The sequence below is a fragment of the Heloderma suspectum genome, chromosome 6 (assembly GCF_057233095.1).
Source record: "Heloderma suspectum isolate Gila_16-S chromosome 6, 16-S_ref, whole genome shotgun sequence".
In the NCBI taxonomy this organism is placed as follows: Eukaryota; Metazoa; Chordata; class Lepidosauria; order Squamata; family Helodermatidae; genus Heloderma; species Heloderma suspectum.
In genome coordinates, this window is record NC_139463.1 from 112934289 (window position 1) to 113078467 (window position 144179).

At 44.2% G+C, this 144179-nt stretch overlaps 5 protein-coding genes across 6 annotated transcripts in view; 3 read left to right on the top strand and 2 right to left on the bottom strand.

The window, feature by feature from the left end:
• The window catches only part of LOC146342570 (vomeronasal type-2 receptor 26-like), an 8286-nt gene extending 864 nt beyond the window's left edge, over positions 1 to 7422 (bottom strand). The window contains exons 1-5 of one of the 2 annotated variants that reach the window (XM_084808603.1): positions 7286 to 7422; positions 6657 to 6711; positions 4262 to 4489; positions 3348 to 3474; positions 1 to 572 (exon numbers count right to left, since the gene is read on the bottom strand). The exon at positions 1 to 572 is cut by the window's left edge and continues 864 nt beyond it. In XM_084808603.1, coding sequence (XP_084664729.1) covers positions 1 to 572; positions 3348 to 3474; positions 4262 to 4489; positions 6657 to 6689 — 960 coding nt within the window. In that variant the 5' untranslated portion in view covers positions 6690 to 6711; positions 7286 to 7422. The remainder of the gene's footprint in view (positions 573 to 3347; positions 3475 to 4261; positions 4490 to 6656; positions 6712 to 7285) is intronic. The other variant, XM_084808604.1, reaches the window with a different exon arrangement.
• Positions 7423 to 13286: 5864 nt separating this feature from the next.
• Positions 13287 to 20019, bottom strand: LOC146342571 (vomeronasal type-2 receptor 26-like). The gene is made up of 3 exons (XM_084807901.1): positions 19732 to 20019; positions 13910 to 14764; positions 13287 to 13334 (listed from the first exon to the last, which is right to left on the bottom strand). The coding sequence occupies exons 1-3, from the start codon at positions 20017 to 20019 to the stop codon at positions 13287 to 13289; spliced, it is 1191 nt and encodes a 396-aa protein (XP_084664027.1).
• A 35915-nt stretch (positions 20020 to 55934) lies between these two features.
• On the top strand, positions 55935 to 87997 carry LOC146342572 (vomeronasal type-2 receptor 26-like). The gene is made up of 9 exons (XM_084807902.1): positions 55935 to 55994; positions 57048 to 57113; positions 71543 to 71603; positions 72173 to 72251; positions 76651 to 76942; positions 82199 to 83059; positions 83710 to 83937; positions 86106 to 86232; positions 87096 to 87997. Exons 1-9 carry the CDS (start codon positions 55935 to 55937, stop codon positions 87995 to 87997), a joined length of 2676 nt encoding a protein of 891 aa, XP_084664028.1.
• An 11741-nt stretch (positions 87998 to 99738) lies between these two features.
• On the top strand, positions 99739 to 118165 carry LOC146342573 (vomeronasal type-2 receptor 26-like). The gene is made up of 7 exons (XM_084807903.1): positions 99739 to 99754; positions 100712 to 100883; positions 104455 to 104632; positions 106928 to 107788; positions 113752 to 113979; positions 116641 to 116767; positions 117264 to 118165. The coding sequence occupies exons 1-7, from the start codon at positions 99739 to 99741 to the stop codon at positions 118163 to 118165; spliced, it is 2484 nt and encodes an 827-aa protein (XP_084664029.1).
• Positions 118166 to 127583: 9418 nt separating this feature from the next.
• Positions 127584 to 142544, top strand: LOC146342574 (vomeronasal type-2 receptor 26-like). Its single transcript, XM_084807904.1, has 5 exons — positions 127584 to 127868; positions 133994 to 134848; positions 136395 to 136622; positions 139727 to 139853; positions 141643 to 142544. The coding sequence occupies exons 1-5, from the start codon at positions 127725 to 127727 to the stop codon at positions 142542 to 142544; spliced, it is 2256 nt and encodes a 751-aa protein (XP_084664030.1). The 5' UTR covers positions 127584 to 127724.
• Positions 142545 to 144179: the final 1635 nt, after the last annotated feature.

Genomic DNA, 144179 nt, shown 5'->3' on the forward strand with positions numbered 1-144179 from the left:
ACCTTCATTGCATTCCAGTACAATTTCTCTCGCCATGGAGTGCATGTCAAAGTCTGGAAATGGGGGCGAGATTACCAGCCAAGCACTGCAAATGATTGCTTGAATAAGGGAGCATGAAAGGACAATATAGTTAGCCAAACGTTTCCCCACCCATTTTCTCACACTGGACCCTGGCTTGGTGGCCATGAAAGCTAGAACCACAATGGTGGTTTTGGCCAATATGCAAGAAACTGCCAGTGAAAAAATCATGCCAAAAGCAGTTTGTCGAAAGAGGCATGCCACCTTTTCAGGGTGGCCAATAAATAAGAAAGTACAAATGAAGGAGAGCAGAAGGGAGATGAGGAGTGTGTAGCTGAGGTTCCTGTTGTTGGCTTTGACTATGGGAGTCTCTTTGTGCTTCATGAAGATTCCAAGCACCAAGGCTGTGATGGAAGCAAAGGAGAGGGAAAAAGTGGCTAAGATGATCCCCAACGGCTCTCCATAAGACAAAAAGTTTATTTCTTTTGGAACACACCCATCCTTGTTATTGTTTGGATACTGATCTCCAGGGCATTCAAAACAGTCATCCATGTCTAAAAAAAGGAAAGAAAAATATGTACTTGAAAACCCTGTATATTGTTTCTGCTAGAAATGACTCTGAAAGCCATGTCTGTACTCTTCTCAAGTCATTATTTTTACAAGAAATCATATTCAGTTATGATCCAGGAGCAATGCAGGCCTTGGGCCCAATCTCAAAGGAAGCTAATCTCCATCAATAAAGATGGCTTGAACCCCTGGATAGGATTAATACTATTGCCATTATCTCTAGACATACTGACACCACCACCACCACTTTCTTCAACCCAGTGGTAATATTGGGCAGTATCCTCTTATTGGTAGGACATATCAGTCAGTTTCACTTTTTACAGCATTCTCCTTCTTTTTAAATCAGCCATCTGACAAATTTATTAATTGATCAAAAACCTGCTGGTTTGAAAGGCTATCTCATGTTGCTTCAAACTCCCAAAACACAGGAAATGGTAAGCTAAATCTGAGCCATTAAAAGAAATGCCCTGTGATCAGTGATAATGTTTGCAATATAACAAATTGTGCTAGTGTACAATGTACCCTCCACTAGGAATGCTGGAGAATTCCTCCATGGACACAAATGAGGCTGGATTCCAGAGATTCTGACCTCCGGAGTCCACGGTGGACTGGCTACACTTATCTCCGGATCTGGAGGAGTTCCCTCTAAGCAGCTCTCCGGCTCCTTATATGACTCAATATGTTAATGGTGGCTGCCATTAGCCTACGGTGGGGAGAAGTTCAGCGTTAATGTCTTATTATATGCCACTTGCAGCTGTAAAGCACTGACTTTGACCTACGTTGCAGCTGTTTACAGCTGTATTTCTGTGAAAGTCAGTGCTTTATGGCTGCTAATGGTGTACAATATGCCATTTACAGCTGTATTTTTTTTTCTCTTGATAGCCAAATGGCAGCCACCATTAGCATATTGTGTTGTATAGGGAGCCAGAGAGCTGGTCCACCAACTCCAGTGGACGTGGCTGGGCTCCGGAAGATTCCACAGGGCCCCAAGTGGCCTGGATTGCTCCTCCATGGACTACTACAGACTGGATAGTAGGGGGGTTCATACATCACTACCCACCATGCACCCATACTTTGAATCCCCCCCACACACACACACAAATGGGGAGGATGGAATGCTTGAGACCAGCAAAGTTCCTAGTCCTTTATTGCCTTATGAGACTTACTGTATTGCTAGAGGAATCATTATAAGCAATCACTTTCCTTATGTTTGTCTGACTCGAACCAAAAAGTCAGGCTGATATTGGAAAGGGGGAAAAACTTCAAGACTGTTAAAATTTCAGCACCCCCTACCTCTCCCTTCCAGCATTTTCTAGCATTTCCCCATCCCCTCAGCCAAATCATCATGCCCCGCTAACCATGTTCTTCATTTTCAGCTGTGTAACTCATTTTATTGATGCAGATATAGTTTTTTTTTTAATGGTCAAAATTTCAAAATGAAACGATTAGGGCGGCGGGGAAGACATTACCCAATGGATAGAGCCATTGTCAACTTAGTTTCCTCAAACTGTCTCCTTCATTCAAGTCAATGTATTTAAAAGTGTGATCCTATGCAAACCTACTCAAAAGTAAGCCTCTTTGAGTTCACTGCAGCTTACTCCCATGTGTATATAGGAATGCAGCCTTTGACTGCAATCTGTTAACACTTAACACTTACCCAGGGGTAAGATACATTGAAATAGATGAGGTTTACTGCCAAGTAGATAGGCATTGTAAACCTTCCTTGCATGCCCCTCGCCCGCCAAGGCGGGAATGAGATCCAGTTCAGCCATCAATCACTTTCCCTACTAGCAGCTGGTATCACCTGGGGAGAAGGTGATTTGGAGACCATGTGAGTGCTGCTGTGGTTTTTAAGTATTTGGACCATGGATGCTGTGCCTGCCAAATGTGTATGTCTGATAGAAAAAGTGTATGTGTATGTGTGTGTGTGTGTGTGGGGGCTTTAGGGGGCATTCTGGGTCTTCAGAAAGAATTTGAGAACAGCTACCAAGTACTTCCCCAAGAAGGCTTAAAGTCAGAAGTGGCCCAGGGTGGTCCGTCTCCAGCAGCAAGTAATTCCACACTCATCACTCCTAAATTCCCACTCAACTCCCACTTTGGGAAGTCAAGACACAGGCGCTCGCTCACTCGCTCGTCTTGCCCCTCAGCAAGAAAAGCCAAAAGTTATAGCAGCCACAGTGGTCTGGATGCATCTCTGGGATAAAGTCCACCAACTTAATAAACAAACAAACAAACCTGTACACATAGTGCAAAATCTCCCCTCTCCTTCCTGTTGGGCTGAAATCTGAAGAGATTGTTTCCCCAGAAACAGCGGGACTTGGGGGGGGGGGAGTTTTTCTAACCAAGAAAAGTGGACATATATCCCAGCTTCAGCTTGAGTGCCCGTTTTGCAAATGAAGTTTCTACTTTTTGTTTTATGATTACTTCGGTTTCTGTAGTTTATTTCTCAAAAGAAAAGTGGCGTAACAATATGAAAAAGCTGCAGGATTCAGCCTGAGTGCAATGTGCTTCTTGGGAGGAACTAGGAAGTAATTAAGAACATCACCCACTGCTTCTGGTGTGAGGAGAGGGAGGCTACGGCCTGAGAGAGCCCAGTGGAAAGGCTTTCTGTGAATAAAACTTTGATTGAATAACACTTGGAAGGCAGAGTTTGGAAAGCAGAGTCTGTGTGAGTCTCTGGGGTTCAGTCCACCAACTTCAAAAAATTTATACACATAGTGCATCATTCTTGATACAATATAAACATAGAGTACATCTCTTACCTTTCTGGTTTGAAATCTTCCCTTCTGGACATGGCAGGCAATCGTAGCAGCAAAACGGCTCCCCTTCTTTCTTGGCCCTACTATAACCTAAATGGCAGTTCTCATTACATAGAGAAAGGGGCTGTGTCTGCCCATAAATGAAAGAAAAGAATAGTTTGGAAGCTGGCATCTCCCTGGCCTAACTATACACCTACAGATAACAAATGCATTGAATGATGCTAACATGGCATAATGGCTTTATTTTCAGAGATAACTCTTTATGTAACAATTGCCAATACTAGTTGCAGTATTGGAACCTCTGCTGTTACTCCAGTGTAACACTGTTTTTGTGATTAAGATCTTGGAAAATATATTGACAGTCTCATAGGGATGTATGAATCCCTTTCCTGGCTCCGCACAGGGGCATCCGCGGTGGGGGGCCGTCCGCAGCCGGAGTTCTGGCGGCAGCCGGGCTGCTGTGGCCGCAAATGGCGGCCGTCGTAGTGGCTGCCATTTGTGTCCTTGCAGTCAGCCGTGATAGGCTACGTAAGTATTTAAAGGCAGCCACGCAAATAATTTCTTGCCTTTCATTGTATAATAATCTGGTGGTTGGCTCTGCATGGTGCCCATGCTTTATTTAAAGCCCAAGGGAGGACATCATGAACTTATTTGGCCTATGGGGATTTCCAGATCTGGATGTGTGAACAGAGTAATGGAGAAACGTGCAACGGAAAGAGGGAAAACCCACCACAGCACCATTGGCTACCTCTCAATGATAGTGTAAGATCAAAAACACCACAAAAAAGGCACTCTGAAGTGCCTTGGGAATAAGGCAGAAAAATAACAGTCTCTTTTGAGCAGGAAGAAAACATTTGGGAAATGGGAGGAGGTTTCAGAACAACACTAATCTGGGTACATTGTGAAATGGCCCTTACCTGGTTGAACCTTCTGGGCCAAGTAATGGCATCATCATGAATGGTGAAGCTCTTCTGTGGGGGAGCCTGTGGGTTCACCATTCCAACTTTTATTCTATGAAAAGACTGGTTGAGGAATGTGACCCAGTTGATAATATCAAATCCAGCTACTAATTCCCCATTTTGGTCAAAGGAAACTTCTTCCCCAGCACTGTTGTTAAATGAGACGTTTCTCAGAAAGTGGTGGATCTATTTTGGAAGGGGAAACAGGCAATTTCATCAGATTAAACTGCATTTTGAACAAAATACAACAGACGTCTGATGGTAATTCATAGCCCGTGTGATATTTAATTTCATTTGTACTGGAGATGAAATAGATTCTTATCATGGAACATAACCAAAATGCATTAAATATTTCCACACTAGTAAGACCACATCTCCTTCATATAAAAGAATATTCTATTCTTTCTTTATTTTATTATAATACTTCTGCATTTTTTGCTAGGTTAGAATATTATTATCCTTAAGTGGTTCACATTAGAATACCACCAACAGAACAGTTCTGTCCTAAACCACTCCTAAACCAAAAAACAAAATACTTTTTAAGAAAATTGTGTATACAAACATATTCCAAATATATAACAAATATTAATATAATATTTCATTTTAAAACAATACATTAGCAGTATACAGGAAAGTGACGGGTGCCAATTAGCCCAATTCATTATTGGCTTGTGATTGCTTCCAGCATCCTGGCTATTTAAAAAAAAGAATTCATCATCTTTCCTATTGATCAGATTGTGTAGAAAATGCAGCTACTAGAAGGATTTCTGCAAACAGACCAATATCTTCTTGGAACAACTTAAGTGAAGGGGCTCTCCCTCCAGGCTCTTGAAAAAAGCATTCTATAAAGCTAAGGATTTGGACAGGAGGATGCTACTAGAGCCCAAAAAACATCAAACTAATCAGGATAGATCTGTAGTACCCCTGACCTACTGTATGATGGACTCACAGCACAAATCAGAACTGTTATTTGCAAATACTGGCATCTGTTGGCAGAAATTCCATGATATAGAGGTAACCCTGTGTTTGCATTCAAACAGGCATGTAAACTGAGAGATGTACTGCTTTGCCGTACTTTAAAGGCTCCCCACCTCTCGTACTTTCTAGTATAGGTGGTGAGAAGATTACTGGAAATTATCCATGTGGCCACTGTAGTGTGTGTGGGAACTGAAGTAATAGATACCATTACATTAAGGAATTTGTAAACTGTAAAACCAAATGAGTTATTTATGCTGTCAAATGTCCATGCAATATTTTATTTTTGGCATGACCATCAGAGCTGTCAGAATAAGGACATGTGAACACAAGAGCTCAAGGGGACTTCAGCCCTCTATGGTGAAACACTTCACCGATGTGGGGAATGATGAAAATGGTCTGCAGTTTTGGATTATTGAAAGGATTCAAAGATGTGGGACCAGGCCACACCACCAACTGAGAAGGAGGAAACTATTCTGGATATATACCTTCAAGATTATATTGCCCTATGGACTAAGGGCATTTCTACATTAGGCTTTTATTGCATGGTCGTGATGGTTGACTTACAGAAGTTTGCAGATCTTTTATACAACCTTGACAACCTCCAGGGGTTTTTGACCTTTTTTCTGCTTTAAAATGTCAGAGATAATAGAGCAATAAATGAAAATCCACTTTAATGGTTATGTGAAATCGTGCAGTTGCACAATAACCATAGCACCATCTAGTGGCTGTAAAATTAAACATATAGAACCTGCCGAGAACTTGGCAGTCCTGCTGAGAAAGACAGTCCTGAAAAAAACAGCACATGTCAGTCTATGTAAGGAGCCAACCTTAATCCTGCAGAAAATCCAGAAGCCCCAGTAAGTTGCTGGATAAAAGGCCTGATGTGATGAAGCCCTAAATGAAGAATGCAATTGGATGCCATATCTGTAACTACCTTTACGTTGGCTTTTTAAGGAGATTTATATTGTACTTGTCATTGTTTATTCTGTTTTGTTTATGTTGTATTTTGGGGGATGGAGTTCTACTATTTTTTATATAAGTTTTAGAATAATTAACTTTCAGCTCTTTTTAAACAACAATTCTTTTTTATATGCTATATGGAAAATGGAATATATATGGCTTTAAGACCTCATTTTTGGCTTCTAGACCTCAGGAGCAACTCATCCAGCATTAGATAAATGCAGATACTCTTTCCAGGCCAAGTTGATAGTGTACTGAGCTCTAATTAGGCCTTATATATAGTAACCCAGGTTTAGGGATGGCGGAGAAACCAGCCACGGACTCCAATGAGGCCGGATTCTTTGGAATCCAGTTCCCCGGAGTCTGTGGCGGAACGGACTACCCCCCCTGAAATCCCCCCGGGGACGGAACCTACCTGGCGGCAGCTGGTCCAGGTCGCCGTCTTCATTCCGCAGCCATCTGCTGCTGGGCTATGGAACAAAATGGAGTCCGGCGTAGCTGTTGGCCATGATTGACTACATAAATATTTACATAGCCTATCACGGCAAAGAGCAGGGAAACAAATGGCATAGTGGACGCCATTTGCGTCTGCAGACTGGCCATGGCTGGAAGTCCGGCAGAGGCCAGAGCCAGCCGGCGGCTCCGCAGGCTCCCCCGCAGAGCAGAGCCGCCTGGGGACGTTTCCGGGGGGAGGACCAGATCACCTCCCCCCACCTGCGGACCCCCCCACAGACCCCAGGTAAGGGGATCCGTACATCCCTACCCAGTTTACAATAGCAAATTTCTATGTACAGTGTCCAAGACTTATATGGGAGTTGGCCACAGTGTCAGAATTATTTTTTTTAAAAAACCAGTTCATAATAGCCCTGCTTAGGGATGTCAGAGAATTCCACTATGGATCTTGGTGAGGCCGAATGCCAGTGCATTCGGCCCCCCAAAATCTGTCGTGGAATGAAGCCCCCGCCCCCCACCTCACGACAGGCGCATGGGACGAAGTCCCCGCCGCCCCCACCACATGAAAGGCATGCGAAACGGAGGACTTACCTGTTCCCGTCCGCGCTGCTTTGCGAATGGCGTCGGTCCTGGCTGCCATTTGCTTCCTCCTCTTCCTAGCCATGATAGGCTACGTAAATACTTACATAGTGTATCACAGCTAACGCAGGGATGCCATTTGTGTCCCTGCGGAGGCTGTGATAGGCTACGTAAGTATTTATGTAGCCTATCATGGCAGGGGGGGGAACCCGGCATACGCAAATGGCAGTGGCTATTGCCATTTGCATACGCTGTTTTTTTTTCCCCCCTGCCATGATAGGCTACGTAAATATTTATGTAGCCTATCACAGATCAATACAGGGGCGCAAATGGCGGTGGCTACGACAGCCACCATTTGTGTCCCTGCAGGGCTGTCCAGCGGCCAGATGTCTGGCTGAGGGCGGCCGGAGCCGGCCAGCGGCTCCACAGCTTGGCTGTGGAGCGGAGCCAGCCGGGCAGGATTCCGGGGGGAGGGACGGAGCGCCTCCCTCCCATCGAAGATTCTGGGGGGAGGGACAGAGTGCCTCCCCCCCCACCGCAGATGTCCCTGCGCAGAGCCAGGTAAAGGATTCCTACATCCCTAGCACTGCTTAGTTTTTATGGTATCGTAATTGGTTACTGTAAACAGAAGGAACTTATCATCCTTGGTAAGAGTGCCTGAATATTTTTAGCTTGTGGGATGGTCTCTGGGCCGTTAGTGTTGGGGGGGGGGTGTTATTGTGGCATGATTAATTGTGCATTTATATTAGGCTGTTTTATCTTTCTACATGTTTTAGGTTGCGGGAAGAAATGTTCTTCTTCCCCTTTTTATTGTATATGCAGAGTACATCATGAGAAATGCCGGGTTGGATGAATCAGAGGTCGGAATTAAGATTGCTGGGAGAATTATCAACAACCTCCGATATGCAGACGATACCACCCTAATGGCAGAAAGCAAAGAGGATCTAAAGAGCCTCTTGTTGAGGGTGAAAGAGGAGAGTGCAAAAGCTGGTTTGAAACTCAACATTAAAAAAACTAAGATCATGGCATCTGGCCCCATCACTTCCTGGCATATAGAAGGGGAAGAAATGGAAGCAGTGACAGATTTTACTTTCTTGGGCTCCAAGATCACCGCAGATGGTGACTGTAGCCATGAAATTAAAAGACGCTTGCTCCTTGGGAGGAAAGCTATGGCCAACCTAGACAGCATAGTAAGAAGCAGAGACATCACCTTTCTGACAAAGGTCCGTCTAATCAAAGCTATGGTTTTCCCAGTAGTAATGTATGGCTGTGAGAGCTGGACTATAAGCAAGGCTGAGCGCCGAAGAATTGATGCTTTCGAACTGTGGTGCTGGAGAAGACTCTTAAGAGTCCCCTGGACTGCAAGGAGGTCAAATCAGTCAATCCTAAAGGAAATCAACCCTGAGTGCTCATTGGAAGGACAGATAATGAAGCTGAAGCTCCAATATTTTGGCCACCTAATGCGAGGAGAAAACTCCCTGGAAAAGACCCTGATGATGGGAAAGACTGAAGGCAAAAGGAGAAGGGGACGGCAGAGGATGAGATGGCTAGATAGCATCACGGATGCAATGAATATGAACTTGAGCACGCTCCGGGAGAGAGCGCAGGACAGGAAGGCCTGGCGTGCTATGGTCCATGGGGTCACGAAGAGTCGGACACGACTGAACGACTGAACAACAACAACAACTAACCACATGATGAGAAGCGCAGAATCTGCAAAGATAAAAAAAATATTTACTGGTAAATAGGTGTGTTTTTTTAAATTGACTTAGGGAGCAAGCCTATGGCCACTAGACAATGGCTAGACCGCCATAGGATATGCTGTTTTCTGGGAACCGACCTCCCCCCATGTCTGAGCTGCCTCGCAGGCAGTGCAGAGAAGCCCCATCCTCCTTCCTCAGAAAAGGAGCGTGGAGCAGCTGGAGAGGGGTGGGGCTGGGGGAGTTCCGGGGCAGGGAGAGCGAACCTGCCTGTATGACATATCCAATGTGTCATACAGCTGCCTCCTCTCCTGCTAACACCCCCCCCACACACAGCTAGACAGCCGAAACCGGCTGTCTAGCAGAAATAGCAGGGCAGGAGAGACATGGAGGGAATGATCCCCCTGTGCTTCCCCTGCCTTGCTTTGGATAGGAGGTTGCCTTCGAGTTCAGAGGCTGTCATCTATCTAGATTGGATTGCACCCTTATAGCTATTTGACTACTTGAGCAAGCAATATCACCCCAGATATTTCTAAATCTATGTATTTTTATTTTACAGGTTCCATGTAAGAAATTTAATACCATGAAAAGTTAGTTGCAATAAGGGCTATAATTAGTGTTCACATAATTTTCCCACTGATGAAGACCAGCAAGGTCAAAATGTGTTTGGGACAGGGGCATGTACATTTATATAGCCCTTTGTGGAAACCAGTTAAGAAATTGTGCGTGTAAGATAAACTATAGGACTGCTAATCTATTGTTTCTAGGGATGGTGGAGAATTCTGCCACGGATTTCAGTGAGACCGAATGCAATCCCCCCTGGGACGAAGCTTTCCTGGGGCGGATGTTCTGGCGGTGGCAGCTCTGGCGGCAGCTCCGGTGGCACTGGCAGCTGGTCCCTCGGCCGGCTGCTGCGGATGCAAATGGCGGCCACCGTAGCGGCCGCCATTTGCGTCCTGCCAGGCTGCCATGATAGGCTACATAAGTATTTAAGTAGCCTATCACAGCAAAGGTAGGGGCAGAAACGGCGGCCGCTACGCCGTTTGCGCCACTGCTCTTTCCGTGATAGGCTATGTAAGTATTTACGTAGCCTATCACGGCAAAGGCAGCCACGCAAATGGCGGCCAGAACGCCATTTGCGTAGCTGCCTTTGCCGTGATAGGCTACATAAATACTTACGTAGCCTATCACGGAAAGAGCAGCAGTGCAAACGGCTCCACAGCAGCTGGCCATGGCCGGAACTGGAGCAGAGATGACCCAGGGAGGATTCCGGGGGGAGGGACGGAATGCCTCCCCCCCACCGCAAATCCAAGCTGCGAAAAGGTAAGTGACTTTTGTACATCCCTAATTGTTTCACATTAGAATACCCGTGGGAAACTGCAGCAAAAGTAGTATTGTGTCTACAGTGAAATTTGGTGACACATCTAAATGTGAAGGTACTATGGAAGCCTATATGGCTAGATGACTGGCTTGGTTGAGGTTTTTGTGAGATATGGGAAATTCCTTCCAGACCTGTACGGTGATTGCATGAGACTAGGGATGTATAGATTGTGTAAAGTCCATTCCATCTGTGTTTCATGGATTGTCACGTGCCTTTCATTCTGTTGTCCACCCATTGCCAGAATAATTTTTTTTTGCTTCTGAACTTGTTCAAATGCTTAGTTGTGCAAATTTCCACATGTGAATGCACAAATTCTCCTGAAATGTGTATTTTCATGTTTTAGCCTATGGGTCAAATGCACTTTTTTGGCTGTTTTTGTTACAATTTTTGCATATTTTTCTATGATGACATTTACACAAAATTTGGTAAAGTTAGAAAAGTGGTCCGCATGCCCACAGAATTCACCCAACAAGGGAAAAGCTGGTCTGAAGCGGAATCTGTGGGTCGGATTCATGAAAAGACGAACTCATTTGGTTCCACTGTGGAGTTTTCCAACATCCCTACATGAGACCACTTCACAATCACTGACTGGAAATGCGTGTGGAAGAACAGAGGGTTCAAATGTGAACTGTTTTCTGTGCAAACTGTGAAATATATAAAACTGGGTCTGCACGTGTACACCAGTGCACACAACTACAGTTTCTGCGAGCCTTACTTCTCTAGAGAAGTGGGTTAAAAAATTAATTACTTTCCCATCAGGCACATCCCATTCCCATATGAAAAAAAGTCTAGTGTGGAAGCAAGATTTGTGAAAGAGCTAGACGGGTGTGAGATGATACTTCAAACCTTAGAGTATGAAGAGTTAGAGAGAAAAAAACTGGAAAACTTCAAGTCATTTATAAGTCAACTACAGGTAAGAACCCTTTTTTGTTCTAAATACTGAATGTGTAATTTGGCATTATTCATATGGCATGGGACTTGCAACACAGTGTTTCAGTGTAGGGTGCTCCTGCTTTTTGTGCCTGTCTGTGCCTGCCAGCCAGCCCTGCCTTCTTTCACAGTACTCCATTACATCCCTGCTTCACCCCAGCAGACATCCAGCATTCCATGGGCCCTGAGCATGCTGAGTTGTCATTGAACTGTTTGGGGGATTTTTCCTATTAGATTTTTTTCTACGTATTTCTGATACTTCTGCAAACTTGAGCTTCTTCCAAATATGCTAATTCTCCATCTCGTTTCTCAGTAGCTCTGTTTTGCCTACATAGCTCAACATCTTAAATCATTATATTAGTATGTATGATAATGGCATTTTTTATAATGGTGGAGAGGTTCTGAAAAGAAAATCAAAAAGAAAAAAGAAAATCTCCATGCCAAAGAAAAACAAGTGAAACCCTTAGTCTTTTCACTCAACAAAGAACACTTCCATTTGTAATTGGGGGCAGTGGGATAAGAATCATGCATGGAGGCCACACATAACAGGGGTATGGCAATGTTGGCCCCACTAACTTGTTTCTGTGGCAGACGGTGTTCTGAGCATGGGGTGTGCCCATCGTTTAGCAGCATTTCACTGAAACTATGAGGTATCCTGAGCCAAAAAAGAACATGTCTTTTCTACAGGGACTTTCAGTCCTGCATTACAGTATTGAACTGGAAATTTGAATGGGCACCATGCTGCAATTAGCCTTAATTTATTGTGTGATCAGTCCTGCAAGCTTGGTGGGATCATGACATAAAGTATATGGAAATGTGCTTGTGGAATTGTGGAATTGGAATCCTTGAAATTGAAGGAGTGTCTTGCAAATGTGTCTTGCATCCAATGTTAGCATTAAGTGGGACTGTCAGAAAAGAATTGCATTAACATTGGAAGGAGACCCACTGGGTCTATAACACAGCAATAAACACATAAAACCAATACAATATTAAGAGTGATTAAAAAAACACAATAGAACAGTAGGAATACAATAAAAACAGTAATAAAAAACAGCAATAAGGAAAAAAGAATCTAAAAGTGAGCAGCTTGTTTGTTCACTAAAATTTAAAACAAAAACAGAATAAAACAAAACACAATATAAAAACCCGATTAAAAAGCAGATAAAATTCAGGGCACAATGCTATGGAGATAGTAGTCAGCCTCTGGACTTGAAGGTTGATGACTATTCAGTGTTGGGTGGCTGGAGCACGGAGGCGATCCTTGCCTCCATGCTCCAGTCACCCTGCATTTTTGGCTGGACAGGCAGTTTGGCCCATCTAGCCAGGGAGCTTCAGAGCAGGAGGGGGGAGGCCACACAGCACATAGGAAGCTGCATAACACAGTTTCTGTGGTCTCCACCCCTCCCTGCCCCTTGGACCGCCCCCTTCCCCCCATCTCTGCACTCCTTTTGTGAGCGTCGGGACATTGCTGGCATGGAGATAACCATGCTGAGTACAAGGGAGTGGGGTGGGAGCTGGTCGCACAATTTCTGGGAACTGAGGTCGGAGCCCTGGCTCAACCTTGGTTCCAAAAAACCAAAACATCCCATGGCCCTCTAGACTGTGTCCACTGGCCATGGGATGGTTCCCAAACTATACTGAATTAAAAACATCATTAATTAAAAGCACCATAACAATAAAACAAGGTAGTAAGTCCCTCACACATCAGGGAAAGCCTATGTGAAGAAGTGTGTTTTCAAGAGGTGTCTAACATTTTAAAATTTCTGTCTCTCAAACCACATGTGGGAGAGGTAGGTGCCACCACTGAGAATGCCCCGGTGATGTCAAGTGATGGTGGAACAACTAGTAAAGCCTCTTCAGATGATATCAGGGGTTGACTTGGTATATATGGGAGAAGGCAGTGAGCTAGGTATTCTGGTCCCAAGACATTAGGGCTTTACATGTCAACATCAAAACCTTGAACATAAGCAGCCAGTGCACTTCTTCTCACTCAGGCATAAATCTAGGTAGTCTTCTGAGCATCTGCTGCATTCTGCACTAGCTGCAGCTTCTAAACCAGACACAAGTGCAACCTCAAATAGAGCATATTATAGTCATCTAATGGTGAGATTACAGACCATGGATCACAGTGGCTAGTCCCTTCCTATCCAGGGATAAAGCCAACTATGAATTCAGTTATGTCTGACAGAAATGTTGTTGGTTTTTCAACCTCATAGAATTAAGCCCTGCAATCCTAATGCCCCCCACAACAGAAAGGTTAGCAGATTCAAGGCCAATCCCCACATGCCCACTTTCAATATTTTTCTTCAACTGATGCTCAGTTGCATTCAACATCAAGTGGCTCCTGGAAACTACAGAGCATAATCACTGTCTTCTTAATTTGCTTTTTTATTGTTTTAATTTTGAAGCCTATAATATTTCTGTAAACTTAGGGAGTCCTTTTTGTATGCAGAAAAGCCCACCATTTTTGTGTGGGACTCTGTTTCACTGACAGAACCATAGTTGCAGGACTGCCCACCCAGTGTCTCCAGCCTATAGAGAGAAATCTTCCTGTGCAATCAAGGACTCATTGTTGCACCCATAGATACACTTAACTTTTCTTTATCAATCAGATAAGGATGTTACCTGCCAGGGCTGTTTATTCAAAAGTTTCCAATTTACACCATCCACCATGGCTCTGTGTTTGAATTTGGATGAATGCATGGGTTTCAAGGCATGTGCCACAGCATGGATGGCATTGTAGATGCTGTAACTGTGGCCAGTCATGCCCATTTCAAAAACAGATCCAGGAAGAGTCTCCAGCTTTTCCTTCCCAGTGCAGAATTCCCCAGCTTCCTTGTCTAAAGTAGGATGGGGGAAAGCACAGTTAAATGCCTCTTCCCAGAAAATCCTGATAAAACCATCTTCTTTTTCCATGGTAGGGTTTCTCATCTGAAGGAATTCCCGGAACCTTAGAAGATCCTTTGAGTGAATTGCGAAGGTTATAGCACCATTAAATAACTCTATGTCCCAACTCCTTTGAAAGGGTAATGAAGTGAAATCCATCTGTGCTGTCATAATCCATATTTTTGTCTTCATTGGTATATCCTCTAATTCTGCAACCTTGGGTAGCATTCTCATTGTCATAATTGTATTAATTTCACCATGAACAACCGCAACATTGGCAGTGCTTGACAAAATAATTCTGCTTGTTTCTGAACCTTCCTCTAACATTTCAGCCAACTCACTGGAAGATTTTAGTTTGGGGAGAGTTTCTACAAAATCAAAGCAAATACCTTTCTGGACGAATGTAGGAAGAACATTCTGTACAAATTTCTCAGAATTATCATCATGCTGATGAAGTACCCCTATCCATGTCCATCTGAAATGCAGGAGTAACTGGAGAATCCCATCATATTGATGAGCTCCATCTGGGAACAACCAGTGGAAGAAATCTGTTTGGATGTTATTATTCCTCAGAGGTAAAGAGCCATAGATGAGCTAAAGATAATATATAATAGGGAAGGAGGAGGAGGAAATCAATATCAAACACTAACTACATTTTAATAGAGAGCTTGTAGGAGTCTGGGGGGGGCAGCATCCCCCACCACTTAGACTCTTGGACCCCAGTCCATGGACTGACACCACTTACCCGCCCCTGATCAGCTCCCTGGATGAGCTGCCATGTGGTCTGTGGCTGCCCAGTGAGTGGCACATGGCTGCCTGACCCCTCAGCGAGCTGCCATTTTGTCTAAAAATGGTGGCTCACTGTTTTATGGAAAAGTTCTTGTATGTAAATGGCAGCCATAAATTGGCCATTTACACAAGTTGACAGGTGCAAATGGTCAATTTACACATGTAATCTTACATAAATGGCCAATATATGACCACCATTTGTGTAAAAGGTGTTTTCTGTAAAACAAGTGCCATTTTTATGCAAAATGGCAGCTCACTGAGGGATTGGGTGGCCACATGCTTCTCTCCGCATGCCAAGTACGCATGGACTGCCCAACAGCTCATTCAGGGAGCCAAAAAGGGGCAGGTAAGTGGCAACAGTCCAGCAAGTGGCATGCAGGGTGGGTGCAGGGTGGTTCATCCACCCCTATATTCTAATCCAGATTAGGGTTGGTGGAGAATTTCTCCATGAATCTTCGGGAGGCCGAGCGCTGACACATTCGGCCCCCTGAAAGTGTTGCGGAAATTCTCCGCCGGCCCCCGCCCCCTTCCGGGATGGGACTTGCCTTTGGCGAATGTCCCTCTCAGCGGCAGGTCCTGGCGGCGGTTTGGCGACGTTTCATTGGGGGCGGGGGCGGCAGCCGGTCTCCCGACCAGCTGCCGCCACCGCCATTGAAAAAGAAAAAGGAAAGTAAAACACACACACACCCATGATAGGCTACGTAACGATTTACGTAGCCTATCACGGCTAGATTTCCAAAGTCAGCCATGATAGGCTACGTAAATCGTCATGTAGCTTATCATGGGTGACTGTGAAAAAAAAAAAAGCACGTACGCAAATGGCGGCGCCCATGGGGAACGCTATTTGCGTTGCCCTTATTTTTGCTATAGTCTACGTAAATCTTTACGTAGACTAGACGTGCCAAAATAAGGAACGCAAATGGTGGGCCCCATGGGAGCTGCCATTTGCGTACGTGCTTTTTTTTTTTTTTCAAAGTCACCCATGATAGGGTACGTGACGATTTACATAACCTATCATGGCTGACTTTGGAAATCTAGCCATGATAGGCTACGTAAATCGTTACGTAGCCTATCATGGGTGTGTGTGTGTGTGTGTTTACTTTTTTTTTCGTGGCTGGGTAGACGGGGCGCTCCTACCCGGCCTGAGTTTCGCCAGCGAGGGATGAGGCGCCTCCCCCCCGGCCTGAATTTCGGCCGGGTGAGCCAGGGCGCCTCCCGCCACCTCACCTGAACTTCGGGGGGAGAAGCAAAGTGCCTCCCCCCCACCGCGAAGCAAGCTGCAGGACAAGGTAAGTCCCTTTCGTCCATCCCTAATCCAGATCCCATCTTTTATTCAGATGGAATAAAGTCTGCCTTTGGGCACATATCTTCTTCCCCCCTTTAGTTAAGGTGAGTCACAGGAAGAAAAAAAGAAGTTCTACCATTATAGGCCTTGAATATCTACTGTTAATAAAAATGCAAACTATGATCTATCAAATGAGGCCTACAATTGTTCAACATTTCCCATGGATCCAATACAAATTGCCACAGGTACAGCAAGTAAAAAGGTGCTGAAAATTGTGACATTTTCCTTTTTATTCAAAGCTGTGACTAGGGATGGCAGAGAATTTCTCCCCGAAACTTCGGGGGGCCGAGCGCCAACGTGTTTGGCCCCCCGAACAAGTTTCGGGGAGAAATCCTCCGCACCCACCCACACCCCGCACCCCCCCCCCCGGGACGGGACTTACCTTCGCTGAATGTCCCTCCCGGTGGCGGGTCCGGCCGGCGGTTCGGCGGGTGTTCGTGTGGGACGGGAGTGGCAGCCGGTCTTTTGACCGGCTGCTGCCACTGCCATTGCAATAAAAGGAAAAAAAAACGCCCCCGTGATAGGCTACGTGACGATTAACGTAGCCTATCATGGCTAGATTTGTAAAGTCAGCCATGATAGGCTACGTAAATCGTCACGTAGCCTATCACGGGTGACTTTAAAAAAAAAAAAAATGGGTGAATTGGGCCCACCTCGGAAGCCCTGAAGTAGCTTCTGAGTCAGATCAGGGGGTCCATGCACAGCCCTACTAGAAAGCCACAAAAGCCTGTGACAGAAGCTGCTGACAAAGTTATGTTGAGGATGTTCAGTTTCTCTCTGAAGCTAGAAAACGGCCAATACTGCAAGTTTTCAGAGGAATGCTATTACAGAGGGCTTCTATCTGCAATGCTATTTTTGTTCAGTGGGACTGTGTGTTACTACGCAATTTGGGAACTTAGCATCGGAGGTAGGGGTAAATTAATCCTGTGCTCCCACCCCCACTGTTATCCTAATCTGGAGAAGGCTTGCCAAATCTCCAATGTACATGACCAAAATGAAAACAAAACATCTGGTTGTCATGTTAATTGAAGACTTATACCAAAGGGTTCACCTCTGCACAGCCCAGACCCATTTGAGATCCCATGAGCCTACTTTACAGAAAAAAAAAAGACAAACAAAACTGAAGGTAAAGCAACATGCAGTTTGACGCTCAGAGAATTTGGCAGAGGTGGCGATGGAATGCACAGGTGAGTGAAGCAGAAGGATCTGGGCTTCATGCCACCTTTCTGAATGCAGAAAGGCATTGCCAGGGCCCCAATACTTGCTCTTACAACTTGCATGGTGGGAAAAGGACCGGCAAGGATTGTGTCTCAAACAAGGGAATATTCACACATTACACTGAATGCTTGTTCACATTCTGTGCACATGCATTAAGATGGTTTTGAGAATCTACTATCTAGCCCTATTCAGTCATTCACACTGTTCAAACCATCTTGTCAGCTACTGATGCTAGCAACAAACTGGAATAGGTCAACCCACAGGAGAATTCCTCTAGAGAAACAGTAAAGATCAGATGTTTTATTAGGCAATGCAGGGCCTTGGCAACATGGGATATCTTTGCTCGTCCCAGGCGGTCCATCCTCCTGTATGAATTTGGGCCTGAATGACCGGGGGGAGGGGGGTTGGGTGCATGGAGGGTAACTTGTAAGCAAGCACAATTTGAGACCTTGCATAACTTCGTAACTAATCCTGGGACTCATCAGTTAAGGCATCAGGCTTAGCCTCTAAATTCCAGGCTTTGTGGATCTTGAGCCAACATGAGATAGCCTTAACTCTGGCCTTAAAATTGGAGGGTTTGTTGTTGTTGTTGTTGTTGTTTTATCTCTGAATAGTATATTAACCAGGAGGACTGACCAAGAACATAGGAAATGAAGAACATAAGGAGAGCCATTCTGGATCAGAACAAGCTCCATCTAGTCCACCATTCTGTTCTCACATTGGCTCCCAGTTGCCTGTGTGGAAGCCACAAGTAAGTCATGAGTGTGATGGCACTCTCCCTGTTGGGTTCCCCAGCAACTGGTGTGTAGGCATGCTGCCTCTGATACTGGAGTTTGCATATAGCCATCAGAATGTGGAACCATCGTTAGCCATATCCTCCATGAATTTCTCTAATCGTAGCTCCCTTGGCTGTGCCTTGCTATGACTTCAGCTGATGATTTATGAATTTAAAATAAACATTTTATTTTAAAATATATATTATTCAGTCATAAAAATTCTGCCTCATTGGGTAGATCATGGGTGAGACATTTCACGTTATTAGCTAGTAGAATTTTGAATCTTACGGCAGACTTCTTTTTTTTTCTTTTTGCAACTCACCTCTCTTTCCTCCTTGTTGCCTTCTTTGTCTTTCTCCTCTATTCAGTCACTTTTTGCCTACTCCTCCTTCTCCCATCACTCCCTGGGTGCACCTGTTTTTAAATTCCCATTTACAGGCCAACTCTCAGCTCTCCTTTTGTACTGGTTTGTCACTGTTTGGTTCCTCTTCAGCAACGGAAGCTGTGATCCCCTGCAATCAGCAAGAGGATTTTTCCTCCCATCATCCACACAGTGATAGGACTGAGAAGGTTACTGGGAAATGTCACGGGCTGGCAACACCCTCTTCTGTGACTGCAGTGGGAAACAACAGGCAAAATAGTCTGCCCTTCCTTTTCCCTTCCTGTGGCCTTTTCCACTGTCACCTTATATAATTTTTTTTTCTCTCTTTCTGCCTCTACCAAAGAAGACTTAAAACTCTCTAGGGCTCAGGAACCTACCTCAGGTAGTGTGGGGGTTGGCTATTAGAGATAGAGTGTCTCTAATAGCCAACCATGAAGGGCAAGAGCCTTCAGTGTGGCAGCCACCTTTCTATGGAAGGGTGCGCCATGTGGCTTCCAGTGCCTCCTGAAAACTGTTCTGTTCCAGGAACCAGCGATGGATTTTACTGACATTCTGTTTGTACTGATTTTAATATGCAGTCTTAAACTCGTATCTGTTTTTTCTTTTGTACTTCTTGTGTTTCTTTTGTACTTCTTGAGCCTCCACAAGGACGATCTAGCTCCGGATAGTTCCAGAGCCAGGTGGAGGTGAGTACTGCCATTCCGCCATGGACTCCGGAGGTCAGATTCTTTAGAATCCAGCCTCATTGGGGTCCGTGGCGGATTTCCCCACCATCTCTACATCCAACTAACCTAAATATATGTGCCCCTGTTTTATGTAGGTCTCTTCTTCAAGCAGTATCTTACTATCATTTGGTCCAGCTGAATAAGTCAGTATCTAGTTCCAGTCAGTACTCTAGTTCCAGTAGCTCTGACCCTCTATTTCCTTTAGGATTCTACAATTCTTTCTGTTTCCTCCTCTCTTCTGCTTCTGCTTCTGCTCCTGCTCATCTCCTTTCTATGCTTCTCTGCCTTTCCTCCTGTTGCTTATATCCTCCATACACACATCTTACCTGTGGCATCTTGTGCACAGACAGGACAGTTGCCATGTGGAAACATAATTCATAGTTAGGTCCCCCAATGACTGCTACTGGAATATTCTCAACATCACACTTGTAGTTTGGGATGAATCTGCCTCGTCTAGAGAGAAGTTCCAATGAGGCAAGGTAGGCCCAGTTTGCACGTAAGTGGGCATTATAGATGTGGAAGCCCATGCTGACATTTGGTAAGATTTGGGGGTTTTCATTGATCTCCTTTACAGCAAATGCCAAGGCCACGATGTGCTGGTAGAGCTGTGTCATTAGCCTGAAATGAAACCAACATAGTGTATAGTGCACTGCATATTCTTCAGGTCAGGGCATTCATTTCAGTCTCTCTCTCTCTCTCTCTCTCTCTCTCTATATATATATATATATATATGAACCTGTGGGGGGGTGAGGCAAATAACAAACAATGCCAGTATTCTTGGGTTATGTGTGAAAATATTGGCGCACGAACCTGGAAATTTCACATCCCTGAACAAGAGTCCAAGACCCGGCATGGGTTTTGGATACTGCTGATCAACACATGTATAGATGCCTTCACTGATATGTATATAGTCTTCTTGCTATAGGGTTCTGGAAACTCAGAATGGTGTGTGTGTGTGTGGGGGGGTTGTTTTAGTTGTGTGTGTGTGTTTTAAATATCAATGAATCAACGTTCACAATATACATTGGATGATGATAGTGTAAGTCTAATTTATTTATTTACAACAGAGCATTTATTTATTCATTTATTTCATTTCTATACTGCCCAATAGCCAAAGCTCTCTGGGCAGATATATATATATATATATATATATATATATATAAATAATGACAACAATAAAAAGGGGGGAAAAGGGGGAAATTTATATCATAACACATATTAATATACAGTAATCATTAACATCTCCCTTGATATAGCAAAAAGAGAAAAAGAGAAACAAAGACACAAGGGGGGATGTAATACTCCCATTTTAAATATTTAGGTTAATATAAGCAACCCATATATCTAAATAAGCATCCATACAACTTTGATGGTTGAAAGAGAAATTTATTGATGTTTTTTTAAAAAAAATATATATTTCTGGCTGTCTTTCAGGACAGGAGCCCTCCCAAGGCAGCATACAACATTAAAATGCATATGATTAAATTCATAATAAATAATCATTGTGATAATAAAAGCAGCAAATGTTCCACAAAACAATGAACATCAGCATAGGACAGAACCTACAACACAATTTTAGTTGTAACCCAGCCTGATAAAGCATAACCAGAGGAAGGCCAGAGTAAAGAAGTCTTCAGCTATTCAGATACCCTTAAATGTAGCAGGAGCAGTGAGATCTTCATTCCACTGGGTGAAAGGTGGTGGGCATTTTTCCTTCCAAGTCTCTTTGCAGCTGTGAGGGCTCTCAGCATCCACTTTTGCTGTCCATCTGTCAATCCCCACATCAGAGGGATGAAGCTGAAAAGTTTATGTGCCTCCACTATTATGACAGATTTTTCAAGGACAAAATATATATGAGCAATAACTTCCCACCAGAATAAACCAATACAGGATTGACCCACATCATAAGCCTAAATGAGGCATTGCCCTCATTACATCACCAACATCTAGCAGACATAGCCATATCTTCTTAGTTCTTAACAAGCTTCTGAGGTGTCTAATATTGATGAAATCTCAGTTTTAAGTTCACAGAAATAGTATATAAGGATGGTAATGCGACATTCCACTAATTAGACAGTATAGAACATTCCAATTCCTTATTCCATTCATCTCTGACCTTCTGAATATCTAGTTTGTTGTTGTTCAGTCGTTAAGTCGTGTCCGACTATTCGTGACCCCATGGACCATAGCACGCCAGGCCTTCCTGTCCTCCGCTCTATCCCGGAGCGTGCAAGTTCATATTCATTGCATTGGTGATGCTATCTAGCCATCTCATCCTCTGCCATCCCCTTCTCCTGTTGACTTCAATCTTTCCCAGCATCAGGGTCTTTTCCAGGGAGTTTTCTCTTCGCATTAGGTGGCCAAAATATTGGAGCTTCAACTTAAGTATCTGTCCTTCGAATGAGCAGTCAGGGTTGATTTGCTTTAGGATTGACTGATTTGACCACCTTGCAGTGCAGGGGACTCGTAAGAGTCTTCTCCAGCACCACAGTTCGAAAGCATCAATTCTTCGGCGCTCAGCCTTCCTAATAGTCCAGCTCTCAAAGCCATACGTTGCTACTGGGAAAACCATTGCCTTGATTATATGAACCTTTGTCAGCCTAGGTTTGCCATAGCTTTCTCCCAAGGAGCAAGTGTATTTTGATTTCCTGGCTACAGTCACTGTCTGCAGTGATCTTGGAGCCCAAGGAAGTAAAATCTGTCACTGCTTCCATTTCTTCCCCTTCCATATGCCAGGAAGTGATGGGGCCAGATGCCATGAACTTAGTTTTTTTAATGTTGAGTTTCAAACCAGCTTTTGCACTCTCTACTTTCACCCTCAACAAGAGGCATCACCTTGCTGGCATGTGAAATGAGCGCAATTGTACGGTAGTTTGAACACACTTTGGCATTGCCCTTCTTTGGAATTGGGATGTAAACTGACCTTTTCCAGGCTTGTGGCCACTGTTGAGTGTTCCAAATTTCTTGGCATATTGAATGCAGCACTTTAACAGCATCACCTTTTAGGATTTTAAATAGCTCAGCTGGAATACTGTCATCTCCGCTAGCTTTGTTGTTACTAATGCTTCCTAAGGCCCACTTGACTTCACCCTCGAGGATGTCCGGCTCAAGTTCAGTGACCTCACTATCATGGCTATCAGGGACATTCAGATCTTTCCTGTATAGTTCTTCTGTGTATTCTTTCCACAGCATAGCTTATGGCTTCACTGAGTTATGCAAGCCCCTTCACCACAACAAGGCTGTGATCCATGAAGGGGAATATCTAGTTTACTAAGTTCCAAAGACTTTTATAAACAGGTATAGTGTCCCTATCTTTCTATAAGGAGCACGTTAATTCCTTCAACAATGGAAGAAGCACTGAAGCATTCATTGCTGATGGACCACATGTAGTCTCCCAAAAATGCTGAAGCTGAATATACCTCCAACTAGCAAAAGGTGGTAAATGATAACTAGTATGCAATACTGCCCCTTCATGAATCACTGCCTTGTTGTGGTGAAGGGTCTTGTGTAACTCAGTGATGCCATAAGCTATGCCGTGCAGGGCCACCCAAGATGGACAGGTCATGGCGGAGAGTTCTGACAAAGTGTGGTCCACTGGAGAAGGAAATGGCAACCCACTCCAGTATTCTTGCCAAAAAACCCCCATGGAACGTATCACAAGGCCAAAAGATATGACACCGGAAGATGAGCCCCTATGGTTGGAAAGTGTCCAATATGCTACTGGGGAAGAGCAGAGGGTATTTCCAAGTAGCGCCAGAAAGAGTGAAGCAGCTGGGCCAAAGCCAAAAGGACACTCAGCTGTGGATGTGTGTGGTGGTGAAAAGAAAATCCAATGTTGTAAAGAACAATATTGTTTAGGAACCTGGAATGTAAGATCGATGAATCAAGGGAAGCTGGAGGTGGTCAAACATGAGATGGCAAGATTGAGCATCGACATCTTGGGAATCAGTGAACTAAAATGGACAAGCATGGGCGAATTTAATTCAGGTGACCATTATGTCTACTACTGTGGGCAAGAATCCCTTAGAAGAAATGGAGTAGCACTCATAGTCAACAAAAGGGTGGGAAAAGCAGTACTGGGGTACAACCTCAAAAATGATAGAATGATCTCAGTATGAATCCAAGGCAAACCATTCATCCTCACAGTAATTCAAGTCTATGCCCCACCCACTGAGGCCAAAGAAGCTGAGGTTGATCGGTTCTATGAAGACCTACAACACCTTCTAGAACTAACACCAAAAAATGATGTCCTCTTCTTCATAGGGGATTGGAATGCTAAAGGAGGAAGTCAAGAAATCACCGGGATAACAGGCAAGCATGGCCTTGGTGTACAAAATGAAGCAGGACAAAGGCTAATAGAGTTTTGCCAAGAGAACACGCTGATCATAGCAAACACTCTTTTCCAACAGCACAAGAGATGACTCTACACATGGACATCACCAGATGGTCAATATCAAAATCAGATTGATTATGTCCTTTGCAGCCAAAGATTGATTATGTCCATTGTTGTTGTTCAGTCGTTCAGTCGTGTCCGACTCTTCGTGACCCCATGGACCATAGCACGCCAGGCCTTCCTGTCCTGCGCTCTCTCCCGGAGCGTGCTCAAGTTCATATTCATTGCATCCGTGATGCTATCTAGCCATCTCATCCTCTGCCGTCCCCTTCTCCTTTGGCGTTCAGTCTTTCCCAGCATCAGGGTCTTTTCCAGAGAGTTTTCTCTTCGCATTAGGTGGCCAAAATATTGGAGTTTCAGCTTCTGTATCTGTCCTTCCAATGAGCACTCAGGGTTGATTTCCTTTAGGATGGACTGATTTGACCTCCTTGCAGTCCAGGGGACTCGTAAGAGTCTTCCCCAGCACCACAGTTCGAAAGCATCAATTCTTCGGCGCTCAGCCTTCCTTATAGTCCAGCTCTCACAGCCATACATTACAACTGGGAAAACCATAGCTTTGATTAGACGGACCTTTGTCGGCAAGGTGATGTCTCTGCTTCTTACTATGCTGTCTAGGTTGGCCATAGCTTTCCTCCCAAGGAGCAAGCGTCTTTTAATTTCATGGCTACAGTCACCATCTGCAGTGATCTTGGAGCCCAAGAAAGTAAAATCTGTCACTGCTTCCATTTCTTCCCCTTCTATATGCCAGGAAGTGATGGGGCCAGATGCCATGATCTTCATTTTTTTAATGTTGAGTTTCAAACCAGCTTTTGCACTCTCCTCTTTCACCCTCAACAAGAGGCTCTTGAGATCCTCTTCGCTTTCTGCCATTAGGGTGGTATCGTCTGCATATCGGAGGTTGTTGATAATTCTCCCGGCAATCTTAATTCCGACCTCTGATTCATCCAACCCGGCATTTCTCATGATGTACTCTGCATATAAGTTAAATAAGCAGGGTGACAATATGCAGCCTTGTCGTACTCCTTTCCCAATTTTGAACCAATCGGTTGTTCCATGTCTGGTTCTTACTGTTGCTTCTTGACCCTCGTACAGGTTTCTCAGGAGACAGGTAAGGTGGTCTGGTACTCACATCACTTTAAGAATTTGCCACAGTTTGTTGTGATCCACACAATCAAAGGCTTTAGCGTAGTCAATGAAGCAGAAATAGACGTTTTTCTGGAATTCTCTTGCTTTCTCCATGATGCAGCGAATGTTGGCGATTTGATCTCTAGTTCCTCTGCCTCTTCGAAACCCAGCTTGTACTTCTGGTAGTTCTCGGTTCGCATACTGCTGAAGCCTAGCTTGTAGGATTTTGAGCATCACCTTGCTGGCATGTGAAATGAGCACAATGGTGCGGTAGTTTGAACACTCTTTGGCGTTGCCCTTCTTTGGAATTGGAATGAAAACTGACCTTTTTCAGTCTTGTGGCCACTGTTGAGTGTTCCAGATTTGTTGGCATATTGAATGCAGCACTTTAACAGCATCATCTTTTAGGATTTTAAATAGCTCGGATGGAATATTGTCATCTCCGCTAGCTTTGTTGTTACTAATGCTTCCTAAGGCCCGTTTGACTTCACTCTCTAGGATGTCCGGCTCAAGTTCAGTGACCGCACTATCATGGCTATCAGGGACATTAAGATCTTTCCTGTATAGTTCTTCTGTGTATTCTTGCCACCTCTTCTTAATCTCATCTGCTTCTGTTAGGTCCCTGCCTTCTTTGTCCTTTATCATGCCCGTCTTTGCACAAAACGTTCCCTTGAGATCTCCAATTTTCTTGAAGAGATCTCTAGTCCTTCCCATTCTGTTGTTTTCCTCAATTTCTTTGCATTGTTCATTTAAGAAGGCCTTCTTGTCTCTCCTTGCTATTCTCTGGAACTCTGCATTCAGTTGGCTATATCTTCCCCTTTCTCCCTTGCTTTTCGCTTCCCTTCTTTCCTCAGCTACTTGTAAAGCCTCCTCAGACAGCCACTTGGCTTTCTTGCATTTCTTTTTCTTTGGGATGGATTGAGTTGCTGCCTCCTGAACAATGTTACGGACCTCCGTCCATAGTTCCTCAGGCACTCTGTCTATCAGGTCTAATCCCTGAAATCTATTCCTCACCTCCACTGTATATTCATCAGGGATATGATTTAGGTCATACCTGAACGGTTTAGTGGTTTTCCCCACGTTCTTCAATTTCAGCCGAAATTTTGCAAGAAGCAGCTCATGATCTGAGCCACAGTCAGCTCCAGGTCTTGTTTTTACTGACTGTATGGAGCTTCTCCATCTTTGGCTGCAAAGGACATAATCAATCTGATTTCGATATTGACCATCTGGTGACGTCCATGTGTAGAGTCGCCTCTTGTGCTGTTGGAAAAGAGTGTTTGCTATGATCAGCATGTTCTCTTGGCAAAACTCTATTAGCTTTTGTCCTGCTTCATTTTGTACACCAAGGCCATGCCTGCCTGTTATCCCGTTGATTTCTTGACTTCCTCCTTTAGCATTCCAATCCCCTATGATGAAGAGGACATCATTTTTTGGTGTTAGTTCTAGAAGGTGTTGTAGGTCTTCATAGAACCGATCAACCTCAGCTTCTTCGGCCTCAGTGATTGGGGCATAGACTTGAATTACTGTGATGTTGAATGGTTTGCCTTGGATTCGTACTGAGATCATTCTATCATTTTTAAGATTGTACCCCAGTACTGCTTTTCCCACCCTTTTGTTGACTATGAGTGCTACTCCATTTCTTCTAAGGGATTCTTGCCCACAATAGTAGATATGATGGTCACCTGAATTAAATTCGCCCATGCCTGTCCATTTTAGTTCACTGATTCCCAAGATGTCGATGTTCAATCTTGCCATCTCATGTTTGACCACCTCCAGCTTACCTTGATTCATTGATCTAACATTCCAGGTTCCTAAACAATATTGTTCTTTACAGCATCGGATTTTCTTTTTACCACCAGACACATCAACAGCTGAGTGTCCTTTTGGCTTTGGCCCAACCGCTTCACTCTTTCTGGCGCTACTTGGAAATACCCTCTGCTCTTCCCCAGTAGCATATTGGACACCTTCCAACCTGAGGGGCTCATCTTCCAGCGTCATCTCTTTTAGCCTTGTGATACGTTCCATGGGGTTTTCTTGGCAAGAATACTGGAGTGGGTTGCCATTTCCTTCTCCAGTGGACCACATTTTGTCAGAACTCTCTGCCATGACCTGTCCGTCTTGGGTGGCCCTGCACGGCATAGCTTATGGCTTCACTGAGTTACGCAAGCCCCTTCGCCACAACAAGGCAGTGATACAAGAGATTATGTCCATACAGTCAGTAAAAACAAGACCTGGAGCTGACTGTGGCTCAGATCATGAGCGTCTTGTTGCAAAATTTCAGCTTAAATTGAAGAACGTAGGGAAAACCACTAAACCATTCAGGTATGACCTAAATCATATCCCTGATTAATATACAGTGGAGGTGATGAATAAATTTAAGGGATTAGACCTGATAGAGTGCCTGAGGAACTATGGACAGAGGTCCATAACATTGTTCAGGAGGCAGCAACTCAATCCATCCCAAAGAAAAAGAAATGCAAGAAAGCCAAGTGGCTGTCTGATGAGGCTTTACAAGTAGCTGAGGAAAGAAGGGAAGCGAAAAGCAAGGGAGAAAGGGGAAAATATATCCAACTGAATGCAGAGTTCCAGAGAATAGCAAGGGGAGACAAGAAGGCCTTCTTAAATGAACAATGCAAAGAAATCGAGGAAAACAACAGAATGGGAAGGACTAGAGATCTCTTCAAGTAAATCGGAGATCTCAAGGGAACATTTTGTGCAAAGACAGGCATGATAAAGGACAAAGAAGGCAGGGACCTAACAGAAGCAGATGAGATTAAGAAGAGGTGGAAAGAATACACAGAAGAGCTATACAGGAAAGATCTGAATGTCCCTGATAGCCGTCATAGTGCGGTCACTGAACTTGAGCCGGACATCCTAGAGAGTGAAGACAAGTGAGCCTTAGGAAGCATTAATAACAACAAAGCTAGCGGAGATGACAATATTCCAGCTGAGCTATTTAAGATCCTAAAAGATGATGCTGTTAAAGTGCTGCACTCAATATGCCAACAAATTTGGAACACTCAACAGTGGCCACAAGACTGGAAAAGTTCAGTTTACATTCCAATTCCAAACAAGGGCAACGCCAAAGAGTGTTCAAACTACTGTACAATGGTGCTAATTTCACATGCCAGCAAGGTGATGCTCAAAATCCTACAAGCTTGGCTTCAGCAGTCTGTGAACTGAGAACTACTGGAAATACAAGCTGGGTTTTGAAGCGGCAGAGGAACAAGAGATCAAATCACCAACATTTGCTGGATCATGGAGAATGTAGGGATGGACGAACGGGACTTACCTTGTCCTGCAGCTTGCTTCACGGTGGGGGGGGAGGCGGTTCGCTTCTCCCCCCGAAGTTCAGGTGATGGGGGGAGGCGCCCCGCCTCGCCTGGTAGGGGTGGACGAAAGTCAGTTACCTGTCCTCGAAGATTTCCCGCGGTGGGGGGGAGGTGCTTCGTTGCACCCCCCGCGAAGTTCAGGCCGGGCGGGGAGGCTTCCCGCCTCGCCCGGCCAAAATTCAGGCCGGGGGGGAGGCTTCCTGCCTCGCCCGGCCGAAATTCAGGCCGGGGAGGAGGCGCCTCGCCTTGCCCGGCTGAGAACTAAACAGTTAAAAAAAAAAACGCCCCCGTGATAGCTACGTAGCCTATCACGGCTAGATCTGCAAAGTAAGCCGTGACAGGCTACGTAAATCGCCACGTAGCCTATCACGGGTGACTTTAAAAAAAAAAAAAGCGCGTACGCAAATGGCGGCCCCCATAGGGAGCCGCCATTCGCATTCCTTATTTGGTCGCTGTAGTCTACGTAAATGTTTACGTAGACTACGGCAAAAATAAGGGCAAAGCAAATATGGTTCCCTTATTTTCGCCGTAGTCTACATAAATCTTTACGTAGACTACCCCTGTCCAAATAAGGAACACAATTTGCGGCGCCCATGAGGCCCCGCCATTTGTATACGCGCTTTTTTTTTCCAAAGTCACCCGTGATAGGCTACGTGACGATTTACGTAGCCTATCACAGCTGACTTTGGAAATCTAGCCGTGATAGGCTACGTAAATCATCACGTAGCCTATCACGGGTGTGTGGGTTTTTTTTAACTTTACTTTTTTATTTTGTAATGGCGGTGGCGGCAGCCGGTCGGGGGACCCGCCGCCGCCCCCGCCGAACCGCCGCCGAACCGCCGCCGGGACCCGCCGCCGAGAGGGACATTCGCCGAATGTAAGTCCCATACCGGGGGGGGCGGGGTGCTGTCGGAGAATTTCCCCACCAATTTTCAGGGGCCGAATGCATTGGCACTCGGCCTCCCGAAGATTCGTGGAGAAATTCTCCGCCATCCCTGGGAGAAAGCAAGATAATTTCAGAAAAACATCTCTTTCTACTTCATTGACTATGCTAAAACCATTGATTGTGTGGATCACAACAAACTCTGGCAAAGTCTTAAAGAGATGGGAGTACCAGACCATCTTACCTGCCTCCTGAGAAACCTGTACGAGGGCCAAGATGCAACAGGAAGAACCGGACATGGAACAACGGATTGGTTCCAAATTGGGAAAGGAGTACGACAAGGCTGTATATTGTCACCCTGCTTATTTAACTTATATGCAGAGTACATCATGAGAAACGCCAGCTTAGATGAATCACAGTTCAGAATTAAGATTGCTGGGAGAATTATCAACAACCTCAGATACGCAGACGATACCACCCTAATGGCAGAAAGTGAAGAAGATCTAAAGAGCCTCTTGTTGAGGGTGAAAGTGGAGAGTACAAAAGCTGGTTTGAAACTCAACATTACAAAAACTAAGATCATAGCATCTGGCCCCATCACTTCCTCGCATATAGAAGGGTAAGAAATGGAAGCAGTGACAGATTTTATTTTCTTGGGCTCCAAGATCACAACAGATGGTGACTGTAGCCATGAAATTAAAAGTTCCTTGCTCCTTGGGAGGAAAGCTATGGCAAACTAGACAGCGTAGTAAGAAACAGAGACATCACCTTGCCGACAAAGGTCCATATAATCAAAGCTATGGTTTTCCCAGTAGTAACGTATGGCTGTGAGAGCTGGACTCTAAGGAAGGCTGAGTGCTGAAGAACTGATGCTTTCGAACTGTGGTGCTGGAGAAGACTCCTACGAGTCTCCTGGACTGCAAGGAGGTCAAATCAGTCAGTCCTTAAGGAAATCAACCCTGACTGCTCATTGGAAGGACAGATACAGAAGCTGAAACTCAAATATTTTGGCCACCTAATGTGAAGAGAAAACTCCCTGGAAAAGTCCCTGATGCTGGGAAAGGTTGAAGGCAACAGGAGAAGGGGATCTCAGAGGATGAGATGGCTAGATAGCATCACCGATGCAATGAATATGAACTTGAGCATGCTCCAGGAGAGAGAGGAGGAGAGGAAGGCCTGGCGTGCTATGGTCCATGAGGTCATGAAGAGTCGGACATGATTTAAACGACTGAACAACAACACAATACTGAGAATTGTAAAAAAATAAAAACATCATCATCCCAACCTATTAGCTGGTCTGAAGTATAAATTCCATTATCAGCCCAATTCCTCCACACAAAACGTCATCTTTATGTTCAAAACTGGATTCTCCCATTAAATTAATGTAGCATGAAAATATGGATCAACTTCCAACTGACATATACTTGTTAACATCATATGGATCCAGCTAGGTTTCTTCAGGAGTCATCAGATTCAAATTTATTTCAAATAAGCTGGAACAATTTTCTCTCAACAAGGTACCACTGATTGCCATGTCTTCCAGCCCTTGGCCTTTTTGGAGAACAGGAGAAGAGTCCTAAGTTTCTAGTAGGAGAGCTCCATCCAGGAAAGCTCATTCTGAGTTATTCTGTTGCAGCTGCCCTTTACACAAGAGGGTTTGTGCCTTTACCTAGCTTTCTGTGGCTGGTGCACATACCCTGACTGGTCTCTACCTACTTGACTCAAACTCTCCTGCCTTGACCTGACTCTTTGACATAGACTGGATCTTCTTGCTCAGATCTGACCCTGTCATATGACATTATCTTCCCCTGTGAGCTTCAGGTAACTACAAAATAGGATATTCCTAGACCCAGACAAACATCCCCTCCCTGGTAGATATAATAAGCCACCAAGAGCAAGGGTATAGCATACAGGTGATCAGCCTCACTTGACAAAGCATCTTCCCCACATCCTCAGCCTCAAGTAAATGAAAACTCATTCAACAAAATAGACCAGAAAGTGCTCTGCACATCTATCCACTGATGATATTTCATAAACTGTGGAATCCAAGTTATGACAGATATGGGCAACCTTACACTCAAAGTGCCTTGAAAATGCATCTCAGCATGCTATTGATGGTGATACCACATCACCCCAACACCTGGACAGATCTAAAAAGGCCCTTACCACCCAGAAAACTTATCTGGAAGACACTGAGAGGATATAAGTGTGCTTTTTTTTTTTTTCCTTTGGCTCCATCACTGCAAGATTGTTCTCAGAACTTCCATGGATGCTTCACACACTCGAATGTAGAGCCATCTCACCCACTGGAATTTTACACCTATATTTGCAGAACATAAGCTGAATTTACGGCCACCACCCCGGAAACTAGCGCTACTAGTGTTGCTACTGCTTCAGTGATTCTGCACATTTTTTTTCACCTACTCTGCAGTATTAGACCAAGTGGAGAATCGGTGCCCATTTCATTCAGCTAGTTGGCCACAAATAAACAAAAACAAACTCCTGGGTTCAGCTGTCAGGTTTGTGTGGGCACTATGGCTGCCCTGGGGAGCACTTTACAGCATAATGAAGAGAGCCAAAAAATAATTTAGCTCTGCACATCTTTAAGATGCCCACAAAAACTAGGGTAGTTAGTCAGAGGGAATTGCTTATTGCAGAGCCTGACACATTATTTATTTTTTTATTTTATTTATTATTTAATTTATTAATCGCCCATCTGGCTGGTCACCCAGCCACTCTGTGCGATGCACAACATACAATAAAACAATAAAATCCTACAATAAAAACATTTTCTAAAATACCCTAACCCACCCCAAATGCCTGCCTGAACAACCACGTTTTTAATGCACGACGGAAGCTCATTAAAGAGGGGGCATGACGGAGTTCCCTAGGGAGGGAGTTCCACAGAGTGGGCGCCACCACAGAAAAGGCCCTCTCCCTCGTCCCCACCAGTCTAGCTGTCCTGGCTGATGGGACAGAGAGAAGGCCATCTGAGGCTGATCTTGTTAAGCGGCCTGTCTGGTGCTGCTGGAGGCGCTCCTTAAGATAGGCTGGGCCGGAACCATATAGGGTTTTAAAGGTCAAAACCAACACCCTGAATTTGGCTGGGAAAACAACTGGTAAGCAGTGCAACTCCTTCAGCACTGGAGTGATGTGATCTCGCTGGCGGCTGCCTTTAATCAGGCGAGCCGCCGCATTCTGTACCAGCTGCAGCTGCCGAACCATCTTCAGGGTTAACCCCACAAAGAACGCATTACAGTAGTCTAAATGAGAGGAGACCAGGGCATGTACTACCGATGGGAGCAGATGGTAGGGAAGGAAGGGGCGCAGCCGCCATATCAGATGGAGTTGATACAGCGCTGTCCGGCTCACAGCTGACACCTGAGCCTCCATGGACAGCTGGGAGTCCAAAATGACCCCCAGGCTGCGGACCTGGTCTTTCAAGGGTAGCCATACCCCATTCAACACCAGGTCAACATCCCCCAGCCTCCTCTTGTCTCCCACCAAAAGTACCTCGGTCTAGTCAGGGTTCAGCTTCAGCTTATTCCTCCCCATCCAGCCACTCACCGTCTCCAGACATTTGGACAGGGATTCTACGGCCAACCTTGGTGAAGATTTGAATGAGAGGTAGAGCTGCGTGTCATCCGCATATTGATGACACTGTACCCCAAACCTCCTGATGATAGCCCCCAGCGGCTTCACATAGATGTTAAATAGCATCGGGGAGAGGATGGAACCCTGTGGCACCCCACAAGTGAGTGGCCATGGGTCCGAAACCTCCTCTCCCAGTGCCACCCTCTGGTACCTGCTGGAGAGGAAGGACCGGAACCACAGCAATACGGTGTCTCCAATGCCCAACCCCTCCAGGCGGTCATTAAATATAGGTATTGCTGTTTGGCCCAGTTACAGGATGCCCAAATCATGTGGGCATTCTTTAAGGCATTTGTAAAACACATATTGTAGAAAATGCAAAATGAAATAGAAATAAAGTGCTGTCTGTCTGCACAAAATTTGTTTTTCTAAAAATGTTCACTGCATTTGCAGACCACACTAGTCATTTCAGAACTGCACCCTTACGACAAATATAGATTTAACATGTTCTTTATTATAATTAAGGCATCTTATTTTAATAGAAACATTGTATTTCTGGGGTATGGTTGGATTACAATAGAACAGATAAATTTCTCATAAACATACCCACCCCTCATCATCTATTTGAATATGTGCTGCTGTACCTTTTACTCCTCAAAGAACTGAGAATGAATAATCACACTAATCTGATAATCTAGCTTTGGATATAAAGTTAAAGTGTGACTGGTATGTCAGGACAATGCATACAGAACCCCTCTTAATGTGAGCTATGGGAGTTATTAAAATAGCCTTACACAAATCAGAGATAGAACACATCTGTCACACTTCCTATTAAATAAAATGGGGGAAAAAAGCTGTGGTAGATGAGAACTGTTGTATAAGCAACAAAATAATTTTTAAAAAATTGAAGGAAATCCTCACAGAAAGGTGTTAGGGACATCAGGATCCCCCTCTGCCAGAAGACAACAGAATTTCTGAGAATAAAAAGGTTAGTAATAGTAGTAAGTAATACTGCTAGTAGTAGAAATATGGCAAATGTTGCCAAATTCATTATTCTTGTATGATACGCCTAAAATACCAAATTACTTACATATGTTCATCAGAAACCTCCTGAGATGGATGATTTTCAAAGGTTAAAGTATTTGAAAAGATATAGACCTGAGACATAATGCCAGCAATGATGAGGTCCCCTGATTGATAATATTTGTGAAGAATAGGAACAGGATGTCCGACGGAACAATGAACAATTGAATGCTGGCCCAACACCTGGGGCAGCAGAACTAATACCACAAATATCACCATCCTGCAAAAAAAAAAGATCTTCATTTTAGACAACAATTAACCTCTTCCTACACTGCTATTCAAGTGTTCCTTTACTGGAATGGCCACACACTCAACTGATCCAAAGTCTGGACTCTGAGTGTACAGAAGCAGCAGACTGGCAGAGCCATCTGTGTGACTGTGTCTATAGACTAAGCTCCGAATGGCATTGGGGATATTCATACAATGCTCCAGGCTTGGTTCATAGTTTTCCATGTGGCCACTGGCACTTCCTGAGATGGGGAGAAATGATAGATGTAATTATGGTTCATTTGATAATAACAGGGAAGTTAATCACATATTCAGAATTGTAGCTACGTTTCATAATTGCAAAAGAAAACATGATTATCACATCTCAGCCAAAGTCTTCTCCAATCCTCCTGTGGTCTGACAGCCAAGCTACACACTACACTAATTGTGTAATGTGAAGCTGAAGTTTAGCGTTTTCTTTATTCTAGGGTAAGTGTGCACATTAATATTAGGACTGCCATGCACAAGGACAGGAGGATTAAATCTTCTGCCGATCCCCCCCATCCCCCCCTGGATTTGGTGAACAAACCGTGTGTGTGGGAGGTTTAATTACCCTTTTCAGTGTGCAGTTGTCCCAATCCTAATCATGGCCTTCTGCTTCCATTAGAGTAAAGAAAAAAACAATCCCTCAGCTATATACTACATGATTATCATAAATTGTTGTTTGGCTCTAAAAAAGAAAATCTATGAATAACTGTGTTGCAAGAAACTTATCCAGTGTGGGGGAACATTTTCACCTCAAGCACAAGTTGGAGTAGTAGTACAAAATCCAAATAAAAGCATTATTTATGAAGAAATGATCACAGTTTCCCAGTATGTGTGTTCAGTTTTAGATATCTGCAGTCTTATTTCATCTGTTCTTCAATAGTACAATAACACTTCAAGACCTTGGATCAGTTGTTGTTGTTGTTGTTGTTCAGTCGTTCAGTTGTGTCCGACTCTTCGTGACCCCATGGACCATAGCACGCCAGGCCTTCCTGTCCTGCGCTCTCTCCCGGAACGTGCTCAAGTCCATATTCATTGCTTGGATCATTATACAGATCCAAAAATAAAGGAAGCACTAAAAATTGGCACAAATTCCCTACCCGGAGCCAGCTTGTCTGGCTGAAAGGGGGGGGGCCATTGCGGGCGGGTGGGGTGATAAGACGTATGGGCCTTTGATTGGTGCACCCCAGTCGCCCCACCAGTCAGGGAGGAGCGGGCCGGGTTGTCTTAAACTCTACCCCCCTCCTTATCTCAGCTCTTTGGCGCGACGCAGCTACTGAGAACTAAAGACTCGCCTGGGTTTGACAAGGGAATCTCGCCTGCTGGAGACCGGCTTCGTCGTCTTTCCAGTCACCTGGATTCAGCGTGCTTTTGCGCGCCAAAGCTTCTCCTCACATGAGGCTATCAAGTTGCCGACACTTGCGGCGGGTCTCGTGCACTCCGGCGCCGCTCCCTCTGGGATGGCGCCTGCTGGCCGTCGGGAGACCCAACGTTACTGGTGATATCGTATCCGCACCCCCCCTTCTTCCCTCCCACCTTCCCTGCTCTTTTTCTTGAGCGCCCGCCGTGGCCCCGGTTTGCCCGGCGGCGTGGCGGCTGCGCTCGAGCATGTGATCCCTCTTCTTCGCATGCCTGGGTGAGGTGCCTTACTCCTTCCCGGGGTCCGGGTGGGGCGGCGCGCGCCCACCCACCTGCCCCCTCGGCCTTTCTTCCCCCCCCAATCACCTCGGTCGCCTGCCCACCCCCCTGTTCCTTTGCCTGCCTGCCTGCCTGCCTGCCCGCCCGCTCGATCGCCCGCCCCATCGCTCCTTTGCCTGCCCGCCCACTCGCCTGCCCGCCTGCTCGCCCGCCCGCTCGCTCGCTCACCCGCCCGCACGGTCTCTCAATCGCCCGCCCCTTTTTTGTTGGCCGACTGGCCGGCTGGCTGGCCGGCTCCTGGCCTGTCTGCCAGCCGGCGTATCAGTCTGCCGGGCTCGCCTTCCACTGGCCTCCGCTGGCCGCGGCCTTTCGCTTACCTCACTGGGCCTCTGGGGCTGGTGGCGGAGAGTTGTGGCGGCGGCGCGCGTTGAGCGCGGCTCCCGTGTTTGCCAGCTCCGGCTGTCTTGGCAGCTGCGTGCCTGCCTCCCCGCCCCCAGCTCGACAGTTTAGGCTGCCTGGTGGGGAGGGGAGTCTGACGGCAGTGCCAGGGACTAGGTGTTTCCCCCCCAGTGCCTTGCTATTCTCCTGTTGGCATCCCCCCCAAAAAAAATAAATAAATAAATAAATAAATTTAATTACTTAAACTATTGAAGCAGCCGTGGCTGCCTCTTTGGCACCTCCTGAGCTAGGGCGCCCTCAGCTGAGGGTGCCCGGGCTCAAGCGCGTTTCCTTCCAAAAAAAAACAAAAAACAAAAAAAAACCACTTTGCTGCACCTCTTAAGCTTTAATCTCTCGGTCTGGAACGCGTATCCGCTGATTGTGAAGACTGTGTGATAGCTGCCTGTTGCCCGGCGTGCCCACTTGCTTACTTCAGTCGGTAGCAGCTAAGCTTAACTTACCTTTTGCATCATGCCTCCCAAGAAGGGCCAAGGTGGTAAGAAAGGTAAAGGGAGGGCCCCTCCCCCCCTCCCCAAAAGACCGCTGCCAAGGCCTGATTCTGAGTCTGATGAGGACTCAGACCCAGTATTGTCATCAATTCTTTCTCGTTTGGAAGCTGCTGAGCGTTCCTCGAGGATACCTCTCCCTCTCCCAGCCAGGCCCCAAAAACTCTCAGCAGTCCAACCTAAACGAAAGCGGCAGCAGACCCAATGCTCGTTGCTTCTTTCTATTTCAGCTCGTCTAGACGCTATTGAGGCATCCACCTCCTCTTCCTCGGCTCTTCCAGAAGGCGCACCGCCCTCAGGGGAGCTCTTCCCTTCTGTGGCCTCATCTTCCCTGGGCGCACAAGCAGCAACGTAGGGGTGGACGAAAGGCACTTACCTTTCATCGAAGCTTGTTCGCAGTGGGGGGGAGGCGCTTCGCGGCTCCCCCCGCGAAGTTCAGGCAGGGGGGGGAGGCTTCCTGCCTCGCCCTGGCCGAAATTCAGGCTGGGGGGGAGGCTTCCCGCCTCGCCCGGCCGCAAACTCCATTGTTTTTTTAAAAAAAAAAAAAACCGCCCCCATGATAGGCTACGTGACGATTAACGTAGCCAATCACGGCTAGATCTGCAAAGTCAGCTGTGATAGGCTACGTTAATCATCACGTAGCCTATCACGGGTGACTTAAAAAAAAAAAAACGCGTACGCTAATGGCGGCCCCCATAGGGAGCCGCCATTCACGTTCCTTATTTAGTCGCTGTAATCTACGTAAATATTTACGTAGACTACGGCGAAAATAAGGGCAACGCAAATAGCGTTGCCCTTATTTTCGCCGTAGTCTACGTAAATCTTTACATAGACTACAGCGACCAAATAAGGAACATGAATGGCGGCTCCCTATGGGGGCCGCCATTATCCGTACGCGCTTTTTTTTTTTAAGTCACCCATGATAGGCTACGTGACGATTAACGTAGCCTATCACGGCTGACTTTGCAAATCTAGCCGTGATAGGCTACGGTAATCGTCACGTAGCCTATCGCGGGCACGTTTTTTTTTTTCTTTTATTGGAATGGCGGCGGCGGCAGCCGGTCGAAAGACCGGCTGCCGCTCCCACCCCGCTCGAACACCTGCCGAACCGCCGGCCGGACCCACCGCCGGGAGGGACATTCGGCGAAGGTAAGTCCCGTCCCGGGGGGGTGGTGCGGGGTGCGGGGGGGTGCGGAGGATTTCTCCCCGAAACTTGTTCCGGGGGCCGAACACGTTGGCGCTCGGCCCCCCGAAGTTTCGGGGAGAAATTCTCCGCCATCCCTACAGCAATATCGTTTTTTCCAGCTAGGGATCAGAACACACCTACGATTGATTCAGGTGAGACTGCTTTGGCACCTCAATTCGCATGGCCGGGCATGGGACAAATCACCCCATGGTGTTGGTTGCCATGGTTTACTCTTCAGGGTGGCCCAGTTCCCCCTCTCTCACTTCCTTCAGTTACTTCAGCCTCCCCAGTTAGTGATCCCCAGCCCGTTGCCTCGGCCTCAACTCTCAGCTCAACTGCTCCGGTGGCTAGCCCACCTAATTCAGTGGGGCCTGGCGCTTCATTCCCCTTAGCAGGAGATGCCACCACGTCGGCTCCGCCACTGCTCCAGCCTCATCCAATTAACGTCGCCTCCGCCAGTGTTTGGCAGGGGCCCGCCGGTTCTTTTCAGAACCCCCTGGCTTCCCTATCTCCTCCTCTCCTAGCCCCACAGTTGTCCGCGATTGACACATGTGCCAACTTGAGTAGAGGATCTATGCCCACTGGTGCTACTTCCTCCCCTATTGGTTTTCACTTAACCATTGCCACCAGAGAAAAAATTCTGCGGGGTGAATTTACTGATGTCTTTGCCCTGCTCTTTCGTGAGCCCGAACCCAGTGATAAAGATAGGTCCCGAGACCGAGATCCTGAGCGGAGCAAAGCCCGCAAAGTGCCTCACACATGGGCGAACTGGTTGTCAGGTTTTTTAATTTACGCTGGCATCCTCCAACAGAGATTCCCTGAGAGGGCTTGGGTTCTCACCAAATACCTTGACATAATATACAGGGCTTACACCGAATATGAAGGGAGTGCATGGCTGGCCTACGATGAAGCCTTTCGTAGGAGGGCCGCCATTGATCCCTCCATGCTCTGGGATCTGAAGGACCAGGACCTTTGGCTCCAATTCATGACCCCTTCTAGGCCAGGCTTCGGCGACAGGTCCGACAGCGGCCACATCCTGGCCAAGCTGTCACCCGCAATAGCCGTTAGGCCTATTGTGGGTCCAGGGGTTCAACACTGCTGGCTGTGCTGGGAGTTCAGCTCCAAAGGTTCCTGTTCCCGAAACCCATGCCACTTCCGGCACGAGTGCTCTCTTTGTGGCGGTCAACACTCCTGCTCCTCCTGCCCGAGAGCCAGAGGTTGGAGAGGTTCCCCAAGGGATGGCCGTGGTGGCAGAAAACATGGTGGTGGGCACCCTCCCCCTCACAAAGGGTCCCAGCCCAGTTAAGATTCTTCCACTCCTTCAACTTCTAAGGCGTTATCCAAATCGTCGGGCAGCGATCTACTTGGAACGCGGTTTTACACTGGGTTTCAGGATCCCCTTTATGGGTCTGCGAAAGCCGTATTTGACCGGTAACCACCGGTCTGTTCTTAGCATGCGGCGCTTAGTGCAAGACAAAATTAACAAAGAAGTTCAGTCAGGTCGGGTCATCGGCCCCTTTTCCTCGCCCCCGCTACCCAACCTGCGGATTTCCCCTTTGGGAATTATCCCCAAGAAATCGCCTGGTGAGTTCAGGTTAATTCATGACCTCTCTTTCCCCAAAGGTCAGTCTGTTAACGATGAAATCCCAGATTCCCTATGCTCTATGCGTTACACTTCCTTCGACACTGAGGTAGCCATGATAAGAGGCCTGGGCCGCGGGGCATTGATGGGCAAATGTGATATCAAATCCGCTTTTTGCATTTTGCCTATCAATCCTCTGGACTTTGATTTGCTGGGATTTTCCTTCCAGGACAAATTTTACATCGACCGCGCCCTCCCTATGGGATGCTCCATTTCTTGCGCCATGTTTGAAACATTTAGTACCTTTCTGGAATGGGCCATACGGGATAAGATGGGCTGCAGCGATGTGGTTCATTATTTGGATGACTTCTTGTTTGCTGGACCCAGGGACGGCAGTCAATGCTCTGACCTGATTAAGGCATTCATATCCCTGTCCTCAGATTTAGGTGTCCCTTTGGCACATGAGAAGACAGAGGGCCCAGCTGTTACTTTGATGTTCTCAGGGATCGAGCTCGATACCCTTGCACAGTGTTCTCGTCTCCCTCTTGATAAATTGCTAGTACTTAGGAATAAGATCCAATCCATCTCGCACCTTCGTAAAGTCTCCCTTAGAGCCCTCCAAGAGATCGTTGGCCATTTGAACTTTGCTTGTAGGGTAGTGGCCCCCGGCCGCGCATTCCTGCGATGGCTCAGCTGGGCAATGCGGGGTCTTCGACTACCGCATCATCGCACCAGAGTCACCTCCGCTATGCGCATGGACCTGCGAGTATGGCTTAAATTTTTGAGAGACTTTAACGGCATCTCCTTTTGGAGGCGTGAGTTACTTCTACGAGCCGACATGCAGATCCATTCGGATGCGGCTGGCACCTTTGGCTTTGGGCTAATTTGGCGAAACTGGTGGTGCCAGGGCCAGTGGCCAGAGAGCTGGGCTGCATGCCGGCAGTATCTGTCGTGACCTCACCTTCCTGGAATTCTTCCCCATTTACGTGGCTGTACATATATGGGCAGAATTGATGGCCAACTCTGTCGCTCTCTTTTGGTGTGACAGTTTGGCTGTAGTGCACGTCATTAATACTTTATCCTCCAGAAACCAAAGGGTTATGGAGTTAGTTAGAGCATTTACCCTCCAATGCCTACGCCACAACATATGGTTCCGTGCCCGCCACGTGCCGGGTCTGAGGAACCCTGTAGCCAATGCTTTGTCACGAAACCAGATCGACCGGTTCCGTGCGTTGGCTCCGTGGGCACGTCCGCTGCCAGACCCCATGCCAGACGAACTGTGGGAGATTGGCGCTCTCAAGTCGAACACGCTATCCTGAATTCTATAGTCCCCAGCACTAGAGCTACCTACGAGAAAGCAGGTAGGGAATTTAGTGCCTTCAGGTGTGAACTGCAGTTGCAGGATGTGTGGCTCTTACCTGTGGACCACTTGTTACAATTCTGTGTAAATCTGCATAATAAGGGACTATCTGCTAGGACCATTTCGGGGAAGCTTGCCTCTTTGGCCTTCTGGGCCAAAGTGCGAGCGGTGGAGGACTCCACCTCAGATTTCCGAATCAGGAAGGCTGTGCAAGGCTGGGCACGGATGTCTCCCGCCCCGCCAGACTCCAGACATCCTTTGTCGCCAGTTATTCTTATAGGGCTTCGGGCATTGTGGCCCTCCATTTGCTCTTCTCCATACGAAGCCTCCCTCTTTCACTCTGCAGCCTTAACAGCCTTTTTTGGGACCCTTAGGATTTCAGAACTGGTCTGGGCATCCAAATTCGACACCACCGGGAGGGCCTTGAGGTATTCCGATACCCTGATCCATTCTAACCTGATTCACCTCCATATTCGACGTTCAAAAACCCATCAGTCAGGCAAGGGAACATTGGTGACCCTTAACCAGGCCCAGGCTGACGAGTTATGCCCTGTCAGGGCCTTGCAGGCTTTCTTTGAGCGTCGCGGGGCAAAGGAGGGTCCCCTATTTTGCCATGCTGACGGTTCACCACTGACAAAGTTCCAATTTTGGGCAGTCACCAAGTTAGCCTTGACCACACTGGGTCTGGGGCATTATCGTTTTGGGACTCACTCATTCCGTATTGGGGCGGCCTCTACAGCAGCTGCCATAGGCTTTTCTTCCAAGCAAGTGAAGGCGGTAGGGAGATGGCGCTCCAGGGCCTTCCGCTCTTACATTCGCAAGTTGCCTGATGATTCATGATGATTCTCTTCACCTTCCCCAATGTTTTATTTAGATGGGATTTGACCGACGCCAGTACAGGTGCTCATTTGTGGGCACAGTATGGTTTTTTGGGCTGCCCGCAGAGCTTCTACGTTGGCCTTCGGATCCCGGCTGCAGTTTCCCCAACAGTTGGCAATACAATGGCTCGGCCGACGGGGTATGCGTTGGGACAGTCTTCTTCCCACACTCTTTCAATGAGGTTTGGTCAGTTTCCCTCCACAGGTCCTGGTGCTGCACCTAGGAGGGAATGACCTGGGCTACAAGCCTGGAAAGGGCTTGATTGATCAGGCATTGGCTGATCAGTGGACGATCCGACATCGTTGGCCAGGGGTGACCATATTATGGTCCTCAATGCTCCCGAGAATCATGTGGAGGGCGCAGAGCAATGTGGCCATGGAACGGGCCCAGTGCACAGTGAACAGAGAATTGGCACGTGCGTTGTCAGAGCATGGTGACGGTTATATCAACCACCAAGGAATCCATTGGACTAGGAGGGAGCTTTACAGGCAGGATGGAGTCCACCTGTCAGACATAGGCAACGACTTATTTTTGGCCAATCTGCAAAGGGGCCTGCGGGAAGTTCTTCTGCTCAGGTGGGGGGAGTTTCACACGCAATAGGCTTGTGACTCCTGAGGCGGCTAGGATGGGCAAAACAGGAAAGGGAGTAGGGATAGTGTGCACGCAGAGGCACCTTATGGTGACAGGTGACATCTGAGGCCCCCCGAACGGGTTGTGTGGCTCAGTGGGGGGATAAGGGTTGCCTGGGAGACCAATCCTACTCACTCACCCAGGTGTTTTGCAGCACCGGGTTGGGGGTGACACCGGAAGGTCTACCTCCCCCAGAAGGGGCAGTCCGGAGGGATGGCGAGATCACCGCCACCCCTCAGGCTGGGTGTGTTTTCACCCTAGAAGTGTCAGCTAGACGCTGACACAGTTAGATGCCCGTCCTAGTTACCCCTTTGCAAATATTTCAATAAATGTGGCCCAATTTTCAATCCAAGCTTGTTGTCTGTGTCTTCTTTGACCCATCTCCGCTCGCAATGCAAAAACAGTCAGTAGAATTATACACAAATGATGTATTTGACTACACAAACTCAATGTTTTGGCCTGTTGAAATAAGCTTGGAACTGCCTCTATCTATCTATCTATCTATCTATCTATCTATCTATCTATCTATCCATCCATCCATCTGTTTATGCAATGCATTTATGAACCAATTGTTGCTATTTTGTCTGTATTCTCTTTCTCTGCTGTTCTTTTGCTGAGCTGTGTATGTGGCGGAAATGGCTGACTGGCCAGTCCAAAGTCTGGTGCCACGATAAGGGAGCCGTTGCCAAAGTATCAAAGGTCATTATTTAGAGTGACCTGACCAGATAGGAGAAAGACACGTCAACGTAAGTTGTTTGTGCAGTACTTTCTGGTGCTTTCCAACCCTTATCTAACTTACTCAAGCACATCATACTCAGTTATGTAATTTGTTTGTCAGACTGTATAAAATGTCCAAATAACTGTCATTTGGGGCTCACTTCTGTCTTTGGAGACAGACTGCCTTTGTTGCAGCAAATAAAATCTCATTGTACCCTTACCCGGTGTCTACGTTACTGAATTAGAACCCACCCTAGACACGAACCTAATGAGTAGTTTTCTACTCTTACCACAGGCCAAAGATTCAATATAGCACACATATTATAACATGCCAAAAGCCATCCTAATGAATTTTCTCAGGCCTGGAGATCTCTTCCTCCCACTTTTGGTTTGTCATATGCTGAGCAGCATAACAACACCACACTTAATAATCATGCAATGATAGAGACAATTGCCTCCATTTTTGTATTTCTTTAATCTCATTGTTAAGCTATTACTAAACACGGTTTGACAGTTGGTTAATTAATTAATTATTTTTTTATTTCTTTTGGCTGCCTACTAGCTACTGAGCAATGTTCTAGGTTTTGTTGTTGACATTTGAAGATGACAAAACTCGGGGCCAGGATACCAAGCTGACTACTTTCCTCTATATAGGCGAAAATAACCCCCTGAGATCTTATGAAGAGGCCTCATTGTTCATTTCACAACCAACAGTGTACCCAGGTTATGACAGATAAGCACGCCTTCTTGATAGTGATACCACCCTGTGGAAGATTCTCCCATGAGTGATTCAGGAGGTAGAAACTATGGCGAGTTTCAAATGATTCTTGAAAACACATTTGTCCACTCAAGCTTTCCCTGACTTGTAATCAATCATGATTAGGGATGTCAGAGGAATCTGGTTGGGGGGTGGAGCTCGACAAGCTGAAAGCAGCTCAGCCCCCCAGATTTCAGTTTGTCTTCTGCTAGTTGGCCTGACTCAATCTGGAGTGAATTGGGCGAGCTAGTGTATTTTCCGTGTTCTTTAATTTGTGTAAATTACTGCTGAAATTTGTGCAAATATGTCTGATTTGCACAAATTATGGCCACAATCCGCACAAATTATGCAAATTTCAGATGTAATTTGGGCAAATTGTGCAAATTTGCTAAGAGGTAATGAATTAGAACCCACCCTAGAGGTAATATGCTAAGAGGTAAGTGGGTTGAATTTGTACAAATTCAAGATGGAATTTGTTCAAATCTCTATTTGTGTATTTTTTGGGCTAACACACCCAAAAATATATGCAAAAAGACCCCAGCTCACAAATGCAAGCCGGGTTGGACACACCGTAGAACTCCAGTGAACCCAGAAACAGCCAGATTTCCCGGCAATGGACATACCTAATCATGACACTGCTGTATTTAGGGATGTTAGAGAAATCCACCACATATTCAAATGAGGCCAGATTCTTTGGAATCCGGTCTCTGGAATCTGTGAGGGATCGGCCCCACTTACCTCTCCTCCACGAGAATTCCGCGCTGGACGGCACTCGGTTGCTTGCTCAGCCAGAGCCGTTCTCCTCTGCGCTGATTGCCTGTTGTTGTTGTTTTTAAATGGCGATTGGCAGGATGTGCCCATAGACTTATATGCAAATAGAGCTGTGAATCTTGTGTATATGTCTATGTGTCCATAGACACATTTTGTGCATTTTTATAAAAAATGGCGATCGGCGCGGAGCAGAACGGCTCCAGCCGTCCAGGTAAGCAGCCCTCAAGCTGGGCAGCTCCACAGAATCCTCCCTGAGTGGAGCCGCTCTGGAGGATTCTGGGGGGGGGGGAGGAATGGTTCGCCTCCCCCCCCCGGGAGGATTCCCCACCAGAACGGATGGTGGGGAATCCATACATCCCTAGCTTTATTTCACTGCTTTGTTGCAATGTTTTAAAGGTGTTTACCAGTTTACACTGTTTTATATTGGTTTTTATATTTATTGTATATGCTTTTATGTTAACTGCTTAGAAATCCTGCAGTGTTAAGTGGTATAGAAGCAACTAGGGATGGCGGAGAATTCCGCCATGGACTCCAGTGAGGCCGGATTCTAAAGAAGACCATGGTGGAGTCTGTGGTGGAATGGAACAATCCCCACCACCACCCCGCAAGACCCCCCTGGGACGGAACCTACCTTTTGTCAGCCGTCCACGGGTGCGAATGGCAGCCCCGGTCTGCGGCCGCCATTTCCCTTGCTACGTTAGCCGTGATAGGCTACATAAGTATTTACGTAGCCTATCATGGCAAAGAGCAGGGACACAAATGGCAGCTGCTATAGCAGCTGCCATTTGTGGCTGCAGCCCAGCAGCAGACGGAGGTCTGGTGAGGGTGGCCTCAGCCGGTGGCTCTGCGGACTCACCATGGAGCGGAGCCGGCCGGGGAGGATTCCAGGGGGAGGGACGGATCACCTCCCCCCCACCATGGATCCCCAGAACGGAGCCAGGTAAATAATCCGCCCACCCCTAGAAGCAACTTATATAAATAAATAAACAAAAATAATTATATCTAATGTGCATCTACCCTTTCAAACAGATATATCCAAAACATATGCAAATCTGTAGCTCCTTTTGTTCTTTGTGTTTGGTGATCCATTCCCTCCATTTTGGTGATGCATAAATAGCTACCTTGATTTCCTTCAATGTTGATATTCTGTATTTTTGTTCAATAGTCATTGCCCAGTTGGATACCAGAAGGTAGAAAATTTGGTTCACTTTCTTTTTGGAATGCCCATTGTCTTTTGTTTTGAAGATTTGGGGCTCCTTCACATGGAGCTTTTATCCTGATATTGAGATGGCTCAATAATGGAAGTTTGCAAGCTTTTTACAGTACGCTGTGAACCTCCAAGGCATCTCCTGCACTAAATGCCCTTTGTTCCATTTTTCAATGGATTGCAGATAATGAGCTATCAAATCACCCCATTGTGTTCGCTTTCCCTCCATGAAAAGAGGAAAATTGGTAAGAAGAGGAGCGAGATCAACAAAAGATAATGGAAGACTCAGATTACAGGGAGAAGGAGGGGGAATGGGGAGGGGGAAAGGAAGTGCATGAAAAAGGGGGTGATTAGAAAGCCCCATTTTAATTGCAGGAATTTAGGCTGGTATAGAGGTGCCTTAGTACTTTCATGTCCTTAAGGCTGGTTTTAGAGATAATTCCTGTTTAAACAACATGTTATTTTTTATTGGCTTGGACATATTCTTTTGCAATGTATCATAGTCTTCAATTTCAATTTGACAATCTAGCTCTAGGAAAGTGGAGAAAGCAATCTGTGGCAAAGCCCAGTTCTCCCAGACTGAAAGCAAATGGGGCGGGAAAGCCAGAAACCCGTTTCACGCACTGGCAAGCTATGGCAGGAGGAAATTAAAGTCAAGGAATGCAAGAGAGAGAATTTGGGTTACATAATCAGAGCATAAGAAGTTCCCAAAATCAACAGAAAGCAGGCTTTTCATTCTTTGGGGGTGTTTAAGAACGCACACACACCCCAATTTATCTGGAGTATGTAACGATGCAGAGAAAGCCATTTAAAATCCTAAAAGATGATGCTGTTAAAGTGCTGCATTCAATATGCCAACAAATCTGGAACACTCAACAGTGGCCACAAGACTGGAAAAGGTCAGTTTACATTCCAATTCCAAAGAAGGGCAACGCCAAAGAGTGTTCAAACTACCGCACAATTGCGCTCATTTCACATGCCAGCAAGGTGATGCTCAAAATCCTACAAGCTAGGCTTCAGCAGTATGCAAACCGAGAACTACCGGAAGTACAAGCTGGGTTTCGAAGAGGCAGAGGAACTAGAGATCAAATCGCCAACATTCGCTGCATCATGGAGAAAGCAAGAGAATTCCAGAAAAATGTCTATTTCTGCTTCATTGACTACGCTAAAGCCTTTGATTGTGTGGATCACAACAAACTGTGGCAAATTCTTAAAGTGATGGGAGTACCAGACCACCTTACCTGTCTGCTGAGAAACCTGTACGAGGGTCAAGAAGCAACAGTAAGAACCAGACATGGAACAACCGATTGGTTCAAAATTGGGAAAGGAGTACGACAAGGCTGCATATTGTCACCCTGCTTATTTAACTTATATGCAGAGTACATCATGAGAAATGCCGGGTTGGATGAATCAGAGGTCGGAATTAAGATTGCTGGGAGAATTATCAACAACCTCCGATATGCAGACGATACCACCCTAATGGCAGAAAGCGAAGAGGATCTCAAGAGCCTCTTGTTGAGGGTGAAAGAGGAGAGTGCAAAAGCTGGTTTGAAACTCAACATTAAAAAAACGAAGATCATGGCATCTGGCCCCATCACTTCCTGGCATATAGAAGGGGAAGAAATGGAAGCAGTGACAGATTTTACTTTCTTGGGCTCCAAGATCACCGCAGATGGTGACTGTAGCCCTGAAATTAAAAGACGCTTGCTCCTTGGGAGGAAAGCTATCGCAAACCTAGACAGCATAGTAAGAAGCAGAGACATCACCTTGCCGACAAAGGTCCGTCTAATCAAAGCTATGGTTTTCCCAGTAGTAATGTATGGCTGTGAGAGCTGGACTATAAGGAAGGCTGAGCGCCGAAGAATTGATGCTTTCGAACTGTGGTGCTGGAGAAGACTCTTACGAGTCCCCTGGACTGCAAGGAGGTCAAATCAGTCCATCCTAAAGGAAATCAACCCTGAGTGCTCATTGGAAGGACAGATACTGAAGCTGAAGCTCCAATATTTTGGCCACCTAATGCGAAGAGAAAACTCTCTGGAAAAGACCCTGATGCTGGGAAAGACTGAAGGCCAAAGGAGAAGGGGACGGCAGAGGATGAGATGGCTAGATAGCATCACGGATGCAATGAATATGAACTTGAGCACGCTCCGGGAGAGAGCGCAGGACAGGAAGGCCTGGCGTGCTATGGTCCATGGGGTCACGAAGAGTCGGACACGACTGAACGACTGAACAACAACAACAACAACATACTTTAGGGATACTTTGCTGAAGCAGAAAGAGGCATAGAGGCGATGGAGGCATTTTCCGAGCCACATGGGCCCAGTTGGGGTTAGCAAAATGGGCAAAATTCTTCTTTAAATCACACGAATCACAAATCACAGTTCAGGCCACACAAACCACAAGCCAGATAGCAATGCCATTGCCAAAGCACTCCCCACCCCGGCTCTCTCCTAAATCTGAGACCTTGGACATCATGTTTTGTTGTGTGCACTCTCTCTCTCTCTGTGAGACATACTGCTTTCTCACTCTTCCACCCATCTCATAAAATAATAATAATAATAATAACAACAACAACAACAACAACAACAACTCTGAAAACGCTGCTCAGGAGGTCAGGAAAAGAAAGAAAGAGACAACAATAACACAGTGTTTGCAGCTCCTGCTCCTTGATAGAGCTTTTGCTCCTCCCTTCTCTCTCCGCTCCCATCCTCCCCTAGCCTCCCACAGAGGTGGTGATCAGCCACTGCTGCTGGCTTCCCATACTAGCTGAATCACACAGGAAGAGCAGGAAATTTTCATCCTGCTGGGCGAAGCGTTCATTTTTTTTTTTTGTGAGTTTGATTAACATAGCCAAAAGGGCATGAAGTTGTGACGTAAATTGCAGGTGAAGGGCAAAATGTTAATGTCCCCTACCCCCAGAGGAGATTCCTGGTACCTATTAAGTCCAAGGACTTGCTTTTGAGCAAACACACACACACACACACACACACACACACACACACTACACAATATGGGGAAACAGAAAAAAACAGGGCCTTTCCACTCACAGAACAGGGTATTGCCAGTCCATGACAGTGCAAAAGGCACAATACACGAACTGCAAATGGGATGGAATAAGGAAGGTCACCTGATTGCTGAATATGACACACTCCTTAGATCAGGTGGCAATGTGGTAATTGGAGCACTCTGAAAGAACTAGACCAAAACCTACCAAAAAATCCACACACAAACCAATAATGATGAGATTAAATATTGCATGCACTTCCTCTTGAACAACAACAACAACAAAAATGCTGTTGTTGTTCTTGCTGCTGTTTAAAGCAATGGCTGTTACAGCAACTACCAAACAGGGAGCAAGGAGAGTCTCTTGCCTAGCCCCATACCAGAAGTCTGAACAAAAAGTCTCAGCGTCTCCTACACACCAGGTAGCTCAGCTGTGAATACGGATGTACGAAAATTCCGCCACGGAACTTGGTGAGGCCAAATGCAAGTGCATTCGGCCCCCCGAACTCCGTGGCGGAACGGCCTGCCCCCCCCGCCCCCCCTGCGGATCCCCCCTGAGATGAGACTAACCTGGGACGGACCTTGCGGGCGGCAGCGGCGGCGGCGGCAGCGGCGGCCAGTCTTCCAACCGGCTGCTGCCGCCGTCATTTCCAGGGTTGAAAAAAAAAAAAGACGTGATAGGCTATGTAAATCTTTACATAGCCTATCATGTCTGACTTTAAAAAAGCAAAAAACGCGCGTATGCAAATGGCGGCGGCTATGGCCGCCGCCATTTGCGTTCCTTACTTTGGCCCGTCTTAGTCTATGTAAATATTTACGTAGACTAAGACGGCAAAAATAAGGGGGAACACAAATAGCGTCAGTTACGCTATTTGCATTCCCTTTATGTTCGCCGTCTTAGTCTACATAAATATTTACGTAGACTAAGACGGGCCAAAATAAGGAACGCAAATGGCGGCAGCCATAGCCACCGCCATTTGAGTATGCACGTTTTGTTTTGTTTTTAAAGTCAGATGTGATAGGCTACATAAAGATTTATGTAGCCTATCACGGCTGACTACAGGGACGCAAACGGCGGCGACTACGGCCACCGCCATTTGCGTCCCTGCTAGCCAGCGGCCAGATGTCTGGGTGCTGGCAGAGCCGGCTGGTGGCTCCACGGAATCCCCATGGTGCCTCCCCCCCCCAGCAGAACCCGGCAGAGCTAGGTAAGGACAATTTCATACATCCCTAGCTGTGAAGCTTAATAGGGAGAGGATGAAAATCATGTTCATCTTCCTGAGGAGTTTCTTTTAAGGATGTATGAAACACTAACTTGGTTTTGTCCAGGGACATCCGCGGTGGGGGAGAGGCGCTCTGTCCCTCCCCCTGAAATCCTCCCCAGCCGGCTCTGCGGAGCCACTGGCCGGGGCCACCTGCAGCCAGATATCCAGCTGCTGCTGGGCTGTGCAGGGACGCAAATGGCAGCCACTGCAGCTGCCGCCATTTGTGTCCCTGTCTTTTGCCATGATAGGCTACGTATATATTTACGTAGCCTATCACGGCAAAAGGCAGGGACGCAAATGGTGTAGCAGCCGCCAATTGTGTTTTTGCCTATTGCCGTGATAGGCTACGTATATATTTACGTAGCCTATCACAGCCTCCACAGGGATGCAAATAGTGTCCTTGCATTAGCCGTGATAGGCTATGTAAATACTTACGTAGCCTATCACGGCCATTCGTGGGAAGGTGAATGGCGGTCGCAGACACGGCAGCCATTTGCAGAGCACCGGACGGCTGCGAATAGGTAGGCTCCATTCCGGGCCCATTTTGGGGGGTGGCGGGGGGGTTGCTTCATTCCGCCACAGATTCTGGGGGGCTGAATACACTGGAACTCAGCCTCCCTGGAATCCGTGGTGGAATTCTCCAACATCCCTAGTTCCTTTGAAAAAAAAGTGAGACAGAAATACACTATTAAAAGAATTGCCATGGCTAGAAACAATTGTGAACCCCTTTGGATTGTCACACATTTCCAACCTGAACTGTTACTTGATCTTAAAGTATGCACACACAGCATCTTGAAATTCTCCACCGTACTTGTGGGCAAATGAATTGTGGGCAATTTCAACTGTATCCTGGGGGAGAATAACTTCTCCAATAGTTCCTCACAAGTATGGCTCACCATCGGCAAGCGTTGTAGAGTGGTTTCATTCTTTTATGAAGGCTTTTGTTTGTTAGTTAGTGTGTGTGTGCATGTGCTGCTACTGCAAATGGAAATAGGATCAACTGTGTTGGGAGCCTGGTTCCCAAACGCATCCGGCACCCCCCAAAATAATATTTAAACAAAAAAAAGTTTTAAAAATGGGAGGAAAGTCCTGCCATATGGCTTTTCACTTCTGGGTTGGAGGAGAGGGATGTCAGGGTGGACACTGAGCCCATAGAATCCCAGAGTAGTTCTGATTCTGAGGAAGAGCAGTCACTCCTGGGAGAGGAGCGTGCTCCTCTTTCCCAGGACCAACAGCTGACAGAGATTCCTCCCACCAGCATTCCTAGTTTAGTTAGCAGTCCAGGGAGTGACCAGGCACAGATAGCAGACTTGGTGGATGCGCGACGCAGACGCAGAGAGCGGCACCAGATGGAGGGTGCGGAAAGGAGGCGTAATGCCAGGTTGGTGCGCAAACAATGGCTGTGCCCAGAGGATCCAAGGGAAAAGGGGAGGGACTCTCCCTAGTCCTTAAGTTCAGGGGTCTGCCAGTAATTCCTTTCAAACGGGGACCAACTGTTCCAACGTAGGGCATAGGTACTGTGCTGCTCAGATCTAGTTGCAATCAGTATAGTTGTTAAGTTGTAAAAAAAGAATAAAGCTTTGAAAGAATTCCTTTGTCTGTGTCTGGACTTGGCTACTGGATTAGACTGAGAGAGACCTCCAAGGAGCCTTTGACAAGGGAGACAAGAAAAAGCTCATATAGCTTAGAAAACTTTCTTCTGATAAATTTTGGCTCAGTTTTAGATGTCATTCTTCAGAGTTCATCAACTTCTCTAGGGTCTTCCAAATGTTAAGTTACGACACAGTGATTACAGATTTATGACTCTAATGCAAACACAGATGATTATACTATTATACTTCCATGAAAGCCCTGAAGCAGGTGTGAGGTGGACAGTATTGTGTCCAGCTCCAGGGAAGTGTCCCAGTACTGGGAAAAAGGCAAGGTAGAAGAAGAAGAAGAAGAAGAAGAAGAAGAAGAAGAAGAAGAAGAAGAAGAAGAAGAAGAAGAAGTGGTGAAGGTTGTGCTAAGCCAAACCAGTTCTCACATTTCCTGAACCATTTCTTCCTCCATGAAAGAGACTTCCATTTTTCTGCCTCATTATCAGCCATGTTATAATATGTCTGGTGGTGTTTGGGGTGGTGTTTTTGAGCTTACCTAGTCTCTGTGAGTTGGCCACGGATGCTGTGGGTGCATTTTCTTTCTATTACACATTTTCCCATTTATATTTGTGAGTAGCTATTAAACAGGCTTCGTTTCATTGAGATTAACTCAGTGCTTTGCTTCTTTTAATTGGGTGTTAATTAAACATTCAAGGCAATGGAATCTCCTTATCATAGACTTCACCCATGCCCAGTGCTCCAGTGAGAAATCTGACAGAGGAGGAGGGGTAGCAGGAAACAATCAATTGTCTCAAGAGTGAAGTAATTTTGAAGGCTGAAGGAATCATTTGGCCTGACACAAATATCACTGATGAAGAGGTGATAGGAAGGAATAGGGAACGAGTATGCTGGAATCCTGTGCAGGCTTTCTCAAAGAGACATAATTATTCATTCATACACATGGACCAAACTAATAACGACATAAGCAAGAAACAGACATGGGTCAATTCACAGGAGGATTCATCCAGCAATACAGGAAGGCTCAGATGCTTCATGAGGCAACACAGGGCCAGAACAATGTGGGACATTGTTTGGTGAACCAGGGAACTGCATCCTCCTCATCTGGATCTGGGCATGAAAGACCATCGAAAAGTCCAGGTACATACATGGAAGGTAAGTTGTCAACAAACCATGTTCGTGATGTAGCACAACATCATCACTAATCATGAGGCAGATCAGTTAAGGCATGACCTTGAGCCAACATGAGATAACATTTACACATTCCTTAAACTGGCAGACATTCTGATCATTGAATATCTATAGGGATGAACTGAAGTGGATGCCTTGATCTGAAGGAGATGCAGTGTTGTACTATGTGGCTTTCTTTGCAGGGTAATGATGCAGTTCTACCAGCACATCGTGGCACTGACATTTGCTAGTAAGGAGATGAATGAGAACCCTGAAATCCTACCCAACGTTAGCCTGGGCTTCCACATATATGAAAGTTACTTCAGTGCAAGCTGGACCTACCTTGCCTCATTGGAACTTCTCTCTAGAAGAGGCAGATTCATCCCAAATTACAAGTGTGCTCTCGAGAATATTCCAGTAGCAGTCATTGGGGAACCTAACTCTGACTACTGTCTCCCCATGGCAACTCTGCTTTGTGTGTACAAGGTGCCACAGGTAGGATATGTGCATACAGGTTTTTAGCTAAAAGCAGAAATGTAGAGGCAGGGGAAAGCAAGAAACAGAGAGAAGAAGAAATAGAGAAGAGGAAAAGGAAAGAATGCCAAAATCCTAGAGGAAAGAAGCCATCAGAGGTGCTGAAACCAGACAAGTACTTGAGAGAACTAGACCAATGACATCAGATATTGCTTGAATAAGGAAGTAGTATAAAATCGGTACACAGTCTAGTTAGGGTAGCTGAAGCTATTTATCCCAGGCTGTTTGTTTTATTTACCCTATTGCTCATATCTTGTTCTCCTTCTGCATCCGCTCCTTCTTCTTCTTGTGGTGTGTGTGTATTTGAATTTCCTATTGAATTATATGTAATTAGACTGTAGTAATTAATTATGAGAATTACGAAGTTCAGGCTGGGGGGGGAGGCTTCCCTCCTCGCCCGGCCGAAATTCAGGCCGGAGGGGAGGCTTCCCACCTCGCCCGGCCGAAATTCAGGCCGGGGAGGAGGCACCTCGCCTCGCCCGGCCGCAAAATAAAAAGTTAAAAAAAAAAAAACGCCCCCGTGATAGGCTACGTGATGATTAACGTAGCCTATCACAGCTAGATCTGCAAAGTCAGCCATGATAGGCTACATAAATCGTCACGTAGCCTATCACGGGTAACTTTAAAAAAAAAAAGCGCGTATGCTAATGGCGGCCCCCATAGGGAGCCGCCATTCACGTTCCTTATTTGGTCGCTGTAGTCTATGTAAATCTTTACGTAGATTACGGCGAAAATAAGGACAACGCAAATAGCGTTGCCCTTATTTTCGCCGTAGTCTACGTAATCTTTATGTAGACTACAGTGACCAAATAAGGAACATGAATGGCGGCTCCCTATGGGGGCCGCCATTAGCCGTACGTGCTTTTTTTTTTAAAAAAAAGTCACCCGTGATAGGCTACGTGACGATTGACGTAGCCTATCATGGCTGACTTTGCAAATCTAGCAGTGATAGGCTACGTCAATCGTCACGTAGCCTATCACGGGGGCGGGTTTTTTTTTTTTACTTTTATTGGAATGGCGGCGGCGGCAGCCGGTCAATAGACCGGCTGCCGCCCCCACCCCTGACGAAGACCCGACGAACCACCGCCGGGACCCGCCGCCGGGAGGGACATTCAGGAAAGGAAAGTCCCGTCCCGGGGGGGGGGTGCGGGGGGCGGGGGGGTGGAGAATTTCTCCCCGAAACTTCTTCGGGGGGCCGAACACGTTGGCGCTCGGCCCCCTGAAGTTTGTTTTATTTACCCTATCGCTCATATCTTGTTCTCCTTCTGCATCCGCTCCTTCTTCTTCTTGTGGTGTGTGTGTATTTGAATTTCCTATTGAATTATATGTAATTAGACTGTAGTAATTAATTATGAGACCTTTGTGGTCTTCCCCTTCCTTGGAGTTACCAAGCAATCAGCTAATAGACAACCACCACACTCCATCATAGAATTACCCAAGGCCCAAAGATGTTTAAAGCTGGTTTAGTGTAGGCAACCAGAGGAAAAAATATGTCCAGCTGATGGCAGTAGAAAAGGCCACAGGAAGGAAAGAGCAAAAAACAGTGTGGGCATGCTATTTTTCTAGGAGTGCACGAAAGTCACTTACCTGGTCTTGCAGCTTTTCGTGGTGGGGGGGAGGCGCTTCGCTGCTCTCCCCCCAAAGTTCAGGCCGGGGGGGGAGGCTTCCCGTCAAAAGACCGGCTGCCGCCCCCGCCCCTGACGAAGACCCAACGAACCACCGCCGGGACCCGCCGCCGGGAGGGACATTCAGGAAAGGTAAGTCCCGTCCCGGGGGGGGGGCGGGGGGCGGGGGGGGCGGAGAATTTCTCCCCGAAACTTCTTCGGGGGGCCGAACACATTGGCGCTCGGTCCCCCGAAGTTTCGGGGAGAAATTCTCCGCCATCCCTATATTTTTCCTCTTTTCCTTTCCACTCACAGAAGAGGGTATTGCCAGTCCATGACAGTGCAAAAGGCACAATACACGAGCTGCAAATGGGATGGAGGAAGGAAGGCCACCTGATTGCTGAATGTGACACACTCCTTAGACCAGGTGGCAGTGTGGTAATTGGAGCACTCCGAAAGAATTAGACCAAAACCTACCAAAAAAAAAAAAAAATACCCAATACCTACCAAAAAAAACCCCAAAACACATACAACCCAATAATGATGAAATTAAATATTGCACGCACTTCCTCTTGAACAACAACAACAACAACAAGAACAATGTTGTTGCTGTTCTTGCTGCTGTTTAAAGCAATGGCTGTTACAGCGACTACCCAACAGGGAGCGAGGAGAGTCTCTTGCCTAGCCCCATTCCAGAAGTCTGAACAAAAATCAAGACAAAACCCTGGAAACAATGTCAGTGTTATTATTAACCGTAATAATATGGTTAATATTATGAACCGTAACACCCATTAACTGTACTCTCCTGTGGTGCAGAAGGCAGGAGGAGAGGTTCTTTCAAATCAGCAGTGGGCCACAATTTATGTGGCTGGGGAAGAAGCAAAAAGTGACAAACAAGCACAGCAGGTGACAAAGCGGAGTACTGAAAGAAAAATGGAGAACGGAGCACAGTGCCTGAAAACGTGAACTGAAGAACAGGGGCAGCCTGGGTGTGGGAGGAGGAGGAGGCACAAAGTGTCTGAATGATGGTGCTTTCGAAGGAGATGAGGAGGGAGCAGAGGGAGGAGGAAAGTGATACAAGCACTGTAAGGGCTGGTACCACCCGGGAAGATGCACCAAGATGGAGGCTAGTCTGGAAAACATCTGCACCAGATGGTGGAATGCCACTCACTTCCCTGATGAGTACATCTGTATCTCAGGAAACAGAGGTGCAAGACGTCACATTTGCCCAGGAGATCCATGGCATGCTGGACAGAACGTGCAAAGGCTTGCTGATTTGAGCCTTGAAGGCATGAGAGACCACTGAAATAGTGGTTCAGTATCTCCCAATGCAGATATTGTTACCACTTTATGTTACTATTTGGTATGAACATTCACAGAGGCCCATCCCCTTGCCTTCCAATTTTGTGATTAGTATGGTACTCTATGGCATGGAACTTCCACCACTCAGTCCAATAAGCACACCAGGATTGCCACAAATTTCTGTTAACTGTACCACCCCCAGCATCCCAATGTCAAGGATTGTCTTAGGGATGTCGGAGAATTTCTCCACGAGGCCGAATGCCAACGCATTCGCCCCCCCCTAAATTGGTGGAGAAACGGTCTGCCCCCCCACCCCCCCCGGGATGGGACTTACCTTCAGCGAATGTCCCTGGCGGCGGCAGCTCCCGGCGGTGGTTCGGCTGCGGTTCCGCTGCGGTTCGGTGGCGGTGGCCGGTCTTCTGACCGGCTGCCGCCGCCGCCATTTCCAAGTAAAAAAAAAAAATTTTCATTCCCCTTATTTTTGCCATCTTAGTCTACGTAAATGTTTACGTAGACTAAGACGTACCAAAATAAGGAACGCAAATGGCGGCGCCCATGGGTGCCGCCATTTGCATACACGCATTTTTTTCTTTTAAATCAGCCATGATAGGCTACATAAACATTTACGTAGCCTATCACAGCTGACTGCAGGGACGCAAACGGCGGCAGCTACCGTCACTGCCATTTGCGGAGCCGGCAGGCCAGGATTCGGGGGGGAGGGACGGAGCGCCTCCCCCCCCGGCCAGAATTTCGGGGGGGAGGGACGGAGCGCCTCCCCACCACCACGAATGTCACCCTTCAAAAATGTAAGTGACTTTCGTACATCCCTACCACAGGCTCCCCCAGAGAAGAGGTTCATCATTCATGGTGATGCCATTACTTGGCCCAGCAGTTTCAACCAGGTGAGGTCGATTTCACAGTATATCCAGATTTGTGTTGTGCAAAAACCTCCTCCCAATTTATCAAATGATTTTGTCCCCTGTAAAAGAGATTTCCATTTTTCTGCCTCCTTTTAAGGGTACTTCAGAATTTCTTTAGAATCCTTTGATTTTGAGTTTACAGTATAATTCATGTGGAACCACCAGGAACATGCCCTCTGCTGGACCTCAGTGTCCAGGCAGGTTGCTAAAGAAGGCACTCTCTGGTCCCAAGTTGTTTAGGGCTCTGTACAGTAGTACTAATACCTTAAACCTGGCGCAGTAGCGAATAGGCATACAGTGCAGTTCCTCCAGCAAAGGAATAGCATGTTGAAAAGGGCCTGATAACAGCCAAGCTGCTGCATTCTGCACTAGCTCCAGCTTCCAGATCAGCCTTAAGGGCAGCCCCACATAGACTACATTGCAGTAATCCAGTCTTGAGGTTACTAATGCCTGTACCACCATGGCAAGCTATCCCTGTCCAGGACAAGCTGTAGCTGGTGACCCAGCTGTTAAAAGTCACTCCAAGCCACCATGGTCAGTTTCAGAGGCAGTGCAGCCCCATCCAGAACAGCCAATAAGCCTATTTCCTGGACTCAGAAACCACTCACCCACAAGGCTTCCATCTTGCCAAGATTCAGCTTCAGTTTATTGTCCTTCATCCAGACCATTACTAAGTCTAGGCACTGATCCAGGACTTGCACAGCCTCTCCTGATTCAGGTGTCATGGGGAGATAGAGCTGTGTGTCATCAGCATACTGATGGCATTTCGGTTGAAATCCACTAATGACCGCTCCCAGCAGCTTCATATAGATGTTAAACAACTTTGGGGACAAGATGCGGCACCCAATAGTTCAATTGCTGAAGGCCAAGGAATAGTCACCCAATGTTACTGTCTGCAATCGGCCCAGTAAGTAGGACCAGAACCACTGTAGCACAGTGGCTCTGACACCAGTCCTACAGGGTTGATCCAGGAGGATACCATAGTCAATGATATCAAAAGCCATTGAGAGATATAGCAGAACTAACAGGGTTGCACTCCCCCTGTCCCTCTCTCAATAAAGGTCATCCATCAGGGCAACCAAGGCTGATTCAGTACCATAACCAGGTCAAAATCCAGATTGGAATGGGCCTAGATAATCAGTATCTTCCAAGAGTGCCTGCAGTTACTCTGCCACAACCCCCTCAAGTACCTTCCCTAAAAAGGGGGTATTTGTGACTGGGGCATAGTTGTCTAATACCATTGGGTCCAGAGTGGGCTTATTCAGGAGTCGACGCACTACTAAGGATAGCAGAGACCACCCCTTCCCGTAGGGAAGTATTTATCACTCCCTGGACCCGCCCAGTCATACCCATTCATCTAGATTTTATTAGCCAGGAGAACCAGCAATTGAGAGGGCACATGGTTGGTCACATTGCTGCAAGCAATAAATATCATACGTTATTTATACATTATATAAATAATGATGTTTACATTTTTGCAGGTAGCTGATGAGTAGGAATGAGCCCGGTTTGGTTTTATTATAAGAACCTGCCAAAATTCACACATCTTATCATAAATTTGATGGTAAGAATTTTAGTTTTTAATGAATCAAATGTTAGAGAAAGTGAAACTGATGTATGGTCTAGGCTGGTTTGAGCGCTTAGCTCTTAAAAATCTAGCTTATTTATGGTTGTGGATTCGAAATGGGTCATTTTTTCCCCCCCTGACACACTCTTCATCTTTAATGCCCACATGGCAGGCAAATACAACAAATTGAGGACATTTCTTCATCAATTTGACAGACTTCAGATTATACATATTTTTTAAAAAACTGGAGAAAGAGAAACTGTCAGATTTGTCAATCCCAAATGATAAGAGTATACTGTCTAATATTACAACTGAGATACAAGTGCTGTAGTGTATAATATCTACTATCATGATGGGTTGCACCAGGGTGGGGGTGGGGATTGAAGGAATCTTTATTGGTGGTGATAAGATTACCTTTACATTGGGTCTAATACCTGCATTGATCCTAGATATGGTTTCCTGAAGAAATAGTGATTAGAGACTGGAACAACTTGGCTTTCAGAATCATAGCATCCATCATCCAAGGCTTTCTAATTGTTGTGTTTGATTTCTAGCAGACACAACTGAAAGAGCTTCCATGTACAACATTCCATGTACAGCATTTTTGTTGTTCTTTTTCAGGCATGGATGACTGTTTTGAATGCCCTGGAGATCAGTATCCAAACAATAACAAGGATTATTGTGTTCCAAAAGACATAACATTCTTGTCTTATGGAGAACCGTTGGGCATCAGTTTAGCCACTTTGGCTCTTTGCTTTTCTATCATCACAACTTTGGTGCTTGGAGTCTTCATGAAGCACAAGGAAACTCCGATAGTCAAAGCCAACAACAGGAACCTCAGCTACATTCTTCTCATCTCCCTCTTGCTGTCCTTCCTTTGTACTTTCTTATTTACTGGCCAACCTGAAAAGCTGCCATGCCTCCTTCGACAAACAGCTCTTGGCATGATCTTCTCAGTGGCAGTTTCTTCCATCTTGGCCAAAACCACCATTGTGGTTCTAGCTTTCATGGCCACCAAACCAGGGTCCAGGATGAGGAAATGGGTGGGGAAATGGGTGGCTAACTACATTGTTCTTTCATGCTCCCTTATTCAAACCATGATTAGTACCATGTGGCTGGCAATTTCTCCCCCATAGGCTGACATGCACTCCATGATGAAAGAAATTGTACTGGAATGCAATGAAGGTTCCAGTCTCATGTTTTACTTTGTTCTGGGCTATATGGGTTCCCTGGCCATTGTCAGCTTCATTGTAGCTTTCCTAGCCAGGAAATTACCAGACAGTTTTAACGAAGCCAAATTTATCACGTTCAGCATGTTAGTCTTCTGCAGCATGTGGCTGTCCTTTGTTCCCACCTACTTTAGTACCGAGGGGAAATATATGGTGGCTGTCGAGATCTTCTCTATCTTGGCCTCCAGTGCTGGATTACTTGGTTGCATCTTCTTCCCCAAATGTTATGTCATTTTGCTGAAGCCAGAGTTGAACAGCAGAGAACAGCTAATCACCAGAAATATATATATATGTATGTGTATATATATATATATATATATATATGTATGTGTATATATATATATGTATATATATATATATATATATATATATATGTATATACAAATCTGATAGAATTTGCCTGTAATGAATTCACACTGTATTTAACTGTATGTAATTAGACATTAGAGATCCCACCTTCCAGACCATACTGTCTTCCCGATCACTGATGTATAGGGATTACATGAGATGGTGTCAAAACTGGAAAACGGAAACAAACAAACAAAAAGCCTCCAGTTTAGAAAAGGCGAAGCCATTACAACCTAAGCCACAATCCTTGTGGCTTATTTACAAAGCCTCAAAATGAACACCACTTCTCTGAACACAGGAACATAGGAAGCTGCCTTATCCTGAGTCAGACCTTTGTTCCTTTTAGCCCAGTATTGTCGATACTAACTAGCAGCAGTTCTCCAGGCTTTCAGGAAGGAGGTTTTCCAGCCCTACCTGAAGGTGTCTGTGATTTAAGCTGAGAACTTCTGCATGCAAAGCATGTGCTTGATAACTGAGCTATGGGCCCCTACCAAAATCAAACATAGCTTTCCATCCTTCTGAACTCCCTCACTCTTTTACCAAAACTGTGATCTCAAGGGGAAGAGTGATATGGGCTTTGATGTCAAGGACTTTACTAACTGGATTGATTGGATCTTTAAGGCTTTGTCACTTTTGAATTATTCTTAGCATGAGCAAGAAGCCATTGCATATTAGAGAATATGAGTAATAATCAGATGCCATTAAAAGTGATGCCCATGTATGTGCTGAAATCCTCCACCCATCCCTGCTACTGTGTCATCCTCCACCATAGTTTTTTGGCATGGAGTGAGCCAGTAGAGAAAGTGTGAAGGAAGCTTCCCAATTCTAGATTTTTGTTGGGTTTGCAAGGGAAAAAAAAGCAAATCTTTAATAAGAATATTCCAATATACGTAGCTCGAGGCCTGAAGTGGGGGTATTGTACCTATCATTGGGAATTATGCAATGCATTCTTTCTTTAAACCTAATGTAGTTAAGCCAATTGAAATGGATGAAGCACTTCCCTCCTTGTCTTATAGGAATCAATTCCTCAGTCATGTCCAAAGAAAATGATACATCTGATGATCCCACCCTGAGCTTGAAATAATTCTGCTGATCTTGCACAGACACATCTATGGTATTCTTCTCATTCACATTTATCCTCTTTCCTTGAGCTTCCTCAGAATCACTGACAGTTACATATTTCAAGCAATTGGGAACATGTCTGCATTCTTAATAGATGAGTTACAGATTACTAGGATGAGAGTGGGGTGTTGAGAGTTACTTCAGAGGGAGACAAACTTGTTTCTCAAGTGATACTACTTGTCTAGAAGGTCAAACCGAAAACTTGCAGTTGTCTATTAAAAATGATTCATTGGATATCCTTGCCTGCTTCATCTCTCCTTCTCGCTACATTATATAAACATTATGTTTAATGAGCTTTAATGAGCTTCCGTCGTGCATTAAAAAGGTGGTTGTTCAGGCAGGCATTTGGGGTGGGTTAGAGTATTTTAGAAAATGTTTTTATTGTAGAATGTTATTGTTTTAAACTGTTTTATTGTATGCTGTACATCGCCTAGAGTGGCTGGGTGACGAGCCAGATGGGCAATTAATAAATTTAATAATAAATAAATAAATAAATAAAGTTTAAATATGGCATTTAAGCTTTTAGGTTATGCCAAAGAATTGACAAGAATATGAGCTCCATTTCTCTCCTTCTTTTATGAGAGTCATATGACAAGTAAACCAGAGCTATTACAACATTCGTACCAGCTTCCAGAATCTTTCACTTAATGCTTTTCTCCACCCCAACAAGTAATTTCTTAGGGAGATTTCAAACATCTCCATATTAACACTGGTGCTTGCAGATGGAATTTGGACCTTCAGTTCACACACAATAAAAACTACAATGAAAAATATCCATTGCCTGGCACCATATTTTCTGAACTTTGATTCCACTGAAGAAGGGGGAAAAAAGTGTGGTCAGACTTCAGGCGTGGCAGTTCTACTTTTTTTTTTCCCCACTAGATAATGAAGGGCAACCAACCAATGGAATAAAACTAGCACAAAACTTTGGTATAGGTTCTGAGGTGATATGACAAAGTTGCAATTTTGTGTGTTACCTATGCAGCAGCATTTGATGTATCAGTACACAGTTGTGGGTGATGGTACAAAACTCGGGATTTGTGGCACAAAACAGCACCAAACTGGCACAAAACTCTGGCATAAGTTTGGAGGCCATACTCATTTGGGGGGTTCATAATTGTAATGGCCCCAGGCCTGTAACCAAGTCACTTGTAGTTTTAGAGGCACCTAGAGATCCATAATGCTCTCTTTAGGTTCATTATTAGTGCAATTCTCTTGCTAGTGGGTCTCTTGGCTGGTAAGATGAGTCAAAGGTCGATATTGCTGCCTCAGCGCATTCCATGCTAACAAGCTCTGAACTGTTTATTTTATCAGGGCCTAGGATGCTCCTGAGAAGTGAGGCTCTGTTTATGCTAAGCTACAGGTGTCTGTGCTTGGAAAGTTCTGATTGTTTTCCCTCTGAATAAGCACTGTTAGTCTATGCTGGGAAAGTTGCAGATGAATGCTAATTAATGCTTGCTGCTGTCATGCTGCCTCACTGCTGACATGCATGGTATAAAACCCATTGTACCCTTTGGCTCTGGGTTCAGAGAAGCTGTCTGATGCAATCATTGGGTACGCCTGTGTGCTGTGAGTACTCAATAAAGTCTCCTTGAAAGTAAACCTGGATCTGGCTTATCACTTCCGTGGCACCCCCAAACCTTAGCAGCCCACGGGCGGGGCAAAACAGGGCCACAACAGAAGATGTACACATGAGAATAGGGATGTACGAAAGTTACTTACCATTTCGTGGATCTGCTTTGCAGTGGGGGGGGAGGTGCTCCGTCCCTCCCCCTGGAGTCCTGCCCGGCCGGCTCCACTCCGCGGGGATTCCGCAGGGCTGCCGGCCAGCTCCGCCAGCAGCCGGACATCCGGCCCCTGGGTAGCAGGGACGCAAATGGCAGCTGCTGTAGCCGCCACCCTTTGCATCCCTGTATTCAACCGTGGTAGGCTACGTAAAGACTTACGTAGCCTATCATGTCTGGGTTAAAAAACCCAAACAAACGCGTACGCAAATGGCGGCTGCTACAGCAGCCGCCATTTGCATTCCTTATTTTTCGCTGTCTTAGTCTATGTAAATATTTACATAGACTATTACGGCGAAAATAAAGGGGAACGCAAATAGCGTAGTGGGTGCTATTTGCGTTCCTTTTTGATTTGCCGTTTTAGCCTACGTAAATATTTACGCCATTTGTGTCCGCGTTTTGTTTGTTGTTTTTAACCCAGACGTTATAGGCTACGTAAGTCTTTACGTAGCCTATCACATCTATGTAAAAAAAAGAAGAAGAAAAAAAAAGACCAGACTGCAAATGGCTTCGGTGGCAGCCGGTCGGAAGACCAGCTGCCGCCGCCACCGCTGCTGGAGCCGCCGCCGTCCGGAACATCCGCCCCAGGTAAGTCTCATCCCAGGGGGGATCCGCAGGGGGTGTGGGGGTGGCAAGCCATTCCGCCACGAATTTTGGGGGGCCGAATGCCAGTGCATTTGGCCTCACTGAACATCTGGGGAGTAGGGATGGGTGGATTCCCTACCTGCCGGTCCGTGGGGAATCCGCCCTTGGGGGGAGGCGATCCGTTCCTCCTCCCAGAATCCTCTTTGGCCGGCTCCACTCTGCGGCAATTCTGCGGAGCTGCCAGCTGGCTCCGAAGCACCTGTGATACAGCTGCCATGCCATATCGATGGCTGAAGGGGATTGACTGTGGACACAAATGACATCCAGAACGCCATTTGCGGCCGTAAAGGTCTTAGTTTAAGCTAAATGCAGCCATTTACAGCTGCATTTACCTTAAACTAAGACCTTTATGGCCGCAAATGGCATCCTGGATACCATTTGCGTCCACACTCAGTCCCCTTCAGCCAGCAATACGGCACGGTGGCTGTATCGCTGGTGCTCCAGAGCCAGAGGAGCCAGCCGAAAAGGATTCCACGGGGAGGCGGAGGTAAGTGTTCCATTCTGCCATGGACTCGGGGGGGGGGGATTCTTTAGAATTCAGCCTCATTGGAGTCCATGGCGGACTTCTCCCTACTGGGGAGGGACACCATATCTAGGTTGTCTATGCTAGTGCTAGAAGAAACCGAGGCAAGGTGGGAGAGTTGGAGTACATGATTTTAAAGGAGAACTTAGATATTGTTGGCATTTGGGATGTGTGGTCTTTGGTTTAATCTGGTCCATCTGTGCTTCGCAGATTTTCAGGCATTGTCCGCTCCTTTGTCAGTTCACTGACAGATTTGGCTCCACCCAACCACGGAAAAATATGCAAAAAATCACCACTATTTATGGATAGGGGTGGACGAAAGTCCCTTACCTGTCCTCGAAGGATATTCGCAGTGGGGGGGAGGCACTTCGCTGCTCCCCCCATGAAGTTCAGGCCGGGGGGGGAGGCTTCCCGCCTCACCCAGCCGCGAACTCGAAAGTTTTTTAAAAAAACAAAACACCCCCTGATAGGCTACGTGACGATTAACGTAGCCTATCACGGCTAGATCTGCAAAGTCAGCCGTGATAGGCTACGTCAATCGTCACGTAGCCTATCACGGGTGACTTTAAAAAAAAAAAAGCGCGTACGCTAATGGAGGCCCCCATAGGGAGCCGCCATTCGTGTTCCTTATTTGGTCGCTGTAGTCTACATAAATCTTTACGTAGACTACGGCGAAAATTAGGGCAACGCAAATAGCATTGCCCTTATTTTCGCCATAGTCTACGTAAATCTTTACGTAGACTACAGCGACCAAATAAGGAACGGGAATGGTGGCTCCCTATGGGGGACGCCATTATCCGTACGCGCTTTTTTTTTTTTTTAAAGTCACCCGTGATAGGCTACGTGACGATTGACGTAGCCTATCACGGCTGACTTTGCAAATCTAGCTGTGATAGGCTACGTTAATCATCACCTAGCCTATCAGGGGGCATTTTTTTTTTATTGCAATGGCGGTGGCAGCAGCAGGTCAAAAGACCAGCTGCCGCTCCCGCCCCGCTCGAACACCCACCGAACCGCCGGCCGGACCCGCCGCCGGGAGGGACATTCGGTAAAGGTAAGTCCCGTCCCGGGGGGGGTGTGGGGGGCGGGGGGGTTCAGAGGATTTCTCCCCGAAACTTGTTCGGGGGGCCAAACACATTGGCGCTCGGCCCCCCGAATTTTCGGGGAGAAATTCTCCGCCATCCCTATTTATGGACCTTTCACTGGTACATACATTTTGCATATTTTTTCTTAGGTCACCATAAAATCAATGAGCAGAATGGAGAAAAACAGATTGCTACACAGCAGAGACTGAGTTAGGGAGGTCAGAGAATTCCACCATGGATCTCAGTGAGGCTGAATGCCAGTGCATTTGCCCCCCAAATCTGTGGCAGAACGGCCTGCCCCCCCGCCCCCCCGCGGATCCCCGCCGGGATGAGACTTACCTGGGGCAGATGTTCCGGGCGGCGGCGGCTCTGGCGACAGTTTCGGCGGTGGCGGCTGGTCTTCCGACCGGCTGCCGCCACTGCCATTTGCAGTCCGGAGGTTTTTTTTTTTTTTTTTTTACAGAGACGTGATAGGCTACGTAAAGATTTATGTAGCCTATCACAGCTGGGTTAAAAGAAAAACAACACGTACACAAATGGCGGTGGCTATGGCCACCGCCATTTGCATTCCTTATTTTTTGCCATTTTAGTCTACGTAAATATTTACGTAGACTATTACACTGAAAATAAAGGGGAACGCAAATAGCGTAGTGGGTGCTATTTGCGTTCCCCTTTATTTTCTCCATAATAGTCTACGTAAATATTTACATAGACTAAGACGGCCAAAAATTAGGAATGCAAATGGCGGCAGCCATAGCTGCCACCATTTGTGTACGCGGTTGTTGTTGTTGTTGTTTTTTACCCACAGCCCTCCGTGGCTGGAAATCCGGCTGCGGAGAGCTCTGGCCTGGGCCTGGCCAGCTGCTCTGTGGAGCCGCCGCAGAGCACAGCCAGCCGTTTGAGGATTCCGGGGGGAAGGAACGGATCGCCTCCCCCCCGTCGAGGATTCCGGGGGGAGGGACAGAACACCTCCCCCCCACCATAAACATAATCTGCGGAAAGGTAAGCGACTTTCATATGTCCCTAGATTGAGTATAGATCAGAGATGTATAATTTTGTGTGTGTGTGTTATTTTTGTTTTTTTACAAAGTGTGTGTGTGTGTGTGTGTGTGTGTATTAGTGTATTTTACAGCAACTTTCATATTTGTGTATGACCAAATTTGTGTGCAATTCCAGAAAGGTGTTTTTGTTTTTAAGGTCCACAATTCAGTGGAATCTGTGCAGTTCAGAAAAGCCAGTCCACTGGGATTCCACAGGTCAGATTCGTAGAAATCTGATGTCATTTCAATCCATTGAAGGTTTCTCCCAGATCTCTATGTGAGAGGAAGGTTTAACCTACCCACGCACCTAGTGCACTGTGATTCCAATCCAAATGGGAGCCACACACATTTACACAAGGAAAGAAAAAAGAAAAAGCTACCCTGCATCTACATACATACTACACAATAAGTGTAACATGTAGTTTGGCTCTAAGAGCTCAGTTTTCTGGAGGGGGATCATAGAGCCAGAGTGGTGTAGTGGCAAGAGTGTTGGACTAGGAGCTGGGAGATCCAGGTTCTAGTCCCCACTCGGCCATGGAAGCTCACTGGGTGACTTTGAGCCAGTCACAGACTCTCAGCCCAACCCACCTCACAGGGTTGTTGTTGTGATGATAAAATGGAGAGGAGGAATGTAAGCCAACTTGGGTTCCTTGCAAGAGGAAAAAAGGCGGGGTATAAATGCAATAAATAAATAAATAAATAAATAAATAAATAAATAGAATACTTTGGCTGAGATATGATCATCATGTTTTATTTTTCAATGTCACAGAAAACCTACAATTCTGAATATGTGGTTAATGACCCTCTTATTATCAAATTAGTCATAATTGCATCTACTACTTTTCCCCATCACCAGGGAGTTCTGGTGGCCACATGCAAAACTATGAACCAAAACCGATACATTTTATTAATATCCCCAGTGCCATTCAGAGCTTAGTCTACAGTCACCCAGAGGTCTGTCAGTTCGATTGTTGCTTCTGTACACCTCGGAGTTCAGACTTTGGATCAGCTGAGTGGCCATTGCAGTGAAGCTTTGCTACTCAGGGACATTTGAATAGCCATGTTGGAAGGGAAAAATTGTTGTCTAAAATGAAGTTCTTTGTTGGCAAAATGGTCATTTTCGTGCTATTAGTGTTGCTGCCCCAGGTGATAGGCAAACATCCAATTGTTCAATGTTCCAACAGAGACCCTGTTCCTATCCTTCACAAATATTATCAGTTAGGGGACCTCATCATTGCTGGCATTATGTCTCAAGTCTTTATATTTTCAAATACCATAACATTTGAAAAACCTCCATCTCTGGAACTTTCTGATGATCATATGTAAGTAGTTTGGTATTTTCACCATATCACACAATTGTAATGAACATATTCCCAGATTTGTCATATTTCCTCTACTACTACTACTACTACTAACTTTTTTATTCTCAGTAATTCTGGTGTCTTCTGGCATAGGTGGAGTCTCATGTCACTAGCCCCTTTCTGTGAGGAGCCCCATCCATATTTCAGAATTTCCTGACTATACAGCAATTCTAATATACCACAGCTTTTCCCAATATATTTAATAGGAAGAGAGATGGACATATTCTATCACTGCTTTGCACAAGCCTTTGCATAACTCCTGTAGCTATCATGAAGAGTGGCTCTGTATACATTGCCCTGAGATTCCAGCCACACTTCATATCCAAGGTCAGCTTCCCATAGCTCTGAAATTTTTCGTTCTAGTTCTTTCAGGTGTGGAAGGTAGTGGAACTTATCTTAAAAAACCTGATTTTCTGAGTTAGTTTTCTTAAGAATGTTTTGTGCTATTGTAAGTTAACCTCCACCCCAATAATGCAATGTTTCTATTAGAATATGATGTTATACTTACAATCTACAAGTCGTTAAATACATATTTGCAATAGGGGTTCCATTCTGAAGTGACTGGTCATGCTTGAAAACTTCAGTTAATATATATATATATATATATATATATATACACACACACACACACACACACACATATACATATACACACACACACAGGCTGACTCTGGAAATATCATGTATATTTGGTAGGATGGGGCAGCCAGCGCTTACATTATTTATATAAGTTGCATTTCATTTTATACAGTGTCTATTTTTTACAGGCATGAGACAGTAATGGGGTCAAATAGCCTCACCTGTCTTTAATGTATAAGTATCTGGACATAAGAAGATCCATGTTGGATCAGACCAAGGGTCCATCTAATCCAGCGTTTTGTTTACACAGCGGGCAAGCAGCTGTTGACCGGGGACCCACAAGCAGGACACCAGAGCATCCGCACCCTCCCACCCATGTTCCCCAGCAACTGGCACATGTAATACGCATACTGCTTCTGATATTGCAAGCAGTGTATAGCCATCAGAACTAGTAGCCATGGACAGCCTTCTCCTCCAGGAATTTGTCTAACCCCCTTTTAAACCCATCCAACTTGGTGGCCATCATTACATGTTGTGGTAGAGAATTCCATAGTTTAACTATGTCCTGTGTGAAGAAGCCTTTCCTTTTATTTGTCCTGAATCTCCACCCATCAGCTTCATGGGATGACCCTGGGTTCTAGTATTTTGAGAGAGGGAGAAAAATGTCTCCCCACCACATACTCTGCAAAAACAATTCCCGGTAACCAATTTCCTCCATTTGTGTGGGCATCCTGTAAGAAGCAGAGAGCTAGGTGAATTTCTGTTGTCTTCCTTAGTTGGATGACACCACTCCAGCTCCACTAACCACATCATGTCACTTAATGAACTGTTGTTTAGCAAATGACTTGAACATTCAGCTGAAGGACACGCAATAAGATGTTTTAACAGAGAACAGGAAAGATAAACCACCAGCTAGCAAGACATCAACTTAACTATCAGATATAAACTGTGACAACAGTGTGTTAATTTACCCACGGGGGCTGCTGCATTGTACCGAGTGCCCAGAGGTGCCATTTTTGCATAGCACCTTCAGGTGCCTGTCTGGTTGTGTTGTATATGAACCCAAGCGGCAGGATTTCTTTGATAGTTAGAAAACCCCCAAATAATCCATGGCTTGTTTTAGGGTTCAGGCTAACCCTCAAAGAACTCTCAACACCCTCCCCCCGCTGCCTGGGTTCACCATGACAAGCCATGGTAAGCCAGGCAGCAGGGGGTGCCCAGCAGAACGTGTCAGCCCATGCTGGTAAATTAACCCATGGTGGGATGTGGTTCTGTGTGAACCAGGTTGGAATGTTCAGGCAATCTCAGAAATCAAGTCAGAGTGACTGGAGTCCAGTAAAAAGGCTGATGCATTATTTAAAGAGAACAATTCACACAACAATTTGTGACTTCCAGTACAATCAAATCCAAAGCTGACTGGTTATGTCGATGTTGATCAGGCTAGTGATGTGCCTGATTACAAATCAACAAGTGGATATGTATTTCAGTATGGGAATAGAAGTGCAAGTTAATCCAGTAGAAAGCAAGCTTCTGTAGCACGTTCATCTACTGAAGCAGCATGTATAGCAGCTGCACAAGCATGTCAAGAAGATGTCAGATGTCAGATCTGGGATCAGATGTTCTGGAACTAACAACAATCTTGGAAGATAATCAAAGATGCATAAAAATGATACTTTAATTAATGATACTTTAATTTGATTAACAGATGATAATTTACATCAGTACGTTTCATCTGAGAATTAACCTGGATCTTCCTCAAGAATATCATTCATTTTACATATTATTTCCTCAGTATCCCTTTCCTGCTCAAAGCAAATTATCTATCTATCTATCTATCTATCTATCATCTATCTATCTATCTATCTATCATCTATCTATCTATCTATCTATCATCATCATCATCATCAGAATATACATCCATCTTTGTTTTTGTTTGTTTGTTTGTTTTTCCAGTATATAACATAGATCTGCTTTAGTCTTTGTGAATCCTTCCTTTCTGAGTTGTCCAGGACCCATTAGTAAGGCCACTATATACATTTGAATGTATGAATGTATACATATGAATGTATACATATGAATGGCCCATTAGTAAGGCCACTATATACATTTGAATGGTGTACATGTCTCTATACATGTGCTAGTTAGCAGCATTCAATGCCCACACCAGGAGCTGGACCCTGGTTCCAGGAAGCCAAATTTCCAAGTTTGTGTGCTCTCTGGGCAGTTCACAAAAATTTAAAAACCATTACATTGCATTATATAAAGTATAAAAACATTCGCTTAATGAGAGAAAACAAATTGCACACACAACAACAACATACAAATAAAACAATTTAAGACCATCAGCCAGAGACAATTCAAGAGACTCATTATGTGCTGCCAAATGCCTGAAAGAAGAGGGCAGTTTTAACCTGGCACCGAAAGATGACAACATTGGTACCTGGCTTGCCTCATCAAAAAGATCATTTCATAAATGGGGGGCCACCACTGAGAAGGCCCTCTCCGTTGTTGCCGCCTTCCAAGCCTCCCTCCGAGGAGGGTCCCAGAGGAGGGCCTTGGATGCAGAGTGTAGTGTATGGGTCAGTTCATGCCAGGAGAGCCATTCTGAAAGTACTGCATGTTGATAATGTGCATTTTTCTTGTTTCTGTGTTTAATCTCATGTATATGCAAAAGCCTGGTTGGCTATTGAGCAATAAACTAAACTGAACTGAACTTTTTTTTTAATAATTTCTTTAAAGCGGCATGGGTATGCTGCCCAGTGTAGGCTGGTATCCGATCTGACTGTGGGGCAGAAAGTGTGTCACCAGAGGTGGAGCCAAGGACACCTATTTTGCTACACAGGCCTCACGATTTTGCTATGTTGTTGTTGTTCAGTTGTTCAGTCGTGTCCGATTCTTCATTACCCCATGGACCATAGCACGCCAGGCCTTCCTGTCCTGCACTCTCTCCCGGAGTGTGCTCAGGTTCATATTCATTGCATCGGTGATGCTATCTAGCCATCTCATCCTCTGCCGTCCCCTTCTCCTTTTGCCTTCAGTCTTTCCTAGCATCAGGGTCTTTTCCAGCTACATAAGCCTTTTGCTGAACAGTTCAACATATCATTGCACCCTCCCTGAAAATTTTCCAGAGTAAAAGCACAGAGAAAGCAATTTGTGGCAGAGCCCGCTTCTCCAAGATTGAAAGCAAAGGTGGGGGGAGCAGGAAACCAATTCCCCGCACTGGAAAACTGCGCCAATGACTGCAAAAGAGAGAATTTGGGTTACATAATCACAGCATATTAAGTTCCCAAAGCCAACAGAGAGCAGGGTATTATTTTTCAGAGGCTTAAAGGAAAACACAGCCCAGCTTCTCCAGAGTATGTAACAATGCAGAGAAGAGCCCACTTGAGGGCTCCTTTGCTAAAGCTATGGGATCAGCAGAAAGAGGCATGGAGGCTATATGAAGATCTTTTCAGAGACACATCGCCCCAGTCTGGGTAAGCAAAATGGCCAAAATGTTTCACTTAAAGTTCACAAGCCACCACAAACACAGTTTAAACCACCAAAAGCACAAGCTCCATAGCATCATGTTTTCTTTATCGTCGACAACAACAAAGCATGCCGCTTGCTCGCTCTTCCACCTTACTCCTCAAAAAATAAAATGAAAATGATTTTTTAAAAGCTGCTCACGGGGTCAGCACAACAAACAACCTTATGTTCTGTTGCTCCTTGCTGGATATTGCTCCTTTCTTCCCTTATCCTCTCCTAACCTCCCGCAGAGGTGATCTGCCACTGCTCCTGGCTGCCTGTGCTAACGGGATCACACGGGTGCAGAGACAACATGATCTATTCTGTCAGGCAAAGCCTGCGTTCTCGTGCAAGTCTGATCGATCCAGGACATTGTTGTCTTCCTCCACTATACACAGAGAGCACCTGGGCCATTCTGTTTGACTCTACGAGGGATCATTTCCACTGGGCACCCTCCAGGAAAGTGGCTATGACCACTCAGGATTATCTGTGTGTCCATGCTCACCATGCGCGTAGCACACAAACTGAAGTAAGGGACACAAAAGAAACGAAGGAAATTCAGCAGCAGCCAGGATACCGCCATGGTGCCACACTAGAAAGATGAGAGAATACTGTACTTGTATGGCGGGATCTGGGGGGTGGGGGTGCCGCATGGGGGTGTGGGAGGACACAACCCTGAACATGCTTTATTAGCACTTCACCTGGTACAGCTTTAGTTAAGAAGGGTAAAAAAAAAAGTTTCTGCCATTATAAGCCTCAAAATTCGACTGCTTATACAAATTACACCTGTTGAATGTTAATCTTGCTATCCGTTATCTTCTGATGAGGTCAACAACTGTGCAAAACTTCAAAGCAATCTAATGGGAATTGACACAGGTAAAGCAAGTTAAATAGTACTGAAAATTGACATAGACCCTTATTATTCCAAGCTGCAGCTCAGCATGTCAGGGGTTTTGTTGTCGTTGTTTGTTTGGTTGTTTTTCACATCTCCTGAAAACTACTAATATACTTCATTCAGGTTTGTTAAAGAGATGCACCCTTAATTGCATTGGTGAAGATCCAAGCATTGGCTTGAAATGTGACTGAGGTTTTTTCTGGCCCATGAAATTGTATGGCAGCAACTGCTGGCACATTATGTTGGGCATGCTCAGTTACACTCTGAAGCTAGAATGCTCCCAGAATGCCAGGGATTTCAGAAGAATTCTACAGTATCCTATGGGCAATGCTTATTCTTTTATGTATGGAATGTGATTTCAAAAGGTTAGACTACATTTTACTACCCAGATAAGTACCATAACCTGGGGCAGGGGGGTTGGTGTCTGTGTCCCAATCTGGATCAGATGTCCCTTGCCTCCAAAATTCTATTGCCAAAAAGGCATCCAGTTGTGATTGTGAAGTGAATTGCAGGCATAGGGCAAAGAGTTAACACCCCCTACCCCTCACTCTAGGATCCTGTTTCATATGAGGTGGCATGAGCTTTCTTTTGAGAAAACAAGGGAGAAAAGTTTATATCTTTAAACTAACATGTAGTTTGACCCTTGAGGTATTGGCGGGATGGAATACACAAGTCAGGGAAGCAGAAAGAAAAGGGCCTTACACTACCTTTCTGAAAAGAGAAATCCAACAAAAGGGCCCTTACATTTTGAGTGGTGGGAATTCACTGTTGATTTTCTGAAGGCAGAAATAAGTGTGAGGCTATGGTCACTCTGTCTGTATGTCAAAATGTATTCATCATTTCACACAAATGTGTGGGTGTTCATTGAGCCCAGGGTCATCTGCAAGCATCCGTATCTTTGATTAAGTAGCATTGTAGTCCCTCTGTACTATTCAGGAATCAATGCACGTAGACAGATTCCCATATCAATCCGAAAGTGTGTACAACAGGATGAACGGACAGTCAGTGTAATGTGAGAACACTCCTTCTTATCTAACAATTTAAAGCAGGATTATTCAACTCGATGCTCTCCAAATGCTTGGTACTACAACTCCCAGGATTCTTGGCCATTGACCATGCTGATGGAGGCTGATGGGAGTTGAAGTTCAAAAGATCTGGACAGCACCAGGATGATGAAGGTTGATGTAAAGTGTAGCTCCCTACAAGATGGCTGGAGCGCAAGCCTTTTTGTCCTCTTTCCTCTCAGCCTCTCCTACATCACCAGGTTGTTGTGAAAATAAATAGCGCGAGGATGAGAATCATGGATACCACTGCAAGGAGAAAAATGGTGAGATAGAAATGCAGTATTAAAAAAATTAGAAGGGATTTAACATTTGGATACTTAGTAGTTATTTGTTCATAATTATTTAAGTTTAGCATTTCTCAGTGTTCCAACAGGGAACTCGTAAAATCAGATTGTGTGAAGGTAGCAAGAGAGACAATGCTAGCTGTGGAAATTCTAGCTTCCTTTTTTCACATTTTAAATAGAGCTATGTGCCCCTCAAATTTCTCCACCCCATTTGTGGACAAAGAAATTGGGGACAATTTCATCAAATTTATCCTGGGGAAGAGCCACTTCTTCAACAGTTTCTTACAGGTATGTCTCACCATTTGCAGGGGCTGTAGCACTTTTTTTCTGAGGGTTTATGTCTTTTTGCACTGCTACTGCAAGTGGAAAGAGAATCAAGTGCATTGGCAGCTTATCTCCTAAATGCTGCCACCATGAAAAAAAGAAGAAAAGTGAAACGCATTGGGGGGGGGGGAGAATCTGCAAATTTTATCTCATGGAAGGGTGGGGATGGGAGAAAAAGCTCATAACATTTCTGTTAAAAACACACCAAACCAACCCCACACAAAACCGATTTCTTCTTAGAAATTCCGGCCCTGTTCTAGTTGTCATTCTTCAGCACCTCCAAAGAACCTTCCAAACTGTTAAATGACTGAGGGTGATTGTGGATATATGATTCTAATGCAGATGATTGTACTATCGGTACTTCACTGAAAGCCCTGAAGCAGGTGTGCGGTGGGAAGTTTTGTGCCAAGCTTCAGGGAAGAGGTGGTGCCAGTGCTAGGCCCAAATCTGTCTGCCAGTTTCTGGAAGAATTTCCTCCTCCATGAAAGAGGCTTCCATTTTTCTGCCTCATTCTCAGGTCATTTTATAATTTATTTTGAATTTCTTTGGGTGGTGTTTTTGAGCTTACCTAATCACTGCAAGGTGGCCAAGGGTGACGTGTTTCTTTCTCTCACTCTGTCCATTACACATTTTTTTAATGCTCTGCAGCCACCCAGGCTGCCTGCACTTCCCAGTTTGAAAAAGTGCTATGGGAGGAATTACCTCATTCTATCTTCCCCTGAGCTTTAATTGAAATGTGAGAAGATGAGAAGGCTACAAGCTGCTGAAACAACGTTTGCACAAGCATAGACAGAGCAGTTGCACATTCTCCTCAGCCGCCTCATCACTCAGGTAAGTACGGGAACCCTGAACCCAACCCATAAGAATTTCTCCACAATTACTTTCTCCTTTGAATTTCTTTTCAAACCAATTCCTTTCTATCAAATCGAATAGAATGATTGAAAAAAGTATTGAAGAAATGTTTGAAACAACGTTAATTTTAAACAAAGCACCATGATAATTAGACTGACACTGGAGTTTTCATATTGTAAAAAAAACAAAACAAAATAAAGCTTTTTGACAAGTTTTAGGGGTTAGAAGAGAAAAGAGAGAATGCTGGGAATTACTGAAAAAAAAGATTTGTGAGTAGATATTAAACAAGCAAAATTCCATTGAGATCATTGCTTGTTTTAATTAGGTATTATGTAGCCATTTAAGTCAATGGAAAGCTATCATCTTCATCAAAACTGTCCAATGCTCCTGTCAGAAATTTGGCGGCGGGGGGGGGGGTGTGATAGCAGGAAACTGCCAACTGAAGTAAGACTGAGCAATTTTATTTATTTTTATTATTTATTTATTACATTTATATCCTGCCTTTTTTTCCACCTTAAGGAACCCAAGGTGGCATATAAAATCCTTCTCCTCCTCCATTTTATCCTCACAACAACAACCCTTTGAGGTAGGTTGGACTGAGAGTCTGTGACTGGCCCAAAGTCACCCAGTGAGCTTCCATGGATGAGTGGGGACTAGAGAACCCAGATCTCCTGACTCCCAGTCCAGTACTCTAGCCACTGCACCACACTGGCTCCTTTGAAGGCTTAGGGAATCACTCTGCCTGACAAATCTATCACTGATGAAGAGGGGATAGAAAGGGAAAGGAAAAGAGTATGCTGGAATCCTGTGCAGGCTTTCTAAGAAGTAAGCCTTTTCAAACATAGAGAGAGATCCATTAATTAATTAATTAATTAATTAATTCATTCATTCATTCACAAGTACCTAGCTAATAAGGATGTATGCAAAAACCAAAACCAAAACAAACCAAAAAATAGCCATGGATCAACTCATGGGAGGATGGGGCATTGTTTGCTTATCTCAGGCACCGCATCCTGTCCATCTAGATTTGGACATGAAAGGCCAAGGGAAAGGGTGGATGCCTATAGGGTAAGCTGTAAACAAACCAAATTTGTAACATTGAACAACATCATCACAGATCATGAGGCACATCAGTGAAGGCATGAGTCTTAGCTTCCAATTCCCTGTCTTTGGGAAGCTTAAGGCAACATGAGACTCTGGCCTTATACTGGACAGCATTTTGATCATTGCATATATGTAAGAATGAAATGAAGTAAATACTTTGATCTGAAGAAGATGCGCTGTTGTTCCGTATGTGGCTTTCTTTGCAGGCTAATGACACAGTTCTACCAGCACATCGTGGCATTGGCATTTGCTATTAAGGAGATCAATGAAACCCCCCAAATCTTACCCAATGTCAGCCTGGGCTTCCACATCTATAATGGTGATTTCAGTCCAAGCTGGACCTATCTTGCCTCATTGGAACTTCTCTCTAGAAGAGGCAGATTCATCCCAAACTACAAATGTGATATTGAGAATATTCCAGTAGCAGTCATTGGGGGACCTAACTATGAATTATGTTTCCACATGGCAACTGTCCTGTCTATGTACAAGATGCCACAGGTAAGATTTGTGCATGAAGGATCTAAGCCAAAGGCAGAAATGCAGGCAGGAGAGAAAAGAAAGAAGCAGAGAGAAGAAGAAATAGAGAGGACGAAAAGAAAAGAATGCTAGAATCCTAGAGGAAAGGAAGAGTCACAGGTGCTGGAACTAGAGAACTGTCTGAGAGGGATGGAGCAATAAGAATAAGATATTGTTTGAATAAGGGACCTGAATAAAATAGGGACACAGTCTAGTTAGTGTAGCTGGATGTGTTTATTTTTGGTGGTTGTTTTATTTACCCCACTGCCCATATGTTGTTGTTGTTGTTGTTTGGGGGGCTGTATATCTGTGTGTGTGTGTGTGTATGTGTGTGTGTGTCTATTTCCAAGTGACATTGTTCTTCAGTAAAATTTACACTGTGTAATTTTTACTTTTGTAAAATTTGCCTTCTTTCAAGTTACATACCACAGGCTTAATAGCAAACCACACTACCTAATAGAGTTTCCACAGGCACAGAGACTTTGAAGGCTGGTTTAGTATAGGCAGCCACAGGAAAAAGATATCCAACTGATGGTGGTGGAAAAGGCCACAGGAAGGAAAGAGCAAAAAAGAGTGTGAGAACACTATTTTGCCTGTTCTCCTTTCCACTCATACAACAGGGGAAAGGAAGGGTACCTGACTGCCAATCAGGACAAACACTGGAGGACACCTGTAACCAAAGATGCCCACCAAAAAACAATAAGGATGAGATTAAGTATTTATTCTTCTGCCTCTCTGAACAAAATGGTGTTCTTGTTGTTCATTAAAGCAATGGCCATAATAATACAGAAATTACAGAGAGTACCAAATGGGAAGAAATGAGAGTCTCTTGCCCACCCCGTATCAAAAGTATGAACAAAAACCAAGACAAAAACTTAGAAAGATAAGTCTTTTCTCCAGGTCTACACCTGGGAGCCACTGATTAACCCTGCTCTCCTATTCTGCAGAAGATGGGAGGAAAGGTCATTTTGCAATTGGCTAATGGACCACAGTTTCTGTGGCTGCAAAAGAAGCAAAAAGTGACAAACAGAGCAGAAGGTCCATTTAAATCCCTTCAAAGTCCTTGGAGATTACTCAAAACTACAATAATAGAAGCCCAGCTAAAATTTATACCACAGGTTAGGAAAGGTAGCGCCAAGTCCAAGAGGGTGCCAGCATGGTTAATGAGCAGTGTTAAGGGAGCTATTAGAAAAAAGAGAGTTTCCCTCAGAAAATGGAAGTCTTACCCAAATAAGGAAAACAAAAGGCAGCACAAGCTTACACAAAGGGGATGCAAGCAGACAATACGAGATGCAAAAAAGCATTTTGAAGAGCATATCGCTAACAACATCAAGACTAACAATAAAGAATATATATATACACACACACACACACACACACATATATACATATACATATACATATACATATACATATACATATACATATACATACATACACACATACACACACACACACACACACACACACACATATATATATATATATATATATATATATATATATATATATGAATGAAGCAGAAAACCATCTAGGGAGGCAGTTGGACCATTGGATGACAATGGAGCTAAAGGAGTACTGAAGCAGGACAAGGAGACTGCACAGAAGCTGAATGAATTATTTTCATCCGTCTTCGCTGCAGACGATATAGGACAGATAGCTGTGCCTGAACTGATATTTTCAGAAAGGGAGTCTGAGGGACTGAGGCAAATAGCGGTGACAAAAGATGAAGGTCTCAACCTTACTGATAAATTGAAAGCAAATAAATCACTGGGCCCATGTGGTATCAAACCTAGAGTTCTCAAAGAACTCAAATAGGAAATTGCTCATCTTCTAACCAAAATATGCAACATGTCCCTAAGATCAGCCTCTATACCAGAGGACTGGAAGATGGCCAATATAAAGCCAATTTTCAAAAAAGGGTTCCAGGGAGAATCCGGGAAATTACAGGCCAGCTAGCTTAATGTCTGTTCTGGGTAAACTGGTTGAAGGCATTATTAAAGGTAAGCAAATAGAAGGACAAGCCCTTCTGAAAAAGAATTAACATGCCTTCTGCAAAGGTAAGTCCTACACTCTCACTAACCTTTTAGAGTTCTTTGAGAGTGTCAGTAAACATGTAGACAGGGGTGATCTGGTAGACATAGTTTACTTGGACTTCCAAAAGGCTTTTGACAAAGACCCTCACCAAAGACTCCTGAGCAAACTTAGCAGTCATGGATTAGGAGGACAGGTCCTCTTATGGATCAGTAACTGGTTAAAGAACAGAAAGCGGAGAGTAGGAATAAATGGTAAATTCTCCCAGTGAAGGGAAGTAAATAGTGGGGTCCCACGGGGATCTGTATTAGGGACAATGCTTTTCAACCTGTTCATAAATCATCTGGAATTAGGAGCAAGCAGTGAAGTGGCCAAGTTTGCAGATGACACCAAATTATTTAGGGTGCTTAAAACAAAAAGGGACAGTGAAGAGTTCCAAAAGGATCTCTCCAAACTGGGAAAGTGGGCATCTAAATGGCAAATGCGGTTCAGTATAAGCAAGTGTAATGTGATGCACGTTGAGGCAAAAAATCCCAACTTCACGTATAGCCTGATGGAATCTGAGCTAGCAGTGACCGACCAGGAAAGGGATCTTGGGGTTGTGGTGGACAGCTCAGTGAAGATGTCAACCCAATGTGTGGCTGCTGTATATATAAAAAAAGGCAAACTCCATGTTAGGCATAATTAAAAAAGGAATTGAGAATAAAACTGCCAATATCATACTGCCCCTGTACAAATCTATAGTGCAACCACACTTGGAATACTGTGTCCAGTTCCAGTCACCACACCTAAAAAGGTTATTGCAGAGCTGGAAAAAGTGCAGAAAAGGGCAACTAAAATAATCAAGGGGATGAAGCAACTCCATTATGAGAGGTTACAACAGCTGGGATTGTTTAGGTTGGAAAAAAGGAGGGTAAGGGGAGACATGATAGAGGTATACAAAATTATGCATGGTCTGGAGAATGTGGGTAGGGAGACATTTTTCTCCCTCTCTCAAAATACTAGAACCCAGGGTCATCCTATGAAGCTGATTGGTGGGAAATTCAGGACAGATAAAAGGAAGAACTTCTTCACACAGCTCATGGTTAAATTATAGAACTTGCTACCACATGATGGCTTTAAAAGGGGGTTGGACAAATTCGTGGAGGAGAAGGCTATCAGTGGCTACTAGTCTTGATGGCTATGTGCTACCTCCAGTACCAGAGGCAATGAGCCTATATACACCAGTTGCTGGGGAACATGGGTAGGATGGTGCTGTTGCGCTCATGCCCTGCTTGTAGGTTCCTGGTCAAGAGCCATTTGGTCTCTGGGTGAACAGAATGTTGGACTAGATGGACCCTTGGTCTGATTCAGCATGGCTCTTCTTATGTTCTTAAGGTAGGGATGTATGAAAGTCACTTACCTTTTCACGGATTGTGTTCATGGGGGGGGGAAGCCCTCCGTCCCTCCCCCGGAATCCTTGATGTGGTGGAGGCGATCTGGCCATCCCCCCTGGAATCCTGCCCGGCCGGCTTTGCTCTGTGGCAGCTCTGCGGAGCAGCCAGCCAGCCAGGGCCATCCACAGCTGGATTTCTGGCAGCAGACTGGCTGGTGCGGAGGCAAATGGCGGCTGCCGTAGCGGCTGCCATTTACATCCACCCAGGCAGACATGATCGGCTACGTAAGAATTTATGTAGCCTATCACAGCTAACCCCTCCAGAAAAAATGGTGTATGCAAATGGCAGCGGCTATGGCAGCCACCATTTGCGTTCCCTATTTTTCACCGTTTTATCCTATGTAAATATTTACATAGGCAATTACGGCAAAAAGAAAGGGAACTGCAAATAGTGTAGTGGGCGCTATTTGCGTTTCTTTTCTTTTTTTTTTGCTGTAAAAGCCTACGTAAATATTTACATAGGATAAAACGGCGAAAAATAGGGAATGCAAATGGCGGCTGCCATAGCCGCCGCCATTTGCGTACGCTGGTTTTTGTTTTTTGTTTTTGGGGTTAGCCATGATAGGCTACGTAAATTCTTACATAGCCTATCACGGCTGCAAAGACGCCAATGGAGGCTGCAGCAGCCTGGCCGCAGCCGGCCAGGAGACCAGCCGTCGCCACCGCTGGAGCCACTGCCGAATCTGCTGCATCCGCCCCAGGTAAGTGCCGTCCTGGGGGATTCCGTGGGGGGGGCGGGGGGCAGGAGGCCATTCTGGAATCCATGGTGGAATTCTCTGCCATCCCTATCTTAAGTTGATAAAACAGAATACTGAGAGAAAAATGGAGAACTGAGCACAGTGCCTGAAAAAGTGAATGAACAGGTGCAGCCTGGGTGTGGGAGAATGAGGAGGAAGAGACAGAAAGTGATCGAGTGGTGGTAGTGGTGGAGGAGGAGGAGATGGGGAAGGAGTAAAGTGATGGAAGGAATGTGAAAGCTGGTAGTACCAGGGAAGGTGCACTCAGTTGGAGGCTAGTCTAGCACACATCTGTAGCTGCTGGTAGAGTACCACTCACTTCCTTGATAAGTATGTATGGTGACAGGAAACAGAGGCACAAAAAAACATTTTAACCCAGCAGATCCAGCACATACCAGACAGAATTTGCTAGGGATTTCCAATCTGAGCCTTGAAGGCCTTGAAGGCATGAGGGACCACTGCAGTAGGCTTGCAGTAAATCCCAATGCAGTTATTGTTACCACTTCATCATATTATTTGACATTAAATTAACAGCAGTCTATCTTTTTGCCTTCTGGTTTTGCTATTAGTAAGGAGCTTTGTGACATGGAATTTCCACCAGCCAGACCCACAAGAACACCAGGTTTGCCACAAGCTTCTGCTGACCATATTACACCTGGCATCCCAATGTCATGTGTGCCAAGGATGATGTTAAGTCACATATGTGCCAAGTCACAGGTATCAAAATATGTTCCAAACCTGCACCTCTCAAAGTCCATTGTTGTTGTTTATTCAGTCAGTCGCTTCCGATTCTGCGTGACTTCATGGACCAGCTCACGCCAGAGCTTCCTGTTGGCTGTCACCACCCCAGCTCCCCCAAGGTTGAGTCCGTCACCTTCAGAATATCATCCATCTAAGTCCAAAGAAAAGATGACATCCTGCTGGTTAATATAGTACTTGAATAAAAGATGCAATATGGGTTGATATCAGTTGTCTTCCATCTCCATCTCTCTCTCTCTCTCTCTCTCTCTCTTTCTCTCATATTATCTGTAGATCACCTATGGCTCTTCTCCTATGAGGAATGACAATATCCAAAATATGTTCTTCCACTGGATGTTCCCAGATGGAGCTCATCAGTATGATGGGATTCTCCAGCTACTCTTGTATTTCAAATGGATATGGATAGGGATACTTTCTCAGGATGATGTTCATTCAGAGGAATTTGTATGGAATGTTCTTCCCATGTTTTCCCAGAGTGGTATTTGCTTTGATTTTATAGAAAGATTCCCCAAACTAACCTCTTCGAGTGACTTGGCTGCAATGGTAGAAGAAGGTTTTGAAACAAGCATCATTGTTATGGGAAGCTCTACAAATGTTGTAGTTGTGCATGGTGAAGTTCATACCATGATGACAATGAGAACTCTACCCAAGGTGGCAGAAATAGAAGGTATATCATTGTCAATAAAGGCAAAAGTCTGGATTATGACAGCCCAGATGGATTTCACGTCATATTCCTTTCAAAGGAGTTGGGACATGCATTTTATCCATGGTGCTGTATCCTTTGCAATTCACTCAAAAGATATTCTAGGGTTCCAGGAATTCCTTCAGATGAGAAACCCAACCTTGGAAAAAGAAGATGGTTTTATCAAGGTCTTCTGGGAAGAGGCATTTAACTGTTCCTTTCCCCATCCTTCTTTAGACAAGGAAGCTGGGCAACTCTGCACTGGGGAGGAGAAGGTGGTGACCCTCCCTGGGTCTGTTTTTGAAATGAGCATGACTGGCCACAGTTACAGTGTCTACAATGCCATCCATGCTGTGGCACATGCTTTGCATGCCATGTATTCATCCAAATTCAAACATAGAGCAATGGTGGATGGTGTAAGTTGGAAGCGTTTGAATCAACAGCCATGGCAGGTAATATCCTCATGTATCTGATGCAGAAGAGTTCACCATATCTATTGGTGCAACAATAGGCCATTAAGTGCACAGAACGTTTTCTCTCTATGTGATGGCTAAAGATGTTGGACAGTGCCATAACTAAGACCATATCAGTGAAACAGGGCCTCACACAAACATAATGGGTTTTACAGCCTTTGAAAGGACTCCCCAGGTTTATATAAATATTTTAGCCACTAAAATTAAAATAAATTCTAAAAAGAAAATAGCAAGGCACTAAGCATGCTCAGTAGTTCCCAGAATGCTGTGAGTGAGTGAGCAACACTTGGAGAAAAATGATGAAAGGAGGAAGGAGGGAATTAGCCTTCTGCCCCATTTGCATTTGGATTAGTAGGGCTGCATGCCATAGAGTTAAAAAAACAAAAACAAAACCCTCCTTTTGCATCAATTACAGCTGAATGTTGGTAGTGTTGAATAATACATATTCTCTTAGGAGTGTGAGCAAGTTGAATATAGTTTTTCAAGTTTCATAAGTACCTATTAAATCTCAACTATAAAGGACATTTAAACTGCTATGGGCAATGGACTACCATCAGTATACCATTATATTATGTTCAAAATGTAGTTTAATCTGAGAAAAAATGCCTTTTTTTCCTGTACCAATTCAGATCCATCACTTCCTGAAAAGTGTCTCATTCAACAATAGTGCTGGGGAAGAGATTTCCTTTGACCAAAAAGGGGTATTAGTAGATGGATTTGATATTAACAACTGGGTCACATTCCCAAATGAGACCTTTCGCAGAGTCAAAGTTGGAATGATGAACCCACAGGCTTCCCCAGAGAAGAGGTTCACCATTCATGATGATGCCATTACTTGGCCCAGAAGGTTCAACCATGTAAGATCCATTTCACAATGGGCTTTTCTAAATGAGGCGTTTAGCCCACACCTTTACCGAGGCTTCTTGCTTCAGTATTCTTTACTGGAATAACAATGGCTCCTTTACATGTGTTTTCTTCAAGGGGTTTTGTTTCTCTGCCTTCCATTACAGAAACACTAGGTGTTGTTGTGGTATAGGAAAATTGCACAAATACATGAGGTTCCTATAATGCCATTGAGAAAAATACCAGACTTTCCTCATTAGGAAAAACATGACAATCATGGTTGCAAAGTATGGGAGAGGCTCTGGAGGATGACAACTTCGTGTAAAGGACCCACAAACTACCATGAGTGAGGAATTATGAGCACACAGTAAAAACCTCATGTAGAAAGGCCCAATGTATCCCAATTAGGGATGTTGGAGAAATCCTCCACGGACCCCAATGAAGCTGGATTCTATTGAATCCACCCCCTTGAAGTCTGTGGAGGATCGGATCGCCTCCCTCCACCTCCCTTGCGAAGTCCTCGCTGGCGGATCCTGCCTGCCGCCAGCTCCGAAGCCCCAGCAATATGACCTCCATTGCCCTATCACTGGCTGGACTGACAAACTGCGAACGCAAATGGTATCTGGTGTAGAGGACGCCATTTGCGTCTGCAGTTTGTCAGTTCAGCCAGCGATAGGGCAATGGCAGCCGTATCGCTGGGGCTTCGGAGCCAGCCAGCAGCTCCGTGGAATCACCGTGGCGCAGAGCTGGCTGGTGAGGATTCCGGGGGGGAGGAATGGATCGTCATCCCCCCCGGCGGACCCCCCGTGGATGGCAAGGTAAGGGATTCATACGTCCCTAATGATGGGCCTAATCCCAATTAGTGTTGTGCCAAAATCTCCTCCCAATCTCTCAAATGATTTTTTCCCCTCTAAAAGAGGCTTCCATTTTTCTGCACCCTTCACAGGGCACTTTAGAATGTCCTTAAAATCCCTTTTGGTGGTGATTTTGACCATACTTTGTCATTGAGAGGTAGCCAACACTGCTGTGTTGCTTGGCCCTTTCTCTTAAAGCATCCCATTGCTCACACTTCCTGATCTGATCCATGGGAGGAATTAGTTCATGATTTCTTCCCCTTGGCTTTAATTAAAACACAGGTAGCCTGTAGAGCACACCACAAGACAGATGACTGAACAATGAAAGAGAGGATACTTGGCTAGCTTCTGAGGTAAATTCAAAAAGGCAGCACCTCACCCATGAGAGTTTCACAGAAATGCCCTTCTCCTTTTATTATTTTAATGAATCAATTTCTTTCCCCATCAAGTTGTACGAGAATCCTCAAAGAAATGTGAAAGTATTTTTCAGCACAACACTAATATCGATATCTCCTCAATGTTCACATCAACATTCAATTTTCAAACACAGAATCAGCTCTCTCTCTAGGTGAAAGTTTACAGGAGAGATCCATAATCATTGCACTGATCTAAGTCATCTCCCAAAGCAGCTATTACCTCTCACATGTGAAACATACAGGGACTAAGGTCAAGCTAAAACAGCTTGTGAAAAAGATATAGGAAGTGGTGAGACCTCCATGTCACTGATATTCAAATACAGCCAATAGTTCTGCTAATTAGTATATAGACATATATTTTTAAGATCATGTAGTCCTGACCAGTGGTCTCCCATACACTAGGAAAGATTCAAGCAATAGCCATTTAGAAGGGTTTGACATCAGAGTCTAACTTTTTGTTCACAGGAGCCAAAGTTGAAAACAAATATGTTTATCAACTGACCAAGCAAAGGGACTCACAGGGTAAAAAGTAAATTTTAGAACATATAAATGTGAGGAAGAAAAAGCAAACTCTAACCTAGAAACCCTAACAGAATATATCAAGAGCAATAAAATATGTGAAGCATCATTTGAAAGTATTCTAAATTGATAAGCTATTGGACTAAGCTGTGATGCTGTCAGTATATTTTCCAAGATCTATATCATAAATACAAAGTTACTGGAGTAACAGGAACTATTATTGGCTGTTGTCACATAAAGAGTTTTCTCTGAAAACAAAGCCAGTATTCCATACTAGCAACAATGTTTTATGTATCTGTAGTTTTATACTTCAGCTAACGAGATCCCAACTCCCAAGCTATTCTCTTCTTCTTCTTTTCTTTCTGTCTTTGTCTTTTTGTCATTTATGGGCAGGCACAACCCCTTTCTCTGTGTAATGAGAACTGCCGTTTAGGTTATAGTAAAAGAAAGAAGGAAGGGAAGCCGTTTTGTTGCTATGCTTGTCATCCATGTCCAGAAGGAAAGATTTCAAACCAGAAGGGTAGGAGACATATTGTACAATATGTATAAATTATATCAAGAATGATCCATATGTACACTAGATTTTTGAATATTGTTTAAATTTTTGCAGGTGGCTGATAAGTTTGGTGTGTGTGTGTGTGTGTGTGATAAGAACTCTCCAAAATCACATTTTTTCCCCCATAAATTCAATGGAAAAAACTTTAGTTTTTAACAAATCAAAGGTGGGAGAAAGTGAAGCTGATGTTTTGGTCCATGCAGGTTTGAGTACTCATCTCTTAAAAAGTGGGAATCCTTAAGTATTCAACCATGTTTATGGTGCTAGATTTGGAATGTCACCTCTTTTTTTTTTTTTTCTGCCAGGCTCTTCATATTTAACAGAAACTTGGCAGGCAGGTACAACATTGTCTTCTCACAATTCGATGGACTTAAGATGATGATGATGATGATGATGATGATTAAAAATTAAACTGACAAATTTGGCCATGTCAGCTGAAAAGATGATACTGTGTAATATTTCTACTGAGATGCAACTGCTCTTGTATATACCACCTAATATCATGATGGGTTTCAATGCGGGGTGGGGGTGGGGATTTCACTATATCTAGAGATGATGTAAGTAGTTTTAACTGCTTCTTAATCATATTCAGGGATTGAAGGCATATTTTTTGGTGGAAATGAGCTTCCCTTCCCTTGACCTGCATTGCTTCTGGGTCATAGCTGAATATGGCTTCTTGTAAAAATAATGAATTGAGAAGGGCACAGGCACGGATTTCAGAGTCATAACAGAAATAATTCAAGGCTTTATAATGGTTGTGTTTTATTTCCAGCAGGCACAACATACAGGGCTTCCATGTACAGAAGGATATATGCTTTCTTTTTCAGACATGGATGACTGTTTTGAATGCCCTGGGGATCAGTATCCAAATAATTATAAGGATGGTTGTGTTCCAAAAGAAATAACCTTCTTGTCTTATGGAGAACCGTTGGGGATCAGTTTAGCCACTTTTGCCCTCTTCTTTTCTTCCATCACAGCTTTGGTGCTTGGAATCTTCATGAAACATAAGGAGACTCCCATAGTCAAAGCCAACAACAGGAACCTCAGCTACGCTCTCCTCATCTCCCTCTTTCTGTCCTTCCTTTGCGTTTTCTTATTCATTGGACAGCCTGAAAAGCTGCCATGCCTCCTTCGACAAACTGCTTTTGGCATGATCTTCTCAGTGGCAGTTTCTTGCATATTGGCCAAAACCACCATTGTGGTTCTAGCTTTCATGGCCACCAAACCAGGGTCCAGGATGAGGAAATGGGTGGGGAAATGGGTGGCTAACTACATTGTTCTTTCATGCTCCCTTATTCAAACCATGATTAGTACCACGTGGCTGGCAATTTCTCCCCCATTTCCATACTTTGACATGCAGTCAATGACAACAGAAATTGTACTGGAATGTAATGAAGGTTCACCTATAATGTTTTACTCTGTCCTAGGCTTTATGGGTTTTCTGGCTACTGTCAGCTTCACTGCAGCTTTCCTAGCCAGGAAATTGCCAGACAGTTTTAACGAAGCTAAATTTATCACCTTCAGCATGTTAGTTTTTTGCAGTGTGTGGCTGTCCTTTGTTCCCACCTACTTGAGCACCAAGGGGAAATATATGGTGGCTGTGGAGATCTTTTCTATCTTGGCTTCCAGTGCTGGATTACTGGGTTGCATCTTCTTCCCAAAATGTTATGTCATTTTGCTGAAGCCAGAGCTGAACAGCAGAGGAAAGCTAACCAAAAGAAATAATTAAAGAATGAATGACTGTCTCGTAGAATTTGCCTGTAATGAAGTCACACTGTACTCAGCTGCTCATAATCATAAATTTAGATGCTGCCTTCCAGATCATTGTCTCACTTCTATAGGAATTAATTGAGATGGTGTGGAAATTGGGAAAAAAATCCTCCCATTCAGAAAAGAGCAAGCCATTAAAAGTTGAGCCCCAATCCTTCTGTCTGATTTATAATGCTTCAAAACTGCAGCATTACTAAAAACATATAGGAACATAGGAAGCTGCCTTATACTGAGTCTTACAATTGGTCCATCTAGATCAGCATTGTTGACACTGACTGACAGCAGCTCTCCAGAGTTTCAAGCAGGACGCTTTCCAGCCTTATATGAGATGCCTGGGATTTAACCTGGGACCTTCCAGATACAAAGCACGTGTTCTACAACTGAGCTATGCCCCCCACCCCGAAATCAAACATAGCACTCCATCGTTCTGATATCCCTGGCTCTTTCCCCAAAACTGTGGTGTGAAGGGGAAGAGTAACATCAACTTTGGTGTGGAAGACTTCACCAATTGCATAAGTTGGATCCATAAGGCCTGACCACTCTTGAATTACTCTTAGCATGAGCAAGAGTCAATTTCATGTTGGAGAGTCTGAGTAATAATCACAGCCCATGCTTCAAAAATGATGCCTAAGCAAGTGCTGAAATCCTCCAGCCATTACTGCTGTCCCCACATCCTCCACCATCAGTTTTTATCAAGGAGGGGGGCAGATGAGAGAGTTTGGAGAAAACTGCCAAATTCTAGATTTTTGTCAAAAATTGTAATGAGGATGTTCCAATAAAGATTGAGGCTTGAAGTGGAGGTATTATACCCATTACTTAGAATTACAGGATGGACTCTCAATTTAAACTGAAAGTGGTTGAACCAATTACAATGGATTAACCACTTCCATCCTTGTCTTTTATTCTTGTCTATCAGTTCCTCAGTCCTCTCCAAAGAAAATGACAATCTCATGATCAAATTCCTGAGCTTGAAATTATTCTGCTGATCTTGCAAAGACAAATCTATGGGGTTCTTCCCACTTGCATTTACTCCATTTCCTAGAACTTCCTCAGAATCACTAGTGGTTTCATTTTTCAAGCAGTTGGGAACACCTCTGCTTTGTTAATAATGGAGTTATGGATTAATAGGGTGAGAGTGGACAATCTCAAACTGAGAATGTCCAGTTGTCTATTAAAAAAGCATCATTGAATATCACTGTATGCAGCTCTCCTTCACAAACATATACTTTACACTCACCGAATTCTTAAATATGGTATGTGAGCTTTTAGGACAGCCCTTCAAATATACTGATGGTATTAAAAGTGATTTTTTTAAATTATTGTAGTGATGTAAATATGTGTTGTAGGAAAAGAAATTATGGATAATAAGCCTAATTAAGCAGATGTCCTGTTATTTTCACAGTCTCCTACTTCCTGACTATAACTGGGTCCACAGAGGTGTGTGTTTTCTGATGCTTAGAAGGACTGTCATTTTACATTCAACACAGTTTATAAAGAGCTGCTCATAGATTATAGTTTAAACTTTAATAAACAACAAGCAAGTGAATTTAAGACAACTACAGAAAGAAATTGATACCTTGTTATTTGTTGAAAAAGGTAATACGAAAAGAAAACAAAGCAAAACACAGTACATACATTACCAATACAGATTTCTGCCAGCAGAGATTACTTCCTGCTGGAAGAAACCCCATGTAGTATCTTCCTTTTATTTTTGTAGTTTTAATTATACTTGAATATTATATACAATGTGATTACTTACTGCACTCTGATTGGCTACTGTGATCTTTCAATCCCACCTCTTCATATTTATTCATATTTGATGATGTTTTGTTTTTATTTGTACAATTCTATATAAATTTCCCAACTTGTCCTTTGTGGTTTTGATCTGTCTCAGGCATGAACCTTATTGAGCAAGAATGTTTTGTTGAATGTTCCCTTTTCCCTAGGTCAAGCTTCCTGCCAGTAATTGCTCAAAAGCAAACTTTGGTTCAGACAGCCATTTTAGGTATGGCTCTTTGATATGCCTGATTAGGGATGTACGAATCCCTTACCTGGCTCTGCACAGGGGCATCCGCGGTGGGGAAAAAAAGGGGAACGCAAATTGCGTAGTGGACGCTATTTGAGTTCCCCTTTTTTTCGCCGTAATCGCTTACGTAAATATTTACGTAGGCTAAAAACGGCGAAAAAAAGGGAATGCAAATGGCAGCCGCCATAGCCGCCGCCATTTGCGTATGCTGGGTTTCCCCCCCCCCTGCTGTGATAGGCTATGTAAATACTTATGCAGCCTATCATGGCCTCCTCAGGGACACAAATGGCGGAAGCAAATGGCGGCTGCAAGAAGGCCGCCATTCGCAAAGCAGGTGTGGATGGGAGCAGGTAAGTGCTCCATTTTGTGCGCCTTTTGTGGGTTGGGGGAGGCGGGCCTTTCATGGGTTGGGTTTTGGGGGGCATTCCGAATGCACTGGCATTTGGCCTCACCGAGATCCGTCGCGGAATTCTCTGACATCCCTACTGCAGGCTCCATGCAAAAATGGCACCCATTGGCACAAGGCACAACACAACATCCTCTGCAGGTAAATTAAGCCATGCAAAGCAGGTCCCTGAGTTGGCTATTTTTGTACTGAGCTGATTTTGGGGGCTTCCCTTTTTTTCTTGGAACTATATATTTAACCACAGTGTTGAAGAATTATTTTACTACTGAAAAACTCATGAAATTAGACTACAGATATCTAAAGCTGAACAGATACTGGGGAACTTTGGTTATTCCCTGACAACTGAAGTTATATTTTTGTAGTTCCCCAATTTGGCGGGAGGGTGACGATGTTCCGCCTTGTTGGATAAATATCTCCCAACACAGTTATTCATAGATTTTCTTTTTAAGAGCCATATAACTCATTACTCTGATCAAATAGCATTTAGCTGAGGCCGGAGGGACACCTTTTTCTTTATGATAATGTAAGCTTGTATGGCCCTAATTCTGATCAGGACAACCACACACCAGGACGTATATTGATAGGTATACACCTCCTACCCACATCATTGTTGTTTTTTTTTCAACAATTCACTCAGGGGGGTTAAAAGAAATGAATAAAAAGGCTATTTGGATGCTAATTGATTTCCCCCTTTTAAAAGCCTCATGAGGGTTGGGAAATTTGGGAGGAAATGGTCTGGGGAAGCACGTAAGGAAGCCTGTACAAGAATGATGTGCTCCACTTGAACCAAACTGGAATTAGACTGCTGGAATGTAACATAGAAATAGGTGGCAGGGAACCTTTTAAACTTAACCCTGGGGGAAATCTGACAGGAGCTGGGAAGCATCCGGTTTGGACTGAATCATCTCCAGGGAATGAAGATGAAAATGCTTCTCACTGGCCAGATGGGGAGGGGGGAATAGGCCATGAGTATATGGTGGAATGTAATAACCAGTCAAAGAGGCCTGAGGGCCACAACAGAAGATGCACATGCCAGAAACATCTGTAGGACGACACCATGTATAGCTGTTTCTGTGCTAGGGCTAGAAGCCTCCAAGCCAAGGTGAGAGAGCTGGAATGATTGGTTTTAAAGGAGAACGTAATATAGTGGGCATTACAGAGGAGTGGATTGTGTTTAGTCTGGTCCATCTGGGTACTGTCAATTTTCAGGCATCGTCCACTCCTTCTTCTGCTCATTGACAGATGCAGATTTTTCCCCCTTTCAGAAAGGTATGCAAATAATCCACCACAATTATGGAACTGGTATTTCATGTATTTTTCTTAGCTCACCATAAAATCAATGAGCAGAGTGCACAACAAAAGACTGCAACCAGACTGATGATAGATCAGAGAAGTATAGAATTTTGTCTGCGTTCTTTTTTTAAAATAGCATAGCCATTAGCGTATCGTACAGCGACTTCCATATTTTCGTATGGAAATTGCATGCAATTCCAGAAACATATAAAAACGGCCCACAAGTCTGTGCAATCTGCACAGCTCAGTCGACAGCAGATTCTGTGGGTCATTTTCATGGAAATATGGTGTTATTTCACTGTGTTTCAGGTTCCTCTGAAATCTCAGTGGGTGGGGAGAGTTTTAATCAAGCCACCTGGTGCACCATGGTACCAGTCTGAACTGGAGCTACACACGCTTACAAATAAAAAGCTAACCTTCAGCCACACAAAAAGTGATTTGCGCAACACACAGTTTGGCCCAATGAGCTCAGTTTTCTGGAGGTGGACCACAGGATACTTTGGCTGAGATGTCATCATCCTGTTTTCTTTTGCCATGTTGCAGAAAAGCTAGAATTCTCAACATGTGATTACCTACCCTGTTATTATCAAATTAATCATAATGACATCTACTACTTCTCCCCATCCCCAGGGAGTCCTAGAGGCCACATCCATAGCAATGAACAAAGGCTGAAGCATGTTAATAACGTTCCCAGTGCCATTCAGAGCTTAGTCTACAGACACACTGGACTCTGTCGGCCTGATCATTGCTTCTGTTGATCATGGAATTCTGGCTTTGGATCAGCTGAGTGTATGGCCATTGCAATGAAGCTTTGCCACTCAGGGACACTTCAAGAACCATGTTGGAAGAGATGTTGTTGTTCAGTCTTTCAGTCATGTCCGACTCTTCGTGACCCCATGGACCATAGCACGCCAGGCCTTCCTGTCCTGCGCTCTCTCCCAGAGCGTGCTCAAGTTCATATTCATTGCATCCGTGATGCTATCTAGCCATCTCATCCTCTGCCGTCCCCTTCTCCTTTTGCCTTCAGTCTTTCCCAGCATCAGGGTCTTTTCCAGAGAGTTTTCTCTTCGCATTAGGTGGCCAAAATATTTGAGCTTCAGCTTCAGTATCTGTCCTGGAAGAGATGAATTGTTGCCTAAAATGAAGTTCTTTTTTTTTTGGCAAGACTGTCATATTTGTGGTATTAGTGCTGCTGCCCCAGGTGTTAGGCCAACATCCAATCGTTCATTGTCCCATTGGACACCCTATTCCTATTCTTCACAAATATTATCAATCAGGGGACCTTATAATCGCTGGCATTATGTCTCAGGTCTTTATATTTTCAAAAACCATAACCTTTGAAAAACATACATCTCTTGAGCTTTCTGATGATCATATGTAAGTATTTATTTATTTATTTATTTATTTATTTATAATATTTTTTGGCTGCCTTTCAGGGCAGAAGCCTTCCCAAGGCAGCTTACAGCAATAAAATTCATAAAAACAGTTAAAATATTAAAAGTGATAAAAACATAAAAACAATAAAAGCAACAATAAAAGCCAACAATAGACATAGACTCATAGGGTTGGAAGGGGCATACAAGACCATCAAGTCCAACCCCCTGCTCAATGCAGTGATCCTGATTCCCAGGCGGTCTCCCATCCAAGTACTAACCAGGGCTGACCCTACTTAGCTTCCAAGATCAGATGAGATCACCAGCAACAATGTTAACAGCAGCACCAGTTTGGTATTTTCACCATACCATATATTCCCACAGTAGCCATATTTCTACTCCTACTACTGTTTGTTTTATTCTCAGTAATTTGGGTGTCTTCTGGGGTAGGTTGAATCTCATGTCCCTAGAACCTTTCTGTGAGGAGTCCCATCCATATTTGACAATTTCCTGGGTATGCCTCAATTCTAATATGCCACAGCTTTTCCCAATATATTTAATAGGAAGAGTGGCAGACGTGTTCTATCACTGCTTTGCACAAGGCTATTTGGATAATGGGCTCAAGTTACAGGAAGCCAGATTCCGGCTGAACATCAGGAAAAACTTCCTGACTGTTAGAGTAATACGACAATGGAGCCCATGACCTAGGGAGGTGGTGGGCTCTCCCACACTGGAGGTGTTCAAGACGAGGCTGGACAGCCATCTGTCAGGGATGCTCTGACTTGGATTCCTGCATTGAGCACGGGGTTGGACTCGATGGCCTTGTAGCCCCCTTCCAACCCTACCTTTCTATGATTCTATGATAACTCCTCTAGCTCTCATTAAGAATGTCTCCATAGGCATTGCCCCAAGATTCCAGCCTCACTTCATACCCAACGTTGGCATCCCATATCTCTGCAATTGTTCATTCTCAGTTCTTTCAGGTGTGAAAGTACTGTAATGTATCTTAAAACAGGTGATTTCCTGAGTATATTTTCTTCAGAATTTTACATGTTCTATTTTAATCTAACCCCACCCAGTAATATGTTTCTATTTTAAGAAGTTGTCATAATTTTAATCAGTAACTGGTTAAATATATATTTGCAATAAGGGTGCCATTCTGAAGTGACTGGTCAGGCTTGCAAACTGCAGCAAACATATTTGCAAAAAAATATTTTGTGTGAACTGTCTCTGGAAATATCATGTGTATTTGATAGGACAGGGCAGCCATCACGTACATTATGTTCATGCATTCCATTCCATTTTTCATTTTATACAGTATTTGGGCAGAATCGAAAGGTGCTCTTCCACATGTGGCCCCACCGATTCTGGTCTGCACACAGCCAGCCTCACCGTTTCTGGTTCCCTACCACTTGTGGAATGGCGATGTAGTTAGGGATGTCAGAGAATTCTGCCATGGATCTCGGTGAGGCCAAATGCCAGTGCATTCGGCCCCCTGAACTCCATGGCGGAATGGCCTGCCACCCCCCCCCCCACGGATCCCCCTGGGACGAAACTCATCTGGAGTGGATCTTCCGGGCGGCCAGTGACGGCTTCGGTGGTGGCCGGTCTTCTGACCAGCTGCCGCCGCTGCCATTTCCAGGCTTGTGTGTAAAAAAAAAAAAAAGACGTGATAGGCTACGTAAAGATTTACGTAGCCTATCATGGCTAGGTTTAAAAAAAAAAGAAAAAAAAAGACGTGATAAGCTGCGTAAATCTTTCCATAGCCTATCATGCTTGAGTGGGTTTAAAAAAAAAAAACGCATACGCAAATGGCGGCTGTAATTAATGTTGGTTTACAATTTAAGATTTTTAAAAAAATGCCCCCGTGATAGGCTACGTGACGATTAACGTAGCCTATCATGGCTAGATTTGCAAAGTCAGCCATGATAGGCCATGTCAATCGTCACGTAGCCTATCACGGGTGACTTTAAAAAAAAAAAAAAGATTATGTAGACTACAGTGAAAATAAGGGCAACGCTATTTGCGTTGCCCTTATTTTCGCCGTAGTCTACGTAAAGATTTACGTAGATTACAGCGACCAAATAAGGAACGCGAATGGCGGCTCCCTATTGTGGCCGCCATTTGCGTACGCGCTTTTTTTTTTTAAAGTCACCCGTGATAGGCTACATGATGTTTCACGTAGCCTATCACGGCTGACTTTGCAGATCTAGCCATGATAGGCTACGTTAATTGTCACGTAGCCTATCATGGGGGTGTGTTTTTTTTTAACTTTTTATTTCGCGGCCGAGCGAGGCGAGGCGCCTCCTCCCCGTCCTGAATTTCGGCCGGGCGAGGCGGAAAGCCTCCCCCCCCGGCCTGAATTTTGGCCGGGCGAGGCAGGAAGCCTCCCCCCCTGGCCTCAACTTAGGGGGGAGCAGCGAAGCGTCTCCCCCCCACCACGAAGCAAGCTGTGAGACCAGGTAAGTGGCTTTCGTGCACTCCTAGATCTGCAGAGGTAGCTATACATTCCTTTTTAACCCCCCCTTCTTTTCTCTAAAAGCTTGGACCATACAGCTATATAGCTGAAAGCTTCAAACAGTGCATTTAGCTAGTTTGGATTGGTGGAATTGTACAGCTAAGTACAATTGAAACTGCTGCTGGGCTTACTTGGGCCTACTAACATTGTTGTTTGTTTTAAATAGGCCTTAGTAAGAGTTAAACTGTAGTGTATTTTCCATAGTGTATACATATATTTTTTTCGTAATCATTGCATGTTTCACATTTTACTTCTGTACATGATGTTCTTCTGCATTTAATTTTCTTTATAAACTATTCATATCTTAAGACTTCTTGTGTGGTATAATTTCATTTGTTTAACAACTTAAAAGGGTATTCACTGTTTTCCTGCTTACATTTTGAAATATATTTTCAAACATATTGCACTTTTAGATAGCTTTTTAGATAGCAGGGATCTGTATTGGGACCAGTGCTTTTCAACTTGTTCATAAAGACAGTGCGGTGTAGTGCTCAGAGTGTTGGACTAGAACCTGGGAGATCTGGGTTCTAGTCCCCACTCAGCCAAGAAGCTCACTGGGTGGCCTTGGGCCACTTGCTGACCCTGAGCCTAACCTACCTCACACAGTTGTTGTGACTGTGAGGATAAAATGGAGGAGGAGGAGGATGCCCATGGCAGCTGCCTTGGATTACTTGCAAGAGGAAAAAGGGGAGGTTATAAATGTAGTAATAATAAATATAATAGTAGTAGTAGTAATAATAATAATAGTAATAATAATAAATGATCTGAAACTAGGCCTAAGCAGCAAGGTGGCCAAGTTTGCTGATTACACCAAATTATTTAGGGCAGTTAAAACTAGGGATGTACGAAAGTCACTTACCTCAACCAAAATTTGATTCGCGGTGGGGGGGAGGCACTCCGTCCCTCCCCCCGAAATTCTGGCCAGGGGGGAGGCGCCCCGTCCCTCCCGCCGCAAATCCTGCCGGCCGGGAATGCAAATGGCGGCAGCTGTAGCCGCCGCCGTTTGCGTCCCTGCAGTCAGCCATGATAGGCTACGTAAATATTTACGTAGCCTATCACGGCTGAGTGGAAAAAAAAAACCATGCATACGCAAATGGCGGCGCCCATGGGTGCTGCCATTTGCATTCCTTATTTTGGCACGTCTAGTCTACATAAACATTTATGTAGATTACGGTGAAAATAAGGGGAACGCTATTTGCGTTCCCCTTATTTTCACCGTAATCTATGTAAATGTTTACGTAGACTACACGTGCCAAAATATGAAACGCAAATGGCGGCGCCCATGGGCGCCACCATTTGCATATGCGCAGATTTTTGTTTTTTGTTTTCACTCAGCCATGATAGGCTATGTAAACATTTACGTAGCCTATCACGGTATTTTTTAAAAATCTAGCTGTGATAGGCATAGCCTATCACGTGTTTTTTTTTTAACTTGGAAATGGTGGCGGCGGCAGCCAGTCAGAAGACCGGCCGCCACAGCCGCCGCCAAACCACCGCCGCCGCCACTGCCACCAGGGAGATTCGCACAAGGTAAGACCTGTCCCGGGGGGGGTGGGGGGTGGCAGACCATTTCACCCGAGATTCGTGGTGAAATTCTCTGACATCCCTAGTTAAAACAAAGAGGGATTGCAAAGAGCTCTAAAAGGATTACTCCATAGTGGGAAAAATGGACATGTAAGCAAGTTCTATATTCTATGTTGCATGCATGTGACCAAGTCTAAAGTGATGCACATTTGGGGGAGGGGGAATCTCAACTTTACTTGTATGCTTGTGACTGACCAAACCAGAGATCTTAGGCTTATGGTTGACAGTTGGATGACAATGTCAACCCAGTGTGCAGTTGCTATTGAAAAAAAAAGCACGTTCCATGTATTCCAAGGCATAATTAGGAAAGGAATCGACTTGGCTGAAGGGATGGGAAAATGCTCCAAGGCACTGATGTTTCAACATACTCTTAACATGCCCCCCCCCCAATCCTTGACTTTCTGGTTCAAGTCAGGCAAATATTGTATAAGGACAGTAATTTCACATCTTATCTGGGCAATTTCTGCAGATTCAAACAAAAATCGAAGTGCAAACTTCCCAGTTACACAGGATTCTTTGTACAACAGAAACAGAAGTATGCCATATCATGCACTCAGACAATTTCATTAATTTTTATCCTAGAAGCTTCCACGCTGCCTGGCACTTTTTCAAAACCACATTTGAATGAGATATATAGATTGAAATTGTATGCAAGCCTATTTATTTATTTATTGCATTTTATTCTGCCTTTTATTTTTTTTTAGCTCAAAAGTCTCCCAAGGTGAGTTACAAATATACGAAATAAGGCAGCCTCTGTCCACAGGCTTACTTTCTAAGAGACATAAAAGGAAAGGGGATTGGGAGGGAGGAGGAAACACAGAGCCAAGATGGGGAAGCCATGTGGCATAGCTTTTTCTCATTACACATTGCATGGTGCATACAAGAACACAGAGCAAAAGGAGGATCATCCAATCAAACATGCTATAAAGGCTTTGGACAAGTCAAGTTTACAACCTAACAAACCACATGCATGTTGAACAGAAGCAGTAAGTGAGGACAATTCCTGCCTGCAGGCTTACAATCTAAAAAGACATGACACACAAGGAAAAAAGAATAAGGAGGGATGGGGGCGGGGGGAATATGATGCAATCCTAGGAACGTTTAGGCAGAAATAAATTCTACATCTCCCAGCATTCCCCAGCCAGACTTTCAATAAGAATGTTGCTGCTTCTCACTCTCATCTCCCTCAGCACAGCCTGCTGGAATGGAATTTTTAGGCATCCTTTAAGGGTAGAACTTAGGGATGTACGAAAGTCACTTACCTTTTACGAAATTTGATTCAGGGTGGGGGGGAGGTACTCTGTCCCTCCCCCTGAAATTCTGGCTGGGGGGGAGGCACCCGTCCCTCCCCCCAAAAATTCTGGCTGGGGGGGAGGCGCCCCATCCCTCCCGCTGTGAATCCTGCCGGCTGGGTCTGCAAATGGTGGCAGCTGTAGCCGCCGTTTGCATCCCTGCAGTCAGCCTTGATAGGCTACATAAATGTTTATGTAGCCTATCATGGCTGAGTTAAAAAAAAAAAAGTGCATACGCAAATGGCGGCGCCCATGGGCGCCACCATTTGCGTTCCTTATTTTGGCACATGTAGTCTACGTAAACATTTACGTAGACTACGGTGAAAATAAGGGGAACGCTATTTGCTTTCCCCTTATTTTCGTCGTAGTCTACGTAAATGTTTACATAGACTACACGTGCCAAAATAAGGAACGCAAATGGCAGCACCCATGGGCGCCGCCATTTGCGTATGCGCGGTTTTTTGTTTTGTTTTTTAACTCAGCCGTGATAGGCTACGTAAACATTTACGTAGCCTATCATGGTATTTTTAAAAAATCTAGCCTATCTATCTATTTAAAAATCTTTACGTAGCCTATCACTTTTTTAAAAAAAAACTTGGAAATGGTGGCGGCGACAGCCGGTCGGAAGACCAGCCACCACCGCCGCCGAACTGCCGCCAAATCGCCGCCACCAGGGAGATTCGCCTAAGGTAAGTCCCATCCCGGGGGGGCGGGGGGGGGCAGACCGTTTTGCCACCGATTTCGGGGGGTCAAATGCACTGGCATTCGGCCTCCCCGAGATTAGTTGCGAAATTCTCTGACATCCCTACTTGTAATGGTAAAACTTACAGCATAAAAAATACAAAAGCATAGAAATAGACATTTAAAAATAAACATTTTATTTTTGAAATACATTATCTTTTTCTACAAGAATGATAATTTACAGAAATGCTGCCAGCTGGCCCAACTCATTGTGCACCGGGGCAGACCAACTAGTGGAAGATGGAATGGAGTCTGTGGAGCTGAGCTGAAGAAAGCTCATTGAGCGAAACCCCCCAAACAAATTTCTCTGACATCCCTATTCATTCCATGATTACGGAAGTTTCCACTGGGATTTTGAACATGTGAGCCAATTAGGAATACTTGGGGCACAATCCAGTGCACGTTTAGACGGGGGGGGGGGAAATCCTACAACTCCCAGCATTCCCAACAAGGCTGGCTGGGGAATGATGGTAGATGTAGGGCGTATGTCAGATATGCAGGAAAATGTACTGCAAACTTGCTGTTCTTTGGAAGCATTTTCAATTCTTTGGGAAGACTTCAAATGTCTCTTGGTGTGTGTCATTACAAATGCATGTTACATTTTGCTGTGCCACTGAGGAGGACGAAAAAAATTTCTGCCAAGATGTGATGTTTTCATCTTCAATGTGTCATAGAACCTGTAACTCCGAGTAATTATCATGAGTATTGGTAATTATGAAATTAGTTACAATTTCTTCTTCACCTGGAGATTTCTAGTGGCTACTAGACAAAACAACAAACCAAGGCTAAAGTATGCTTTTAATATCCTCTGTACTATTTAAAGCTGGGGCCAGGAATAAACAGGGTTCCATCTGTTTGATTGTTTAAAGCACTGTACAGTCTTATATTCAATAATCTGAGTGAGTGGCCATTAAATAGGTTAGTTTTTGACTAAGTTGGTTCCTATGGAAATCAATCAAACAAATTAGTCATGACTTGTCCCATTGATTTCAAGGGCACTAATTTACTCTGGATCCATCTCAGTGTCTTCTGTAGCCCAGAAAACCCGCAATTCCGAGTAAGTAACTATCTCCCCTGTAATTATCAAAATAACCATTACTACTTCTGCTGCTTCTCTGAGTCCCTTGATAATGTTCATAGCTACCAGCCAAACTATGAATCAAGACTAAAAGGATGCTATTAATATACTTTCTACAATTCAGAGATAGAATAGAGTCAAGAAGAAGGGCTCCATTCATCTGATTACTGTTACTTTACACTTTACAGGTCTACATTCAAATCACTGTATTTACTGAATGAGTAGCCATTCAAGTCAGACTGTGCTATTCAGATGCTCTTGAATATCATTGTAGGAACAGCTGAAATAGTTCCTAGAAATAATATCTTAATAAAATATGATGGTGTTAGTGGTGTTGGTATTAGCACTATTGCCCCATGCAGTGTGCATGTCTCCTGATGTTAAATGTACTGTCAGGGGCTTTCTTCCTGTTCTTCACAAATTTTATCAGTCAAGAGAACTCAACATTGCTGGCATTACTTCTCAGAATCATGTCTTTGCACAACCAATAACCTTTGACAAACTTCCCTCTCCTGAACTCTTTGATGACCTTGCGTAAGGAACTGGATTGTTTGTTTGTTTTAAAAATGATAACACACATCTATCCTGATAATATTCTTAAGCAGGTCGGTTTATTGAATAGGCATTTACTCTGGTAGATTAATGTGTCATGATCAGTATGGCATCTTTCTCTTTTCTAGAATGGCACCACATGCCTGTCTATGCCACATTAATTATTGTTATTATAAATATATTACAAAGAGTTTTGTGGCACCAAGACTAACACATTTATTCTGGAATGAACAGAATAATGCTTCTGCCAGAATAAATACATTAATCTTCAAGGTGCCACGAGACTCTTCATTGTTTTTGCTGAAACATACTAACATGGCTACCTCTTTGAACATAAGTATTATTGTTATTATTATCTTCTCTCTTTTTTTCTCTCAATAGTTCCAGTGCTTACTCAGCCTGGGAGGAACAAACTCCTGGTTTGTAAGGGTTTAAGGAATGCCAATTTTTATATAAGCATTTCCTGGTTATATGCAAATCTCATAAAATTTTCTACATTGTATTCAACACGAATGAATGCATAAGTAGCTTTCCCTCCCCCCACAAAAAAAGTTTTGTTCCATAGTATTTGGAACAGCTCCTGTGTAACTCGTATGGAAATAGGTACTATGTAAATTCTGTTCCATTTCAAAACACACTTTATTTCAAAGCTATATTTATTCTTGCTTTTTCAATTTAATATTATAGCTGTTTATGTATCCCACCCACCCAAAATTATGTCTTAAAAAAAAAAAAAAACCCTTCTATAATAGGTCTCTCCCATACAAGTTGTAATCATACTCAAGATCTGGGTCACGACTGAACTATATTTGCAGTTCTGAACTGATTGGCTGGAACAGCAGACTAAATTGGAGGTGAATGATTTCTGCAACCTGATTGTATATTGGATAGCCTGAACTGGATAACAGGCAGTCGATTATTATCAGTCCTTTTTTTTAATATCTTGTTATTTTCTGCAGATGTCTATATCTTTACACACACACACACACACACACACACCCTAGATAGATGATGATGATGATGATAGATAGATAGATAGATAGATAGATAGATAGACAGACAGACAGACAACAGAGTAATTTAGAAATATATTTAGTGCTAAATATTTTGGCTTCCACCATCTTCAGTAGCTGTGATATTAAATGGATATCAAGAATAGCAGTTTGGAATGCTAGAAGATGAAAATTCCTAAAAAAAAAAAAAGGGGGGGATCAACAACAACAGAGGTGTGAGTGGTATAAGTTTTATGAATTATCCTCCCAGGTTAAGGCCATACGGACTCAGTTCTGAGTCTGTAGATCCAGAAATTTTCCTTTCTGTCAAGCATCTCACTGTCTTTTGTTTGTTCAGTTGGAAGCAGTTGTAAGTATGAGAGACTATGTGCAGGTGAGTTAAATGTCTTGCAACAGGCTGTTATAGTTTTATAGGAAGAATTGCAGATTTTTGTGATGAGAGATGACAGAATCTTGTTCTTAGATCCATTGTAGTTTTCCTACATCTGGCATACAGCATTCTTTTTATTTTACATGCAGTTGAATAGAACTCATTAGTGGAAGTGCACGTTATTGATTGTCTAATGCAAGATGTTTTGTCTAATACAGTATGTTTTGTTAGTAACTGTGCCCTTAAAAAAAGTTTCTTGAAGGTAACTGCAGGTAATGCAGTAGGCTGATTTTACACTGGTGTGATCCTGGGTTGCAAGTATCTTGTTTTAGTAATGCTTTAACTAGTAATTTGCTTTAACTAGTAACTTAACTGTGTGTGTGTGTGCGCGCACGCACGCATGCTTGCTTGTGTATGACTGGTAGTGGCTTACACAAAGCTGAATAGCATTTATAAAACTTCTGCCTTAATTGGACATACTTTTAGCAATTTCATTAATGGGGAGATAATCTCCTCTGTTCAGGCTTCCTGGGTATTCCCAGTTCAGGGCTTTAAATTTCCATACCTCAACACCTGATTTTATTAGTGGTGGTCACTCACTGATGTAAATAATTGTAGTCAGCTACCAATCTGAAATCATAGATGAAAAACTCTACTGAATGTAGAGTTCCTGGGCCAGCCTGAAGCAAACATCAATTCCCTGCTGCTGCCACCCCACAGAGAATAGTTTGAAAAATTTTGTTACACCAAGAGTGGGCAGAGGGTACACTGGGATCTACTGGGAGATCACTGGGTGAATTGCAGTTGATTGGCAAGGTTTTCTGACTTCCAATTGTTTGACAATAGCAACAATGAAATGACTCCCCATATATATATATATATATACACATACACACATACATACACACACACACACACATACATACATACACACTGTGTGTGTGTATATGTGTATATATATATATATATATAGAGAGAGAGAGAGAGAGAGAGAGAGAGAGAGAGAGAGAGACTGCCGAAATGAAGATTATTGTGTGGAAAAACTATGAGCTCCATTCAGTTCTCAAAACAAATTTGTGAGCTTGGAATTCATTAATTCTATGTGAATTAAACATTGTAACAACAACAACAAAGTTCTAGTAACAAAAAAAAGATGATCCCACAATCCTGAAGTCTTCCCAGTCTATGTTACAGTGTTTAGATAGCAATTCCTGCCTTCATTTATTTCCCCACCTCCATTGTGCCACATAAAGCAGTTCACTTTAACCTTCAGTATGACAGAATGAGCCTTGGGTGTGTGAAAGGTGACATAACTCCTGCACCCCAATATTTCATTCCTCCCATATCCTAAAATCCCATTCCTCCTGTACCAACTGTACCATTCAGTTCCGAAGATAGCTTTCAAATCTTGGTTGTTGAATTATTTTATCTAATATGAAATAAAACCCCTGCCAAAATTTTTGACAGATCTGCATATGAATATCCCTATTTCAGACATTCTGGAAATGAGAATACATGGAGTATGGAGGACACATTGAGGCAAAAGTGTACCACATTTTGCTTTCCAATTTATTTGGACTCAACAAGCAAATGAGGCCCATATATGCAAATGTATGCAAATGAATGTGTGTGTGTGTATGTACATATATGTATGCACACATTTGGGCCTCAGTCACTCATTGATTTGTTATTTGCATATATATATATATATATATATATATATATATTTCCTTTTCCTTTTTTGAACACATGCATACAAGAGACATAACAAATCCACACCATTTGTTAAATTCATGGGTTTGAATGTTGTGTACGTGTTTCTATGTATATTAGAAGCTTGTAAAACACTGCTGTCATTGGGCTCATATTCAAAGATGTAAAAAAAGATAAAATAAAAAGGTATGCATTTCTCTGTCAAGTCACACATTCATGGATGGTTTTATACAGCCCATTTTGTTGCAATATCTTAATAATATATATGTATTGTACTGCAATATAGCAGATGTTCTGTTTTGAAGCTGATGTGCTATGATGCAGCATGTAACTCTGTTTTCAGGGTCCTGACTCAGCACTACCAGCACATTCTGGCCTTGGCATTTGCTGTAAAGGAAATCAATGGAAACCCTCAGATCTTACCCAATGTCACCCTTGGCTTCCAGATCTACAACAGCCATTTCAGTGCAAGCTGGACCTATCTGGCCTCAATGAAGCTTCTCTCCACCCAGGAAAGATTCATCCCAAACTACAAGTGTGATACCCAGAACAATCCGGTAGCAGTCATTGGGGGACCTAATTCTAATGTCTGTCTCCATATGGCAACCATCCTGAATGTCTACAAGATTCCACAGGTAGGCTGTGTCCCTGCAACAGGGAAGAGCAGCAAGCAATTGACACTTCCCTGAACTTTTAGATGTGGTTTTGTGGGTTGAAGTTTAACACTGGTATGATTGAAATGAGGAGGCAAGCAGTGCAGGCTGCTTATACTCAAATCCAGACTACAGGAAGAAAGACTACATTTTCTCTGGCCCATTAATGAAAATGGTGATTTCAACTTCAGGGACCATTTATACCTTTAAAAAAGGGATACAAATTGTCTTCAGGCTTCAGGTGGGTGTTTGCATGTTTGACTCATCCACCACAAACAACAGTAGCAGTCCCTTTGAGCAACTGCATCTGTTTCTAGAAGTGTCAGTGCTGGCCACATTAATCCATGGCTTAGTTACATTGTGGTTCACATACTGCAATGTGCTCTATATGTGGATTCCTTTAAAGAGTGTCCAGGAATGGCAACTGCTGTAGAATTTAGACTGATAACTGGAGATGATTATCAGGAACATATTGCTCCCATATTGAAACAAGTATCCCAGTTTCCAGCCTAATTCTGGGCATAATTCAAAGTACTGGGTATGACTTTTCAAAGCCCTAAATGCCTTAGGACAGGGCAAGGAACCTCAGGTCTGGAGGGCTAAATCCACCTTTTCTGGTGTACCAATCTGGTCCTCTAGGGTTCTCCACATAGCCACATCCTGTTCCCCCAACCACCAATTGTTCAAATGTTTTGTGACTCTTGTGCATTTTTCCTCATTCTCAATGGTTGAAAAGTCTCTCCTGAGGTTTAGTTACCGGCAGTAACTTTTCACCTTTTGGTGCCATGCCCCTTTGCATTCAGCTCTGCCCACCACTGGAATGCAGCCCCCAAGAACCTCTCCAAAATTGAATTCACCCTTTGGGCTGAAAGAGGTTCCTTCAGGCTTAGGACCAGAACACTGTTCCTATACGATCCTACACAGATCTTAAATTCTTCTGCTGAGGAGCTCTTGTGTTTCCCAACTCTTCCCGAAACACATCTTTCTCCCTCACTAGTGGCATTTCACCATTATGCAAAAACCTTTCTTTACCCTGTTCTCATTTTATTGTGCTCTCTGCTTTGTTAATTTGTTTGCTTGTTTTACTGAGATTTATTGTTTGCTCCTATTTATCCACTGTTACGTATACTTTTTTAATGAGTGCATTTTGCTGCTACTTTATTGGCGGCATACTGTTGCTCAGATTAAGTGTAGATATTTTTATTTTTAAAAAAAACAAAAAAAAACACCTAGATGTTATTTTGATTTACCATGCTCAGCTGTTATTGAACACACAGAAGTGGAGGAGGGCTTTAAAAATTGCAATAGATGAAATAAATAAATAATTGAACAACCAGGATCAGACCAGGGTTTCACTTCCTTGCTTGACATCTGAGATTAATTCCTAATTTGGATGCAATGGCTGTAAAATGTACCATCTCCCTATGACTGGAGAGGATCTCCAATATTAATAATTAACCAACTGTCTATACCAAGGATTGCTCAAATAGTTTTGCAGTTTCCATTTGCAATTTCTGATTTCAGTTTTGAGGTGGAGGAGGAAAGGGTTGGAGGTGAGATGGAGTATGCATTTACAAGATTTCTTCTTCATCTAATAAGGGAGCAATCCTATGACCTCTAGACAGCAGCTAGACAGCCATAGGATATGTTGTTTTCCAGGGACAGACCCCTGGTCTTCCCAGAGAACTGACCTCCCCCCACTTCCATGCTGCCTCACAGGCAGCTCAGGACAGACCCGTCCTCCACGCTCGCAAGAGGAGTGCAGAGCGGCTGAAAAGGGGCATGGCTGGGGGAGTTCCAGGGTGGGGAGAGCGGAAATGCCTGTACAACACATCCAATGTGTTGTCCGGCAGCCTCCTCCCCCATGCAGCCCTCCCATGGCTAGACAGCCGCAATCAGCTATCTAGCCAAAATGCAGGGCTGGAGGAGCGCAGAGGGAATGATCAAAGTTTAGAGGCGGCCACCTATCTAGATACGATTGCACCCTAAACCATGTTTTAGTAGAATGAGATTGTTACATCTGACCTGGACCTTGAAGTGGTGGGTTGAGGGCTGGAATACTATCCCAGTTGAAGTCTGTATTCTCCCAACAGGTGGAAAGTTAGTCACATGGAAGGCTCAAAATGAAATCTAGATCATTTCTCAGTTGATATTCTGGGACAAGTATCACAATTTGAAATTATATCGATACAGCCACATATACACATCTATATGCAAATACAAATACAGGAACTTATTTCATAATTGTGCTTTCATTCTTTATTTTTTTAACTTTAGCTCACATATGGGTCTGTTCCAGTGCTGGATAACAAACAACAAGGCGCTTTCTTCCACCAGATGTTCCCAAATGGGACCCACCAATATATGGGGATTCTTCATTTACTTATGCATTTTAGGTGGACATGGATTGGAGTGCTTTATTTTGATGATGAAAATGGGGAGAGGTTTGTGCAGAATGTGCTTCCCATTTTCTCCCAGAAGGGCATATGCTTTGATTTCATACAAAGATTACCCAAACAAGGCTTTTCCAGTGAAATTGATAAACTTTTGGAGGAGGGAATTAAAATATATAAGATTATCAATGGAAGCACTGCCAATGTATTGGTCCTACATGGTGAAATTCAGACCATGATAGTTTTAAGAATGTTGCTTCAAATTTCAAAAGGTGAGGATATACCGATGCAGAGGAAAGGGAAAGTCTGGATTATGACAGCCCAGATGGATTTCACATCACTGCCCTTCCAAAGACCTTGGGACATAGACTTCATCCATGGTGCTCTATCCTTAGCAATTCACTCAGAGGACATTTTAGGATTCCAGAGATTTCTTCATACCAAAAACCCAACCTTAGAAAAAGAAGATGGTTTTATCAGGGTTTTCTGGGAAAATGCATTTGAATGTTCTTTTTCTGACTCCACGTTAGAGAAAAATGTTAAGAAAACTTGCACTGGGGAGGAGAAGCTGGAAACTCTTCCTGCGTCTGTTTTTGAAATGACCATGACTGCCCACAGCTACAACATCTACAATGCTGTCTTTGTTGTGGGGCATGCACTGCAGTCCATGCATTCTTCCAAGTCTAAACAGAGAGCAATGGTGAAAGGACAGAGACAGAAGCTTCTTAATCAATTCTCATGGCAGGTAAAGCATAAAGGGAAGGGAGCTCACCCTCTCTGTGAATGCAACAATATGTCCCAAACTGTTCAGTCTGTGTGTGCCAAGGCTGGGATTGTGGTGGCTACGATCTTGGTGCGTCATAGCTTCCATATTACAGTTTTCAGGTGCCCCTACTCACATCAAGGGCACTCTAAAGTCTCATTATGCTTATTGATGACATATCTTTGTGTGTGTGTGTGTGTGTGTGTGTGTGTGTGTGTGTAAGATGCCTATATCATTAGTCATCTATTTTGCCACCATTAGATACACAGAAAAGATAATGGTTTTAAGTCCAAGTGGGGAAAAAGTGCTAGGACACCCAATTAAAAATATCAGCAGCAGCAGCATCTCAGTCCTCTGCTTCATCACTCTGCATCAATATAAGAGAGAATCCTTATAAAATCATGCACCAATGGTACTTGACTCCCTACAGGTTGAATAAAATTTATGTTGATATCAATGATAGAGGTGTGGATTTCAGAAAGCTGATTTTGAGCATATTTGGTGGAGATGCCCAAATATTGCAACATTTTAGAGGGATATATGTAACACAATTTCACTGATGGTACATGTGTCTATACTCTTAGATGCCCTGATAGTTCTGTTAGGTTATTTAGAGCAGCTTGCTACAGGTCAAAGATAGCTAATTTGGAACTTAGTAACTACTGCAAGAACTTTCGTAGCTTAAAAGTGGAGAAACAACTCCATCCCTTCACTTAATTAATGGTTACTGAAAGTCTGGAAAATTCCTGAAATGGCAAAACTAACAGAGTTCATAAGACTGAGGGACAGCTGTACTTATTCATTTATTTTTTAAATTTCTGTACTGCCCAGTGGCCAAAGCTCTCTGGGCAGTTCACAATAATTAAAACCATAAAATGCAACATAAGATACAATATAAAAGTTTAAAACTACAGTATAAAATAGAAGTAAAAACTGAAATAAAACCTAGTAGCAATACAAAGATTTGAAATACAGTAACATATTTAAAACAACAGAAACTGAAAGACTACACCTGAAAAAAAAAGTATTAGCTGGTCTCCTTTCATTTTTAATGAAATTAAGATACAGTTTTGATATTGATAAGTATGTAAGTGTTTCTTTGCACTAATATTGTAATATTTTATATGACAGTTATAGAGATTTATTTATATTTCTTATAGTGGCTGGGTTCACACAATGTGACAAGCCACAATATGGGATGAGTGTGGGTTGTTGTTGAACTGTGGGTTGTTGTTGGACTGTGGGTTGTATTATGTGAACCAAGTTGTGCTAACAAACCATAGTTTGTTAACCACAAACAATTCATGAAGATAACCCATGGTTTATTGTTGGGTTGTGGACTGTGGGTTGCTCATGGTTAACAAACCATGATTTGTTTGAAAGGCTGGGTTCACTGTTCACACAACACAATAAATGATTCAACAACAAACCATGATTCAGTGACAACCCACAGTCAACCCATACTCAACCCCTACTCTGGCTTCTCTCTGTGAACTAGGTCAGTGTATGGGTTATATACGTTTGTTTGTTTTTGTTTGTTTGTTTCTTACTGGCTGTATATAATTCATATCATGTTCAATATTAATTTTTTGTATAACATATAATTAATACTGATAGTAAAATACTAAAAAATGTTTTAATAAAATGTGTCCATGTGCCAGCTATTTATTCTCAATGTATAAAGAAATGTTCTATATTTTCCTCCTTCTCACTTCATTTTGGGTTTCATGTTCACTACTTATAAAATGTATTGGCTTTGAGTCCAGTCTGCAGACTGGAACTTGTCTTGACTTCATTTCTTGTGTCTATTAATAATTATGTTATTCTTTATAGCACCATGTGCATTAATATCATTACATACATCATTGTTTCCTGCAATAATATACTGATGTGGTTGAGTGCCAATAGGACTGGAGCAAAATAGCTACCACTGAGAAGCAAGAAGGAGGGAGCAACATGCTCAGGTGAAGCCAAACATATGCAGAAGTAAAAAAAATATTTTTAAACCTAAAGGAGGCACCCCCTTGTTGTTGTTGTTCAGTCGATAAGTCGTGTCCGACTCTTCGTGACCCCATGGACCATAGCACGCCAGGCCTTCCTGTCCTGCACTCTCTCCCAGAGTGTGCTCAAGTCCATATTCATTGCATCGGTGATGCTTATCTAGCCATCTCATCCTCTGCCATCCCCTTCTCCTTTTGCCTTCAATCTTCCCCAGCATCAGGGTCTTTTCCAGGGAGTTTTCTCTTTGCATTAGGTGGCCAAAATATTTGAGCTTCAGCTTCAGTATCTGTCCTTCCAAAGAGCAGTCAGGGTTGATTTGCTTTAGGATTGACTGATTTGACCTCCTTGCAGTGCAGGGGACTCGTAAGAGTCTTCTCCAGCACCACAGTTTGAAAGCATCAATTCTTTGGCACTCAGCCTTCCTTACAGTCCAGCTCTCACAGTCATACATTGCTACTGGGAAAACCATAGCTTTGATTATACGGACTTTTGTCGGCAAGGTGATTTCTCTGCTTCTTACTATGCTGCCTAGGTTTGCCACAGCTTTCCTCCCAAGGAGCAAGCGTCTTTTAATTTCATGGCTACAGTCACCGTCTGCGGTGATCTTGGAGCCCAAGAAAGTAAAATCTGTCACTGCTTCCATTTCCTCCCCTTCTATATGCCAGGAAGTGATGGGGCCAGATGCCATGATCTTAGTTTTCTTAATGTTGAGTTTCAAACCAGCTTTTGCACTCTCCACTTTCACCCTCAACAAGACGCTCTTTAGATCCTCTTCGCTTTCTGCCATTAGGGTGGTATCGTCTGCATATCTGAGGTTGTTGATCATTCTCCCGGCAATCTTAATTCCAACCTGTGATTCATCCAGCCCGGCGTTTCTCATGATGAACTCTGCATTTAAGTTAAAAAGCAGGGCGACAATATGCAGCCTTGTCGTACTCCCTTCCCAATTTGGAACCAATCAGTTGTTCCATGTCTGGTTCTTACTGTTGCTTCTTGACCCTCGTACAGGTTTCTCAGGAGGCAGGTAAGGAGGTCTGGTACTCCCATCTCTTTAAGAATTTGCCAGAGTTTGTTGTGATCCACACAATCAAAGGCTTTAGTGTAGTCAATGAAACAGAAATAGATGTTTTTCTGGAATTCTCTTGCTTTCTCCATGATCCAGCGAATGTTGGCGATTTGATCTCTAGTTCCTCTGCCTCTTCGAAACCCAGCTTGTACTTCAGGCAGTTCTTGGTTCACATACTGCTGAAGTCTAGCTTGTAGGATTTTGAGCATAAACTTGCTGGCATGTGAAATGAGCGCAATTGTGCGGTAGTTTGAACACTCTTTGGCATTACCCTTCTTTGGAATTGGAACGTAAACTGACCTTTTCCAGTCTTGTGGCCATTGTTGAGTGTTCCAAATTTATTGGCATATAGAGTGCAGCACTTTAACAGCATCATCTTTTAGGATTTTAAATAGCTCAGCTGGAAGACTGTCAACTCTGCTAGCTTTGTTGTTAGTAATGCTTCCTAAGGCCCACTTGACTTCACTCTCTAGGATGTCCGGCTCAAGTTCAGTGACCGCACTATCATGGCTATCAGGGACATTAAGATCTTTCCTGTATAGTTCTTCTGTGTATTTTTTCCACCTCTTCTTAATCTCATCTGCTTCTGTTAGGTCCCTGCCTTCTTTGTCCTTTATCATGCCCATCTTTGCACAAAACGTTCCCTTGAGATCTTTGATTTTCTTGAAAAGATCTCTAGTCTTTCCCATTCTATTGTTCCTCGATTTCTTTGCATTGTTCATTTAGGAAGGCCTTCTTGTCTCTCCTTGCTATTCTCTGGAACTCTGCATTCAGTTGGATATATCTTCCCCTTTCTCCGTTGCTTTTCGCTTCCCTTCTTTCCTCAGCTACTTGTAAAGCCTCATCAGACAGCTACTTTGCTTTCTTGCATTTCTTTTTCTTTGCGATGGATTTCGTTGCTGCCTCCTGAACAATGTTACGGACTTCCGTCCATAGTTCCTCAGGCACTCTGTCTATCAGGTCTAATCCCTGAAATCTATTCCTCACCTCCACTGTATATTCATAAGGGATAGGATTTAGGTCATACCTGAATGGTTTAGTGGTTTTCCCTATGTTCTTCAATTTAAGCTGAAATTTTGCAACAAGCAGCTCATGATCTGAGCCACAGTCAGCTCCAGGTCTCCTTTATACTAACTGTATAGAGCTTCTCCATCTTTGACTGCAAAGGACATAATTAACCTGATTTCGATATTGACCTTCTGGTGATGTCCATGTGCAGAGTCGCCTCTTGTGCTGTTGGAAAAGAGTGTGAGTTATGATCAGCGTGTTCTCTTGGCAAAACTCTATTAACCTTTGTCCTGCTTCATTTTGTACACCAAGGCCATGCTTGCCTGTTATCCCGGTGATTTCTTGACTTCCTACTTTGGCATTCCAATCCCCTATGATGAAGAGGACATCTTTTTTGGTGTTAGTTCTAGAAGGTGTTGTAGGTCGTCACAGAACCGATCAACCTCAGCTTCTTTGGCCTTAGTGGTTCGGGCATAGACTTGAATTACCGTGAGGATGAATGGTTTGCCTTGGATTCATACTGAGATCATTCTATCGTTTTTGAGATTGTACCCCAGTACTGCTTTTCCCACCCTTTTATTGACTATGAGTGCTACTCCATTTCTTCTAAGGGATTCTTGCCCACAGTAGTAGAGATGATGGTCACCTGAATTAAATTCACCCATGCTTGTCCATTTTAGTTTACTGATTCCCAAGATGTTGATGTTCAATCTTGCCATCTCATTTTTGACCACCTCCAGCTTTCCTTGATTCACTGATCTTACATTCCAGGTTCCTAAACAATATTGTTCTTTACAGCATTGGACTTTCTTTTCACCACCAGACACATCAACAGCTGACTGTCCTTTCGGCTTTGGCCCAACCACTTCCTTCTTTCTGGCGCTACTTGGAAATTCCCTCTGCTCTTCCCCAGTAGTATATTGGACACCTTCCGACCTGAGGGGCTCATCTTCCAGTGTCATATCTTTTAGGCTTGTGATACATTCCATGGGGTTTTCTTGGCAAGAATACTGGAGTGGGTTGCCATTTCCTTCTCCAGTGGACCACATTTTGTCAGAACTCTCTGCCATGACCTGTCCGTCTTGGGTGGCCCTGCACGGCATAGCTTATGGCTTCACTGAGTTACGCAAGCCCCTTCGCCACAACAAGGCAGTGATCCATGAAGGGGCAGTGATCCATTAAGAGGCACCCCCACTCACCCCCAAAATCAGGCCAATGAGAAATGCACATGCTCTGGCAGCCGCAGCGCATTTAGTTAAAGCCATTGTCTTGTGGGAGGACTTCTGCTCACACAATGGGAGGTCTTCTTGCTCTCCTGCCCCCTGCAGCATTGCATGCATTCCCCCAAATTATCCCTCTGGAACAGGTTTAGGTGTGCATAGGGGGTATCACCAGAGGAGAAATCATTCCACCAGTGGTTTCTGTTCCATGGCCAGGGTTGGATACATCAATGAGTGTCAATTGAAAAGGAAAATGGAGCAATATGGGTGAATATTGCCCTGTTAGAGCCCCATAGAGGCTTCAGGTGGGAAGGGAAATCCATGCTGCCAGTGATCTCTTTTCCACTGGAGGATGCCCAGGATTGGATACAACCAATTCAGTGTTAGGTGGGAAAGAATAATGGAATATTGGGGCTGATGAGTGTCCTGCTTGAGTCCCTTATAGCTTATGGTGTCCAACAGGAGGGTGTGAACGGCTAGAACCATGAACAGAAGCACTCCTGTTAGGGGATGAGGAGTAAATTTTAAAGGCACCATTAACCATTATTCTCATATGTGAAACAATATGACTGTGTAGTACAAATGAATCTCTCCCTGTCTTTGTGTTTTAAATATCCTCATGCTCTGATTTTTCCCCCTATGAATTTTAGCTCTACCACTTTCTGAGAAAAGTTTCATTTAACAACAGTGCTGGGGAAAAGATTTCCTTTGACCAAAATGGGACATTAGTAGCTGGATTTGATGTCATCAACTGGGTCACATTCCCCAACAAGTCCTTCCTTAGAGTCAAAGTTGGAAAGATAGACCCACTTGCCCCCATAGACAGTGTATTCACCATTCAGGTGGATAACATTGTATGGCCTAACAGCTTTAACCAGGTAAGGATCCATGGACATTGTCAGATGTTTCCAGTTATTTCTCCACAATTGAGCCAGTGGTTTACTGTTCAAACTCTGAAACATCTGTGCCTCTTTGCCATGGCAGTTAGGTGGAACTCATTCATACCAAGATGTTGCACTCTAAATGTTCCCCTGGCACAAAGATTTAGCTATATTTTGGATTTTGAGTTATCAAGTTTCTAAGTCTATCTTCACAGAGACAGCAATTACAGATAAATATGCTAAGCAATTGGAAAACCCAAGGTGCACTGCACATCCCAGTTAAAAATGACAACATATTTTCTTACTGGCAGCTGGGATCACTTCAAAGTAAAGTGAGGGCCTCCAGCAGCTGCTATCTTCATCCCATCAGTGTTTCTGGGCTGCGCAGTGAATAGCTTTTGTAGCTATCCAAAAGTCCCATGGTGGACATGTTGTGATGCTGCTCACAACTAGGGATGTACGAAACTCCCCTTACCTGGCTCCGCCGGGTTCCGCTGGTGGGGGGAGGCGCCCCGTCCCTCCACCCGGAATCCTCGCCTGCCGGCTCCGCTCTGCGGGGATTCCGCAGATCCGCTGGCCAGCTCCGCCAACAGCCGGACATCCAGCTGCCGTTTGTGTCCCTGTAGTCAGCCGTGATAGGCTCCATAAAGACTTACATAGCCTATCACGTCTGGCTTAAAACAAAAACCAAAAAACCGCGCGTACGCAAATGGCAGCGGCTACGGCCACCGCCATTTGCATTCCTTATTTTTGGCTGTCTTAGTCTACGTAAATATGTACGTAGTCTAAGACGGCAAAAATAAGGGGGAACGCAAATAGCATCCGCTACGCTATTTGCGTTCCCCTTATTTTCACCGTCTTAGTCTACGTAAATATTTACGTAGACTGAGACGGCCAAAAATAAGTAATGCAAATGGCAGCGGCCGTAGCCGCCGCCATTTGCGTACGCTTTTTTTGTTTTTTAACCCAGACGTGATAGGCTACGTAAGTCTTTATGAAGCCTATCACATCTTGTAAAAAAAAAAAACCCCGACAAGACTGCAAATGGCGGTGGCGACAGCCAATCGGAAGACCAGCTGCCGCTGCCACAGCTGCCACCGCTCGGAAGATCCGCCCCAGGTAAGTCTCATCCCGGGAGGGATCCGCGGGGGGCGGGGGGGCAGGCCATTCCACCACAGATTTCGGGGGGCCAAATGCACTGGCATTTGGCCTCACCGAGATCCGTGGCAGAATTCTCTGCCATCCCTACTCACAACAGTATCTCTAGGGATGTACGAAAATTCCACCACGGATCTCAGGGAGGCCGAATGCCAGCGCATTCGGCCCCCTGAATTCGGTGGCAGAACTGCCTGCCCCCCCGCCCCCCCAGGGTCGAGACTTACCTTGGGGGGATCTTCCTGGCAGCGGTGGCTCTGGCGGCAGCTCCGGTGGTGGTTCGGCGGCGGCAGCGGCGGCCAGTCTTCCGACCGGCTTCCGCCGCTGCCATTTCCAGTTAAAAAAAATGATAGGCTACGTAAAGATTTATGTAGCCTATCACGGCTAGGTTTAAAAAAAAAAAAACATGATAGGCTACGTAAATGTTTACGTAGCCTATCACGGCTGACTTTAAAAAAAAATGCACGTATGCAAATGGTGGCGGCCATGGCTGCCGCCATTTGCGCCCCTTATTTTGGCACGTCTTAGTCTACGTAAACATTTATGTAGACTAAGATGGCAAAAATAAGGGGAACACAAATAGTGTAGCGTCTACGCTCTTTGCGGTCCCCTTATTTTTGCCATCTTAGTCTAAGTAAAAGTTTACGTAGACTAAGATGTGCCAAAATAAGGAACGCAAATGGTGGCGGCCATGGCTACCGCCATTTGCGTACGTGCATTGTCTGTTTTTTAAGTCAGCCGTGATAGGCTACATAAACATTTACGTAGCCTATCACGGCTGACTGCAGGGACGCAAACGGCGGCGGCTATGGCCACGGCCATTTGCGTCCCTGCTAGCCAGTGGCCGGATGTCTGGGTGCTGGCGGAGCCGGCTGGTGGCTCCACAGAATCGCTGTGGAGCACAGCCGGCCGGCCAGGATTCTGGGGGGGGGGGGAGAGGAATGGAGCGCCTCCCCCCGCCAGTGAGGATCCTGGCGGGAGGGACGGAACGCCTCCCCTGCAACCATAAACATAATCCGTGAAAGGTAAGTGCCTTTCGTACATCCATAAGTATCTCAAACTGCCAAATGTGCCCACATGTCCCAAAAAGTTTGCCAACCCCTGGGATAAGGTATTAAGTAAAGGCTTGAGGTGGTGAACTAATTTTCCCAAGAAAGTAATTGTATGGCTGAAATACTCCAATCAAGGTGGAAGTACCAACAGTCCTCAGCATAAAATGTATATTCTTAATTACAAAGCTATTATGTCCTGCCAGCATCAACCAAGTTTATTTATTTATTTATTTATTTATTTATTTCATTTCTATACCGCCCAATAGCCGAAGCTCTCTGGGCGGTTCACAAAAAACCGCCCAGAGAGTGGTTAAGTTTTTTTATGGTTAAGTTCTTAACCATAGATCAAACTGTCTTATACCCTACTATTCTATACTATTCCATGATTATACAAGCTTGGTACACATATTTTATGAGGGTTAAAATATACTACTCTTTCTTTTCTCTACAGGCACATCCCCTTTCTCTGTGTAATGACAATTGCTATGAGGGTTTCAGCAGGAGGAAAAAGGAAGGGAAGCCATTTTGCTGCTATGATTGCATTCCATGTCCACAAGGGAAGATTTCAAGCCAGAAGGGTAAGAAGTGTCATGTATACAGTTATAAAATGTATTGCCTTTGAGTCAATGAGTGCATATAAAGGTCATATAAAGGACATGTGTCCATTTCCCTACTGTTTAAACAATTGTTTATTGTTCAGTGGTGACTGTTATTGCTGGTAAGAGGATAAGTCCAATATAACCACTGATCCATGCATGATTTTGTGTATCACACCTCATTTGACTGGAACAAAACAAGTATTTCAAGTAATACATACATCCAGGCAAGTTGGAAGTAGAGAAATAATTCACCATGTGTGATACCCAGGATAAAAACTCACTGTCAGCACTGGGGTTGTACTTCCCTTCACCACTAGGTGGTGTACTATGCCTATAGCTTCTTGGAAATAAGCTAAATGAGAAGGCTGCAAACATGTGCTTCAGTTTTTGACCTAGTTGCCTTCATCCAAGGCTTTCCATTATAAGGCCATACTCAATCCAATGAACAGAAATGCATATTTGTTTTCTTTTTCAGATGTCGATGACTGTGCTCACTGTCCAGAAGATCAATATCCAAACCATGACCATAATTTGTGCATTCCAAAATATATAACCTTCCTATCTTATGAAGAACCATTGGGGATCAATTTGACTATTATTGCTCTTTCATTTTCTTTCATCACAGCTTTGGTACTTTGGTTGTTCATTAAGCACCAGGACACTCCCATTGTAAAGGCCAACAACCGTAACCTTACCTACACTCTTCTCATCTCCATCCTGCTCTCATTCCTTTGTACTTTTCTATTCATTGGCCAACCTGATAATGAATCATGTCTTCTTCGACAGAGTGCATTTGGCCTCATATTTACAGTGGCTGTATCATGTGTGTTGGCCAAAACCATCATTGTGGTTCTAGCTTTTAAGGCCACCAACCCAGGATCCAAAATGAGGAGATGGGTGAGGAAACCATTAGCCAATTCTGTTGTTCTTTCTTGCTTTCTTATTCAAGCCACTATTTGTACTGTGTGGCTGGCAATGTTTCCCCCATTCCCAGATTTTGACATGCACTCAATGACTGAAGAAATTGTACTAGAATGTAATGAAGGTTCATCTACCATGTTTTACTGTGTCCTTGGCATTTTGGGATGCCTTGCTATTATCAGCTTCACTGTGGCTTTTCTAGCCAGGAAATTACCTGACAGTTTTAATGAAGCCAAATTTATCACCTTCAGCATGTTGGTATTTTGCAGTGTTTGGGTCTCTTTTGTTCCAACCTACCTAAGTACAAAAGGAAAATATTTGGTGGCTGTGGAGATCTTCTCCATCTTGTCCTCCAGTGCTGGATTACTGATTTGTATCTTTTCCCCCAAGAGCTATATCATTTTGGTTAGACCTGAATTGAACAACAGAGAACAACTCAGTAGGATAAAGAATTAAATGATGAAAATATTTATGGCCTCCAATCCAGCTAATCATATTCACTACTATCTTATTGCAAAGAATGGCAGTTGACTTAACTTCTTCTTTACCTTCAATTAAACTTTTAGTATAATGCATCTTCTTGTGTAACTGTATTTCAGTGACCTGTATTTTCTGCAAGGGCATATGTTGCCTCCTTAGATTGTTAATGTAAATTAATGTGTCCTATTTATATTCAGTTCTTCAAACAACTCAAACAAAAAGCCAAATATAGGTGAGAAATTCATATTTATTATAATTTAGTAGCCATTAATTCTTCCAACATCATATTTTTTCATATTTTTTCAAGTTTTAATCCTTAATATTAGATAGTTATATTCAATAAAAAGAGTTCTATTAGCAGCTGCTGGTGGTCATGAAGCACTTTCTTGGGACCACCAAAATGGTGATCTACAGCACTGACCTCCCCATGGTCAAACAGCTGGGCAGGAGTGGGGAAAATGTTTAGCCTGGGTGGGGGTGGGGCTATGACATAGGTGGGGGGGCATATTCTGGAAACACACCCTTGGAAAGCACCAGAAGAAGTCCAAAGGAGACCACTTTAACTTGGGCTTTCAACTTCAGCCATATCTGATGAACAACCCTAGTAGTCACCCCATTTGATTTAAAACCCTTCACAAACAGGTCAACAGCTGTGTGGTAGGCTGAAGGAAGTGAGATTTACATCAGGGGACAGTGCATGGGGGAGTGATCCTTGTGTGCAGCTGTCAGTTCTTGCTGACTGACTACAGCTGGCAGGCAAAGGCAATAACTCACTGGCTGATAAGCAGGGTCATAAACCTGTCCAAGGCTAGGAAAGGAAGAGGGATGTCCAGAGGCTGGAATTTCACCAGTTCAAACAAAGCCAAGATGACACAGCAGAGAGAAGTAGGGCTATCCGAAAGTCACTTACCTTATGATGAAATTGATTCACGGTGGGGGGGAGGCGCTCCGTCCCTCCCCCCAAAATTCTGGCTGGGGGGGAGGTGCTCCATCCCTCCCCCCTGAAATTCTGGCCAGGGGGGAGGCGCCTCGTCCCTCCCGCCATGAATCCTGGCTAGCCAGGTCTGCAAATGGCGGTGGCCGTAGGCGCCACCGTTTGCATCCCTGCAGTCAGCCATGATAGGCTACATAACTGTTTACATAGCCTATCATGGCTGAGTAAAAAAACAAAAACAAAAACCACAAGTACGCAAATGGCGGCGCCCATGGGCGCCGCCATTTGCGTTCCTTATTTTGGCATGTCTAGTCTACGTAAACATTTACGTAGACTAGGACGAAAATGAGGGGAACGCAAATAGCGTAGCGTCTAGCACTATTTGCGTTCCCCTTATTTTCGCCATAGTCTATGTAAATGTTTACATAGACTAGACGTGCCAAAATAAGGAATGCAAATGATGGCGCCCATGGGCGCCGCCATTTGCGTATGCATGGTTTTTTAAAAAAAAAACTCAGCCGTGATAGGCTACGTAAACATTTACATAGCCTATCATGGTATTTTTTTTAAATCTAGCTGTGGTAGGCTACATAAATCTTTACGTAGCCTATCACGTTTTTTTTTTTTTACTGGAAATGGCGGCAGTGGCAGCCGGTCGGAAGACCGGCCGCTGCAGCCAAACCACCGCTGAACCGCCACTGGAGCCGCCGCCGCCAGGGAGATTCGCCCAAGGTAAGTCCCGTGCTGGGGGGGCGGGGGGGGCAGACCGTTTCACCACCGATTTTGGGGGGCCGAAAGCGCTGGCATTCGGCCTCCCCAAGATTCGTGGCGAAATTCTCTGACATCCCTAGAGAGAAGTCATATTTCCAGTCCAAAGTCTAAACACAGGGATTCACAAGCAAAGCTGAAGTTTGGAGTTGAGGCAGTGCTAATGTGATCTGGCATGTGTGAAACAACATTGTTCTCTGGCAGTTTTGCCCCTGCCTGCTTCCTGCTTTTAACTGCAGCATCCTGGAGCAGCTGCTGGCAATCAGTCCTCTGGCTTCTGGGAGCCTCTGTCGTAAATGGACAGAGGCTCACTTCTGTTGTTCTTTTACATGAAGCCACCTTCACTCTGCTGGGGTCAGTGGTGGGGTGGACGAACATCACTTACCTGTCCTCGAAGGACGTTTGCGGTGGGGGGAAGGTGCTTCGCTGGTCCCCCCGCGAAGTTCCAGCCGGGGGGGGAGGCTTCCCCCCTCGGCCCGGCCGAAATTCAGGCCGGGGGGGAGGCTTCCCGCCTCACCCGGCTGCAAACGCGAAAGTTTTTTTTAAAAAAACACGCCCCCTGATAGGCTACGTGACGATTCACGTAGCCTATCACGGCTAGATCTGCAAAGTCAGCCGTGATAGGCTACGTCAATTGTCACGTAGCCTATCACGGGTGACTTAAAAAAAAAAAGCGCGTACGCTAATGGCGGCCCCCATAGGGAGCCGCCATTTGTGTTCCTTATTTGGTCAATGTAGTCTACGTAAATCTTTACGTAGACTACAGTGACCAAATAAGGAACGGGAATGGTGGCTCCCTATGGGGGCCGCCATTATCCGTACACACTTTTTTTTTTTTTTTAAAGTCACCCGTGATAGGCTACGTGACGATTGACGTAGCCTATCACGGCTGACTTTGCAAATCTAGCCGTGATAGGCTACGTGAATCGTCACGTAGCCTATCAGGGGGCGTTTTTTTTTTCTTTCATTGCAATGGCGGTGGCGGCAGCCAGTCGAAAGACCAGCTGCCGCTCCCGCCCCGCTCGAACACCCGCCGAACCGCTGGCCGGACCCGCCGCCGGGAGGGACATTCGGCAAAGGTAAGTCCCATCCCGGGGGGGGTGCGGGGGGCAGGGGGGGTGCGGAGGATTTCTCCCCGAAACTTGTTCGGGGGGCCGAACACGTTGGCGCTCAGCCCCCCAAAGTTTCGGGGAGAAATTCTCCGCCAACCCTAGTCAGTGGAACTTCACCCTCTGAATCCTCTGGAGGGGTTGCAGCTGGGATGGATCATCAACAGCTGGTGAGGGGGCTCAGGCTACTTCGGTGCTAGTCCCTTCCCCCAGGTCTGGAGCCTGCCATTCCCCCTTGTCCTCGGAGGAGTCTGATGAGACATGACAGCAGCCCACTACATTAAAATCTCCCTCCACTCTAGGGATGTTGGAGAAATTCAAAATGGATTCAAACGATTTGGAACGTATATGAATCTCACCCATAAATTTCACTGTGGACCAGCATTTTCTGAGTTGCACTGATTCCATAGACATGCAAACTGTGATGTGTGTGTCTGTGTGTGTTTTAACTTTTTGGAATTGTATCAAATTTAATCGCACAAAAGTATGAAAGTTACTGAAAAATATGCTAATATGTATGCCATTTAAAATACACACACACAACAGTTTTATATATCTCTAATCTCTCTTCATCCTCCACTGTGTAGCACTCTTTTTTGTGTGTGTACTCTGATTGATTGATCGAATGATTGATTGTATGCTGAGCTAAGGAAACTATGCAAAATGTTAGGTGCCAGCAAAATTTATATAAATTGTGTGAGATGTTTTTGTGTACTTTTCCCTTAAAGGGAGGGGAAAATCTAGGGATGTACGAAAGTCACTTACCTGTAACGAAATTTGATTCACGGTGGGGGGGAGGCGCTCTGTCCCTCCCCCCCAAAATTCTGGCTGGGGGGGAGGCGTTCCATCCCTCCACCCCCGAATCCTGGCTGGCCAGGCCGCAAATGGCGGCGGCTGTAGCCACTGCCGTTTGCGTCCCTGCAGTCAGCCGTGATAGGCTACGTAAATGTTTACATAGCCTATCACAGCTGAGTAAAAACAAAAAACAAAACTGCGCATACGCAAATGGCGGCACCCATGGGCGCCGCCATTTGCGTTCCTTATTTTGGCATGTCTAGTCTATGTAAACATTTACGTAGACTACGGCAAAAATAAGGGGAACGCAAATAGTGTAGACGCTACGCTATTTGCGTTCCCCTTATTTTCTCCGTAGTCTATGTAAATGTTTATGTAGACTAGATGTGCCAAAATAAGGAACGCAAATGGCAGTGCTCATGGGCGCCGCCATTTGCGTATGCGCAGTTTTATTTTTTACTCAGCCATGATAGGCTACGTAAACATTTATGTAGCCTATCACGGTTTTTTTAAAAAATCTAGCCGTGATAGGCTACGTAAATCTTCACGTAGCCTATCACTTTTTTTTTTTTTTAACTGGAAATGGTGGTGGTGGCAGCCGGTCAGAAGACCGGCCACCGCCGCCACCGCCGAACCACCGCTGGAGCCGCCGCTGCCAGGAGGATTCGCCCAAGGTAAGTCCCTTCCCAGGGGAGCGGGGAGGGGGGCAGACCGTTTCACCACCAATTTCGGGGGGCCGAATGCGCTGGCATTCGGCCTCCCCGAGATTTGTGGTGAAATTCTCTGACATGACATCCCTAGAAAATCCAGTTCCATCAATGAATAGATAATGGAATGAAAGATACCCAACAATCTGTGAAACAGACAGAATGGATTAAACTAAATCTGTACATCGCTACTCTCCACACAGCCCATGCAACAGCTACATGGTTGGCTTACTTTTTTTAGGCAGTAGGAAATTCAGCAGCAGTTTGTTTAGGCACTGGTGAAAGGTATATAGAACACTTCAGAGTGCCACATGAAGCCCATGGGCCATGGATTTCCCACAGGTGGAATTCAGCATACATGTGCTCCTCTGCGGTGCTTCTACATCCCACCCAGATTTTCATTCTGTTTGGCCATTCTTCCAATGTATTTTCACTGATGGAGTTTTCCATTGCTATAGTGAGGCTTCTGCAAAACCATACAGCCTCTTAGGTGGCAGAACATGAATATAGGACTGTGTCCTTAGAGAGAGACAGGGAGATATCCTTGAAATTTTGGATGAAGCTGTTAAAGAATGTAACCAACATTGCTAGGGAACATGGGTGGGAGGGTACTGTTGCATTCATGTCCTGCTTGTGAGTTCCTGGCCAACTGCTGGTTGGCCACTGTGTGTACAGAATGCTGGACTAGATGAACCCTTGGTCTGGTCCAGCATGGCTATTCTTATGTTCTTATGTAAGATTAACTAATGTGGAGCCCAATGGTGTGAAAGGTTACTAAAATTAAACATGAAAATAAGAAAACTAATATCCCAGTTAACTCATGATCATTTCATGAGCTATTGTAATGATGTTTAGCAAATCAGAAGACACAATGTGGGGCAGCAATGGTTTCCTTTAGTATGCCACTAAAATAACTTAGATTGGCCTGCTCTACATCTTATCAATAGCTTAAAATGCATTGGGGTTGGGTTCAATAAACTTCTCTCTGCACAGTTCTATGGATTTGGGTGCGTGTGTGTTTTGCAATCATTTGGGGAGCTTCCCTTCATCTGGAGCTGGACAAATATATGTAACCAACAATCTGGAAGGATAACAACTAACTTTTATTTTACTTGACTTGAACAACAGCTTGCAGACTTCTGGAGGTGTGCATGGGAAAACGTAGTTCATTCCATGATGACTTAGATTTCTATTACAATTTTGAAAATCTGGCCCACTTTAGAATACTTGAAAAATGTTATGCCCCCTCTATAGATAAACATCTTGCAAACTGGCTTTCTTTGGGAGCCCTTTCTTTTCATTTTGAACTCAAATTTTCTTGCGGCTTTTTCTTGTTCCTTGGCTCATTAGAAATCCATATTGTATTTTGCTTTCCCACTAAGGAGAGCCAAAGTGGTCTTCTGCTGAGTTGTGATAAATCTCCTCCTCCTCCTCCTCCTCCTCCTCCTCCTCCTCCATGTCTTAGTAAATCTGTAACTCTTGAGTAGATGATTACCTTCCCTGTAAATATAAAGCAAGGTCAGCTTCTTCTCTACTTCCCTAGAGAGTACAAATGGCCACTGACAAAACAACAGATCAAGACTGAAGGATTTGTTTAATATGCCCTATACTATTGAGAGCTGGGGCTAGGAACAAACAGGGCTCCATCAGTATGACTTCTTAAAGCACTGTGCAGTCCTGGATTGAATAATCTGAGTGAGTGGCTATTCAGTGGGTTGGATCTTGAATTGAACTTCGTTCCCATTTAAATAAATGGGACCTGTCCCCTTGATTTCAAGAGGAGTGAAGTGTGGCTAATTTAATCTGAATCCAGACCAATGTCTCCAATGTTACAGAGAACCTGCAATTCAAAGTGACTACTCCCCCACCCCCGGAATTATCAAGATAACCATGATTATTTCTTGAAGTCCCTAGGTAGTGTCCATGGCCCCTAGCACGCCTATGTATCAGGACTTAAGGAAGTATTAATATTCCTTCTACCATTCAGAGATAGGAGACAGACAGGCAGGGCTCCATACATTTTATTTCTGATACTTTACATTGACATGTCTACATTCAAATTATTGTATATGTGAATAGGTAGACATTCAAGTCAGGTCTATTCTGTTTCTCTGTTCTGGTCCTGTTGAATATCTTTGCAAGTGTAGGTGAAATATTTCTAGGGGGAAAAGGTCTGAATAAAAGATGATGGTGGTAGTAGTGTTAGTATTGGTGTTATTGCCTCACATAGTGTGCCTATCTGTTGATAAATGTAGTGCCAGGGGTCTTCTTCCAATTCTTCATAAATATTATCAGTCAGGAGGACTCAACATTGAAGGGATTACATCTCAGAGTTATGTATTTTCACAACCGATAACCTTTGAAAAACTTCCCTCTCCTGAATTATTTGATGACATTGCGTAAGGAATTGGGCTTGTTTTTGTTTTTCTTGTTTGCTTGTTTTTACCAATCATAACATGCATCTCTCTTGATCATTTTCTTAAGCAGGCTGATTCTATAGATACGCATTTGCTTTGGTAGATTAATACAGCATGATGATATGTATAGAATCTTTCTCTTTTCTAGAATGGTAACACATACCTGTCTATGCCATGTTAATTATTATTAAAATATTATTGTTATTATGATTCCTTTTATTTTTATTAGTTTCAGTCTGGGAAGATCAAGTTGCTTTCTTTACAGGTGTATAGAGTGTCATTTGAGATTGAAGCATGCCCTGGGTACATTGTACATCTGATGAATCCATGTACGAAGTCCGACCTTATGATGTGATTCATGGAACAACAAGAACAACAACAACAAAAAATGCCTTTTAAAATGTGTACCTTTGAAAAATGTTCACAAGTACACTTGAATCAATGGGAGAAAAAAATACATATTTTTCAAAAAATGTGCGCAATTGAAAAATACACAAAAGTATGCACACTATTTCATGCAAATATTTTTTAAAAAACAAAGCTTGCAATCTGCTGAGGACATGAATCGGAATGAGCTTCAATGTGGAATTTGGAGAAACTCAGCAAGCTCATGATTTATGGATTCGCACATCCCTATTTATACTAAGTTTCTCCCAAGGTGTAAGAACCATCATACTAAAAAATTGGGTCAGGACTATATTTGCAATTCTGAACTGATTGGTTGGAAAAGCAGGCTAAATTGGAGGTGAATAATTTATAGAGAATGAGGGTGGAAGCCGAAACAATTAGCTTAAATATATATGTTTTGATTACTCTGTTGCTATCTGTCTGTCTGTCTATCATCTATCTATCTATCTATCTATCTATCTATCTATCTATCGGGTTAGGGTTAGTGACCACATATATGATCAGTAATGAAATATATATATATATATATATATATATATATATATATATAACACAAATCTGAATAGAATGCTTAAATTTCTTCACTTGACATACTTTTAGCCATTTCATTAATGAGGAGATGAGGCTACATCCATATCTCCTTTGCTGGGTATTCAGTGCAGGACTTTACATTTTCATGCTTTCACACCTGATTTTTCTTAGTGGTGGTCACTAATGTAAGAGTAGAAGTCAGTTACCATTTTGAAAATATAGATAAAAACTCTACTGAAACCTCTCCCCTTGCCCAGTTGATTTCAATGTATGCAGTGCCAGCCTGAAGCAGCCTGCAAATTGTTCCCTCACTCCTGTAAATAGCTTTTAAAGTCTTCCTATACCAATGGCGGGCACCAGGAAGATTGGGATCTACTGGTAGATCTTTGGGTAGACTGGCAGTAGATTGGCAAGGATTTCTGATTCCCAATCATTAAAGAACAGCAACAATGAAATAACTCTGCCTTCCCTTGCAGGCTACAAAATACTTTCGTTGGAAGGACTCGGAGCTCCATTCATATTCAAACAAATTCCTAGGTTAACAATTATTTAATTCTTAGTGAATTAAGACTGCACTTGGTAGTTCTTGGGATTCGAGTAAAAATAGAAGAAAGAAAGACCCACAAGCCTGAAGTCTGCCCACACTGTACTACACCATTCAGACACCAATTCCTGCCTTCTAGGGATGTGGAGAAATTTGTTTAGTTTCATTGCACTGCAGACATTCCTAATTTTGGACCTGCGAACCAATATGTGATCTAAAACAAATTATGATCCTTCAAAATTCACATTTCTCCAACTTTTGCAATTGAGTTCTCAAATAAAAAATGCATACAAAATGCTTATATTAATGAAAAGTGTGCATGCAATGTATATCTCAGTTAACATAACATTGAAATCTATTCTACTGCGGAAAATTGCTTGCAAAAATGCATGCATTTGAAGAAATGTGAACAAAAGTTCATACACATTTTTAGACAAACCTTAGACAAACCTTATTCAAAACAAAACAAAAACTCTCAGCAGTTAGGATGGACTAAACTAAAGATTGGGGGAAAAAGAGAAACTGAGAGAAATTGAAATGGACAAATATGAACAGCAAACTTTTGGTTTCACTGTTGAACTTTAACATGTTAAAGGTTTTCCCTGTTTTCTAGAGTTACATTGCTCTAACTTCAGCATGGCCCTTAGCAATTGTAATTTCCCAGCACTTTGGAGCTTGAATGAACATAGAAAAAACTTAACTAAATGGTCTTCTCCTTCTCCTTCTTCTTCATTGAATGTGACTTCATTTTGACAAGGCTATGATCCAGGAATCCAAACTATCCTATGCCCCTCCCCCCAGACACTGTCTAAGGGCCACAGGATTGCTCTCTAACACATTGATTTGTTCTTTGCCTTTATATTTTTTTCCTTCTCCCTTCATAGAACACATGCATACAAGAGTCATAACAAATCCACACAGAAACAGGGACGTCCATCCTTCCATTTGAATCTGGTTTTGAACATGGTACACATCTCTGTATGTGTACTAATCAGAAGCTTGTACAGCAGTGCTGCTGTTGAGTAGCACTCTGAAAAATTATTAATGCATTTCGGTGCTGAGTCACACTTTCATGGATAAGAGCTATTTTGGTGTGACATATTGCACTGCAATATAGCAGATGTTCTATTCTGAAGCAGATGTGCTATGATGCAGCATGTAATTCTGTTTTCAGGGTCCTGACTCAGCACTACCAGCACATTCTGGCCTTGGCATTTGCTGTAAAGGAAATCAATGGAAACCCCCAAATCTTACCCAATGTCACCCTGGGCTTCCAGATCTACAACAGCCACTTCAGTGCAAGCTGGACCTATCTGGCCTCAATGGAACTTCTCTCCACCTGGGAAAGATTCATCCCAAACTACAAGTGTGATATCCAGGACAACCCAGTAGCAGTCATTGGGGGACCTAATTGCAATGTTTGTCTCCATATGGCAACCATCCTGAGTATCTACAAGATGTCACAGGTAGGCAGTATCCATGCAGTGGTGGGAATCAACAAGCCATTGCCACTTCCCTTGTCTGGAAAAGAAAAGTGGGGGTGTATGAAACCCCGCTTACCTGGCTTCGCCGGGTTCTGCAGGTGGGGAGAGGCGATCCGTTCCTCCTCCCAGAATCCTGCCCCGCCAGCTCTGCTCCATGGCCAGGTCACCAGAGGTGCTGGCTGGGTCAACCCACAGTGGGGCTTCCAGCCGCTGCCGGGCTGCTGCAGAAGCAAATGGTGTCCTGCGTAGGGGACGCTATTTACGTCCCTACGCAAGCCCATGATAGGCTACATAAATATTTACTTAGTCTATCACAGCTAAAGCAGGAACTCAAATGGCATAGGGGATGCCATTTGCATCCCTGCTTTAGCCGTGATAGGCTACGTAAATATATACGTAGGCTATCACAGGCCCGCATAGAGACACAAATGGCAGCTGCACCACCGGAGCTGCAGCCGCAGCCAGGTAGGCTCAGTTTTGTGTGCATTTTGCAGGGTGGGGAGTGGGTGGGCTTTGCTCCACCATGGATTCCAGGGGGCCGAATGCACTGGCATTCACCCTCACTGGGATCCATGGCAGAATTCTCTGCCATCACTAAGAAAAGCTACTAAATAAAGCTGGTCATCTCATCTCCAGGGGTCCTGTAGCTGAAGTACAGGCAGAATATCCACAGGCACTACCCCCAACCTCATATAAGAGATAAAGTTGTCTCTATTGGATTTCTGCTTGTCTTACATGTGGTAATATTACTAGGACATCTCCCCCTTAAAAGGAATTCAGCAGCCCCTTCCATTTACAAGGTACACGTCTAAGGGGTTGGCAAAAGCCAAAGAGCATCACAGAGGCCTAGCTGTTTTGAGGTCAAAATGAAGCTAAATAAATAAAGAAGGCAGTTCTCAGATATAAGCAGTCAGCTGCAACCCTATAATACACACGCACACATGGGTACAGAGAAAAGACATTGTGACGACAGTCACTAGCTTCATGACTGAGAGCTTTGGCTATTGGGTGGTATAGAAATGAAATAAATAAATAGTCTGTAAAACACACACACAGCAAAGTCACATAATAGAGATCAATCAGGAGCTATTAGCCGTGACAGCTAGACAGAACTTCCATGTTCCTACCTACTTCCACAACGAAAAGTTGATGCCCTTCATAGGTTCCTTCATAAATGGACCCTTGGTATGATCCAGACAATTTCATACAGTCCTAATTATAATTAGATAGAAGAACCTCCATGATCAGATGTAGTCTACTGCTGAATACCAGTTGCTGTGGGCAAGACAAAGGGCTTTCCAGAAATACCTGGTCCCCCACTGCTGGAAAACAGGATGCTGGAACAGACAGACCTGCTTCGGTATGATCCATTAGAAGGCCATGCCCTTGATTTCTTCTTAGTAATTTTTGTGAAGGACAGTGGAGGGTTACACTCTTGGAAATACATCCCACTGTGGTCATATAGAATGTACTTCCAGCACAAGAAGGCTATGCTGAGAGATAGTGACTCTGTCAAGGTGTATCAATTATTATTATTATTATTATTATTATTATTATTATTAGGCTGCCACCAGAGAGAAGCCAAGTAACTAGTCAGCAGAAAAAAAACTCCATGTTAAGATGCCATGCAACCTCAAATTCAGAGAAAGACATGCATCTGCAGATGGAGTTTCTGGTATCGACTTGTTGTTGTTCGGAGCTCTCTTTTGCGGTGCTTCTCCAATTCCCTGCCCCTCCAGTTTAAGACACACAGATTAAAAGGACACAGAAGGGCCCCTTAAGTTAAGGTAAGTCAAAAATCATCATCAACAACAACAACTAACCATTCAGCCATTATAAACCTCAACATTCTACTGCTTAACACCTGTTGATCTAATAACGTGAGAAGCACAATCATCCGAGTTCTACCTGATGAGGCATTCCATTCTGCAAATGTTCATACCAAACTGATACAAATTGCAACAGATACAATGTTAAAAAGTGCTGCAAAATGAATGACACTTGTCCTTTTTACTCCAAGCTGTGGCTCCGCATATCATAAATTTCTTTCAAATTGTGGTGAAACCTACCAATGTATGTTGTTCAGGGGTGCTGAGGAGGTGTGCCTTTCATTTGTCTGGTGAAGTTATAAGCACAGTCCAAAAGTTATTTAGGTTTTTCTGCCTCATAAAAGCCTCTGGCAGAAACTGCCAGAAACTGCCAGAAACTGCCAGGTTATGTTAGGGATGGGTGAACTCCCTGTGGTCTGGGTTGTGTGCCACTCACCAGACCTCCACCAGCTGCACACAGCAAGTTGCGAGGTGGTCCATGAGTGCCCAGAAAGCAGCACACAGCTGCTTGATCCTTTGCCAAGCCACCATTTCATGTAAAAGTGGCAGCTTAGCCTTTTTTGTGAGGCTGATTGTACGCAAATGGCAGCTATAAAGTGACCATTTATGCAAGATTACAGGTGTAAATGGCCATTTATGCCTCTAATCTTGCATAAATGGCCACTTTACAACTGCCATTTGCATAAAATTGGCCTTTATAAAAAAAAAGTCAAGCTGCCATTTTGCATCTTGGTGTGGGATCGAGGACCCCCACGCTTGCCCAACTTAGTACGTGCCAAGTCAGGCAAGTGCGGGGGTCCACAGATTACTGTCCATGGAGCCGAGCCAGCAATTTGTCACCAGGCTTCGAGCCCCAGCTGGATGCCCACTACATCCCTAGATTATCTTAGGCACACCCAGTTTCACTATGAAGCTAGAATGCTACCAATACTCCAACATTTTCACAGGAATTCTCTTAGAGAGGGCTTCAATGTGCAGTGTCAATTCCTTCACTTATGGAATGTGACTTCACAATGTAAGACTGTATGTTACTAGATGGATTGGGACCAAAGTGTGGGGAGGGGGGAGGGAGACTTTGATCCTTTGCCCACACCACACTGAGAATCTAATCTGGATCAGCCCTCCCCCATGCTTCCAATTTACATTGACAAAATGGCATCCATTTGTAATGTGAAGTGCAGGCACAGGTCAAATGGATAAAGATCCCTGCCAACCACTTTAGGACCCTGATCCATATGAGGTCCTATAATTTTACTTCTGAGTAAATAACAATGACAATCTTCAAAGTAACATGCAGTTTGACCCTTAGAGAATTTGGGCGGGATGGGTGAGATGGAATGCATAGGTGGGAGGATCAGAAGGATCAGGGCCTCACACCACTATTTTAAATTCTATAAGAACAGAAATGCAGCACGAGGCCACTAATCCTGGCTTTTGCTTTCTGTGTGGTGGGAAGAGAACATGCAAGGACCCTCTCTCACACCAGGGCTATATGCACACATTGCAATGAATGTGCGTTCACACTCTACGTATGCTCATTGAGATGGCTGTGGGAATCTAGCCCTGTTCAGTAATTTTCATCATGTGTAAGCTCTACATGTGAGGAATAGAAGTGGGGAAGAGCTCACTCTTGCTATTCTCATTGCTTACTGCATGTGGAGGGCAACTGTCTGCAGAGGACAGCCTCTTCTCTCTGTGGAAGCTTCCCCTGGGATTTTAGAAGCCTGATAATTGAAATGAACTTGTGATGACCATTAGTTAATCATTTATATAATCCCATTTATCATATAGGTAAACTTGCAAGAAAACAGATTCAAAAACATTGGGGAGAGGGTAACGCTGTAATTATACATTTGCTTTTCAAAATGAGGGAAGTTCATTTTAAAAAGAAATGTTTAAGACCCAAGTTAAAGCTATCTCATGATAGCTCAAGTGCCAGAAATCCAAGAAACTGGAAGGTAAGGATGATACCTGAACAGATGTGTCCTGTGATCAGTGATGATGTACAATGTCACAAATTGTGCTTGTTTACAATTTATCTTCTATGTACCCACGTTTTTCCTTGGTCAGCAAATATACCCCACATTGTCCTGGTCCTGCGTTGTGCTTGGTTACAATTTATCCTCGATGTATCCATGCTTTTACCTGGTCAGCAAACATACCCCACATTGCCCCGGTCCTGTATTGCTTAACAAAGCATCTAGTCTCTCTGTTTAATCCACCCTGCCAGCTACTGATGTAAGCAACAAACAGGTATGTCTAAACTCACAGAAAGATTCCTCTAGCAAACCTGTAAGGCTCGGATACTCCATTAGGCAATATAGACCAGGACAACAGCCAGTTTTGCTGGTCCCAGGCAATCTATCATCTTCATCTGGATTTAGGCCTGAAAGACCAAGGGGGTGGGGTTGTGGTGGCGCGGAGTTGTGTGTCTGTGTATTTGTGTTTATATTTGTGGGGGGTTATGTGTGATCATACTGGAGCACCAAATATTAACAGTACAATATGGTCCCACTCTCTGCAGGCATATGGTCTCTGACATGCCTGTAGAAAGACAAGTCGCTTTTGGGCTATAAAACTTCCCCCACCCCTGCAGTATAAAACAACAACAACAGCAGCAGCATAAATAACTGATACGTAAAAGCAGAATTATCACAGAACCTCCTACCCCCCTCCTAATGAAAACTCCCTTACTCTCTCCCAACTGTTTGGCATTAACAGACAGGATAGCTACCTCTTCCTCCCACTCCTCCTCTTCTATTCCTTCTCCCTGATGATCATCTATAAAAGCAATCTTGTTTTTTAATAAAAATCAGAAACATGTTGTGGAACTTCTAAGACACAGGGTGTACTAAACCTTCCTCCTGATCTGACACAATGAACTATTAACTGAATGATGCTGTACAAGTTGAGAAATTGGACCATAAAGGTTAACTCCAGCAAAGTCTAAGTCCATGAGAAGGAAAACAGACAATAACTCTGAAATTGTGGGAGGTTACTCACTTTAAAATCAGATAAATTAGCCATTTCTTATCTTTTCTCAATATTGGGTAGTTCCATCCTCAAACACATCTCTCCTATCCTGCCAAATCTGAGAGCAATATGTTGAGCCATTCTCTGTCATAAGCCATAGAACTTACTACCCACAGATTTCTTGTTATATTGGTTGTTAGGGATATATGGATCTTATTAAATCTGTCTGTGTTCTGTGGGTTGTCAGGCATCTTTCATTCCATTATCTGCCCATTGCTAGAATCAGATTTTTTTTTTATGAGCATTTCATTCCTACTGAATTCTGGCTGGTTCTGACTGAAACCTGACATTAATTCACAACTCAAACAAAATCAGAGCCTCCAGCCCCCACTAGGGAGAAACTGGTGGTTGGATAAACCCTGGAAATTTTCAGGTGAAAAGTGGAGGAATGGGTAGGAGGTCACAAGGAGTGAGTAGGCACGAGGTTCGGCCTTGGTCTAATAAAGCATGTTTTATTCCAATGAGATAGTTACATCTGATCTGCACTATTGGCTTTGAGTTGTCCACTTGCAAGACAGTGCAAGCATGCACTCCCTGCCCGCATGCATCCCTCCCTGCATGTCCAGCTACCTCAGAGTCTGATGCACAAAGGTCTGCATGTGGCCTTGTAAGCATGGTGAGCTGAATGGCAACCATGGGAGCTGTGTAAGCACATTGTGAGGATAAAATGGAGAGGAGGAGGAATATAATTTTTATTTTATTTTTATTTATGTATTTATTTCATTTCTATACCACCCAATAGCCAAAGCTCTCTGGGCGGTTCACAAAAATTAAAACCAAACAGCACACAAATAAATGTGCTCCACCTTGGGTTCCTTAATGAGGAAAAAAGGTGAGATATAAACAAACAAACAAACAAACAAATTTGGCTGAACATGCTTACAAGCTCCTACGCAGACTTTTGCACTCAGTGAGCAAAGGTCTCTGACATAGTGGGGTGCAGTGGGATGCATGGAGGCAGGACACGCATGCTTGCACACATCCCATTCCCACTTTAGCCATATGTGTGATGTGGCCTCTTGAAGTGGTGGGCTGACTGCTGTAGTACTAGACCATACAAAGTCTGTGTCCACCAGATGGATGGAAGGACAGGTCCACTGAAGTCTTAAAATAAAATCTGGATTGTTTCTCAGTTGAATTTGGGACTCACTGTTTGGAAATTATATCATTGCAGGCACACTCATGCACATATATGCAGACAGAAATATGGACACTTATTTGGGAAATCTTTTTTATTTAAAATAGCTCACATATGGCTCTGCTCCATTGCTGGATAATGAAAAAGAAGGCGCTTTCTTCCTCCAGATGTTCCCAAATGGGACCCACCAATATATGGGGATTCTTCACTTACTTCTGCATTTCAGGTGGACATGGATTGGGGTGCTTTATCTTGATGATGACAATGGAGAAAGGTTTGTACAGAAAGTGCTTCCTATTTATTTCCACAAGGGCATATGCTTTGACTTCATAGAACAGTTACCCAAACAAGGTTCTTCCAATGAAATGGATAAACTTGTGGAAGAGGGGATTAAAACAAACAAGTTGATCATGGGAAGCACTGCCAATGTGTTGATCATACATGGTGAAATTCAGACTATGGTAATTTTGAGAAGTTTGCTAGAGATTTCAAAATATATACAAATAAAGACTAAAGGCAAAATTTGGATGATGACAGCCCAGATGGATTTCACATCATTCACCTTCCAAAGACTTTGGGACATAGACTTCATCCATGGTGCTCTATCCTTAGCAATTCACTCAGAGGACATTTTAGGATTCCAGAAATTTCTTCATACCAAAAACCCAACCTTAGAAAAAGAAGATGGCTTTATCAAGATTTTCTGGGAAAATGCATTTCGATGTTCTTTCCCTGACTCCACTGTAGACAAAAATAATGAGAATACTTGCACTGGGGAAGAGAAGCTGGAAACTCTTCCTGCGTCTGTTTTTGAAATGAGTATGACTGCCCACAGCTACAACATCTACAATGCTGTTTTGGCTGTGGGGCACGCACTGCAATCCATGCATTCTTCCAAGTCCAAACGGAGAGCAATGGTGAAAGGACAGAGACAGAATCTTCTCAATCAACTCTCATGGCAGGTAAAACATAAAGGGAAGGGGGCTCACCCTTTCTTTGAGTGCAACAGTACATCCCAAACTGTTCAGACTGTGTGTGCCAAGCTATGGATTATGGTAGTTAAAATCTGGGGGGGGGGGTCTTCATGAGTGATTTACTCTGAGATGGCTGGATTTGGAGGTTGTTAGGGATACATGATGGCATGCCCATCCAGCAGCCACCCCAGAACTTTTCATGGAAAAAACAGATTTCCTGAGACAGAGACATTCCAAACAGAGAGCGATGGTGAAAGGACAGAGACATAAACCTCCCAATCAATTGTCATGTCAAGTAAAACACAAGGGGAAGAGAGCTCACTTTGGCTATGAGTAAAACTACTGATCCCAAACTACTTAGAAAGCACTATATATGCTAAGGCTGGGCATTTTCTGTCAGGGTGTCCATTTTATAGATGGTGTAATCTTTGATTATTTTGGTCATGCCTATTTATGAGCTATCTTGTGGTATTATATAATTTGGGGATTAATAAATGGCCTCAATATCTATTAAATTACAGGGATATGCATTTAGCGGAAACTTCAAGAACCTAATTAGCACAACCCCAGATAATGTGGGTCCCTACAACTTAAGGCGAGAGCAAGGAAGACAAACTTCCCGCTGTCTACCTTACATGGTCAAATCCACTCTGGCTCCAACTGCTGGATCAGGCCATGAAGTGACTGACACTTCTCATCACTAGTCAGTCTTAAGACATGTCAAGGAAGCATGTGACCACATCTGACCACTGTAGCTGGCCAGCTTCAAATGGGACTGTGCAGCCAGGGCCCAGCTGGCTGTGAAGGGTCTGTTCAGAAAGTGACTCTTCTCCCTTAAGATGCTTCTGGATGCCAGCTTGAGTAGCCTAGTCTTAAGTCCCTCCCAACCCACACTGCATAATCATGTTGTGACCAATGGAAGCCTTACAAATCAGACCAAATTGTGAAATATTTCCTGTCCTTTAGCTTCCCACACTTCCTAGAATGCCCATTACAGGATGTTACATTATGACACCTTCCCATGGACATTGCAAGAAGCTATATGGTCATGGAGGATGCCTGACGAGTACTGAACCAACCTGTGAGATTTGTTGGGTTTTTAAGTTAAAGGGTTCAACCTTTTGGTCTTTTTGGCACCTGGTGAAGAATTCTGCATTCTTCCAGGGCTCTGTGTGTGTGTGTGTGTGTGTGTTTAGTGTTCTGAACCACTACTTAGTATGTTCTGTATATCTGTTTGGTATTTGGTTTCATTCCTCTCTCTCCTGTAGGGTTTTTTTTTTCTTCCTCTCCTGCTGCCAAGTTTAACTGTGGAGTCTGCTGCAGGCCGCACTCCTGCAGGGTGGCAATGGCAAAAACAGCATAACAATATTATACTATTTATGGTATTAATACTGCTGCATTTAATCTGTGTTGATCTTTCAAATGGAGCATCAACCATAGTTCTCATTTGTGAAACATGTTCACTGTGTTATATGTGTGGATCTCTTTTTAAAACTGTTTTCATAATTCACTCCCCCCGCCCCCCGAATTTCAGCTCCACCACTTTCTGAGAAAGGTTACATTTAACAACAGTGCTGGAGAAGAGGTTTCCTTTGATGAAAATGGGGCTTTAATTGCTGGATTTGATGTTATCAACTGGGTCATATTCCTCAACAAATCTTTCCTTAGAGTCAAAGTTGGAAAGATAGACCCACATGCCCCTGTAGACAGCATATTCATCATTCATGAGGATAACATTGTATGGCCTAACAGATTTAACCAGGTAAGGATCCATGCAGATTAAGAAGTTTCCAGTCATTTCCCCAAAATTGAAAGAAGTGGTTTACTTTGCAAACTTTGAATTAATTCTGCCTCTTTGCTCTTTTAGATAGGTGAAGCTCATTCAAACCATTCAAACTCTAAATGTTCACCTGGCAGACACTTTGCAGCTATAGTTTGTTCTTTGTGTTATCAAGATTCAAAGTCTATCTTCACAGGAGCACAAGTTGCAAACCAATACTAAGCAACTGACAAAGCCAAAGGAAAGGATTGGTGAATCTATCAGTTTCACTTCCTCACACATTCACATTTCTTAAATGTTAAGTTCTCCCCCACCCCCAATAAGAAGAAATTTGCAAATGTTGATACATTCTTATCAGAAAGGTACTCAAATGAAATTCTCACCCATCTGCACCAAGCCAAATTCAAGCATTACAGGTATTCCCAGCACAGGGTGGACCATAGTATTCCTTGCTACCATATAGTTGTTAGAGAATGGTCCTGTCAGGGGGGGAAAAAAAAGAGGGGGTGGCGGCAACCCTAATTAAGCACTAACATGGTTGGGTGCACAGGGGTACAGATCCAGACATTTAAGAGCAAAGCACACAAAGACATGGGCCTGGATGGACAAATCTTTCACTTTTGGTTTCTCCCACATTCAGATTATTTTTTGTACCAAATTCTTTTGTCCTGAATATGGACAACTTTGTGAATTTTGATGAATTCTGATTGAAATAGAACTGAAACAAAACTCTCATCCATCCCTAACTAGGGATGTTGGAGAATTTCACCACGAATCTCGGTGAGGCCGAATGCCAGTGCATTCGGCCCCCCGAAATTGGTGGTGAAACGGTCTGCCCCCCCGCCCCCCCCGGGACGGGACTTACCTTGGGTGAATCCTCCTGGTGGTGGCGGCTCTGGCGGCGGTTCGGCTGCGGCGGCGGCGGCTCCGGCGGCCGGTCTTCCGACCGGCTGCCACCACCGCCATTTCCAGTGAAAAAAAAAAAAGTGATAGGCTACGTAAAGATTTACGTAGCCTATCATGGCTAGATTTTTTTTAAAAAAACATGATAGGCTACGTAAATGTTTACGTAGCCTATCATGGCTGAGTGAAAAAAACAAAACAAAACTGTGTGTACGCAAATGGTTGCACCCATGGGCGCCGCCATTTGTGTTCCTTATTTTGGCACGTCTAGTCTACATAAACATTTATGTAGACTACGGCGAAAATAAGGGGAACACAAATAGTGTAGCATCTATGCTATTTGTGTTCCCCTTATTTTTGCCGTAGTCTACGTAAATGTTTACATAGACGAGACGTGCCAAAATAAGGAACGCAAATGGTGGCGCCCATGGGCGCTGCCATTTGCGTATGTGTGGGGGTTTTTTTTCCACTCAGCCATGACAGGCTACGTAAACATTTACGTAGCCTATCATGGCTGACTGCAGGGACGCAAACAGCAGAGGCTACGGCCGCTGCCATTTGCGGCCTGGCCAGCCAGGATTCGGGGGTGGAGGGACAGACCTCCTCCCCCCCTGGCCAGAATTTCAGGGGGGAGGGACGGAGCGCCTCCCCCCCACCGTGAATCAAATTTCATTACAGGTAAGAGACTTTTGTACATCCCTATTACTATAGCAGAAAACAAATGTAACCAGCACCACTGGACATAACCTTAGATAACATAAAAGTATATGCAAGCAACAGTAGCAGATTGCATGGAAGGACAGGAAATTATCTTAAGGATGAAGTACTTCAGTCAAGTTGGAAGTACCAGCAGCCCACTGCAGGAAAACACACACACACACGCACGCACGCACACACACACACACACACACACCTCCCCTTAGAAGGAAGCTTCTGATATTGGAGGCTTCTGCATATCCAATGCCCTCTAAAGCTGCTGCCAGCAAGGCAGGGGGAGCTAGGAAGGCCTCTCTGTCCTTCTTTTAAATGTTTTTCTGATAGACAGGCTTTTGAGCTTGTCTAGAGAGGATTTGCTGGTGGGGGCTGGACCAGGATTAGAGAGGTCATAGGTTTTCTTGTGTCCTGGCCTCTCCCATCTCCTCCCCTCCCATTGGAAACCTTGCAAAGCAGCCAGCATGGTTCTTTCCATGCAGCTGTGAGGGAGCAGGGACAGAGGATTGGAACTCAGATTCCCCCTCCCAAGATTGTAGTAGTGTCTACAGCCAGAGGTGAGGGGGCTCAGAACAATTCTATTATTCCTGGGACACTCTCCCAGAGACCATAGAATTGCTTTGTTAATCCATTATGCCTTCCCAGCATCAATCCAGTTCTTAACCATAGCTCAAAGTAGGGATATATGAAACACTCACCTGGTTCCATGCCGTGTCATCCGCGGTGGGGGGGAGGTGGTCCGTCCCTCCCCCCAGAATCCTCCCTGGCCGGCTTCGCGGAGCCGCCGGCCGGGGCCGGGCGCAGCTGGAGTTCCGGCTGCGGCTGAGCTGCAGTGGCCGCAAATGGCGGCTGTCGTAGTGGCCGCCATTTGTGTCCTTGCAGGTAGCCATGATACGCTACATGAATATTTATGTAGCCTATCATGGTAAAGGCAGCCACACAAATGGTGGCCCCTACACCATTTGAGTGGCTACCTTTACCGTGATAGGCTACGTAAATACTTACGTAGCCTATCATGGCAAAGAGCAGGGGCGCAAATGGCGTAGCGGATGACATTTACATGCCGGCTCTTTGCCGTGATAGGCTACGTAAGTGTTTACGTAACCTATCACTGTAAATGTAGCCACTCAAATGGTGTAGCAGCCACCATTTGCATGGCTACCTTTACCATGATAGGCTACATAAATATTTATCTGCGACGGCTGCCATTTGCAGCCTCAGGAGCCTGGCAGCGGCCAGCCTGGAGACCAGCTGGAGCCGCCACCGCTGGAGCTGCTGCTGCTTCCTCCCCAGGTAAGCTCCTTCCCAGGGGGATTCCATGGGGTGGTGGGGGGCAGGAGGAATCTAAAGAATCCGGCCTCACTGGATTCCTTGGCGGAATTCTCTGACATCCCTAGCTCAAAGTGTATTACGCAAACTCTGTAAATGTATTTTCTGAGGATTAAACAAGCTACTCTTTCTTTTATATACAGGCACATCCCCTTTCTCTCTGTAATGACCATTGCTATGAGGGTTTCAGCAGGAAAAAGAAGGAAGGGATGCCATTTTGCTGCTATGATTGCATTCCATGTCCAGAAGGGAAGATTTCAAACCAAGAGGGTAAGAATTGCCATGTATTATCAGATCCATCCCTACCCACATACTCAGATCCATTGGTTTTGATCCAGCAACTTCATATCAGGTGTACATACATGCATTTCCTCAGTGCTGGAAAGGTTGTTCATAGTTCAGCGGTGGTAGTGATTGTTGAGAAGAGGTAGGAACGAACAAAAACATCATTTGAGTTTGAAAATCATCCCAATATGGCCTATTCACAACCTTGAATTGCTGAACATGTGATCAAGTAAGGAAAATACTTTGCTTTTGAAAAGGGCAGTTTCAAAAACATGTGCACGCATGCATGTGCACACACACACACACATCCACACATATATTCATATTCATGCTTTAGTAAATTCGGGGAAAATGCACACTTTTAAAATGAACGCAGAAATGTGCACTTCGCACATCTGAAATGTACACTTTTCCTGCTTGAATGAACTGAAAAAAAATGGTCACATGTAAATTTGGAAGTGAAGTGAACCGAACTTTGCAGTAGATCATTTCAATGAACATGAACATCACTGGTTCTTCAACATCCAATAACAGGATTAAGTACACTATGAACCATGATGTGTCCATGTACTTTTGAATATCACCTCATTTGACTGGAACAACACATGGATTTCCAAAGATGGAAATAGAGAAATTATTCACAGATTGTAATATCTAGGGATGTACGAAAGTTCCGCCATGGATCTCGGGGAGGCCGAATGCCAGTGTATTCGGCCCCCCGAAATCGGAGGCAGAATGGACCGCCACCCCCCCGGGACGGGACTTACCTTGGGCAGATCTTCCTGGCAGCGGCGGCTCTGACGGCGGCTCCGGCAGTGGTGCGGCGGTGGCGGCAGCTGCGGCAGCCGGTCTTCCGACCAGCTGCCGCCACCGCCAGTTCCAGGTTTAAAAAAAAAAAAAAAAACGTGATAGGCTACGTAAAGATTTTACATAGCCTATCACGGCTGACTTAAAAAAACAAAAACAAAAATGCGCGTATGCAAATGGCGGCGGCCATGGCCGCCGCCATTTCCGTCCCTTATTTTGGCACGTCTTAGTCTACGTAAACATTTACGTAGACTAAGATGGCGAAAATAAGGGGAACACAAATAGCATAGATACTACACTATTTGCGTTCCCCTTATTTTCACCGTCTTAGTCTACGTAAATGTTTACGTAGACTAAGACGTGCCAAAATAAGGATGCAAATGGCGGCGGCCATTTGTGTACGTGCGTTGTTTTTTTTGATCAGCCATGATAGGCTACGTAAAGATTTACGTAGCCTATCACGGCTGACTGCAGGGACACAAACAGCGGCGGCTACGGCCGCCACTATTTGCATCGCTGCTAGCCAGCGGCTGGATGTTCGGCTGCTGGCGGAGCTGGACGGCGGCTCCGCAGAATCGCTGCGGAGCACAGCCAGCCGGCCAGGATTCCGGGGGGGGGAGGAATGGAGCGCCTCCCCCCAGCGAGGATTCCAGGGGGAGGGACAGAACACCTCCCCCCTCACCATCAGCATAATCCCCAAAAGGTAAGTAACTTTCTTATATCCCTAGTAATATCCAAGGTGAAAACACACTGCTAGTAAAGAGATTGTGCTTCCATTGGTCATTTAATACATGGGCTTTTAATACATGGAGCATATCTGACTATGGCTTCTTGAAAATAAAGCTGAATGAAAAGAGTGCAAATGTGTGCTTCAGATTTTGACACTACTTCTCTTCATCCAAAGCTTTGCAATACAAGGGTTTATTTACTCCAAGGAACAGAAATACATGTATATTTTCTTTTTCAGATATGGATGACTGTGTTCAGTGTCCAGACGATCAATATCCAAACCATGACCACAATTTGTGCATTCCAAAATATATAACCTTCCTATCTTACAAAGAACCATTGGGAATAAGTGTCACCTTCTTTGCTCTTTCCTTTACTTTTGTCACAGCTTTGATACTTGGGTTGTTCATTAAGCACCAGGACACTCCTATTGTCAAGGCCAACAACCGTAACCTTACCTACACTCTTCTTATCTCCCTCCTGCTCTCCTTCCTTTGTGCTTTTCTATTCATTGGCGAACCAGAAAATGTAACATGTTTCCTTCGACAAAATGCATTTGGCCTCATATTTGCAGTGGCTGTTTCATGTGTGTTGGCCAAAACCATCATTGTGGTTCTAGCTTTCAAGGCCACCAATCCAGGGTCCAAAATGAGGAGATGGGTGAGGAAACCACTGGCCAAGTCTATTGTTCTTTCCTGCTTTCTTATGCAAGCCACTATTTGTACTGTGTGGCTGGCAACATCTCCCCCATTCCTAGATGTTGACATACACTCAATGACTGAAGAAATTATACTGGAATGTAATGAAGGTTCAGCTACCATGTTTTACTGTGTACTTTGCTTTATGGGTTGCCTGGCTATTGTCAGCTTCACTGTGGCTTTTCTAGCCAGGAAATTACCTGACAGTTTTAATGAAGCCAAATTTATCACCTTCAGCATGTTGGTATTTTGCAGTGTTTGGTTGTCCTTTGTTCCAGCCTACCTGAGCACCAAAGGAAAATATTTGGTGGCTGTGGAGATCTTCTCCATCTTGTCTTCTGGTGCTGGGTTACTGATTTGTATCTTTTCCCCCAAAAGCTATATTATATTGGTGAGACCTGATTTAAACAACAGAGAGCAGATCATTAGGACAAAGAATTAAATTATATATATATATATATATATATATATATACACACACACACATACACACACGCACACACACACGCACACATATTCCACAATCAAACTAATCTTATTCAACACTTATCCTATTGCAAACCATGAGAATTTAGTTTGTAATAACTAAACTTCTTCCTTGGCTTCAGTGAGACTTACAATACAATCCAACATGTATACACAGTTATCTGGGAGTAAGTGTAAATGGATTTAATGGAGCTTATGACTAGGTTAGTGTGTATGCCACTGTAGTTTTCTTTCTGTCTACATTTATTTGTTTAGTGTCTTGAAGTATATGCTATGGTTTCCTTTGCCTCTGCAGAGTGTTTTAACCTAACCAAGTCATATGTATATTTTCTGTACAAGTCCAAACACATGAAAAATGTATGTGCCATTTGTTAATTCTTTCTTTTTAACAGCCAAATATTTCCTGTAAAATTCAGTTCATCTTTCCAATTATTATTGATTTAAAGACAATAAATAAAGAAACATTTATACATAGGCCATCATGAAAAATCATCACATCCTATATATCATACAGGATTATGAGATGACCTACATAAACCCATATACATAAAATTAAATAATTACATCCAATAAAAAGAGGGATACATTATATATGAAACTTTCCCAGTATATAAATGGACACATGATACATAAATATATAAATGGACAACAGATATATAACTGACAGCAGGTTCCAAGCTTGGCCAAACTAACCTATACCCACAATTTCACTAGGAAGAAGGTTAGCTACTAGAATTCTGGAAGAAATTCTGTCACATGCTAACAGTCCTTGGATCATGAGGGGAAAATAAGACTGAAATATATTCAGTCAAAGAATATGCAGATAAAAGCTGGTTTGGCACACATCCATGGCCGTAGTGTTCTCCTACAAGTTACACCACTGGCAACAAACCAGGAAATGTGTTCCTAGTGACTCCAACATGCTGCCCAGTAATTGGGTAGATCAGGGTTAGGCAGCCCATGGTCTGTGGGCTGCATGAAGCCACACCTTCTCCCAACCAAATCTTCATGATCCAAGCCAGGCCAGCATTTTCCTGCAGAATCAAATCCTGAACAACAGATATTTTCCATATAACTGACCTGGTATTTAAAAGCAGCAAGGTCTACTCATGAGGAGGGTGACAGGAAGAAAGAGCCCTTGCAGCCACCCCCATGTACAAAATGAGATGCACAGGTCTACATGGGGTGGAGCAGGGCTCCACAAAATAGTCATTTCAGCACTACCACAGTTCACCAACTGCACCAGATGGGATATTGCCATTAAATAACCAGCCATCCCACCTGCCTGGTGAAGTCTGTGGGTTTTGGCATCTTGGTGGAGCTTGTGGATCAGAAGCCAGTCCTATGAACTGTAAAGCAGGGTGTGGGTGAGCCCTCCTTCTTCCTGAGGACATGGATCAAACCCATATAGTGGAAGAAAAAAAAGAGATATGAGGGCAATGTGGGAGATGGGGCATGTAAGCATTGGCTGTATTGCTCATGAACACCAACTCATCCTTTGGTCTGTGGTGGCCTTCAGAGTTCCATCTTATTCACCATGTTACTTAACATATACATGAAATTGCTGAAAGACGTTATCTGCAATTTTGGG

What these genes read in the sequence shown, in the direction of transcription:
- LOC146342573 (XM_084807903.1), top strand. An exon ending in GAACTCTTTGATGACCTTGC is followed by an intron (nt 100,884 to 104,454) that starts GTAAGGAACTGG and finishes GATCTACAACAG; the next exon opens with CCATTTCAGTGCAAGCTGGA. An exon ending in ATGTCTACAAGATTCCACAG is followed by an intron (nt 104,633 to 106,927) that starts GTAGGCTGTGTC and finishes TTTTAACTTTAG; the next exon opens with CTCACATATGGGTCTGTTCC.
- LOC146342571 (XM_084807901.1), bottom strand. Translation starts at nt 20,019, where the DNA reads ATGACACAGCTCTACCAGCACATCGTGGCCTTGGCATTTGCTGTAAAG. An exon ending in CTGTGCACAAGATGCCACAG is followed by an intron (nt 14,765 to 19,731) that starts GTAAGATGTGTG and finishes TATTATCTTTAG; the next exon opens with CTCATCTATGGCTCTTTACC. An exon ending in TGAATAAACAGCCCTGGCAG is followed by an intron (nt 13,335 to 13,909) that starts GTAACATCCTTA and finishes TGTCTGGTTTAG; the next exon opens with AAGCTGCAGCTAGTGCAGAA.
- LOC146342572 (XM_084807902.1), top strand. Translation starts at nt 55,935, where the DNA reads ATGGTGCTTTCGAAGGAGATGAGGAGGGAGCAGAGGGAGGAGGAAAGT. An exon ending in TGAATCAACAGCCATGGCAG is followed by an intron (nt 83,060 to 83,709) that starts GTAATATCCTCA and finishes GTACCAATTCAG; the next exon opens with ATCCATCACTTCCTGAAAAG. An exon ending in AAAGATTTCAAACCAGAAGG is followed by an intron (nt 86,233 to 87,095) that starts GTAGGAGACATA and finishes TTTCTTTTTCAG; the next exon opens with ACATGGATGACTGTTTTGAA.
- LOC146342574 (XM_084807904.1), top strand. Translation starts at nt 127,725, where the DNA reads ATGGAACTTCTCTCCACCTGGGAAAGATTCATCCCAAACTACAAGTGT. An exon ending in TCAATCAACTCTCATGGCAG is followed by an intron (nt 134,849 to 136,394) that starts GTAAAACATAAA and finishes CCCGAATTTCAG; the next exon opens with CTCCACCACTTTCTGAGAAA. An exon ending in GAAGATTTCAAACCAAGAGG is followed by an intron (nt 139,854 to 141,642) that starts GTAAGAATTGCC and finishes TTTCTTTTTCAG; the next exon opens with ATATGGATGACTGTGTTCAG.